Below are 144,179 nucleotides of genomic sequence, written 5' to 3'. Positions count from 1 at the left end.
CATTTAAAAGAAAAATTTACTTTATTCACTGATGTTCAGTATTGCTAAGCAAAAAAAAAAAAAAAAAATGCCCCTCCCACAACTCTGTATTGTGTATTTCTATAAATTAGTACCCTAATAGTTTCCCCAATGGAGCCCACCCTCTTTGCAATGGACTTTACTCATTTAGATAATTTTAAAGACCAAACACTAGAACAGATGGCCCAGGGAGGCGGAAAGTTCAGCTGCCCATCCCATAGCAACTGTGCTGCTTTAAATGATTAGGGAATTGTGGAAGCCAGGAAATGTTTATTGTTTTGGAAAGAGGGTGGGCCAGGATGGGATTTCACTTTCACTTTTTCCTAGGGGAAAATATTCACCCGACAGATTCCATGTGACATGTCAGAGCCTCATCTCCATTTGCCAACTGTCAAGACATGCGATGGCTAAAGCAACTGGGAAAGGTAGCAATGAAATAAACTGATTCCATGCCAAACAAATGTCAATTATAGTTTGCTTTAAGAGTGCTAGAAAAATTGGCAGGAGGCCAGAATCATGGTAGATGACAGGAGAGGGTGGACACAGAGCAAAGAAAACAGCCTGAAAAACTCCAAAAAGGCATGATTGCCACGTTAGCACAAATGGACAGGGTGGCCAGGGTCTCTAAAGAAGACTTACATTCTGTGCCAACTCAACTTTTCATCCACTCGTGGCTCAAAGTCTTCATGGGGACTGTGGACCAATGAAAACTGTTTATTTTTTAATGTGTTTGTAGTTAGGAAAGGCACTATCTACTAATGTCTGGCTTGGATTTGTCAATGGGCAACTGAAATCCTATTTTAAAAAGACGAGGAAAAATTATCATCCAGTGTAACTAATTTTCTGCTTCGTAATTAAAGTACTTCATCTTCAAATACTATCCCATTATATGGTTACCTCCAGATATAGAAAAATAATTCCATTCTGTTAAGTAGAAAAGACTCCATGGTTCCTACCTGGATGTCCAAAAGTTTTTGTTGTTGTTGTTGTTTCTGGTTTTTTGTTTTTGTATTTGTTGTTAAGTGGGATATAAGGGCATCTGGTTACTATGCTGGCTCTTTGGGTGGTTTTAATTGACTCATATATTTGCCTACATGCACTCTACCAAGTTCTTGCATTGTAAGAACAAAACCTACTTAATTGAGGGGAGGAAGTTTTAATATAGGCATAATAGGAAAAAGATGGTGCATTTACAAATAAGTAGAAAAAATAATTAGATTGATTTATAGGTGAATTATTCTATAGCTTTTGCTATCAAGTTTTTTTTTTTTTCAATACTAGGGATTTAACTTGGGGGCATTCTACCTCTGAGCGCTACCCCAAGCACTATTTTTTTATTTTTATTTTGAAACAAGGTCTCACTAAGTTATGGAGGGCCTCACTAAGTAGCTGAGGCTGTCTGAGAAGCTATGATCCTCCTGTCTCAGCCTCCCGAATACTGGATTACAGGCATGTGCCACCACGCCTGGCTTTGCTAGTAAGTTTTTAATATGAAATCTTAGTACTAAAGTAGAAATCGAACATTATAGAGGTGCACTTTGTTCAGTACTTCATAAATTCTAATGGACTGTCCTAATGAATTCCCCTTTAAAACAGTGATTTTTACTTTTTTCTCCCTGCATGCCAAATTTTCAATTTCTTTGCTTATTTACATACACATATATATTCGAGAAAGGTTTTCATTTTAATTCAGTAGAAAGTTCAAAGGCAGCAAATCAAGGGAATGAATAAATTCTATGTTTCAAGAAATATGCCAAAAAGGCCCTTTAGAATGGACTTCTTGTCTTGGGAAAATTGCAGGCCTTTATAAGCAGGCCACATGTTCATATTTTACTGTGGGATGTTATATGATTGTCTGTTGGGGTGTCCACTTGTGAAAACTGATGGTCCATCTCTTTCTCCCGCAGAAGCCTGGTCAGATTATAGGTTAAGTGTCCACAGGAGCTAAATGGACCAGCAAAAAGCACCCGAGAGCACAGGAGTGCTACCTCACTGGAGGGAGTTCAGAGCCCAGGGCATGAACAACCTGCTAGAATGCAGCTGTGGCCACAGGGGCAGCATGCGTGGCACGGCAAACCTCACTAAGTATGGCAGAAAAAAATTGAGTAGTCCTGTGTGTGGAGAGGTGAGATGGGGCCAGCAGGTTTGAGGACAGTTTCTATATCTTCTTCATGGATGATTTTACCTCTTCTTTTAAATACATACCCCAAGAAATCATTTTTTGACTTCCAAGTCTTCTGTTCTTTGATGTCTCCTCGGCACCCTGATTCTCAGACCAGAGACACAGGAATCCCCTAAACGGCTTTCCTTCTCCATCCCTCAAGTCTGACTGATGGCTAAAATGTGATTTGTTTTACATACTATTTCTCAACCCTGTCAATTCATTTCCATAAATACTATTTCAACGCAGGTGGCACAGATTCAGGTCCTGGATACATCTCTGTGTTATGGAGTCTCCCATGGAATGTGCCGTCTACACGCTTTTGCATCGATGGGATCATCTATACTATTTCAGGAAAGACCTGCTGAAATAGAACCTCTGCTTTAGTGACTCTGCATTATTTCCAGAACAAAGTTCAAATAAGGTGACATAGCCTCTGGGGATACCTAATGCCTGGCGCCTCCTTCGTTCTCCAATTTCATCTCCTGAGGTTCTCTTACCTATACTTGGCTATGTGATAGCGCTGTCCTATTTATAGTTTTTCTAACACACCTTTGTATTACAGCTTTCTCTTCAGTTTATTGTGCTTCGACACTTCCCCACCGTCCGAGGCTGCCCATCTTCTTTGGCAGTGGACTAGATCCTGTGAGTGAGGGCGGGAGGTGCTCCATTGCTCCACTGCGGCTTCAGAAACATGCCTGTTGCAAAGCAGAACTGAGTAACTTCTTCTTCCAGATTTGTATCTGCTCAGTTATAGAAGCTTGAAGAGCTCTGGGTGGGTGAGTGGGAACAAAACTCATCTCCAGCAAAGAAATCTACCTCAGAAAAGCTTTGTCTTCACCAGTTTAGGTCAATTCTCAGTCCCCAAGAGGAAGGGAAGAGGCAGGACTCTGACAAAACACAGTGCCTCACCAAAGCAACCTGAATGTAGGCTGCAGGAAACAGCTAGACATGAAGCCGTGAAGCCAAAACCCTGGGATTTGGCTATTTCTCTCCCTCTCTGTTTAAGAATAATTTTTGTCCCATGGAAACAAAGGTAGCCTATGCTACATCAGAAGAAAATGTAACAGAGGAGAACCAAGAGTACAGAAACACTGTTGTCTGTACCATCTTAGGGAGCCCTTGAGCTTGGTGACCCACACGCATCAGCAAGGCATTACCTGTGAAGCTTGGCTTTAGAGAATATGCCTTGGGCTCTGCTTCCCTAACTCTTAGCAAACACATCAAAACAGGGGAGCCTATGCATAACAATTTCACAGTAGGTTCCCCTCTTGAGAATCAGAAATGTATAAGGAGAAGGAAAGATGGAATTTCTGACCATCACATAAGAATCCTGTACTGGAGTGTCAAGGAGAGGCGTGTCTTAGTATTTATTAGGTGATTATATCTGGGCTTCATTCTGACAGCATGCCTCTGTCCTTTGTACATTTAAACCATAGACAATTGACTATCAGCTTTGGGTAAAAAGAGAAAGAGAAAAAAATTAGTCTTTTTTGTTCTCATATTAAATTCAGACACTTGGTAGAATGCTATACTGTCTTATGTCCTATTCTCTGATTGGCATTGTTTTAAAAATGAAAAATACAGGCAATAAAACATGACATATCCTCATGTGTCAGGACTTAGAACTTGACTGAGGAAGAAAACAATGGCAATTTTGTTTTCAGCTAATTAACAAACGTATATCTGGGTTCCCATCTGTCTTTCTCCCTTTACCATGCCAAATTCTCAACTTTCTCTAAAGCTCCTGTGCATATAAACCTGTATATTTATTGTATACCTGAGCATAATTATGAATCTTTTTCTCTGGCTTGACTGTGAAATTCCCTTCCCTTCTCTTATCCAACTTTGATGGCAAAGTGGAAAGAATCTGCGAGGAAAGGAAGTGATGGAGGGCAGAAGGAAGCCTGATTTGTAGAAATCCTGCAGTATGAGAAGGCACCATGACACACGTCAGATGTCATCGAGAAATGGCAAACCACAGTGGCCACTCAGCTGAAGAGTTACTCACAGCCTTAAAAAGTAAGGTGGGAATAGAAGCTAGACTATAGGCTTGAGAAAGGGATACAGATAGTAATAAAGGGGCACAAACTTGCCGTAGGAGAAGGGGACATGCTGAGTGCTGGATTTGTCTTCTTGGACCTTGGGACATGGCACTTAAAGGAAGCCCTTCAATGAGCCCTGCTGCCCGCCTTCATTGGTCCATTCATCTTTATTTCTCACACTTTGACTTTCCACACGTATCTCTACACATCCCCTAGATTTTCCAGGTTGACAGGGACTACAGGTTCAGGTAAAGGAAGAATCAACAGTCACAGTGTTGCAATGTGACTCGGATGTGGGGTGCAGGTCTGGGCTGTGGAGCCCATGGTCAGAGTTCTTTCTACTTTACTAGAACTTGGAAAGCTTGCATATGTTACCTAAACTCTACACACACAAACAAATAGCATGTAAAACAGCATCCACGGTTAGGTTTAGAAATAATGTTTATAGCCCCGATCATAGAGGATGAACGCTGCTCCCACATTAGTGAGGTTAGAGTTCATTCTCACGTCATGGAGGAAAGGAGTTGCTGTCAAATCATGGAGGATAAAAGTCAGTCTCACATCATGGAGTCCAAAACAGTCAATCTCACATCATGGAGTCTGAAAGCTGCTCCTACATCATGAAGAACAGAAATCGATTTTACATTATGAAAGACAGAACCTTCTCTTACATCCTGGTGGATGGAAGTAGACCTCATAACATGGAAACTGGAAGCTGTTTTCTCATCATGGAGGCTGAAAATGGCTTCCACATCATAGTGGATGGAAGTTGCTCCCATATCATGAAGAATGGAACCTGCTCTGCATCGCGGTGACCAGAAGTCACTCTCACATCATGAGGGGCACAAGTTGCTCTTATACTATGGAGTCGGGAAGTCGTTCCCACATCATGGAGAAAGGGAGTCCATCTGGCATTGGGGAGGCCAGCACTGGTTCTCACATTATGGTGGATGGAAGTCAGTCTCACATCATGGAGGCCAGAAGCCAGTGTGGTGATTTTGAAAACTCCTTAGGTGATGTTAATGTGCCATCACTGCTGAGAATTCCAGATCTAGACCAATCCAGTAGTTCTTAGACTTCTTGGAATGTCAGAGTGCCTGACATGCTTATAAAATGGACACACAGTTTAATCAGCTACCTAGATGGTTTGTTTTCAGGCAATCTGTGAACCACATTTTTAAAGCAAAAACTCCCTTCCCCAAACCTCTTGTCTTGACTTTGCTCATTTTTTAAGTCCTGAGCTCACAATCTGATGACACCAATTTGAGCTATGTGAAAGTTCACCCAGAGTACATACTACTTAATTTTGGCAGTTTCCAACATTCACGGAAACAAAAACTTTCACAGAAGTTTCTAGACAACCGTGTTCCCACATGCAATGCCAAGGGCAATTCTACAGTCTACATTCTCATAAGTCAGGTACACCATCAGCCAAAAAAAAGTCTAAAGAATGAAGTACATGACACTCAGAAATAGTCTAAAGTTCAGGGAATTCAAGAAGAATCTTCTCTTTTCTGTTATGATTTGCGCTCTCATGAACTCCTGCACAATTTTATTTAAAAAATGTTTTATTCCTTGATCCAACAATTTCATTTTCAGATATTTATCCTAGAGAAATGAAAACAAAACATGTGCAATTCTTGGAAATACTTGTACAAGGATATATACAGCATTTTTACTCATAATAGCCAAATATAAGAAAAAAATTTTCAATGTCTTCAACAGGTAAATGTACAAATAAATTGAGATATAAGCACACAATGGAAGACCGATTGGCAAAAAAAATCTAAAAAATTAAAAATGTATACAAGCAATTGATATGCAAAAGGATATGGATGGATTTCAAAAAATTAAGGGAGGAAAGCATTAGACAAAAGAGTACTTGTATTTACATGCATTGTTGGTACAATTGTATGAGATATCAGAATAATAAAATGTATGTATGGTGATGTACTCTTGAGTAATGGTGCCTCAGGCTAAGAGGATTGGCGGAAATGTAGCAAGAGGAAATAATATGAGAAGACAAAAACATTCTGTGTTTTGGGTGGGGTGAAGATAACATGCATTTGTACAATTGTCATGGAAAAATACTAAAAAAAAATCCCTTGCAATTGTGATATGCTGCCTTTGAAAACATATATTACCTTTTTGAGGGCTGTCTACAGAGTTTTCTTTTTGTTATAGCTAAAAGAAATCGTGTGAGACAGGTTGAAAACCAAGTTTCTGTTTTCGATCGCTTTTATAAGGAACTACTATTGCTAAGTTATAATAAAAAATGAAGTTTACAAAAAGGTTTTTCATCTTGGCTAGGGCCATACAATATCAGCCTAGAATATTAATCAACTGGTCTAGTCTCTTGTTTTCCAGATGTGGAACTCAAGCCTTTATTGCCTTATTCAGTTCAACTTAGAAGTTACTGGGTTTAACAGGGCGTGGTGGTATATGCCTTTATTCCCAGTATTTGGGAAGCTGAGATAGGAGGATCACTGGTTCAAGGCTGGCCCTACCAACTGAGTGAAGTCCTCAGCAACTTGATTCAAAATAAAATAAAAAAAAAATAGGACTAGGGGTGTGCTTAACAGTAGAACATCTGTGGGTTTAATCCCCAGACAGACACACACACACACACACACACACACACACACACACACATACACACACACACACACACACACAAACACATACAGAGTCACAGAGTCACTGGGATTTTTTTGTACTTAATCTCATGACAATAAATTTACTCTTCCTTCTAGTGAAGATATCAATTCTGTTTTAGTTTAATAACCAGGATTATCTAGCTACTGCTTAATGCATGTGACTTATTGAATCTTGAATAGTCATAAAATATCTTCAATATGTCATTTAAAATACTTTGCATATGGACATACTATTATTTGAACTGTCTCCTTCAGGAAGTCTCCTTTGTCCCATCCCCACTTCCCACTCCAAATCCATTCCACTGTTTCATTGGTCACTCTATTCATTATCTAATGTACCTTATTTTCTTATTTACTCTCTGGCTTCCCCATTGGAGAGAAGACATAATAACCTTAATTTTCTGAGATTGGCTGATCTTCCTTAACATAATATATTCTCATGTTATACATTTTCCTGCAAAGACTTTGATTCATACTATAATGTATAATTAAAATGTCACAAAAGTATAACAATTTAAAAATAAAAAGTATCAACTTGACTTCATTCATTCATTAACACATGGCTCACACATTCACACCAAATTACAACTTGGATATCTAGATAAAATCTTTTTTGTTTTGTGAATTACTAAGCTGGCTTTCTTTTTTAACCCCAATTTCTGGTAACAAGACAAAAAATCATAACAAATATACCCCTGAATTATTCAAAGTACATTTTAAGGTGATTTTTTTTTATTCTCTTAGAGTATAGGACCACATAATGGAAAGAAAATGAGAGAGAATGTGAGCACACATTCTGTGTCTATATAAAGAAGGTTTATGAAATGTACAAGCACACAAGTATTGCATGTCACAAGATGAGTATTATGTTAGCCTTTTCCCAGGAATATCTTCATTGGTAAATTTTAATTTCCTTACACAAATAAATGTCCTAAGTACACCAGGATTAGATGTTTTATATTTATATCAAGTAAAAGAAAAAAAATATCACATTGATACTTTCAAAAATCTCACTTAAGATACAAATGAATTCCACCATTTCCACAATGCTTACAGATCCAGAGTTTGTTGTCTTCCGGGCACAAGACTTCATGCTGGAGGTGAACAAAGTCCTCGTTCTAAGCTTGAGGTCTGGCGAACACAGAAGTTTATAGCCATTTACAAAATGTGTGGTAACTGCTAATATGAAGGAAATAATTATTTTGAGGGCATGAAGAATCCCCTTTCCAGACAGTGGGGAGGTTGGGTGTCTAAGGAGGAGACCCAGTAGAGAACTGAATGAAACATAAGGAAATAAATAGTACATCACCTGGAGAATTCAAACCATTGACGTTTCCATGAATACAGAGATAAAATGGGAAAGGAAATAGGAGAACAAGTAGAGAAAGATGAGGGATAGAAGAAATCCATGGAGTCAGTAAGGAAAGGTGGGGTTATCAACCTTTAAGTACAAGAAACCTTTAGGATAGGAGACATCTAGGCATAAGACTTTCATAATAATTTTAGTGTTTAGCCGGGCGTGGTGACGCACGCTTGTAATCCCCGCGCTTGGGAGACTGAGGCAGGAGGATCACACAGGTTCGAAGCCAGCCTCAGCTACTTAGTGAGGCTCTCAGCAACTTAATGAGACCCTGTTTCCAATATATATATTATATATATATATATATATATATATATATATATATATATATATATTATTTGGTCTGGGAGTATATCCCGGAGGTAGAAAGCCTCTGGGTTCCACCCCCAGTACCACCAAAAAAAAAAAAAAATTAAAATTAAAATTAAAAAATTTAGTGTTTTAGGAAGACCATCAGATATCCTATTTTAAACAGTCTGAGTTCTATAAACTTCACTAGCATCAGATGAAATACCTGATAATTCCATCCTGACATTTCATTTCTTCCCTTCAATAGCGAAGAGCCATTTGTTTATAATTGTGTATTTTGTGTTGGGGGAATCATGCAGTGTAATACAGTGTATATGCTCTTGGGTCTGGTTTCTTTTACTGGGCAATCTAGATTGAGATTCATACAGAAGGTTGCAAGGATTCAGTCCCATTTTTCTGTTTTAACCTAGTGTGTAGATAGACCACTATTTATCTATACATTCTATTGTTAAAGAATATTTTGGTAGTTTTTATTTTACAGGTGATTGTCAAGATTATCAACTTTAGTTCCTTAAAATAAAATCCATCTTGGATTCATAGTATTCACAAGTTCAAACATTCCCTGAATCCATATGTTATTTATATTTATCTAAATGAGAAATGATATTACTGGATCTTTTTCAGTCGTACAACTTGATTAAAATCATGAATCAGTTTGAATATTAATCAGTTTATAAGGATGAAATGAAAATACAGGCTAGGTGCAAAACAATAGTGCTTCACATTACTTACTTTCTCAAAAAAATTATTTAAGAAAATTAATATATACATGAATGAATTATAAGTTTCAGGTAGTTGTATAATATCAAGTATAAATATAGCGTAAGTGTGTGTATGTGAGAGAGAGGAGAAATAAAATTGATAATTGCTCAGAAAAATAAGTTATAAGAAAAATAAGTTATAAGGATCGGTTCTTCAATACTTGTTATAGATTTGTACTGACAAGGATTTAAAGTTTTACTATCATCCCTCTATCTATCTATCTATCTATCTATCTATCTATCTATCTATCTATCTATCTATCTATCATCTATCTGTACTGGGGTTGGAACCCAAAAGCATTCTACTTCTGAGCTACATCCCCAGCTCTATTTTTTTAAACAGAATTCCAGTAATTTTCTGAGGTCCTTGCTAAATTGCTGAGGTTGTTCATGAACCTGCAATCTCCTGTGTCATCCTCCCAAGCCCTGAGATTATGGGCATATACCATCGTACCTAGCTTTCATAAAACATTGATGCTTAAAATACTAATGTCTGTATATGAGATGGATGAGGCTTTTATATAGTTATTTCTGAGGCTTCTTCACATTCTGCACTGGGCACAAATGTTTAATTCAAATTTGTTTACTGTAAATGACTTATATGCCAAGATGAGTTTGGGTCAAATAAATATTTCATGTTTATTAGAAACCTTTGAATCTGCTGACTATGTCTTCCTGTCTCCTTTCCTACTTTCCTCTCCCCCTTCTGTTTTCTTCCTTACTTTCTTCACTTCATTCTTTATTTTTTACACATGTATTAATGTATCGCAATTATGCATCATAGTGAAGTCCAATGTGATACAAACCCACATGTGCACAGCACTTGGTATATTCCTTTTCATATCCCACCTGGCTCTCCCCTTTATTCCCTTTTTTAACTCAAAAGAATATTAGTGTCCCAAAAATACATCCAATACTACTGGAGGCTGAAGCTGCTTCAGAAGTTATTAGCATTTCTAAACCCAGATATCCCTTCATGCTTGAAAATGTAATAGAATAGGCAGTTAAGCTGAACTGAACTAAAATAAAGCAGAACCAACCAACACCCAAAGGTTGAGATTTAAAAATAAGAAATCCTTGCAGGTTAGAGCTCATGTGCAAGATCTTTGTATAGCAGTTAGTAGTACTCAGAAAACAAATAGGCTGAAAATACATAGAAATTACAATTGTATGAGGGCATTATCTTCTAGAACTTGGCTTTAGAGTTCTCCATTTCCAAAGTGGAAAGGGCAGGGCTGCGCTGCCAGTCACATTTCAAAGTCATTTTAGAACATTAGGATTGTTCTATCAAGATTGTACTAGCTATATACCTTTTATTTAAACCAGGGTCTCACTAGGTAGCTGAGGGTCTCACTAAATTGTCCAGGCTGGCCTAATCCTGATATCTTCCTGTCTCAGCCTTTGGGATTATAGGGGTGCCCAGATTTGTCTGGCTTGGAATATCTTTTTTTGTGTGTGGCACTGAGGATTGAACTCAGGATCATTCTACCTCCAAGCTACACTCCCAGCCCGATTTTTTATTCTTTATTTTGAAACAGGGTCTCACTGAGTTGCATAGGGCCTTACTAAGCAGCTGAGGCTGGCTGCACACCTGGATCCTCCTGTCTCAGCCTTCTGTTTTACTCAGAAGTTGAATATGCTTCAGTACAAGAACATTATTACTATTGACTGCCCTCACATCAGAAACAGCCTGCAGTTTGCTACAACCTGTATGTCATGAAAATGAACAGCATTTTAAGATTCCCTATTTTTAAATTTGTTTATGAATATTCACAGCACATAATATTTATTGAATTATATTTACTTATACATACACATTCTAATATATGCATTGTATAAATATATATATACACACATATATATGGTTTATTCATATATAACTTAGAATTCTAACTGTATAGACCTTAAGTAATTACACTTTCTTGCTTAAATAACATCTAATCTTCAAAGAACTGACCTTTTGTTCCTGGATTTCTTTCTTTTTTTTAATGTGTCATTCACAACTATGGGCATGTGACATAATTTAATGACAGTTTGCCATGATAATGACCAGGCTTCCTTCCTGTCTCAGACACAACAAAGAAGGAAACAGACATGTTGGTTAGATCCCGGCAAGGCATCATTCAAGGTATTACTGTATAACCACCCTTTTGAAACCATGCTGTGGTTTGAAGTTTCTTTTAGAGCTCCCCCTTCATGTCACAAAAGGCTTTTCTACCAAGATACTGAGAAACGGCAGGTCTTCAGCGCCATCCAAGGCCAAGCTAGAGTCTTCAGAATCTCAGAAAACTCTGATGATAAAAGCATCACAGAAAAGTTCTTGGAAAGGGATGGAGAAAAACCAGAGAGAAAAGCTGACTTCCCAGAAATGTGCAAAACCGATGAAACAATGTCCTCTCTTGTTCAAGGGGTAAGACTTTCAACTAAAGGCCAGAATATCTTGAATGCAGCTCTGCTAAGTGATACTTGGGATCACTGTTACTCTTTTATTGGGCATCCTGTGATTTCCATTTCTCTTTGCTTGACTTAAATTTAAAACTTAGCCACCAGGGGGCGGAAGACATTACATTTCAAAATGTTCAGAGTAATGTTTCAGTCATTAAGCCAGTCTTCATATACACTCTTGCCAGTTGAAAAACGACATCTATGGGATGTAGCCTTTCCACGTACTCTTTGTGGCCTTCCACGTTGAATACAGGTTCTTCGTCGTATCTCTGGCCCTCTTAAAGTCCTCATCCACGGCATTATTTCTGCTGCTTGCCAAAGAGATCTAGCCCAACAGATTAAACTATTATTTACCTTCCCTTTTCATCCAATTAAGCTATGTCTTGTCTTTTGTTTTGGGTCAACTGAAGTTCAAAGCAATAGTAAATTATTTCAAAGATCTTCTGTCTGTATATCTATGCCCTCAGGGCTTTTTCCTACCTATGAAAAGCCATTTATCCAATGCTCACTAACTGGATTTCTCTAGGCCTTCTTTTCCTGGCAATGAAAAATGCCACCCAGGTCCCTTGAGTGTCTGACCAATATGCATGCGTGAGATATATCTGCTTTACATACACCATTATTTCTCTACTAACTTTCAGACTTTCAGCAGCCTCCACTCGAGTGGACTTGGAAATACTTACCTATGCTACTCCATCTGTCAAAAGTAACTCTTATTTTTTTCCTTTCCATAACCCCCTCCAGAGCTTGAGTCCAGGAGATCTAGGCCTTAGCCCATGTGAATCTAAGAGATCCATGTCTTACCCAGTACATGAGTCTAGGAGATATATACCTTACCCAGTCATGTGTCTAGGAGATCCATGTCTATAAGATATGTCTAGAAGATCTATGCCTTACCCACTGTATGAGTCTAAGAGCTCTATGCCTTACCCAATGATGAATGATGCCCATGCTAGGCACTGGGATCTTCAAGAAGCTTGTATGTGGAAGGCACACTGGTGTTGGTGGCCAGTCCAACCTGAAAACATTAGGTTAATGTATCTTTAGTAAAGGGACATAGGCCACTGTGCTTGGACAAATAACTGATTGGGCACACTGAAAAGCTTCACCTTGTCTTATACTGAGAGTACTGATCCTTTAGATTACAGTTCTCATTTATTATAAAACATGTCACAACAGTGTCCAGGTGGTACTACATATCATTCTTTCATTTGCTGTCTTCAGGACGCACTACTCCCATACTACCTTTTATGACACGATGATTTCTTCTTCTAATACTTTCTTCTCATTCTCAGCATTTCAGTAGTTGGAGGAAGATGGGCATTGAGGGTCTATGAGCTGTTAATCCATGCTATTCTACTACAGAGTAGTTGTTTTCAAATTTAGGGTCGCCTTAGAATCACTAAGATGCTTTTAATTATATAAGACATCTGAGCCTCATTCCATCATTCTGAGAAAGAGCTGCATTTTCAATAGGTATCCAAAAGTTGTTCTTATTTGATATAGTAGACACCTTCTGTTGATGTTATAACATATATACCTATGTTCTTCCTGACCAACAGGGGCTACATTGATGAGTTCCAGCTGAAACTCAGAGAATAAGACTCGATGCTCTCCACCCAAAGAATGAGTCGTGATTGTTTTAAACCAGTGTTTCAGTTAGGATAATGGTGACTGTTTTAATGGTTAAACTGCCCAATTCCCTTGAATTAACATGATAATTTATTTCCTTTTCATTATATAGCCCTCAGAATGGGTATTTGTCAAACAATATTTTATGTGGTCATTCATGGATGCGGCTCTTTAGAACTTCTTCTGGCCTCAGAAAATGCTTACACACTCAGAAGTGCTTACACACACACACACACACTCTGATGGAGACAGATAGAAGAAGAGAGAAGAGAGGGGAACATCATTTACTGCTTACTCTTCCAGTGTAGAAGGGACAGAACATCGAAGAATCTCCCCTTGGCAGTGTCTAGTCACATGGTGCTGCCCAGATTTAGCAGAGGCTTGGAAATATAATCCTTATCACGGAAACTCCTAAGCAATCATTTTATACCACAGGAAGGAAGGGGGAAAACTCCTTTGATGAGCAGCTGGTCACCATGGCCATGACTGGCCATGTTAACTTCGGAGAGGAGATAGAGTGAGTTTGGCTCTGAGTTTAGTTTTGCCATTTAGTCAGATGCTATGTGACCTTGAGGAATTACTGAACTTCTTTAAGTCTCAGATTTCTCTTCTGGAAAATTAGGATAATCCATGTGCTTATCTTATGGGTGTGTCAGGATCTTAATTTACTAAATTGGCTGTACTCACTATAACACAATTAGAAAAGAGCTTTAACACCATTCGAGAGATCTTTCTTATGTCTCTTGATATTTATCATTATGTTTATCTATAAGAACAATGTATTTTCAGCTGTTAAAAATCCCCATGCAAGTAGGGCATGGTGGTGCGTGCCTATAATTTTTGTACTTGGGAGGCTAAGACAGGAAGATTGCAGGTTTGAGGTCAGTCTCAGCAACTTAGCAAGGCCTTCAGCAACCTGGAAATACCTTTTTACAAAATAGAAAAAGTACAATAAAATAGGGCTGGCGTATGGTTCAGAGGTAGCATGCTCCTGACTTCAATCCCTAGTACCATACTTATTCACACAATTTGCATTCAGTGTGGGGGAAAAAAAGCAACAACATTAACAAAAATAAACAAATGGACACTTCACCAAAGCCAATACAAACATAAATACCAGTTTATGCCTAGCTAGGCAAAACTATAACTGTCCCAGGCCTATTCAATTCCAAATAACTTCATTTTTAGCTATTTTATACTTAACATCTAGGCAAAATGTCATTTACATAAGTGTCTCTGGAGCAAGAAACATTTGGATTCTAAAAGATTACATTGCAATACCACAAAACATATTATCTGAATTAGCAGGAAAATGACAATATCACTATAATCCAGAACTAACCCAGGGAAACACTCAAGATTTAAATGGAGTCATCATGATATAGAGCTATGAATCATAGAATTATTAATCAACAGTGATTTAAAGCAAGTAAAATAATTGTTTTCTCTTAATTACTAATTTTTGGCATGACTTTTTTTACGTTACTGCCCATGGCTTTTCATAAGGATACATGATAGTTAGGGTCTCAGGATCCCTCTTGGTCCAAAATGGTTGCTTGCGATCCTGTTTTAGGGTTTATGTTGAAAAGATCATGGAATCTTGCCCTCTTTCTTTAAGCACATGTCTAAATTGTACTGTACTATATGTTTTTGTTATAATGACCAAAATTCATGGCAATAACAACTGAAAAGAGGAAAAGTTTATTTGGCTCATGATTTCAGAGGGTCAGTCCACTCTTGGCCCTCTCCAAGGCAGAACTTTGTAACAAGAGGGCACGGCTCTGAAAGGCTGCCCAAATCATGGCAGTCAGAAAGCAGGAGGAATAAAGAGAAGGAAAAGGGAGAGAGAAGGAGAGAGAGAGAGAGAGAGAGAGAGATCTGGAACAGATATGGTCCCTAAGGCCACTCCCCCATTTATCTACCTCCTCCAGACTACCTGCCTATAGTTACCACCCAATACGTCTATTTTAAAGATTAATTCTTCAGTGGATCAATCTATCTTTGTGATTTGAGCCCTGATTCAATTATTTTGCCTCTCGACAATTCTGCCTTACCAACACTGGAGCTTTTCTGGAAGACATTCCATATCTAACACATAACACTCACATAGCGCTTTTGCTTACATTCCCATAACCAATCTCGTTACAATACTGCCATATCTAACTATAAAGAAGTGATTTAATGTCTCTAAAAGTAGGGAGAAATCATCTTGGTAGAAACTAGTATTTTTTGCTATTTGAAATTTTGTATTTGATATTTGAAGGGACCAGAACGTTTACTCAATATAACACAAACACAAAAGGTCAGGCGAGAAAGTTCAATTTACCTTCCGATGTTTGCTCCAACATGTGTGGTTACTTTCATGTAGAGTATATTTAGTAGATGGCAGCTACTTTTGAAATGCAGTCCTTTTTCAAAAGCTTGAAATACTGTGATGAAAGAAACTGGCGCCAACAGTGCAATGAAGAAGCTCATACACACACACAAACGCATACACATACACACGTGTGTGCACACACATGCACACACACACATGCACACATACACACACATTCAACAAGCACAGAGTACATGATGTGTCTTAAGGGATGAGATAGCCAGGCATTGTGGTGCATGCTTGTAATCCCAGCATTTGGGAGGCTGAAACAGGAGAATTGAAGTTCACAGCCGGCCTCAGCTACTTAGCAAGGCCCTTTGCAATTGAGTGAGATCCTGTTTAAAAAAAAAAAAAAAGAATAAAAAATAGGACTGGGGGTATGACTTGGGGGTAAAATACCCCTACATTCCATCCACAGTACTGCTAAAAATAGACAAACAAACAACAACAAAAACGTAGCCATAATGCGTCCCAGAAAAGAAAAGTTTCTGCTCAGACCTTGGACTTTACCTGGGATTTTAAGAGGGAAAGATGTGACAGGCAATCCATATAGGAGCAATAACATGAGTAGAGGTACACAAACAAAATGACAGATTTAGAGCACATGGTCCTGGGTAAGGAGAAGTGGAGGTGGTTGGAATAGCAATGTATAGAGAAAGCAAAGTGTGATTCTCCCATAAGCACCTGTTGGCGGACTGTATGAACATATGCACATAAAACATAGAAACATTTGTTCTCATTCAGAGGAGCAAAATTAGTATGTCAAACCTTTAAAAGTAGGAGAATTTTTCTGTTTCTAGCCAGTGATCCTTGCCCTCATTATCACGCAAATGATCTGTACAGTGATCTTACAGACATTGTTCAATTCAAATATCCCCATCTCTTAATCTGGGATATGTAAATGTCTTCAAAGAAGTGCTCTAAAGGGAAAAAGGAAGTTGCAGAAGTTTTGAGATTGAGCCCACATTTCTCAATGCCTTTGGAAGCCGGTTGTCAGATCAAGCGCGTGCAGATGAGAACTTTTGGCGACGTGATTGGGGCGACTGGTTTTGTAGAAGCAGCGAACGAGATATAACTCCCACATTCAAGGACAAGAATAGTCAGTTCGATTCTTGGTCCTCTTCTTGCTCGTTCTGCCAAAATCAGAACGTGCCAAGAAATAGAAACTTTCCACAAACATAAAGAGAAATCTGTCTTTTTTCTCCTCTGCATCTTTACATCTGAAGTGCAATTCCATCTTTTCTTTTTCTAAGGAATTTAAATGCTATGCCCATATGTGATATTTTTGATCACTAAAAACAGAAAAAGGATTGCAAACCCCAAGCACTTACCCACCTTGTGTCTTCTAGGAATATTGGCCTACATTTATTCTCAATTTCTACACAAGGTGATCGAATTCTTTCCTTAGTGGATGATGAACTTCTGAAAAAAAAAAAAGTCTCCCCATTATGTGACTGGCAGAAAGACAGACGTGAGGTGTTAACTTCATAAATCCCAAATAAGAAGCTGTGTTTTGCTGATGCAGATCAAGTAAGAGTAGGACCTTTGAAACTTACCACTCTTGCTTTCATTTTGACTGGCATGAATTACGACCCTTGCACCCCTTTGCTAAAAGATTTTCTTGGTGTATCGTAACTTCACATCACAATGAGGTTCAGAGTGACAGAGATCGACATGCGCGAAGCACTTGGGGACCCTCCCCTGGCTCCTGCTCCACTCCTTCCTCCTCTCTGTACATTGATAATTTTGCTTGATGGAGGAGTCTAGAGGAGGGAGGTGGGTAGAGGGAAGGAGACTGGATGAAGCATTCCAGCTGACCCATGCCCTTTTTGTTTCCTGGTTTAAGGACAGTCTTATTAAGAAATACTGTGTTTTCTTCTCATTTGCTTTTCTTGCTCCCTTATTCCTTTTCAAGAGACAATCACAGCAACTTGCTTCTGATATTAAAGGATGGAGTAAGCTTGTTACCAGTTTCAAAATAAAGATGTTACCTGATTTCATGTTTTCAAAGATAGATTCTTTAAAGTGGCCGGGCGTGGTGGCGCACGCTTGTCATCCCCGCGCTTGGGAGGCGGAGACAGGAGGATCGCGCAGGTTCAAAGCCAGCCTCGCTAACTTAAGAGACCCTGTTTCCAAATTAAAAAAAAAAAAATGTATAAAAATAGGTCTCTGGGAGAGTAACCTGGAGGTAGAAGGCTTTCCAGGAACCCCAGTAACACACACACACACACACACACACACACACACACACACACCAAAAAAAAAAAAAAATAAATAAATAAAAGTACCTTTAATTAAAAGGGATTCTGTGTTATCTGGGTGTAGTGGCCCATGTCTGTAATCCAAGTACTTGGGAGACTGTGAGAGGAGGATCTGTGGTTCAAAACCTGCCTCTGAAACTTAGGAAGATCCTGGTTACCAATAAAGAATAAAATAAGGGGTTGTAGCTTGGAGAAGGAATGCCCCTGGATTCAGTTCCTAGTACCCCCTCCAAAAAAAAAAAAAAAAATGGAGTTTGTGGTAAAATCACAACACAAAGACAGCCAAACCTCAGCACTTATTGCTTGTCAAGATATTTCACTTTCTCCTATTGAATTATCACCTAAACCAGTACTGCAAGTTGTTTTTTTTTTTGTCTTAGGAATAAAAAAGATGTGTTATTTTAAAAAATATTCAAATATTTTCCTGCAAACATTGTGAATCTATTCAATAAGCAAAATGAAAATACAAGTATCTGCCTGAATTCAATGTATGAAATACTGAAATTTAAGGTGCTTTAAAAGAAAAAGTCTTAGCCAGGTGTGGTGGTGCATACTTGTAATCCCAGTACTTGGGAGACTGAGACAGGGGGATCCAAGTCTGCAGCCAGCCTCCGCTACTTAGGAAGGCCTTTCACAACTTAGTGAGACCCTGTTTCAAAAGAAAGCATAAAAAATAGGGCTGGGGGTATATCTCAGAGGTAGAATGCCCCTGAGTTCAGTCCCCAGAACCAAAGAAGAAAAGAAAAGAAAGAAAGAAAGAGAGGAGAGATAGATAGATAGAGAGAGAGAGAGAGAGAGAGAGAGAGAGAGAGAGAGAGAGAGAAAGAGAAATAAATAAATAAATAAATAAATAAATAAATAAATAAATAAATAAATCTTGGCTAAATTCTCATACTGCCAAGTTACATAGCATCATTTCTGATATAGTAATAAATATCAGCTTCAAATATTATTTTAGATTATCACTCCCTCCACCCCAGACACACACACACACACACACACACACACACACACACACAGGCACACACAAAGCCAATTTCAACATTATCCTCTGTAGAAACTAAGCCATGCACTATTCATTTATATACTCGAGGCTTTTTAAGACATTTGATTTCAGGCTTGACTGGTGGATATACAAAATATAGTTTACAGAAAATAGATGCAAGAGAGAGAACCTGTGTCTTTGGTACAAATGAACAGCTTTCATCTCACTGAGAAGGAAAATTTGGAAAGAAGCACAACCCAGGAGGGAGGAGGTGAGCCAGAATCTAAGGGGTGTGGCTAAACACATCTGCATCAGGACCTCCATGTGAAATAATCAACGCGCGGGCTTATCCACAGCACTGGATCTCTGACTTCCCTTTGGCCCTGCCTGCATGTCTTCCTGATTTCACCTAATTGTTAAGAAAACAAGGTGACTCAATTAACTTTGAATTTCAGGAAATGAAGACTGTGACAAAAACCAGGAGTAAAGAGGTTCCTTAGTGCCATGATAGCCAATGATTTTGGCAGCACAGTCCTGCCTCCAAAAAGGCTGGGAATTGCTTATTAATGTAATAAGAAATTGATACTTGCTTAAATAAATAATTAATACATAATTAATCTTTTTTTGCGGGTCTGGGGATCGAACCCAGGGGCATTTGACCTCCGAGATACATCCCCTTTCCTATTTTTTATTTTTTATTTTGGTGGTACTGGGGTTTCTGGAAACCCTTCTACCTCTGGGCTACACTCCCAGACTTATTTTTTTTTAATACTTTTTATTTGGAAACAGGATCTCTTAAACCAGCGCGGCTGACTTCGAACCTTCACAATCCTCCTGTCTCCGTCTTCCAAGTGTGGGGATTACAAGCATGTACCACCACACCCAGTGTTTATTCTTTACTTTGAAATAGAGTCTCACTAAGTTGCAAGGGCCTCACAAAGTAGCTGAGGCTTTCTGCGAACTGTGATCCTCCAGTCTTAGCCTCCCAAATGCTGGGATTACAAGTGTGTACCACCATGCCTGGCCATAATTAATATTTTGTCTTGAGTATAATTCTCAGAATACCTTCTATTTGTTTACTTTGTGTGTGTGTGTGTGTGTGTGTGTGTGTGTGTGTTTCTCGAAATTGAACCCAGGGGCATTCTACCTCTGAGCTATACCCCCAACGCTATTTTTTCCTGTCTATTTTGAAACAGGGTCTCACTTTTGTCAAAGGCTTTACTAAGTAGCTGAGGCTGGCTGTGAACCTGCAGTCCTCCTGTCTCAACCTTCCAAGAACTGGGATTTCAAGTGTGCACCACCATGCCCTGTTTCAGAATGCCTTCTTGACCATGGGATTTCATCAGGTCAATAACTATACTTGGAATTTACTATAAAGTGTTCTGTCAGCCAATATATAAGCTTACTTTCTCTTTGTTTTCTTTTGTTACACAAGCTGTTCTTATATAGTGTGTGTGTGTGTGTGTGTGTGTGTGTGTGTGTGTGTGTGTGCTGGTGGTGGTGCTAGGGGTTATAACCAGTGGAATTCTACCTCCAAGCATTTCATTTTTCTTTTAAATTAGAAAATAGGATCTAGGACTTCCGGGAAGATGGCGACCGAGAAAAGCGGGGCTTAAGAGCCCCACTAACAACCAATCTCCATTACCCCAAAATCAGCGCCTTTCATAGCCAGAAAACACCATCACCAGAGAAACAAAAAAATCACCAGGCTCCAGAGAGAAAGCGGACTGAGAACAGAGCCACAGAGGAGATAATCGGCCTCACGCCCGAGGACGCGGCAGACGCGGCAGCAGCACCATACTGCCGGTGGCACCGGCGAATTCACGGACGGCTACAGCAAGCCGAGGTGAGCCGCTGCAGAACAGCCAGGCGGGATTTCTCTGCGCAGAGAGCATCTAAAGCTCCCAGTGGCCGAGCTCAGCACACGCTGCAGGGATTCAGAGTGGAAATCAAAACCAAGAAGAAAAACACCAGCCCCACAGCCGAGGGCGTAGCAGCGGCACCATATTGCCACCGGTGGCAGCAGCACCGAATTCAGCGAGGCCAGTACAGCTACATCTGCGTACTCAAGAACAGTGAGTCAAATTGCGGGCCACAGAGGAGAAATCCCAGTACTGTACTCCCTGGGACTTGACCCAGTGGGGGAGGGGCGGTGGCAGAGATATCACACCATAGGAGAACGTGCAACCTGGCACCCCCCACAGTCTAAAGCAGCCTCTATCGACTCTCTGGGTCGGAGACTCTGTGATAAAACCCAGTAAAGGAGTAGTGGGGTCTGAGATACTACTGACTCGAGATCCAGAACACCTTAAGTGAAGTCATAGTGACCCAAGGGAAGAACCCAGAGAAGGCACAAACATCCGAAATCATGGGAAAGAGGAATAATACTGGAGCAATAAATGCCCACAACCCCACAACATCAGAACCCGATAAAACTGAAAATCAGAGATTTCTAGAAGATCAAATCAGGAAAATAACTGTAGAAATAATAGAGGTGCTTCGAAAAGAACTCAGAGAGAGCCAAAAAGAGATAAAGGATGCAATTAATGAAGTAAAGGCCTCAATTCAAAGCACAAAGAACCAATTAGACCACATGGAGAGCAGAATCTCGCTCTTAGAAGATGATCATTCCAAAAATGAACGCATAGTTTCTAATCTAGGAAAAAATATCCGACAGCAGGAATCTGATATTGAAGAAATATGGGCCCATTTTAAGAGAGCTAACCTAAGAATAATTGGAATAGAGGAGGGAAAAGAAAGTGAAACCAAAGGGATCAACAATCTCTTCAAGGAAGTAATAGCAGAAAATTTTCCAGACATAGAGCAAGAGGTCGATACACAGGTCCAGGAAACTTATAGAACTCCCTTTAGACAGGATCAGACAAGAGGATCCCCACGCCACATAATTGTCAAAATGACCAATGTGGAAGCCAAGCAGAGAATCTTAAAGGCAACAAAAACAAAGGGCCAAGTGACATTCAGAGGCAAACCAATTAGAATCACTCCAGACTTCCCAAACCAAGTTATGAGAGCCAGAAGGGCTTGGAGGAACATATTCCAAACTCTGAAAGAAAACAACTTCCAGCCAAAAATTTCCTACCCAGCAAAACTTTCTATCAAATTAGATGGAGAAATAAGAAGCTTCCATGACAAACAGAAACTGAAGGAATTTATGTCTTCAAAACCAGCACTAGAGAAAATACTCAAAGAGATTAACTACAAAGAAGAAATAGGTAACACACTCCAGAACTAGAGAAACAAGATTTTCCATCCAACAGACAACTAAGATTGGTTATCTGTGGAGATTCATTATTTATGTTAGTCTTTTACCTATCTCTAAAGGGTATTGTTTGCCTTTATTGTTGTTAATTTCTAGGATTTCTACTTGGAATATTAATATACCTTCAGATATAGCATTTGGAAATATTTTATCCCATTCTATTAGTAACTGTTAACTCTGTTTACATTGTCTTTGGATATACATTTTTTTTTTTTAGGGAGTTTGTATACTCCTCTGTTGCCTGTGCCATTGAAATCATAACCAAGAAATCACTGCCAATTTCAATGTTGTGAGGTTTAATCACCCAGATTTTCTCCTAAAAGTTTATAGTCTTAAGATTTATATTTAGGTCTATTATCTATTTTGAGTTAATATTTGTATATGGGATTAGGTAAGGGTCCAATTTTATTATTTTCCATGTAATTATTATTTTTAACAATATTTAGTTAAAAGATTAATATTTCCACCACCAAATGTTCGTGGAAACCTTGTCAAAAATAACTTGACAATATAGGGAAGAATTTAGTTCTAGGCTTTTATTTAACTCCAATGGTTTATATATCTGCCTTTAGAATAGTACTACACTGTTTCAATTATTGTAGCTTTATATGGTTTGAAATCAGAAAATATATATCTTCTAGCTTTGTTCTTTTTCAAGATCATTTTGGGTACCTAGAGTCCATATTCCATATTAGGATAGATTTTTTTCTGAAAAATAAATATATAAACATATGATAGTTTCACCTAAAAAATTGAAAAAAAATATTCTCTGGTAAGAAAGAAAGCAAAAAGAAATATTGAAATGTTATCTTTAATTCATCAAAAGCTTGGTATCAGACAAATGAAACTGTTATGTGAGATTATCATTTTTAATTTTAGATAAATTGCCATAATACTAGATGTCAACTACTAAGCCAAGCATGGGAGGGAGGGATAGGGAGAGAATGGGGTGGGGATTGGGTGGGGGCTGACTGGGAAAAGTGTGCATGTATGTCTACAAAAGTATGTATCCTACTATGATGTATGAATACAGTGCACCAATAAAAATAAATAAATTTAAAAAGAAAAAAAAAAGAAAATAGGATCTAGAAGCCGGGCATGGTGGCGCACGCTTGTAATCTCCACACTTGGTAGGGTGAGACAGGAGGATAGCGCAGGTTCGAAGCCAGCCTCAGCTACTTAGTGAGGGTCTCAGCAACTTAGTGAGACCCTGTATCCAAATAAAATATTAAAAAACTGGGTCTGGGAGTATAGCCCGGAGGTAGAAAGCCTCTGGGTTCCACCTCCAGTATCACACAAAAAAAAAAAAAGAAAAAAAAAAGAAAGAAAATATGATCTAGATAAATTGGTGAAAGCCTTACTAGGTCACTGGGACTAGCATCAAACCTTTGATACTCCTGTTTCAACCTTCCCAGCATTGAGATTACAGGCATGTACCACCAAGCCCAGCTTACTTGCAAGATATTAAACATTACTTTTACTTACTCTAAAATTTCAGAGTAAAAATGATATATGAAAAAAGTTGCTTGACTCATCACATCCATTCTAGTCAAAGAACTCTGTGATGAAGCCTGATAAACATGGTTCATGTTGAAGATTCTGTTTTTATTTTTTCTCAAGCTCAGAGTGCATCAATCTGCTATGACATTTTAAGGATTTGAATTGCTTTGCCAATATTTATTTGTGATGTGACTAGAACCTACAAGTTGAATTTGAAGCCAGGAAGAGTTGAATAGGAACATTTATTGAACTAAATAACATTGGCAGCAACTCAACCCACAAGAGGCAGATAAAAATAAGTGAAAATAAACTCTTAGTCATGTGTGTCCTTTAGCTCACGAATGCAGTTGTATGTTTTCTTGAGCTGAATGTGGCACATTATATGTATTGGCTTAGAAAGTTCATATATTTTTTTTCTGGAGCCAAACATTATGCAAGTTGAAAATAATTGTATCATGGAAACAAATGATGTTTACTATAATCTTTGGGTAGGAAGAAGACTTTGAGTTATCTTCCAGACATGAGATTGTATTTTTTCTAAAAATGAAGACTATAGTTATTTAGAGACATTTTTTAAAAACACTTCAACATAAACTCTTCTTTCAATTGTTGGTATGTTCTCATGGTTTGTATTACTGTAATATTACAATGATTAAGCAGATGGCCCAAATAAGAACCCCATAAAAGAGCACTGGGGGCATCTAATTTTACTGAAAGAAGTGTAAGTTACCCTCAGAATGGAGACAGAGATCTATGATAGTTGGCTGAGATGAATCTCATACCTTCTGGGTAAATATATTTTAAAAAAAATCTTTAAAAAGATATATTTTAAGTCTGAAATTGGAAGTTTGGGGAGAAATAACTAGGTAAACAAGTGCTTCCATCTTAAACTAGCATAAAAATAGTGTTATGGGTTATATCAGGAATGTCCCCCAAAATCTCATGTTGAAAGCAAGGTCCCAGTTGTCACAATGTTCAGAGTCCTGGCTCTCAGGCAATGTTTAGATCATGAGCACTTTGAACTCATGTGTGGATTAATCCATCAAATGCATGAATCCATTTATAGCTGAATGGACTATGGGGGGATGGGATCGGGTTGGAGGAAACAGGTTACTCTGGAAGTATTTATATCCTCACAGCATCTCTCTCCCTCCCTTTCTCTTTCCCTCCCTCTTTCTCTCCCTCCCTTTCTCTATCCCTCTCTCCCTCTTCTCTCTTTCTCACTCCTGTTTCTTGGCTGTCATGAACTAAACAGTTTGCCTTCACCACACCCTTGTGCCATGATTTTCCACCACATATCAAGCCCAAAAAAAATGGAATAGACTGACCCCAGACTCAAACCTCCGAAGCTCTGATCCAAAATAAATCTTTCTTCTCCTAAGTTGTTCTTATCAAGTATTTTGATCACAGCAAAGACAAGCTAATGTGGGTGCTTTATTCAGGTATACAGGAAGGAAAAACAAATGGGGAAAACTATAGGACCAGGCAGAGTTCTGCAAAGCAGAGCACTGTGTAGCATTTAGGTCAGTAATAACAATTAGAAGAGAATTAATTTGAATCTCTATTGTCACCTTGCATCTCCATGACCTGACCTGAACAATACTTGTTGCCATAGGTAGAGAGAAAATAGTTAAATTCTTGAATTTATTCAATGAGAAGTGAAAGCGGGAGAAACGTGATATAAATAGAATAAACATCAAGGTTGTAGTTGGGCTCAGTTATCTCCCTAGGGCAGATTAAGTATCAACTAAAACAACGAATCCAACTTAGTGAGGCCCTCACCAACTTAGTAAGAACCTATTTTAAAATAAAACATAAAATAGGGCTGGGGGTATAGCTTAGAGGTAGAACACCCCTGGTTTTAATCCCCAGCACCATAAAAATTTAAAATAATGAATCCAGATGTAAGTAGAATATAATAAATATTGATACTGATAAATATTCATAAACATTAATACACATAGTACTATTGATATCTGAAAATAACAAATAAGAACCTATTCTGGACCTGGTGCTTTGATTCTAGGCATACACAGACTATTCTGAAGTTTATGTTCTGGCTTAAGAAACATTTTAAAAAAAGGAAACAAGCCAGGCATGGTGGTGCACATTTGTAATCCCAGCATTTGGGAGGCTGAGACAGGAGGATTTGGGTTTGTGGCCATCCTCAGCTACTTAGAAAGGCCTTTACAACTCAGTGAGACTGTTTAAAAAAAAAAAGATAGAAATTCTTGTTTCTCTGGGTCTGTCGTATTTCTTCTTTGTAGTTAATCTCATGAGTAATTTCTCTAGTGCTGGTTTTGAAGACATAAATTTCTTGAGCTTCTGTTTGTCATGAAATAATTTTACTTCCCCATCTAGTTTGAGAGATAGTTTTGCTGGGTAAGAAATTTTTGGCTGCAAGTTGTTTACCTGCAGAGTTTGGATATGCTACTCCAGGCCCTTCTGGCTTTCATGACTTTGGGAAGTCTGGGGTGATTCCGAATGTTTTTCCTCTGATGTCATGCTGTCTTTTGTTTTTGTTGCTTTTAATATCCTGGTAACTTTGTTGCCTTAGCTTCTACACTGGCCATTTTGACTATTATATGGCATGGAGAATCTTTTCTCTGATCTTGTCTAAAGGGGGTTATATAAGTTTCCTGTACCTATGTATCAATCTCTTGTTCAATGTTAGGAAAATTTTCTGCTATTACTTCTTTGAAGATATTGTTAAACCCCTTGGTTTCACCTTCTTTCCCCTCCTCTATCCCAATAATTCTTAAGTTAGATCTTTTCAAATGGGCCCATATTTCTTCAATGTCTAATTTCTGCTGTCTAATTGTTTTTTCTATGTTACGAACTATTTGTTCATTTTTGGAGTGATCATCTTCTAGTAGTGAGATTCTGCTCTCCATGTGGTCTAAGCGATGGTTTATTGTTTGAATTGATACCTTTACTTCAATTTTTGCATCCTTTCTTTTAGACTCTCTCTAAATTTTTTTCAGAATTCCTGTATTAATTCTACCATTACATTCCTGATTTGACCTTCTGGAGATCTCTACAGCTCTGTGTTATCAGGTTCTGTTAATGTGGAGTTGCGGGAGCTCATTGCTCCTTTGTTGTTCTTCCTTTGCATGATTTCAAATGTTTGCCTTTATTGCTTCCAGTAGTCTTCTCTCAGTTTCTAGATGTCTGCTGGTAGATCTAAGGGGAGTTTGTATTGTATTCAATAGTGAAGATTGAGGAAGGAAGGAAGTGTGGGGGTGAATGGAAGAATAGGGTAAAATCTCAGATAGAGTGGAATAGAATGAAAGTATGTATTTCATAGAGCAGAATATACTAGGGATTAGACATAGTAAGGATGTAGTAGTATTCTGGTAACTGATGTAGAATTTGTGGTATAATGATATAAAGTGGGTTTTATACAAGACAGGGGAGGAATAGAATGTAGGAGGAAGACAGGAAGGGGACAGTGAGAGGAGGGTTGGTATGTACAAAGAAATAAGATTAGGAAAGGGTTTGGGACTAGGTTAAAAAAAAAAACAGAGCAGAATCAAAACAACAATAAAACCAACCAGGTATACACACTCATATACAATATAAAAGAACAAACAAATAACAAAAATGAAAAGAAAAAATAAAAACAAAACAAAATAAAAAATAACCTCCACTACAAATTAATGCAGGTCTACAATTAAATGTCTATTTAGCAGATATATCTGCTGCAGCTTCTCTCTGTGCAGAAACCGAGTACCACCTGCCCCCTACCTATTGTGGGTTTGGTTCTCTGCAATTTTTTCAGGTTATGTGGATGGGTGATACTGTGATTCTGTTTGGGCTGTGTTATGTATTATGCACAGGTCGCTCTCATGCTTTCCACCAGTTTGGAGACTAGATATCTCCCTGCCACCACTGGTGACACTTGCCTCTGAGACCAAACTCACTGTTGGAGAATCTGTTCTCTGCAGCTAGTGCTAGTCTGGTCTTACTTCCCGCTCACCCCCAATGAGAGATCTGCGATGATCCTGGAGCTTCTATTAAATGGGTCTAGCCAGATTTTCATCCCCCCATTTTCTGCTGATCAAAGCCTTAGTCTGTCAGAGCTTCTGTTATCTCCAACAGCAGCCTCCTCTCACTTTCTCCAGGCTGTATGGCAAGTCACAGGCCTGGGCTGCATGAGCCTTTAGGGACAAGGAACTGAGCAATCCCTTTTGAGATGCAAATCACTTATGCTGTAGGAGCTCTTGGCGCTAGGACTCTGGGGGGAGGAGGGTCGTGGCAGGTGAGCTGTGGCTTGGTTGATGGCATTGATGGTTTCACATTGGTGCACCCCGAGAGTGGCAGGTACTGAACTCCAATCAGATTCCCTCAGTGGCGTGTTTAGCTCCGTGGAGGTTGTAGGAGGTCTACATGCAAGCTGGCTAGCAGCCCATGGGTCCGCCATCTCTCCTTTGTCCCTCGCATGCAGTGCTGTGCAGGAAAGCTATACCCTGTCTGCACTGTGCGGTGGGTGGGGCTGTTTATCAGCTCTTTTTATTCCCCCTCTTGATTGGCCTTCTTTCTTCTTTCTTTCTTTTATTTTATTTTTAGTCTCTTGTGTTTATTATTGCTTTTCCTCTGCTAAACATATTATCTGATTTTGTAGTGCTCTGTTTTGGGGACAATGGTGACCAATTTTTAGCAGGATTTGGAAATGCTGTTGCTCTGGGTTACCATCTTCCTCCCCCTCCCAAATGCAAACAGTATTTCAAACAGAAGTAAAATCTCAACATGTCAGGAATTAAAAATCATCTCTCAATAATCACACTGAATGTAAATGCCTCAACTCACCAATAAAAAGGCATAGAGTTGCAAAGTGGATTAAAAGCCAGAATCCATCTACATGCTGCTTGCAAGAAACACACCTTACAAGTAAAGACAGCAAAAAACTCAAGGTGAAGGGCTGGAGCAGAGTAATTCATACTAATGGAACTCGAAGACAAGCAGGAGTTGTAACTATGATATCAGACAAATTAGACGTTAAGCCCAAGCGCATCAAAAGAGAGAAAGATGGTCATTTTTTACTAGTAAAAGGATCAATCCAGCATGTGGAAATAATGATAATCAACATTTACACTACAAACACAGGTGCAGCTACTTTCATAAAACAAACTCTTTGTGACATCAAGCTACATATGAATCCCAATACAATAATACTGAGAGACTTCAAAACACCTCTAACACCATTAGATTGATCTTCTAAACAAAAGTTCAGTAAAGACACCTCAGACCTAAAGAACACCATTAATCAAATGGACCTACTAGACACGTACAGAATATTTCACTCAACTACAGCAAAGTTCACATTTTTTTCAGCAGCCCATGGAACCTTCTCCATAATAGATCACATCCTAGGCCACAAAGTAAGCACCAGCAAGTTCAAAAAATTTGATATACTTCCCTGCATCTTTTCAGACCACAATGGAATGAAACTAGAAATCAACTATTAGACTCAGAGAAACCACATAAACATGTGGAGACTGAAAACCACACTTCTTAATGAAGAATGGGTCATAGAAGAAGTAAGGGTTGAAATCAAGAAATTTCTAAAAACAAATGAAAATAGAGATACAACATATCAAATTCTCTGGGACACATCGAAGGCAGTAATAAGAGGGAAATGTATAGCACTGAGTGCTCACATAAGAAAGACAGAAAACCACCAAAAAATAACTTAATGACACACCTCAAAAGCCTTGAAAAACAGGAACAGTCTAACCCAAAGCCAGTAGAAGACAGGGTATTGTTAAAATCAGAGCAGAAATAGAGAGAATCAACCCAAAATTTGAGGATAAGAGATGAAAAAGGAGATATCACAATGGACAATGCAGAAATCCAGAGGATTGTCAAAAATTACTTTGAAAAACTATACTCCAACAAAATGGAAAATATGGAGGAAATTGACAACTTTCTAGATAAATACAACTTTCCTAAACTAAGTCAAGAAGACATAGAAAACTTAAGCCAACCAATAGCAATCAAAGAGATTGAAACAGCAATAAAGACCTTACCATCTAAGAAAAGCCCAGGACTGGATAGCTTCCCAAGTGAATTTTGTAAAACCTTTATAGAAGAGCTAATCCCTATACTCCTCTATCCATATCATGAAATAGAGAGAAATGGAACTCTCCCAAATACATTCTATGAAGCCAACATCACACTAATACCAAAACCAAATAAAGATAGTTAAAGGAAAGAAAACTATAGGCCTGTATCTCTGATGAACTTGGATGCAAAACTGCTAAACAAAATACTAGCGACACGCATTCAAAACCACATCAAGAAAATCATACACCATGACCAGGTATGCTTCATACCAGGGATGCAAGGCTGGTTCAACATACAAAACTCAATCCATTTAATTCATTATATAAACAAAATCAAAGACAAAAATCACATGATCATTTCAATAGATGCTGAAAAGCCTTTGATAAAATACAACATCCATTTGTGATAAAAGCACTGCAGAGAATCGGAATAGAAGGAACATACCTCAACATCATAAAGGCAATCTACAATAAACCCACAGCCAACACCATATTAAATGGGGAAAAACTTTGAGAATTCCCCTAAAAACAGGAACAAGACAAGGATGTCCATTATCACCACTTCTCTTCAATATGGTACTCAAGACCCTAGCCAGAACAATAAGGCAAGAAAAGGAAATCAGAGGAGTGCAAATAGGAAAAGAAGAACTCAAACTCTCACTAATTGCAGATGACTTAATACTATACTTAGAAGACCCAACAAACTCAACCAAAAGACTTATAGAACTGATGAACAAATTCACCAAAGTATCTGGATACAAAATCAATCTTAAAAAATCAGAAGGTGTTTTGTATAGCAACCATAAATCCACTGAAAATGAAATTCATAAAACATTTCCACTCAGGATTTCCCACAAAAAAATAAAATACTTAGGAATAAACTTAACCAAGGAAGTAAAAGACCTCTACAAAGAAATTTATAAAACATTGAAAAAAGAAATCGAAAAAGATCTTAGAAGATGGAAAGATCCTCCATGTTCATGGATAGGCAGAATAAACATCATCAAGATGGCCATACTTCCAAAAGTTATCTACAGATTTAATGTAATACCAATTAAATTACCAAGATAATTCCTCATAGACATAGAAAAATCAGTCCTTAAATTCATTTGGAACAACAAAAAACCCAGAATAGCCAAAGTAGTTCTCAGCAACAAAAACCATGCAGGAGGAATCACAATACCTGACTTTAAACTATACTGCAAAGCCCTTGTAATAAAAACAGCATGTTACTGGCACAAAAACAGGTACATAGACCAATGGAGCAGATTAGAAGACTCAGAAACGAAACCACACACTCACAGCCAACTGATATTTGACAAAGGGTCCAAAAACATACAATGGAAGATAGACAGTCTGTTCAACAAATGGTGTTGGCAAAACTGGTTATCCATATGCAGAAAAATGGAATTAAATCCCAACTTCTCACCCTGCACAAGAGTCAATTCAAGATAGATCAAAGACTTGGCAATTAAACCAGAGACCTTAAGGCTTCTTAAAGAGGAAGTAGGTCCAACACTGCAACACATTGGCACAGATAATAACTTTCTCAACAAGACCCCAAAGGCAAAAGAAGCTACAAGTCGAATCAATATGTGGGACTGCATGAAACTGAAGAGCTTCTGTTCAGCAAAGGAAACAGCCAAGATCCTCAACCGAGAGCCAACAGAATGGGTAAAGAATTTTGCTACCTATTCCTCAGACAGAGGACTAATATCTAGAATATACAGAGAGCTCAAGAAACTCAACACTAAAAAAACAAATATTCCAATTAAAAAATGGGCAAGTGAACTTAATAGACACTTCACAAAAGAAGAAATTCAAATGGCCAGTAAATCCATAAAAAAATTGTTCAACATCATTGGCAATCAGAGAGATGCAAATTCAAACTACTCTGACACAGTTGTGGTGTTTCATGCTTGTAATCCCAGCATTTGGGAGGCTGAGACCGGAGGATCGCAGTTCACAGACAGCCTCAGTTACTTAGTGAGGCCATTTGCAACTCAGTGAGACCCGGTTTCAAACTAAAGAATAAAAAATAGGGCAGGGGGTGTAGCTCGGAGGTCAAATGCCCCTGGGTTCCACTCTCAGACCTGCAAATAAATAAATAAAACTACTCTGAGATTTCATCTAACACCAACTAGAATGGCAATCATTCAAAACAGAAAAAACAACAAATGCTGGTGAGGATGTGGAGAAGTGTGAACTCTAAAACATTGTTGGTGGGATTGAAAACTAGTGCAACCATTTTGGAAAACAGTATGGAGGATCCTCAGAAGAATGGGAACAAATCCACCATTTGACCCAGCAATACCACTTATGGGTATCTATCCAAAAGAAAGCAAACCAAACTATCAAATTAATCCATGCGCATCTATGTTCATAGCTGCCCAATGTACCATTGCCAAACTATGGAACCAATCAAGCTGTCCATCCATGGATGAATGGATTACAAAATTGTGAGATATGTATGTACACAATGGTGTTTTACTCAACCATAAAAAAATATAATTACAGCATTTTCAGGGAAATGGATGGAACTGGATGACATTATGCTAAGCGAGATTAGTGAGTCTCAAAAAAGTAAGAAAACAGATGCTTTCACTAATATGTGAAAGCTAAAGTGAAATGTGTCATAGGAGGAGCTGCAGGTGAAAAATAGAACCTATAGAGGAGCAAATAAGGCAATCTGACTGAGGGGAGGGGAGGTGGGAAAAAAGCTAAGGCCCATGATGTATCTAGACAAATGTACCGATATCACTCCTTAAACCAAGTATGGGTGGGAGGAATAGGGAGGGAAGGGGGTGGGGATTGAATGAGGGCTGATTGGGTGATGTGTGCATGTATGTATGTTTACACAAGTTTTTTTTTTTTTATCCCACTATGATATATGATTACAATGCACCAATAAAATAAAATTTTAAAGAAAAAAATATAGAAATAGGGCTGGGGTGTGGCTCAGAGCTAGAATGTCCCTGAGTTCCATCCACAGTACTGGAAACAAAAACAAAAACAAAAACAAAAAATCAGGGAACCATACATAAATCAGAGGAATGAAAATTGTTTTTGAACAACTATTATTTATACAAAGCTATATTGTCACTTAAATCTGTTTATTTAAATGTATTAAGTCCATTTCACAGATAAGAGGCTCTCAAAGTCAAATACTTTGTGAAAGTAGTATAAGTTAGATACATGTTAAATACATTCTACAAATAGCAGAACTTAAAGGGACTTTAAGTATATTTGAAATATATTTGGTGCCAAAATTTATTTCAGTGACCCACATCCTTCATTTCTTTTTAAAAAAAAGAAAAGCAAACATTTTCTTTAGTAATTCTCATTTTAGATGTATAAAAATGAAGACAATTTGGAGATTTCATCACAGCATATATTTACATATATGCATATAAATTAATCATCTCACTTTCAGACAGTATTAACATCTACTTAGGAAAAATAATTAACATATTACATAACAAGAATGCCAAACGGAGGTCTGTAATTGTTCCTCCTACTTGGATGCCCATTTCATAAAAGTGATAAAACTTCTATTTTCAGAAAAATTCCAAGGACATAATTTTGAGATGGCTCCTGGATTGGGTTATGTTAAAATTCACTCTTCTAAACAATTCTTTCTTTACAGAGGAGGCAAATAATAAATATAGTCCAACAGGCTTCCTTTCTCTTCTTCAATTTTTTAAAAAAATCTTCACTTAATGTATCATATTTTAGTTAAACCATTGAAATACTTAAGGCTGGCAGACCTAACATTGTCCTATTTTTGACTGCTATAGAGAGCTGTTATATAAATTTGAATTAACTAAAGATAACAAAAGTACTCATTCTTCAAGCTGATATTGGCACTTGTTTATCTCTAAATTTTCTCAGAAGTATAGAGCTTCTTCATCTCTGAGTTTACACCAGATGTAAACTTTGCTGAGTCCAATGTCTTTTCTCTAATTTATGCTAATATATCAATTAATAATATGTATCAATTATCCTAATCATTATATCTTCAAAAATATTAAGTCTCCATCAAAAGCAATGAAAAAGTATGGAAGGCTGCAGGCCTTGAAACTATTACAGATCCTTCAGAAACCTTCCTCAGCTGCATTAGCCTCAGGGTCTCCATATACATCTATTTTTATCTGTGATCAGAAATTTTTTTTATCACATTTACCTTCTATTCTCTAGTAATACTCTTTCCAAATGAGATAGCTCCATGCATATTATATCTCATGTAAGTAATATTTTGTAAAAAGTACAGTCATTGGAGCGAATATCTTTTATAGTTTCTTCTTGTATCTCTATAGGTTATTTTATGAGCCTGCGGGGATGGGCACAGCCACTGGAAGAATCCTGGTTGTAAGGCTTGGAGGTTGAAGCATTGGGCTGTTTACGATTTCAGTGCTTTCTCTACAAACTATTGTGAACTTTGAAAAATCAGACCTTTGCCTGAATTAAATCATTTAAAGAATATTGCATACCTGTCATTGCATCTGGAAGTTCGAAAGAGCTCAACAAATATTATAATAGCAATTGTGGTTCTTGTTATATTTGCTAAAAAAAAAAGTACTAGACTTATTAAAATTTTGCTTGTATTTCTTTTGGGTTTCAGCCTTGTTGGGGGGGGTGAGTTGGATGGAAACCAAGCTTCATCGGTTTGGGGTAATGGACTCATTTTAAATTTTGTCAGTTTTTTTTTTTTTCTCCACACTTAGAAGCCCTATCTTAGCGACCTTAAAATCTTCTATCATTCTTCCTTTCAGCCTGAATTGTGATTTTGCTGTTACTTTTCTGCTTGTGTACTTTTGCACGACACTTTTAGAGACCAAGAAAGCATTCCTTAATGTATATTTCTTCACTCCCATCTCAAACATAAGCTTAAAAACAACAGCTTTTAAACCAAAGTGTTTATTACAAAGAGAGTTCCCCAATGATAATAAAATGCTGCTTGGTTGCCTCTGAGAATCATGGGCTCTTGCTTAACAAGAAACAAGGCTACCTGAAGGGAAAAAGGCATTCTCTTGTTTTCCATTACGACAAGCATGGCCAATAAGACCTTTATTTCTCTTTAAAGGTTATAGCTCCTTGTTTTTTAAGCTAACATTTCTATCACAGTTTTCAGTGTATGGAGTGTTTTTCTTTTACGGGAACAGCCCCACGAGTCCTATTTAACGGTAGCAAAATGTTTTAGTAGAACGTGAGGGATGGTGCTTCTCATACTTGAGTATGAGAGACGGTCGGTCCTTCGCATTTTGAAACCAGCATTTCCTCCTCTCAGCCCTAACCTTACCCCCCGCATGTACATGCACCCACTCAGAGCCATCAGGTGTAAAATTAGAAGGGACAGAAATACCCAAAGCATGGAAAATATGAGATAACATGGCTAAAAATAATTCTCGTAACACCAGCAGACCATTTTGAAACCAGCAAGAGGGCGTTGAGCCCTCTCCACGCTGAATTTCTCAACTGTTCTTCCTTGGCACGTCGCGGCCTCTCATTTCTCAATTGCCTTCCTCTCTCACTCACCTACGATTTAAGATTGCTCAACATAAGGTGCCAAGTTTCTTTTTATATCCAAGATAAGTGTGTGCCCCCACTCTCCTCTCCTCCTTGCTTATTTCTTTCTCTCCCTGCCACAGTTGACTTCCGCCCAATATGCACGGTCAGCTTCTGGTGAAGTTGTGAAATTTGCAGAAATCTTCTTTCTACTTCTCTAATTTCCAGCACTTCTCTACAGCCAGCTGATAAGATGTAGAAAAAAAAAATCAACCCCTTATTTACATTTCCTAATGATTTGAAGGAAAAATATAGGAACAGAGGACTTAGATTAGAAAGAAAAAAAGATAACAATAATAACATGTCTAGCAATAAGAAGACTGAGTTGTTAAAAGTGAGAATATAAGATGGCTTCTGGGTGGCTACTTTAAAGGGTGGCTGGAAATGATTATGTAGCAAAAGTGAGCTAGAACCCCGGAAATTGAGACATATATACAGGTTTTATACTTACCAAAAGTAATGTATCCTCATGGAAATAAGTACTATAAACCAAAGTTTTATAAAAAAAAAAAACAGAAAACAAAACATAAAATTTATTTTATCCCTGTATCCTGAAAATTTAACTGAATGTATATCATCCTATCATTTTCTCTATGCTTATATAAACATGTCTTACTGCAGCAGCTAGAGGATCACTGTCCAGCCATAGTACACCAGTTCTGTTTAAAATCTTCCAAAAGCTGGGTATAGTGGGTGTGCACCTGTAGCCCCAGTACTTTGAAAACAGGGAGAGGACAATCATAGATTCAAAGTCAGCCTCAACAATTAAGCAAGACCTTCAGTAACCTAGCAAGATGCCGTTTCAAGAAAGAGAAAAAAAAAAAAAAAAGGAGGAAGGGGATTTAGGGTGTATTCCCCAAAGTAGAATGGTCCTGGGTTCAATCTCAAGTACCTAAATTATAATCAAACCTTCCAAGGACTCCTACATTTATGCTGAGTAGACAGCCAAGCCCAGGGAGGAACCGGCACCCCCATAAGGACCAACCACACATCTCGACTCTCATCCTTTCTTCCTCTGCACCAACCACAGTATTTCTCAAGTTCTCCTCCAGCACACAAGCCTCCCTCTCGACCAGAGGCCTGGGAATGTTGGTTCTTTCTGCCTGGATAGCAGTTTTCTATCATATGCATGTGACATTTTTACAATAATTTTTTTTCTATTCCTATATATCCTGCCTGTGTAATTGAGACAACAGTTGAAAAAATGGTATGCACATACACAAAATATCAATACCAATCTTGATAACATGTATGGATAAGCAGAGAGAGAGTCGGGTAGGTTCCGGTGGGAAACATACCATGTGTATGCATGGATGTTTCTATCACCCTGTACCTCAGTAGGATGTATTACAACACACCAACACAAGTATATTTAGAAAGAAAAATGTATAACCTATTTCAGTGCCACAGCAACCATTTGAGAAACCTATTGCCTGTTTCTAAATTAAAAAAGGATAAAAGCGATATGGTAAAAATGACATTCTTGAATTTTTTATTATAGCATGCTCTTTTAAAATTTCAATTAACCATAAGAATTTATCATTTCATCTTCCACTTGGGAGATCTCTCTGCTTTTTACTGGGATTCTCAACTTGCCTTTTTACTCTCTGGAACTTCTCACCCATACACTCAGGGCCTTGGCTGGTTGATTCCGAATTCTGCCTTTCTCTGCTTTCCTTCTTACCAAATGTATCTGCTTCTATGGGAAACTGTTTCCAGGTGGAAAATTAATTGGAAAAAAACCCTCACATATTTCCATAATATTCCAAATGAATACATTTTAGATGGTGGGATTCAGACATCAAAAGTTGACATTTTTATTACTTTCTCTAAGATATATTTTGTGTCTAGAAGCCGAGAAATAGAGAGGTACCTGGGGTCTTAGAGACTACTTAGACTTTCATCCATAAGAATTCAAAAGAGTTGGGATCCATCATGATTTCTCAAACTCTATTTGTTATCACTTAAAGTACATGCTGCATAGAGATATGGAAGGTCAACGAGAAATATGGTCTCCCAGCCCTTCACTTTTTCCGAGCACTTGCTTTTCTACCTAATTCCTGAAAGCAAGAAAGCAGAGTAAAAATAGTGTGTATTCCTGACAGCTGTGCTGCTGAGATAACTAGTTTCACAGGAGGGGATGTGTGGTAAGAATAGGTACAGTGATTGGAATTAGGTGAGATGGCTTGATATCCTTGGTGGCAGTATCTGCCTCAGCTTAGATACTGCTGAATTCCTTCTCTTTGCAATTTCAATCCACGTATTTAACATTTCTCTGACTTTGCCAGATGAAAGTTAGAGAAAAGCAGTGTTTTTTTGACTCCTCGTATCTCTCTACAGTTCTACTCTTTCTGATGATCTGTAAAGTTCTAATTTGCTTCCATCATAATATAGACCATGTGTTAGGGGGGAAATGAATTAGAACATCTGATAATCTTGGAACTAACATCAGTGATGTCCTTGGTAAAGACAGAATCGTGATTGATGAGTGATTAGAGAACGTAAAAACAATAGACTCTTAAATTTATTTCTCCTCAATTATCTAAAGTCCCTCTTCTATCTTAATTTTTTCCAGCCTCTGCATATGAGATAAAACATATGACACTACACCTTACGTGACTGGCTAATCTTGCTTAAGATTAAGTAAGAAGAGAAAGAAGTGGTTTTGAAAAGGATGGGGGATGAGAAGGATAATTAGTGTAGGAAACACTCCTACTAACTTTATGTCCCTAAGTGAGAACACCAATCAATGCCAATGTCAATATCTTGTGTGCGGAAGAGGGGAGAGGAGAGGGAGTCAGGAGAAAACCCATCAAGTACTATGTGTATCTCACTATCTCTATGAACCACATTATGATGAGACTATAATGCACCAATAAAAGTATAAAAGAGTGTTTTTAATGTTTTCTTTCATTGTTTTAATGTTTGGTACCGGGGATTGAGCCTAGGAACATTCAACCTCTGAGCTACACCCCCAGCCTTGCCTAATTTTATTTTGAAACAAGGTCTCACTAGGTTGCTGAGAGTCTTGTTAGGTTTCTGAGGCTGGTCTTGGATCTGAAATTCTCCTGTCTCAGTCTCAGTCCCGGGATTACAGGCATGCATAACCATTCCCAGCTAAAAAGTTTTTTTTTTTTCCAATAAAATATAAAATGAACACTATGGTTTCGTAATATCGCACAAGAATCTTCTTTTTAAAGAGCATTGACTGTAAAATAAAGCCGTCAGGTTCCCCGGGATGCTTGTTGAAAGTGATTGTGAGCATTTATCTTTGTCCTGGAATTCTCTAGCCACTCGCTCAATATTTATTTCACCGATATAATAAGCATTGACGTCAATACTATTTCCTTGCTTCCAACTTGATTCACGCCATGATGATATCAAATAGTTTCCTGAATGAAAGAGAGAATCATAAATATTTTATCCTGGTTGAATCATGATGTCAAGTGTTTCCTGATCAACTTTTTGAACTGTTTATTCTTCGCTTCTCAATGGGACGCGGTTTGGTAAGAGTGTATGGAATGAATGAGATTTGGGATGTTGACATTAGCTCATGCTGTTTGGAATATTTTACAAGTGAGTCGAATCTTAGCGTTGTCTTCTTTTTTCTTATGCAGGCTACAGTATAGCACATTACTTCTCATCTGGCAAATATTTGCTTGTATTTATATCCCTGAATTTAATTTTCAGTTCACGTCTACCCTAGAGTCTATTGAACTGAAAATAACTTAATATATTTTTACAATTTTAATTCTCGTGTAAAAATGCACAAAGTTATAGGGTATAGTGTGGCATTTGAATACATGTATCCATAATATTTACCAGATCAGGGTAATCAGCATATAAGTGACCTGAAATGTTTATTATGTTTTTTACATTGGGACCATTCAAAATTCTTTCTACTACTTATTTTGAAACATAACTCCTTTGTGCAAAGGTCTGTATTAGCCAAGGAAGATTTCAATCCTTGGCTATTTGCCTTCAAAATGACATCTCATTTTTAAAAATGTTTAAGTTTAATTTTAGAAAAAATAAATCACTAATCTGAAGTCTTTTAAAAGAATTGTTCCATATTATAAATTAAATATTTTAAAGTAAATTTGCAATGTTTTGTAATGACTCAGAGAAAGATAATTTAAAACACATATATTAAATATTAGTAAGCATTTATCTAAAACCAATGCTAATGTTAAACTTTAATATAAAGTCCAGGCAGCCAAGAAAGGATTGAAAATAATTATAAAATATTCATAATAGTATAGTAAAGCATACCTTCTTAATGGGCTACATTTACTTAAAAGTAAAAATAATTCATCATCATTTCTCAATACAACTCTCAATTTTTCTAAATATTAGTAGGGACTTCTGCAGTGACCCTGATGGCTATAGAAGCAAATGGGATTTTTGTATGCTATCTAGTTTTAATTTTACAGACCTAAATACTAGAAGTAATTATTAAATGAAAATTAATTCTCTACTAGAAACTATATCTAAACCAGTAATGCCCCGTTGGTTTGAAAACCAAGCTTTTTATTGTTCAAAAGCCAAAATAAGTATTTAGAAGTTATGTGTAAGTATTTAGAAGTTTTTTCTAAAGACTATCAGTACTGTCATATAGTTCAAAGATAAAGGTCAAGATACAATCCATAAAACTTTAGGGAATCACAAGGTATCTTTAGAGAGTCTTTCAATGACTAGCGTGAAATCTTGCCTTTATAATACTGGCAAAAACTGGGGTTTAGGAAATAAATAAGTTGAAATCCTTCAGTGCTTGTGTACCAGTATGATCCTGTGTTTATCCCCGCAGGGCTGGCCTCTACCTTGCTTTCTTCCCAGAGAGCTTAGCCAGAGGGGTTGTGTAGTCTCAGCTCACTTCTGCCCAGTGAGAGTAATGGTAGGTAGAAGACAAATGTGGTTGTATATGTATTCCTCGACTCCCTTTCTACTGGACTGTCTTTAACCATTGACTTTCCAGGGCGATCCCTAATCAATATCTGGACTCTTTCTGAGTCTTACGGTAGGCAGATTCCTTTTTCTTCCTCTGCCGGCTCAGTTTATGGCTGAGCTCCCTACTACCTGGGGAGTATGCCTTCCCTTTATGATTCTGTGAAACCAGCCCTTACATGAGCAAATAATCCCTCTACTGAACTCTCTTCAGTGAGAGCTGTGAGGTCACTTATTGTCACCTGTTCCCTGCCAAAACTCTGCCAGATACCCTGATTCTGTCTTCTCCATTGATACCACCAAAGGACTGTGTTGCTCTGCTCAGAAGTACTCCTTATCAGTAGTGTAGTAACAACCACAGTATCACCACCAGGGTAATACTAGCTTATCACACGCTAAAGCGAGTCTCTATGCAGGCAAGAAACTCAACTAGATAGTTCATCTCTATTATACAATGATATACTCAAACCAATCCTATGAAGCGGCTACAGTTATGATTTCCTTTTCATATAGAGAGTAAATAGTTCAGCCAAAGTCTTAGCCAGTAAGTTGTGAAATAGAGCTTCCATCCAGGAATGCTAACTGCAGACTGTACTTTTTTATTTTTATTTTTTAGTAGTGAGCATTGAATCCAGGGATACTCTATCTCTGAGCTGTATCTCCAGCCCCATTTTATTATTTCATTTTGAAACAGGGCCTTACTAGGTTGTTGAGAGTCTTGCTAAGTTGCTGAGGCTGATTTTGAACCTACAATCAATCAACTAGATCATAGGTTCAAAAACTACAATCAATTCAAAACCTGGCTTCTAATTGATTGAACTCAGACTTCTATGTTGCCAACCGCCTAAATGGTTGATGTTGGTGGCAAAACCAGAAGCTTTTTGTCATAAACTCTCTGAATCAAAGTAGTCCCCTCATCTTATCTGAGTCTGAGTTTCTTACCTTAGAAGTCTTTATGCAATGGTGAAAATACAACATTGAAAATATTTAAATTCAAGGAAGGACCATGAGATGCATTATCTACAACTATTTGTCTCTGTGACTTTAATAGGGGTAGTGTTCACTCAAAGTCCATGAGTTAAATTTAGGCTGGATCTCCAGGGTGGCACTACTGGAAATTGCTGTCGACCTGCAGAAGGTATGGTCTTATGGAAGGTCATTGGGGCCATGACTTCTCAGGGGATTGTGAAGTGAAAAAAGCCAGACTTGTTCTCATGGCTTTTGGCTTCCTGAAAGATGAGATAAGAGAAGTAGCCCCACCACACATCTCCACAATGATGCCCTGCCTTACCAGAGACCCAAAGGTATGAGCCAACTGATCATGGACAGGGACCCCCAAAACTGAGAGCTAAAATAAACCTTTGCATCTGATAAGATAACCTGTCTATTTCCTTACAGTGATGGGAGCACAGAGTAGCTGGTATAAACTGATTTGTCCCCATCGTATTCATTCCAAATTTATTCACAATATTATTTGTGACTTTAATGAAATGCTGAAGAATTATACTCTTAGAGTATGGCTCTGTCAGATTTGAATACTCATCACTGAGACTAACTTGTAGCCTAAGAATTTTAGATGGGATCTCCACGACAATTCAATACTTACGTTGGATTTGCATTCTACTTTTGTAGGGTGCCTGTATAATTCTCTATTTCTATTCTCTAGTTTTAAGTTCATATTCTCTATCCTCCATTTTGAATGTGTAATCCTCTATTTCTATTCTTTTTTCTCTATTTCCAATGGCAATTCTCATTTGTATTATTCTTTCAATTTACATCTTCTTTTCTAGTTTTCTTTTATCCCAGACTAATTCATTCTCTTCTTGTTTTGAGATTTTCTTCCGAGAAACGCATTGGATGTTAGTTTCAGAAATTGGAGGTAGCTACAGAAAAACTTGGACCAGAACACCTGAAAGCCCAGCACTCTAAGGCCAGTAATGCTATCTCCTCCATTGTGTGACCAGGCTCTCCTGCTTAGCAGGAAGCGATGATGTTTCTCATTCAATTTTGAAAGTCAACAGATCAGAATGGAATCAGACAAAAGCAAGACTGTGCTCTTGTCATGTCCTAGCTAAGCCTTTATGATGAAGTCTTTGTGCTTCTTGGACAAGAGTATATTTAGAATTTGAACAAATTAAAGTGATGTACCTGCACTAATATGATTTCCAACTGATGTAACCAAGGATCATTCTCCCAAACAGCTCTCCCCACCAAAATAAACAGAAGTACGGTGTAGTGAAGAGTGTTTTTTCTCTGCTTTTCCTATTAGAACAAAAAAACAAAGAGCTGCCTAGATAGTCAGAAAACAGTGGGACATCTGTTGTTATCAGGTAAGCCAGCTCTTCAATCACTAGGAAAGAAAAACACCGGTGATCATTTTTAAGGCATGCTGTTGAAAGCCTTCAAATGAATAAAAACCTGGTAGTACCTAGTGTTCAGGAAAAGTAAGAATGTTCAGGAAAAGTAAGTAAACTGACTTGGGGAATCCTAGGAAGACAACTCTAAATTTTTTTCACATCGCCCTTTTTTCATATTTTAGTTTATTTATATGTGAAACTTATTGAAAATGGTATATATTTAGACTATTGCTTGGTGCCCCCCCTTTTCACCCCTTTCTCTCCTCCCAACAATGAATGTCTAGTTTAACCATGCTATATTCATATTCATAAATTTACACAAATTTGGATGTAGCTCCTCCATTAATCAACCTCCGCCTTCTTCCTCTCCTATCCTTCCATTCTACCTTTGCTGAGATTTCCCCTTCATTATCTGGAGTTCCTCTGGTTTTCCCACTACTCCCTAGCTTGGGCATATTAGAGGAAACATTATGTCCCTTCTCTCTCTGTGCTTGACTGATCTCACTTAACATCATCCTTTAACCACGTGTTTTCAAAACTGTAACACCTAAGGGGCACAGAGATACGCTTTTCAAATTTTAATAACAGGTGTTTCTTTTAATGGGTTTAAGAAAATATTGAAATAACACATCAAACATATGATTTCATTCCATTGAGGTTGAATTAAACAACCACGTGACACAGAAATGCATTTATATCAGATAAATTTTCTGCTTTAGAGAAAAATAGCATTAACGCATAGTTAAAGCAAATGGATGATTATATATTCATGATAGGAATTTGGGAGGAATGTTCCAGCCTAGGCATTGTCCGTGCATTTAGGCCAAATTCTAAGCCACCGGAAGATTACTCTGTTTTGAAATCATATATTAGAATATTCCAAATAGGCCAAGTAAGCCATGCACCATGGTACAGTCCAGTACTTAGGGAACTGAGAAAGGAAGGTTGAAGTTTTGAAGCCAGTCTCAGCAGCTTAGAGACACTCAATTGAAGCCAGTCTCAGCAACTTAGTGAGACCCTGTTTCAAAATAAAAATAAATCAGGGCTAGGGGTGTAGTTTAGTGGTAGAATCTCTCCTGGGTTCAATCCCCAGTAACACACACACACACACACACACACACACACACACACACACACACCAAATAATGAAATGCCTTAAAGCCCCACACCTATTGTCCTGAATTAGTGTTTCACTGGATGGAATGCTATATTTCTGGTCTTACCATCACATCACAAAAAACACTTTTGCTTTTTGTTGTGGGGGGTGAATATGGAAGCAGGGGCATTCAACCTCCAAGCTATACCCCCTGCCATATTTTTTATTGTTTATCTTGAAATAGGGCCTCACTAAGTTGCAGAGGGCCTCACTAAGTAGCTGAGGCCGCCTGTGAACCGTGATCCTCCAGTATCAGCCTCCTAACTGCTGGGGTTACAAGTGTGCGCCACCACGCCTGGCCCGCTTTTGCTTCTGTTAAAATGATTGAGGTCATGGTAGAAAAAAATACGATCTGGTATATTTCTAAAGGTCAGGCTTGAATTTGCACACCCAGGTCTGTCTTTTGGTTTTGTTCTCCAAAGCATTCCACTTCATCCTTTTTTTTTTTTCTTTAGTTGAACAAATGAAAATGAACGTGGAAGAAATCCAGAAACAGATAAGCTGCCTGTTCATTACTCTTTGTAGAAATAAAGACATTCTTTCACCATGGTTGAGGAGCGAAAGATGGCAAAATTCCAGGAAACGAAGTCAAAAAAGCAGCTCCTAGGGACTTTAAATGTGGATAGAATCCAGAGTGAAAGAATAATTGGCAGGAAATTAAGAGGAAAAGAAAAAAGGAATCCTGTGACTCCTCACTATTCCAAAAACTTCCCAGTGGCCATCATCTCTTCCTCACCACCCAGAGGCAGGAAAATGGTAAGCCACTGGAGAGCTCATCTATGCATCTTTGGGTTGAAAAAGTGATGAAGGCAACAATGGTACCAAAAATGTAATGTTTAAGTACAAAATTATCAGTACCAATCTCAACAACAGATGGGGACGGGGAGGGAGTGGGGTGGAATTCAGAGGGAAACATGGATGCATATGTGTTTTTATCGCTCTGAATCACATTATGATGCATAGTTGCAGTGCACAAATAGAAGTATATATATTTATTTAAATAGAAAACCTATACTGGAATTTTCATATAAAAATGTTATTTTATGAGATTACCTGTCTTTCCCTTTTACTAAAGTGGTGAGTCATCCCCCCCCCCTAGATAGACCTTGGAGCTTGATTTTTTGTTATTGTTGTTCTTGAAGCAGAAGGCAATGATATTGATTAAAGCAGAAAAAAAATCTCTAAGCAATCATCACTTAAACATTGATGTTTTTAATGTCTCACCTACATTGTTCCATTTAGTTCATTCCACTGAAATTCTAAGGAATTGTAAAAGGTCTTATGTTGTTTGCTGACCTGAGAGGAGTCTGGTTAATTTTCATTATGGATTTTAGTTGACATTAGAAATAATCCCAATAAATAAAAATCTAAGTCTATTCTTAAAAAGCACTTATAATTCCACAATGACGTCCAAAACTGTATTAAATTTCACTTGCTTCAGACATTGAAAATAGAATGACATTTTAATTTGTGACCTGTTACCACAAAATTGTATTTATCTTATTTTGTTTTTGTGGTACTAAGGATTGAATCCATAGGCATTCTTCTTTTGAACTACACCCCCAGCCTTATTATTTTTTTTTTTTCTAATTTTGATACAAGTCTCACTAAGTTGCTGAGGGCCTTCCTATGTTGCTGAGGCTAACCTCGAACCTGTGGTCCTCTTGTCCCAGCCTTCCAAGTACAGGGATTTCAGATGTGTCCCTCTACACTAGGCTCACAAAACATTTTAAAAGAAACAGAAGCAAAAGCCATGTTGTACTTTCTATCAGCCTGTCTTCATTTCCACAATGATTGATTTTTCTAACTTTGAGATTTCCCAACATATTCATAAAATGCGATGTCTCTTAGCATTAGTCATGCTATTACTATAATGCAAGATGTTTATTACAAGACTAGCTAAAGACACATGACTTATAAAAATGCAATGATATGCTGCTTTAAACCACTGGAGCAAAATGTACACAATAAAGTATTTATCAAATATAGACAGTGGACTCAAAACACAGATGATTAATATTTGAAAAGAGTCACCATTCTTAGAACTATAAAGACACGTAAGAGAACAGGGTGTGAAAGTTTTAGAAAATATACTCAGTTTCAACAGAGGGGGCTACGTCCTAATGTAGTCCTAGTCACTCTATTCTATGATGGGTCTCTTGTGCGTCCTGTCAACTTTAACCCGACATCATCGTTAATAAACTGGGGAGCATATCTTATAGATGAGCTACTGTTTTAATCAGTATTCTCACCGCTATGATTTACACACCACACATGCAACACTTAGAGGATAAAAGGTTGCTTGGTTATGTGAACAGCAGAAAAAAAATTGTCATTAAAAACAGTAAAATAGCTAGGTGTGGTGGTGCACACTTGCAATCCTAGTGCTTGGGAGGCTGAGAAAAGAGGATTGCAGTTTCGAAGCCAGCCTCAGCATCTTAGTGAAACCCTCTTTCCAAATACACTATAAAATAGGCCTGGGATTATAGCCTGGAGGTAGAAAGCCCCAGGGTTTTACCCCCAGTACCACCAAAAAAATAAAAAAATAAAAAAAAAACCCAGTAAAACACAAAACTTCACTTTTTAAAATATATAAATGTACAAAATATAATAGGGCTGATAGTGCTACAGAAATATATCGTTTTTTTGTTTTTTTTTTTTTGCGGTTTTGGGGATGGAACCCAGGGGCATTTTACCTCCGAGCTACACCCCCTGCCCTACTTTTTATTCTTTATTTTGAAACCGGGTCTCACTGAGTTGCAGAGGGCCTCACTAAATAGCTGAGGCTGTCCGCAAACCGCGATCCTCCAGGTCTCAGCCTCCCAAATGCTGGGATTACAAGCATGCGCCACCACGCCCAGCTCAGAAATATATCTTAAATAATACTTTATTAAAGTAATACCCTGATGATAAAATGTTTGGCTAAGATTTTCGCAAATTCACCTATATATTAAAATTTACAATTTTAGCCCATTCATTTTCAGCCAAGAAGACTTAAAGCAGTGTCATTTACTCTTGGCAAATGCAAGTTTGCAAATACTTTTTGGAAATTTTTAATTTTGAGAAGGTTCTTTCTGCTGGTCCAATTATTGCTAGAGCTACTAGGGTATTTTACAGTCTGGAAATTTCAAGATAAGTATCAGATTATTTTAAAATATAAATTTTAATACATTAAGTATCTGAATGAGAACTTTAACTAGAACATTAAATATAAAAGGTAATTATGTACATCCTTGTTTGTTGCATATTAAAGAGAAAATGCTTTGAATATTTTGTTAGTAGGCTTATTGCTTCATACAGACTTACTGTCTTTAGCATGTAGAAGGTATTAACTTCTTCCTATTTTAGAATCATAACTTCAAAATTATGTTTTCGAATGAAAATCAGCCATTAATTCTTGGGATAAATGTCAGGTGGTTTTGATGTATTTTTTAAAATTTAGTGTTCACTACAATTGTTAGAGTTTTTAAAAATTGTTAATTTATGTTTGTTTAGGTAATTGGTCTATATGCTATATATGTGTATATATATTTTTTTTTCTTTGTGTACTTTATGATATTACTAAATATAAATTAGTTTTTACATGATTAATAACCTATCAATATATTCCTTCATGACATCTGGGTATAATGTTTATAAATACCTTTGGACCCAGAACAGTCTGTTCTAATAGGTTTTTGAAACTTCTTGGCAGTTCTGTATTTCTTCTTACCATATATGTAAATGCATCCATATAGCTGACAATGCTGGCAGAAACTGAGGCTTCCTGCTCAAAGTCAAATGCTTCTTACCAGGTGAGTCTTTGAGGTGGATCCTCCAGCTCCAATGGGGCTACCTCATCATCACAGCCACGGCACCACATTAATAGCAACCCATTAGAGACTTCAAGGCAGAACCACTCAGTTAAGCCTCACCAAAATTTCTGAACAATAGAAACTAAAATCTTAAAAGATGCAATTATAACTTACGGCTCCCTCCTGATAGTGAAGTGCTCATCCCTTGGGCGGAGGGATCAGCGATGAAAAACATTAACCAGCACAAGTGGAAAGACTTCGGATCCATGTTATGAAGAAAAGAAAGTCTAATCCCTCCTTTCTTGGAAGGGGCTGCACAAATACTCAGAGGATTTTAAGACTGTAAGACACTCTTATCTGTGCAGAAAGTATCAGCTCTCGTTCTTTTATATGCGAATCTTTTATTCCAAGCAACAGATTTAAAAACAATGAAATAAGAAATAGATAAGCACAAAATTATAAATATATCTGATCCAGGTCTGGGCTTATTTAAATAAGCTAGAACTAATAAATGATATTTTAGTTTTCAATGAGGATCAAAGTATTAGTTGTTACCCTTGCTTTTTTTTTAAAAAAAGTTTTTTATTAATTTTTTATTGTTGTTTTTGTTGTTCATGGTTTTTGGAGGAGTTTCACCAGTACTACTGGAAAGGATGTATTGTTCTTTCATAAACACATGGAAAGTCTCTTTTTCACTAACTTGCTGTTTCTTTCCATGGAAGACTCTTTGGAAACATAGCATCTCATTTGGGATGGCAGTGAGTGGTGAAAATCCAATTTTAGCTTGCTGCCCATCACTTGTACATGACCTATATTCAACTCTGGAAAGATGACACTCGTCATAGCCTCAAAAAGTGGACTATGTTCCTTAAGGCAGTATTGCTAGGTAGTTGAATACATGTGTTTAGCTTATTGTCACAAGATAGAAAGGGTTAATTCTTTAAACCTATTTTTTTTGAGAGTCTTTCTAATTAAATTTTCAGGCATCTGAAATTGATCCTTAATAAACACAAATCTACAACAACTCCTTGTTTTACATAACCAGTTTTTTTCTCCTTACTCTAATTTGGATTATAAATTCAGTAATAAATCTATCACTAATCTCACTTAGAAATAAATGGAAAATGGTCAAGTGACGCAGTTTTGGGCCCTTTGGCATATAAATCAAATCTCTGTCTCAATCGATTGGAATATTCTGACCCTATCCCCTTTAGAAAGTATATTAGAGGAAAACAGTTTTGGATAAGATTCTGTTTAAAATATTCTGCATTAACAATTTAGACAATTTCTCTGGTAAAGCGAATGGAAAGTTGGCATGGAACACCAAAATATATACTGCAAACCATGGCAAAATATTCCAGGTCCATTTTGCACATTGCCTACATATGGACATGCAGTATTTTTAAGAGACAGTTTTATGAAATTCCCAACAGAAGAGGAAATGTGTGTTTTTATAAGTGACAAGTAATAAGTCATTCTTTGCATATATTATGAAAAACAACATTAGAAACTCGATACTGCTGCATTTTTTCTTAAAGTCTGTTTAATCCGTATAGAACTGCAATAAATATTTGGTGCACTTTTAAGTTAAAAGTCACTCCAAAGTGCATAAACAAAACCACATAATTAAGAAATCAACTGGAAAATTTGAATCATGTAGGCAATTGATCTTAACCTTTTGAATGTAAAATCTTTTTAATTGTCTTGTTTAGACTTTTTCAAAATGCATCAAGGTGTGTGTGTGTGTGTGTGTGTGTGTGTGTGTGTGTGTGTGTGCATTGTTACTGTAATGAATATGTGAGGTTGGGTCATTTATAAAGAAAAGACGTTTATTTAGCTTACAGTGTTAGAGGCTAAATGGTAAAACATCTTGATGCTTACTGTGGTAGGGGTCTCACTGGCTGTTTCAGCTCAGGATAGATGGCATTGTGGTGGGGTACTTCCCAGAGAAAAAGAATCACATGAAAAAGACAAAAAGCCAGTCTTCCTCTTTACACTGAAACTCACTCTTACTAGAACTAGAACTAGCTGGGGTCCCTTGGTAACTATTTAGTTCCACCTGATACTACGGTTTCCAAAGACTTCTCCCTGGGCTCCATATCTTGATGATCCTATTGCTTCTTGGAGGACCATGTTTTCAACACAGAAACACTTGGATGTCACACTCAAACCATACCCAACCATACCAGCAGTGTGCATGTGTGTGCTTTGATTAATATGTAATATTTTTAGCACACGTAGAGGTATACAGTCAATTTGAAGAAATTCCTATTAGCCAGCAAATAATATTAGTGAAAATGTTATGTTAATAAGATATGTGTATGCATGTTTATGTTTAATCAGTTTGAACTTCAATTGGTTGGTATGCCAAATCCTTAGTAATAACCATTTTGCTATAATTATAGTACACTTGTTATGAGTCAGATTCTTTCTGAAAAAGATAGCCTTTTTATTTTTTGTGTCTAGCGTTCAGTTGAGAATGTGATGAGCAATCTGTTTTCACAGACCAATGATAGGTTTTACTAAAGCAACATCATCTGTGTGTATGTAATTGAGACTATTTTTATACGTCGGCAATATAGAATATGAGCATGTATATAATTTTCCTGTAACACTGAAACTGGAAGAATAAAAATGTGTTTTAGAATTTGCAATGATTCACTTGCATTAGGGGCTCATTAATACACCTTGCATACAGGCATGTACCTATTATTCATAGGTACCTATTATTTGAAAGTAGATAGTGTTTTCACGTACACTGTGTAGGATAAATAAAGAAAGAAAGCAAAATAAATATAGTGGGATGTGAATAAGAGCACAATGATAATATCTTTATGTGCTTTGGAAGATGTAAGACAAAAAAAAGCAAAACAAAACTCAACATGAAAAAGCTAAACAAATACTTCTGTAAACATCACTGGCAAGGCGATGGTGTTATCAATAGACATGCTACTTAAATACATGCAGAACTGAAATGAATGTTTTCATTTGTTTCAAAATGTTGTCTGTAGACAGAAATTCTTAATTTTCTAACAGTACCAATAAATTAGAAAAATTAAGTATGTCAAGAAGAATTAAATTTGATCTCCTATCTATACATTTATTTTATTTTATTTCATTTCATTTTATTTCCAGGGTGTTTTCATGTGCATTAGGCATTTATCATGCTGGATATAAGATATAGTAAATGGATAAAAGTGTTTTTCTGAAATAAAATGATGCAACTGCGGTTGCTGAGACTTCACCCAATCCTCTGACGTGGGGAAGGAAGGTGGTATCTCAGAGGCAATGGTAGAATCAGTCAGCACAGTTCACCCAGGACCAGACACTTAGCCTCTTAATTTCCACACTAAGTTTATTTCTCCCACAGTTGACCATTGCTCTATTATCTACTTCTCCAATAGTCTTTGAGCTATGTTAACTAAAGGAAAACTAAAATTTTTATCAGCATCTTCAGAACCGTCGTCCTTTCATAAGAACAGAGAAGGAAAAGATTGTGAATGAAATATTTTCAAGGTTTGGGGATACTGAAAACTTTTTCTTTTCCCTTTTCATTGACTGAATACTAAAGTCTTGTGAAAACAGTTCTCAGTGAAATATGGTTTGGGAAAATCACATTCTTTTTTTTAAGTAAAAATAGAAAATATTTTTCTTTCAATTGTCCTTGTTAAAGTTTTGGAAAACTAGTACCTGATGTGCTGAAAGCAAAGAAGGAAGCCTCGAGGGCATTGTTCCCACTTTTCCTGGGTAGTAGCTTTCAGAGGAATGACAAGGATTCCTTGGGTACACTGCTATCCTACTGGCCAAAAGCTTTGAAGTTCAGAGGACCTCTCCTGTTCTAGAGTAATTATTATTATTATAATTGTCATTATCATTGTAGTACTGAGGGCTGAGCCTATGCATTCTACCTCTGATCTACACTATTAGCTCTATTTTAAGTTTTATTTTGAAACAATATCTCACTTGGTTCCTAAGAGTTTCACTAAGCTGCTGAAACTGGCCACAAACTTGCAATCCTCCTGTCTCAGCCTCACAAAAACTGGGATTATAGAAATGTACCACCATGTACAGCTTAGAGGTCATTATTATTATTATTATTATTATTATTATTATTACTATTATTACTATTGTTTTAATAATGTCTGTATTAATTCTCCAGGATTACCATAACAAACTTCTATAGACTGACTGGGTAGGTTAAAAAAAAAACATCAGTATATTCATTGGTAATATCAGAGTCTGAAAAACTGTAGAAGTGTGGGCAAGATCAGAGTCCCTCCTCCTGAAGGCTCTTGGGGAGAATTTATCCATGCTTCTTTCTGTTTCTGGTAGCTCTTAGAAATCTTTGTTTTTACTTGAATTCCTTGGAGTATACAGCAATCACTCCAATCTTTGTCTATTTGCATAAAATAATTGTTCTCCTTGGATGCTCTTTTTGAATGAAAACTCCAATCACTGAATTTATGTCCTGGTCTTGTCCAGTGTGATCTTTCCTTAATTTAATTACATTCATAAGCTCTGTTTCTAGATAAAATTATACTCTGAAGATCCAAGGGGATAAAGTTTGGGGAAAACATTGGCTTAACTTACTACAAATTCCCAAGAATCTTTTTTTTTAATAAAAAGAAAGGTGCAGTTGCTAAAAATATGGTTTAAAATTTAGTAGGTTTAGAAAGAGGAGAAGCAAAAATTTTTGCACTATCATGCAGCAAAACAGTAATAAAGATTTATTCAACCACATAAATAAATTTGATTTATTTACCTGCATAAAATCTAATCATAATTTGATCCATATTTTGCAAAAAGTATATTGGGAAATGTAAATGCATACTAAGGTGGATAATGTGTTCCAGTATAACTTTTCATTGATGCCTCTGAATGGCCAGTTGACAGTATAGTATCTCTCATACTTACTGAAAGCTTTGAAGGCTCTCAGTTGCTATACTTTTAGATCTTAAATGCCCCTCAAAGGCCCATGTGTTAAAATCTTGGTCCTCAGGGTGTCACTATCAGGATATAGTGGAACTCTAAACTGATGTGGTATAGTTGCAGCCCTTTAGGTCACGATGCAGGTGTGGGGGGTTTGCCCTTGAAGGGAATTTTAGGGATCCAGCCACCTCCTTGATCTTTTCGGTTTCCTGGATGATGAGATGAACAGTTTTGTCATGTGCCCCTCCCATGTCACACCACCCCTTCCCAGGACACGGGGCCAGCCTGTCATGGACTGAACGTACCAAAGCTGAGAGCTAAGATAGAGATGCTGTGTTTATAAGCAGGTCATCTCAGATGTCTGTTGTAGCCACAGAAAGCTGACTAACAGATCAATAGTTATGATTCCATCAATCATGGTATTTTTGGTCATCTGAATAAAATGGACTCACTGATCTGAAGTTTATCACAGAAGAGAAAAAATATAAACTGAGTGTGGTGGTGCATATCTGTCATCCCAGTACTGGGAGGCTGAGACAGGAAGATTGCAGGTTTGAGGCCAATCTCAGCAACTTAGCATGACCGTGTTTCAAAATTAGTAGTAGTAGTAGTAGTAGTAGTAATAATAATAATAATAATAATAATAATAATAATAATAAGAGTTGGGTGTAGCGCAGAGATAGAACACTTCTTGCTTCAATAATCAATGCAAAAATAAATAAATATGAATGAATGAATGAGTAATATAAAAATAGAGTATAATGTAACTCTCCATATATGTACAAATAACAAAAAATGTGAGACCGTTACTCAGATGCATAAAAGGCAACTAGGTAAGCCATGCAAGAATCATAGCAGTGGAGGATATTGGCATAAAAACAGAATGGCATGAACCACATATCGATTATTTGCAAATTTTCTTGGTGGAAGACTGTAATTTTTCATCAGTTTTCAGTGCAGGCTATCATAGAAGATAATATTCATGTAATCTCACCAGAATGGTATAAATCTGAGATGTAGGCTGCTATGTTGTTTTTCATGCATATTCATATAAATAAATATTCTTGCATTTTTATGTAATTGAATTATTTAAAATAGAAATATTATTGTATCTTTCACTTCTCACTTAAGTATCATGACCACCTCACCATGACAATTCATATAAAATCTGAAAATTTCTCTTAATATTGTAGATGTGGTATCAGCTTTGTTTTGCATGGTGGTTAGGCTTATTTTACTAGTATTGTATAGGAGCAATGCGTATATATAAAATAAAAATGTGAGAAGTGGTATAAAATGAATCCTTCCTTTTCTCTCACATCCTTCCCAACAATGGTTCTTTTCCAGACACAACCACATTTTAGACTTTGTTTATCTTAAAGTCACTTGTGACTTAAGTGATATTCTTTATTTCTTGGTTTTTAAAATTTTAATTAGCAAATGTTAGGCCAGTTTAATCATCTATTTTAATAAGGTAAGATCACTTGAGGAACATGTGATTTTACTGGAGAAAAAGAGGTTAATTCCAAACAAAAGAAGCTTTTTTCTCTCCATAAGTAGGATAACATTCTTCCCAAAAGATAATTTTCTAGAATATAGAGAAACAAATCATTCTAGTTTAACCACCCAGGTAGTTAAAAGTAAGGATAAACTGTGAATTAAACATTAGATGTTGTTTATAAAATTTTAGATGGGTTTATATATAGGGTTGTATAAGAAGGAATAGAATAAAACTTTAAAAAATGATATAAATGATGTTTTCTGATTCTATTTGGCTTCCAGAAAGTGAATAACAATTACACTGTGGTAGAATATAAGTGCTATCAATCTCAACTCTACTTTAAGTTCAAACTTTCAGCAAAACATGACAAAGTATAAATGTAATTGCTTTTGGGACTTTACACTTTATCTGGTTGAAATGAAAATGGGTGAGTCTTTAATTTTGTTTGTATAAACACCAGGAGGAAAATGAAAACCTTTCATCTGAAACCATTCTGACACCTTGAGAATATATAAAGTGGGTCTTCAAATACATGATTGAAGTCACTCTAGTAAGCCAGGGACTTACACATGTCCAAATGGCTTCAAGATTAGAAAATTCTATTAGTCACTCAGAGTTTCCATCTATTGTGGATTTCTGTAGCAGAGTTACTGGAAATTTCTGGATTTTTTTTTAAATTTCAACCTGAGTGGAAACTTTCCATAGCCATTCTAACCTGTACCTAGACCTTCCTGTTGAGAAAGCCTCCTAGCCTGTGAATGTCTAGTCTGGATTGAGTTAAAAAGAGAAGATAAGAATACATGAAAGCTAGACACTAGGCTAATGTGGTGGTACACATCTGAATCTCAGTATGTGAGAGGCTAAAACATAAAGATTATTGTGTGAGACTCTCAGAATCTTAGAGAGACCCTATTTCGAGAAAAAAAAAAAGGGGTGGGGGCTTAAGATGTCACTTGAAGGTAGAGTGCCCCTGGATTTAATTTAAATTACCTCTCCACACACAATTGTGGGGGTACAGCTAGGAAGTAAATAGACCTGGGTTCAATCCCCAGTAACCTACACTCATCCACCCAAACACAGACACAGAAAAACACAAAGAAGAAAGAAAGAAAAAAGAAAGAAAGAAAGAAAGAAAGAAAGAAAGAAAGAAAGAAGAAAGAAAGAAGAAAGAGAGAGAAAGATGAATGAGAGAAAGAAGAAAAATAAAGAATAAAAGAAGAAAGAAAGAAAAGAAATAGAGAGAAAGAAAGAAAGAAAGAAAGAAAGAAAGAAAGAAAGAAAGAAAGAAAGGAAGGAAGAATTTTAGTTACTACATTGGGGAAGGAGGAGAGAATTAGATCTAAAAAGGATAGCAAACATAATTTGATATTGCAGAACATAATGGTTTAGAACAAGAATTGTAAATTAAGATTTTCTGTTATATATATTCTCTTTCCCAAGAGTATATCGGCTTTTATATAATTATGGTCTTTCTCTTAGTTTAGTTTCTTCCTATAATTAAATCTAATTGTTTAAAATTCTATCGTGTCAGGAAAAACCATCCAGCTCTTATAAGTAGCCATATAAGACTTCTAGATCCCCTTCGGATGGAGTTCTGAGTGTTATCTAGAGGCTCCTGAGGACCAAGTCATTCTAGAAGTGTGCATATTTAATTAATTTATTTACCATTGCTACCTCCTTGACCATTTTGAAGGGACAAAGTTAAGTTGTAGCCAACTGAGATCCAGGCAAATGCTTCTTGTTCATTGCAAAAAAAAAAAAAAAAAAAAAAAAAAACTTAGAGAATATACCTTTCTATAAACCACATTTTCACTTGAACCAGTTTTAACTATCTTACTACTTTCCTCATGAATTAATGAGCTGAATAAAATATTTGACAGGTATTTGCCATACATAAGCCTTGCTTTTAACTCTTTGGAAACATTTGTTCTTTAACAGCTGTAGCACATTGGTAGCTCTGTATCTTTCTGAGTTTAGGTGTCATTTCACAAACAGCTCATTGCAGAGCATGGAAGCTGTCCAAAGTTGGGACTTCTCACTCATATTAGAAACTCAGCACTTTTTATCTTTCAAGAAGGGAAGAGTTTAAAACTATCGCCTTTGGAATGAGTTCAAATCTTAACTTCAAATCTCTTGAAAATCAAAATGGAAGGGAAATGCATTCTTAATGTATAGATGGCCATATATTTCAAATACTCCTTTTTTCCCCCTCTGTCTACCATAAGAGTGGGATTCCTTTTAGGCCTGGATTTCAAAGCCAATGACCATGAGTTTATGAAAACTGGAGTTAAGGGGGAAGCTGGTGGTACAGCACTGTTTGCCTAGTGAGCACCAGGTGAACCGGGGCACAACCTTCAATACCCCCCCCAAAAAGCATATTCTTATTAGCCAAATTATGGAATCAGTCTAGGTGTTCATCAACAGATGAATGGATTACAAAACTGTGCAATATGCACACAACGTAATTTTACTCAGCTATAAAAAAGAATAAAACATTTAATTTTCAGGAAAACTAATGGAACTAGAGAATATTATGCTAAGAGAAAAAATTGGGAAAGAGGTTTTCTCTTATATGTGAAAGCTAGAGGAAAAATTGGGAAACAAATGAGACTTCAGATATAGGAGGAGAGACTCCATTGGAGAGATGGAGAAGGGCTGGGGGAGGGGTGGGGAAGGAGACTCAATGGAGACAACAGTTCAAGTAATGTTATGTATGTATAAAAAAATCATCAATAACAATCCAACTCAATAACATGTACTGGGTAGGGGAGGGAGCAGGGTGGAATCCAGAGGGAAGCACACTAAATGTTGCGTGCATGCATATTTGTATCACTCTGAGCCTCATTATAATGTATAATTAATATACCAATAAAAGTATATTTAAAAGAGAAGTAGAAATGGTTTACCTGCCCTCTGCCCCAGTTTCCTTTCTCATTCATAAAAAGAGGAATTGGAAGATGATAATAATATTAATAACACCTAGGTTATTAGAAGGATTTAATCAATTTAATAAATATAAACCATGATATTATATTAACATGTGTCATCTGTGCCAAGAAAAGAGCCAAACATTTGACTGGTTTGCTTTTAATTTGAGCAGAACTCCAGGCATGGAACCTCTCTGGGAAACTCGAACGGAGCTGTGATTTCAGGATTTTCTAGACTGGAATTATATTCCCTGTGAAGTATCTTCTAATGTTAAATCTCATAATAAATGACTCTCATCTTGAAGAGACATCTTGCGAATGCATCATGACTTTTACTAGTCATGGACCTAGACTAAAAGTGTTTAACTAAAAGTGTCTAACTCAAAATGAAGCTCCACAACTTTTAAAACAATACTTGAATTCTAAGGGGTTACATTTTTATGAAGCAGCAGGCCTACATCTTAGGATACCACAAGAGTAACTTAAAAAAAAAAAAAAAACCTTAATGCTATTAAAGCTTTCAGTACTTAAAATATTGTCTCCCAAATACAACTAGGACTTTCTCTATACATTTGGGTCTGCATAAATCCTGCAGTTTTTCTTTGGTTCTTCAATTTACATTAAAAACACACACACACACACACACACACACACACACGCACACAGCTTGAATCCACTTTGCTCCTCTCCCCTTCTTCAAGAACTTCTCTTTTTGTCTACTTTTATTGCTCTCAGAAAATGCCGCATGTCCTCAGTCCTGCCTTTATCAGCTGTGTTATCTTTGTTTTGTTATCTTTGTTTTATGTTATCTTTGTTTTTTCTTGACTCCCAAATGAAGACCTCTGATTATTCCAGATCTCAGAAATGGTCTTTCCTAAAGACTCCTGGATTAAGATAGAAATTAATGTTTTTCTCTTTCTCTTCTTTGTCTGATCCCCTTCCCTTCTCCTCTTTTTTCTTTATCTTTTGTATTTCCTCCTGCTCCTTCTCCTTTTCCTTCTCTTCCACTTCCCCTTTCTTTTTTCTTCCCTTTCCTCATTATCATCTTCCTTTTCTCCTTTTCTTCCCCCTTCCTCCTCCTTTTATGCTTTTCCTTCCTTATCTTCTGCCCCCTCCTCATCGTAATCATCATCTTCTTCCTCGTTTTCTCCTCTATTTTGAATTATTAGTAAGTCTTCCTTCCAATAAGCCCCTGGTCTTGGTCACAAAGGTATAAGATTCTGTAGGGTAAGGATGAGATCATGTAACTTGGCACCACCCGCTTTTCCCCACAGTCTTACATTATGTTAGATGTTCAGTAAATGCAGACATAACAAAAGTCATCATTGTCAGTTCATCAGGGGATGTGAAGCCTCACTGAAGATAAACAAATCTGGATTCTAAGGAACTTCCAAGGAGTTTCTTGTTGAATTAACCCTTTCAGATTTCAAAGCACGAGAGTTGAGTTGCGGATTGGCAATATTGCCTTTTTGAGTTTCAAAATAAGGGACTAGGAAGTAATAGTTCTTATAAAAGACAGGAAGATAAATAGGACAACAACAGAGAAGGAGAGAAAGAAAGGATGCAGACTGGATTCTTAGAGACTAGTTCAACCTAACATGGGGCCTCTGACTGTCTATAAGCAATGGGTACATATAACTTCACTCAATACAATGACAAAGTTATGCTTTGGCTGTTGGAACATTTGTCCTTACAGGTGTGTGGCACTGTTGAAAACATTCTATTATTATTTTCAAATATAATTAATGATATAAAAGCATCACATAGAAATGAAGACTGTGTGGCAGTCTGGGTCCACAGTCCAGCATCCAATCTGAATTCCTTGGGCCCTGTTTTTTCCTTTCTTAGTTTCAGATAGATTTTCTTTCAGCCAAGGGATTAAAAAAAAGAATAACAGGCAGTTTTTCAATTTTTCCCACAAAATGTAGGATATCCCCATTACCATTCATTGCAACATACTTCCTGTATTTCTTTTTCAAAAGAAGTGTTGGATTAAAAAATGTATGGACTCGTCAACCAAAGACAGAATGCTGGCTACTATTTGGACCACATAGGATATTTTTGGAAACAAATCCTGGAACGGTGAGTGGAAAAAAGACAACCTAAGATCAAGGCCCAGTATCAAAATCAAGCCACAGGCACGGCTGAGGCTGACATCGTATCTAAGGTTTATCAACTTTGAAAAAAGTATTTTCTTTTTTGACTCATAATATGTCAACCTTTTTGTAAGGCTTTGGAATTTAATTATCCTTTTTATTTTTATTTTTTCTTTAATTTATGTAAAGAAAACCAACACCCAAATAAAACAGCAAGAGCCCTGATATCTGACAGAAGATAAAGAAAGACTTCAAAGAAAAGTAAGATTCTGAATAAAAGTCCAACATAGAATTATTCATGGAGAAGGAAGTAGGCACAATTTATCCTTGACAAAAATTAAAAATAAAATAAAATCATATATGTTTAATGACCCTGACATTCATCAATTTCTTAGTTTGCTTCTATAAAGTTGTCATAAAAGGAAACTCATGTTAACTTTATGACTAAGTCTTATATTTTAGAAGCAAAATAAAGGCAAACAATTCAAGGTTTGGTACTTTTCTTGGCAAAAAGGACATTATAAAAGTCTTGAGTTTTATTTTTTACTTTATTCATTTCCATTACTTTCCACTACATACCCATTGGGTCCATTGTTATGTATTTAAAGTAGACTTTCAGGCATCTGTCCTATTAAACCATTGCAGAATTTCATTTCCAAGACACCAATTTCAAAAGTTTTAAATTTAAATATAAATGCAAAATTCAAAATCACCCCTATTGTGATTACAATAATTGCATTGGAAAACTTAAGGCTATGATAATATAAAAATCACGTTCATGAAATAACTTGGAGAAAGTTAAAACAATTTACTTGGTTTGCTTCCCCCCTGGCATATTTCTGTTTGAAGATGCTAACTTTAAAAGTGTATTATTTGGTTACTGTTATAGTTGGGATATAGAATTTTCCCTGGAAAATATTATGTATTGACAACAACAACAACAAAAAATGGTCAGGTTGGACATGGTGGCACACGGTTTTAATCCCAGAATTTGGGAGGCTGAGACGGGAGGATTGCAGTTCGCGAACAGCCTCAGCTACTTAGTGAGGCCCTTTGCAACCCAGTGAGACCTTGCTTCAAAATAAAGAATAAAAAATAGGGCTGGAGGTGTAGCTTGGAGGTAGAATGTCCCTGGGTTCCAACACCCCCCTCCAGTACCACAAAAAAAAAAAAAAGAAAAAGAAAAAATGGTCAAAGATGAAAGAATTGAATCATCAGTGTTCTAATTTCAACAGAGAATAAATCTATTGATAGATTAATAATTTGAATGTATTTTGGGGTTATAAGTCCCTCTCTCTCTCTCTCTCTCCTCTCTCTCTCCTCCCCACTATGATGCCCTAAGAACCTAGAGCCCCAGCTCCCAATCACAGCCAGGGCAAATAGACCCTACGTATGATCTAAAATCTTCAGACGTGTCATCAAACATATCTTTCTTCCTCTAAGATGAGGTTATCTAGTATTTGGGTTTACAGTGGTGAGAATACTGAGTTAAAAAAGTTATATTATTAATCTGTTTACTTCTTCCATACACACATTAATGTGTAAGATGTTCTGTTTTAGTGAATGTTCTATTTTAGTGAACCCTTAAAATACTTCCACATATTGCTCAAAGTAAGAGGCAGTAGGAATGATAGGACAAGAAAAGAATGTGCTGTGGGGTCAGCTTGGCCCGGAGGCAAAGCCAGCCACTGTCTTTTAACAATAACATAACCTCTCTCAGCATTAGGTTGTTCAGCCATGCAATTGGGGTATTAAGATCGACCCCGCCTGCAACGCTTCAAGGGTTGGAAATAATGTGGGTCAATCTTCAGTAAAAAGTAGTTCTTCTCAAAATAGCTTCTCAGTTTGTTTAGTCGTAACAATTGACGGATTCTCTGGAAACTTCTGTCCTACAAGATTCTACCATATGCACGACCCGTCTAGGGCTTTCCATGCAAGATCATCTGTGAGCTCTTCAGACATCCTTCCCTTACAGATGAGTTTCCTCAGGAGGTTTATGGGAATGCTTCTCTGCACACGGGTCCTTTCCACTGCAAGTAGAGGAAAAACAGACTTTTTATTGAAATATTTTTTTAAATATTCACCTAAAAATATAAACTAGGGGCAATTCCCGTTTACTTCATTCTCCAGAAAAGACAAAACCGTTAGCAAATTGTTGGATTGCTAGCAAATGACAGGGGAAGGAGAAAGCCCTGAACTCTCTAGAAGACATTTTCCAACCATTGGACTTAACTTTATTTTCAAAGAATAAATCCAAAGATCTGCATTGTTCTAGAAAAAATATTTTTTTTAGAAATATCTAATTCCTCTATTGAATTGATAGTTTTGGCCTCTGTGTAAACCTAATAAAAATTATGGTAAGTGTGCCAAAAATTTGACATTGGAAACGTGGAGAAGGAATCTTTTCTATCTAAAGCTGTAATGCACATGAACTGTAAATACATATAATTGACAAAATAGGCTCATAAAGTACAGCATAATGTTTTGCTACATGTATACACTGTGAGATGATTACATGGATCTCACTAATGTGCCGATCACTTATTATTTTTGGTAAGAGCGTTACCAAAAACCTTCTGAGCTTCCCTCAGCAATGTTCAAGTTTAATACAGAATTAACTCTAGTCACCACACTGCATGGTAGGCAGCCACATCTTCTATCATCTTGCTTGAGTGAAACATTACTCCCATTAATCAATGTCTTCTCATTAACCAACCATCCCTGGGCACCACCACTCTAAGTTTGACTTTTTGTGGATTCCACATATAAGTGAGATCATGCAAAACTTGACTTTTCCTACATGGTTTACTCTAGTCAGTGTAATATATTTCAGGTTTGTCCATGTTGTTTCAAGTCATAGGATTCATTTAAAAACAATAATATTAAACCATTTTCTTTACCTGCTCATCAATCGATGGACACTAAGGTTAAAAATCATGGTATTTTTTAGAGAAATAATGCATTAATGATGAAAATGTAAATTTATAATTCACATAGTAAGTTTGGTTTATTTTGATGTACACCCGTAAATGGATGGGACTGTTACATTATATAGCAGTTTTACGTGTGTGTGTGTGTGTGTGTGTGTGTGTGTGTGTGTGTGTATGTGTGTGTGTGTGTGTGTATGTGTGGTACTGGGGATGGAACTCAGAGGCTTTCTACCTCTGGGCTATACTCTCAGAGCTATTTTATATTTATTTGGAAACAGGGTCTCATTAAGTTGTTTACAGCCTCACTAAATAGCTGAGGCTGCCTTCAAACCTGTGTGATCCTTCTATCTCAGCCTCCCAAGCGCGGGGATTACAAGTGTGCACCGCCACACCAGGCTAACAGTTCTACTTTTAAAATATACTTTTATGGCTTCTGGTAATTATACATCATAATGAGGTTTTTAGTGTGAGGAACATACACACACACAGAACCTTCCTCAATCCACCTTAAGGTTAAGGTTAAGAGTTCTATCTATTTTTAATTTCCCTTTTATATTTTGTGCTAATCATCTCTTTATAAATAAATATTTATAAATCACATAACATTTTTTGGCTCTTAAAGAAATTTTCTTGGGTCAGTTTAGAAGTCTAAGTACTTCCCCTCTACTACCCTAGATTCTTCAAATATACTGTACACCATGATAAAGCATTTTGAGCACTTGGATAGAAGGATTCTTTGATATGATGAAGGTTAAAAGGAAACTTTACCATGGAGGGAAAAGAAATGAGCCATCAGAGACAAGATAAATGCGTATAATAAATATAATATTGTACCCCAGGGGATGCCAGAGGAACTGTACCTAATGGCCACAGAGTACAATAAAGCCATAAAAATAAGTGACACACTATTCCCAGGAGCCACACACCCAAACACTGCCACAAATCTAGCAGTGCCCCTGGAACAGATGAACAGAGGACATTTCCATGATGCATGGACCACCAATGGGCTCACAGAGATACCATCTAATTGTCATTTCTTGTTTATCTTTTTTTTAACAGTTAGAAAACATAAATATAGGGATGCTTAATCAGGATAAACCATTTCAACATTTTCTTATAAGCAATTGCATATTATTTTTGTAGCACTTTATGTAGCTTAATGTACTGAATATCTTGATAATCAAACGTGTTTCTCACTACTATGTTCTAACACTATGGAAATGTAGATACAACATCATATTATCACAAGTCCTGGACACTGCAATTAGTAGAACAATGAAATTAATAAATGCAAGGAAAACATACATGTCTTTTCACATTCCATCAAAAGAATAAAGACAACTCTGCTTCATAATTGCTGTAGAGTTCCCATTTGTTGGCTTTAGATAAGAGGCTGGATGATGTGTTCCTACCTTCAAAAGAAGCGTGAAAAGCTTTATTTCAAACTTGATGGAAACACATGAATGCTATTTTTCTGCATATTCAGAAACTTGATGAGAAAGAAAATTAAGTTTCTTATGAAAAGAACCCATGTGCTATTCTGACCTTATTAAACTTAAAGAGATTAAGAGAAAGTCTATTTAAATACAAAAGATATAAACTCATTCACATTTATAATGGTGGCCCATATTTTGTTCTGTGTTATACACTATTTTTATACTTCATATAGAGTTTTCATTATTACTTTTTTATTACTTTTTAATATTTGTGATACTACTTAAAAATTTATAACTAGAAAAAGAAGGTCAAAGATCATATCATCACGTCCAAAGAGATAACAATATTCATGAGCTACTTAAGTATTTTATATATAAATAAATATATAAGTATATAATTATATATCATATGTAATATGTATTATATATTATATCACATTGGTGATTATCTTTGATATAATTGTTTACACACCTCATGAGTTTTAAAGAAATTCCATCTTACCCCATCCCCTCCCCTCTGATTGGTCACCTTAATTGCTTCTCAATAGGGCCCTTTCTACTACTCGACCTCCTATTACCACTTTCCTCCTAGTTCTTGCTAATTAGGGGAAGCATCTGGATTTTATTTTCTGTGCTATTTATCTGTGCATGCCACATTGCAAGTTCCTATCCCACTCTAGATGGCCCCAGTAGTGGCCTGGCCACCCAGAGGACTCTGATCCCAACTTCGCTGGCTCCTTGCCTCATGGGAGGCCCCGATCCTGGCCTCGCTGCCCCCCGCACTGAACTAATCCCTCGACTGGCTCCTCTCCTGGCTTCAGAGGCCCCAGCACCAGCCTAGCCTCACGACAGGCTCCGATCCCAGCCTCGCTGACCCTGGCACTACCCTAACCGCTCAGTAGGCTCCTATCCTGGTCTTGCAAGTCCTAGCTTCGTCCTTGCCTCACAGCAGTTTCCAATCCTAGCCTCACTGGCCCCGGCACCGGCCTAACCCCTTGGTAGGCTCCAATCCCAGCCTCGGAGGCCCCAGCACTGGAATTGTCTCACAGCAGGCTCCGATCCCGGCCTCATTGACCCCCGGATCGGCCTAATCCCTCAGCAGGCTCCGATCCCGGCCTCGGAGGCCTCAATAGTGGCCTTGCCTCACAGCAGGCTCTGATCCCTGCCTCGCTGTCCCTGGCACTGGCCTCACCCCTCAGCAGGCTCCAATCCGAGCACCCTCTTCACCCAGCAGGTGGTCCCACGTTCCCAAGGGTGTATGGTGGTAGTATTCTGCCTCTGAGGTAATTTCTTCAAAAGTTCCAGGTGTATTACCTCAGATCTCTGCCTCCCCTGAGTACTTGCCACTGCCAATGCGACTGCCTCCACCATTTCAAATCTTTTCCAAGCACTTTTCCCATACTGCATTAATGTCCAGTGTTCCTAAGCATGCGCGGCAGTAGCATTCGACTTTTGGGGTAATTTCTTCAGAGGATCAGGGTGGGTTGGATCAGATGTCTGCCTCTCCCAAATACAAGTCTCCACCACCATCTCGGCCACTGCTGCTGCCACCACCTTTCTCCTAGGTCTCCACTAGACTCTCTCCTTACAGGCGATGTCCAGGATTCTTAATGATGTAGAGAAGCAGCAGTCCTCCTTTGCGGGGAATTTTTCCAAAAGTTCCAGTTCAGATGTATATGTTTTGTCTGCATCTCCAATATTCTAGCTACCGCCGGGGCCATCATAACCCCTCTCGAATATTTTTCTTTTTTCATTAACCTTTTTTTTTTTTTAAATAAGAGAAGAGAGTATGTGTGGTTTGGAGAGGATGTGGGATCAGGCACTCGGTAGTGATGAAAGTTTTTTCTTTCTCCTGGTGGGAGGGGGGTCTCCTATGGGTGCCCAATCTGCATCCACCCATCTGCCCCCAGGTCTGGGCCTTCTGGGTGGGGGGGGTCACCTAACTGTGCCCCGCCTGTGCCCGCCCACCCGCCCAGGGGTTGGGGCCATGCAGCCAGGCCCTCTGGGGACTTCCAGGTGTGGGGGTCGCCTAAGGGTGTCCCGCCCACACCTGCCCACCCTCCCAGGGTCAGGGCCATGCAGTCCGGACCTCCCTATATATTATTCTAAGGAGGGAAAAATTCCCAATTTTGTCAAGAATGTCTTAAGAAGTAACAGATATATAACAAAAATTCAAAATCTTTCACACCTTTACAGATGGTTGCCACAAAATTGTGTAAGGAAAACCATTTAATAGGATTTCTTTCATTGTTTCTTTGATTAAAATTAGCATGTTCAGAGAGGACCATTTTATCAAATATCTGAAACAATTGTCAACTAATACATTATTTTTCATTGACATGAGCTCAACCTGGGAATACAAATAAAATAAATACCCTTAAGATCTCAGTTGTTCTTACCATTTGCTTTAAGGACATTATTTTAAATAAGTTTCACAGCTAAATTGAAAGGAAATTCTGCCACTGTTAGAAATAAAATGGTGCTTTGCATGTGCAAGAATTTGGGGAAATATTTAGGAGGAAAACCATAAATCTGGCAATATAAAGTTGGCAAGTTTGAAGTCTAGAAAGAGTCTTATTTTCCTGGCTAAGAATCTAGTTTGATAAGCCACACTGAAACACCTTTGATAAAACAATTATATGTAATTTAAATGAGGAAAATTACAGAGAAATGTGAAAACATAACTGTTTCAGAATAAAAGATTTGAATTTGAAACTCAACAGTCTCAATAACTTCTAACAACTCTAATTGCATTAGTGCAATGGAAAATTTAAAAAAAACACACACACTTCAAATTGGCTCAAGTTAAGAATTTTTTTTATTTTTCTGGTTCTGAACCCAGGGACATTTTACCTCTCAGCTATACCCCCAGCCCCGTTTTGCTTTTCACTGTAAAACAGGGTCTCACTAAGTTACTGAGGCTGGCCTGGAACCTGCCATCCTCTTGTCTTAGCCTCCCAAGTACTGGGATTACAGATGGGTGCCATCATTCCTAGTAGTTCAAGTTAAAATTTTAAGAAAAAAAAAAATATCACCAACAATGTAGGTGTAAGAGAACCCGAGAAACAGTGGGATTAATTTTCAACAACATCGTGTCAAAGTCTTTCTGTCTCATCTTACATACTTCCAATTTCAGTGGGTCACGTTAGATTTAGCAAGATTTCCAACAGGGCTCCAGATGAGTACAGATGCTCAGAGAACTTCTAAAGTTAATCCTGCTCAGGAGACAAAAAAAAAAATTAGACATTGGTCAACAAAATACAAATCATATATTTTAAAGTAAAAAATACTGTCGTAAGCATTTTATTCAAATTGACTGTAGTCCCAGGACTAACACCAAAATGACTTATTGTGATTATAGGCAGGAAGTAGAGGTAGAGTCAACATCACAGTAATAACAAAATTAGGAGGAGCTGAGGAAAGAAATTCAGGTAGAGAATAGCAGAATTTCTTGTTTATTTGTTTTATGTATCAGTTGAGTCTTGCTGTTGTTTGAAAGTGATAAATCTAGTCTCTTTTTTTCTAGTTTACATTCTGCTGAGAAGAAAAATAGAAATTAAGATAAAAATACATATGAAATATATTATAAATGTTTAGAATAAAAATTACAAAAGAAAAATGTCAGAGGATAGAGAATTGTGGTTTTTCAAATTATAAAGGTGAAAATAGAAGATAAATTTATATTCTTTGCTTTCTTTCCAACAACCCTGAGTTTAATGGAAATATATTTTCCTCCCTAGAGCAATGCCTAGGAAATTATTCTGTCTCAGTATCCGGAATGCCCAATTCCGTATCCTCAGTGAGGTAAAGGTTGTGTGTTCTTGGAAACAGTCAAACATGATTTTTCACTATGGAACTAATATTTGCTGGGAGTTTTCCACAAACTGTTGGCAATGACTTCCATCAACGCATTTAGGAATAGTTGATGAAAATGTGAAATTAAATAATAAAAACTTAATTAAAGATAAAAATTAAATTTTACTCTCTGTTCTGAAAGACCATAATGAATTACCATGCTCAGTAATTTATCTAGGAATAAATGCTATTTCAGTCAGAATGCAGGTATCAGGCATTTTATGGTGATTCCTAATATCAAAGGTGATATTAGTAAAACCCTTTTGAATGAGTAGCACAGAAGCTATTTAATGTTTGTAGATGTCAGAGGATGTGTGTGTGTGTGTGTGTGTGTGTGTGTGTGTGTGTGTTAATGTTTCAAATAGTTAAGCCAGAAAATAGTGAGGCTAAAATTGAAGATAGTGTGCAAAGAATAAGAGAAGTGGAAATTGAGACTGTTAATTGGACTTACAATTCTGTAGCTACATGGAGCTAAATACTTATCATATTCTTCTCAGCTTGAGAATCACATGATGTCTCACAACATAAAATGATAAACTTTATACCCATTATTTTAGCTTTGCTGAGAGATAAAGCTGAAGTCATAATTATTAAGCACAACACAACACAGAGAGAGAGAGACAGAGAGAGACAGAGACAAAGAGAGAGACACACAGAGAGAGAGAGAGAAAGAGAGAGAGAGAGATGAGTGTTAATATAATAGATAACAGCACAGGCACTTTAAAGAAGTAAATCCCCGATCTTTATCTTGTTCAATATGGATTTAAAAAATAGTTGCAAGACACTCATCTTCAAAACACCAAGAATGTAAATCACAATCCATTCTGTTTTTCTTCTTCTGTCCAACAGACTCTTGTTCTATATTTCATTTCCAGGAAACTTCATAGACTTCATAGCTCATGTACAGAATGCATTCTTGAAAACATCTTGATTTTAAAATTTTTGTTAGTTCCTGTGAAATATAAGACACTTTTTATGATTCTGCAACTTTGCTAGTACATAAATGGCTTGCATTTACCTCATCAAGAAACATCAAAAGCCTTTGTCTTACTTTTTCCATTCACAATTGACTACAATAAGAATCATACTTTCACAGATTTAGTGTGTGTGTGTGTGTGTGTGTGTTACTAGAGATTAAAAACAGCACAGGGGCATTCTACCTCTGAGATATATCTCAGCTATTTTATTTTTTATTTTGAAACAGCATCTCACTAAATTGCTGAGGCTAGCCTTAAAACTGAAATCCTACTGTCTCAGCTTCCCAACTACTGAGATTACAGCTATGCATCACCACACCCAGCTCAGATTTTTTATTATATACTTTTATTAGTATATTATAGCCTCACATCATAATATTAATCATAATGATAGTGGAATACATGCACACAACACTTGACAGGCTTTCCCCACCTCCCTCCCCATTCCCTCCACTTTTCATTCAGGATATTGATTGAGATTGACATTGGTATTCCCACATATGTACACAATGTCTGTGGAAATGACTTCTTTACTGATCTTCCCTCCCTGCCTTCCCCCTAGATTATCTTGCTCATTCCACTGAAGTTTCTCCTTCTATATCTGAAGTCCCTCGTATTCTGATTACTTCCTAGCTTGTACATATGAGAGGAAACATATGATCCCTTTCTTTTTGTGACTAGCTAATATCACTTAACATAATGTTCTCCAGATCCTTTCATTTTCCTGAAAAGGATGTCATTCTGTCCTTCACTGCTGAGTAGAATTCTATTGTATGTATATCTCTTAATTTTGTAATCCATTTATCTATTGATGGGCATTTATGTTGCTTACATATTTCATTATTGTGAATTTTCTGCTATAAACAAGTATATGTATATTATTGTATATGTATGAATAAAATATATATTACATAGTAATTACATGATAATATTATATGTAATATTATTAAAATATATATTATTCTGATTTCACTCCCTTTGAAAAAATACTCAAGAGTGGTATATTTGGTTCAAATGGTGGGCCCATTCCCAGTTTTCTGAGGAATCTCCACTCTGATCTCCACAGTGGCCGCACTAATATGCAATCCCACAACAATGTAGAAGAGGTTTTATTTCCCCACAGATTCACCAGCACCTATTATTGTTTTACTTCTTTGTGATTGGCATTCTGATTGGGGTTAGATGAAATCTCCATGTAATTTTGATTTGCAAATCCTTGCTTGCTAACAATGTTGATCATTTTTATTTTCCCATGTATTGTAGCCCATTTGTATCTCTTCTGTTGTGAAATATCTATTTAGTTCAATTGTCCATTCCTTGATTGTTTTTTTTGTATTAAATCTTTTAAGTACTTTGTATATTCTTGTATTAGTCTTCTATCAGAGGAATACCTGGTATAGATCTCCCTTTCTGTAGGCTTTCTCTAGACTTTTCTTTGATGAGCAGAAACATTTTAGTTTAATGCCATCTCATTTATTAATCCTTGTTTCAATTTCCTGAACTTGGGGGTCTAGTTGAGAATTCTCAGGTTTGTATTTCTGTTGTCCTGGCATCCTTTTCTTCCTTTGTTCAAGAGTTCTATGTGTATTTGTCATCTCATTTTAAAGCCCATGCTGAGAGTATATATTTGCCAAAACAAATATGTTTCACATAATCAGTCTATTTTAGTTTGTCCCCTAGAACCTATTTATCAAGATATAGTTTTTAATCATTACAGACAAACAGGAGTTTCTGATTGGCAGCAAGCCACCATGCTCTCCAGGCCAAACCTCAGCAGGGCCAGAGACTGTAATGTTCCGTTCAGAGTTTGCAAACTGCTTGTTGGGATTTAATGACCCACAGGCGGCACCACTGCTCTGCTGGTTGTGAACCAATAAAACCCTGCAGAGCACTGACCTCCAGCCTCTGTGGCCACTTGTCCTAAGCTCAGCAGGTCCAGCGATTACTGTCTTCCAAGTCTGTGGCCCAGATGACTGATCTCTGATGTCCCAGAAACACCACAACTGATCTATTGGTGGTGATCTTGTGGAGCACTGTCAGTCACTGGCTTGTGTGATCCTCACACACAAACTCAGTTTGTGGAGAGTATTGTGTTCCCAGCTACAGCTGCAATCATGTGAACTTGTGCTGGCCCCTGGCCTCTCTGCTTTCAGGGGTCAAGCACTGGCAAAGAGAGATTGTACCCCGTGGCTTGGGTGGTTCAGTTATTTAGCCCCAGGGGCACTGATGCTGCTCTGAGCAACTGCAATCACGTAAGCCCTTGTTGGCCTTCTGCCTTGGTGTTTGTGGGATCCAAACATTGTTGGGTGTGGGCTTATAGACTTCTGAGCCTGCAGCAGGGTTGGCTGAGTTATTTCACCCCACAGACATCACTGCTGGTCATCCTGTGGTTATTGCTGGAGACTGCAGGGGTGCTATAAACTGCTGACCCTACATCCCATCCATCCCAGTATCCCGATACAGTCCAGTAATTCACATTTCTGCTTCCACCTCCACAGAAATGATTGGCCAACTTACAGAACTCATGGGTCTGTGAGCTGACGTGCAAGTTCCTGTAGCCATGAAGGCTCTCACTGGGATGGTTTGTAAAGTCTTGGTCTTGGTGAGCACCGCTCAGAAGAGGAGGAGTTCAGCTGCAGCTATTGGAGTTCACTGGGTGATGTGGCTGGTTGGTCTGTAGAGTCACAGTTTTTTTTTATTTTTTATTTTATTTTATTTATTTTATTTATTTATTTTTTTGTAGTACTGGGGCTTCTGGAAACCGTTCTACCTCCGGGGTACACTCCCAGACTTACTCTATATTTTTATTTGGAAACAGGGTCTCCCAAGCCAAAGTGGCTGGCTTTGAAACTGTGTGATCCTCCTGTGTCCACCTCCCAAGCACGGGGATTACAAGAGTGCACCACCACACCCAGCCGAGTCACAGTGCTCTTGAAGAGATGAGGTGTAGTCACTGGGGTCCCTGTGGGGAGTCACAGTATTGAGGTATTCAAACATAAAGAGAAGAGTGTGATTGCTTGTGATGATGGTTTTCTGTGCAATAACTGGCTTAAGGGAATTCAGACTTGCTTTGTTGAAGTTGGTCTCTGAGAGCCGCCAAGTCTGGCAGCCATTTCATCCTGGGTGGGTTGGCCAATGTGTGCCACCTCTACTTTCAGTTCACCAGGTGAGACACACAGGGCTCCTTTTAGTCCTCTGCGCTCTGTGCTACATCCAACTTAACCACGTTTCAACTGTCTTTTTTGGCTGTTGTTGAGTTCTGACTGTTTTTCTTCTCTTGCCAAGAAGCAGTCTTCCCACTGGTTGAGTGAGTTCCGAGTCTCAGAGTAACTAAAACATGCTGTCATCCTCTATAATGACATCTTTCCAGATTCTTTTTGCTTAAACAAACAAACAAAAAAAATGATCTTCTTGAATGTAATAACTATTTACATTTTTATCTACTATTTGTTATTTTTTTTCATCTACTGGTTCAAACATTTTATAAGTAATGACATCCTATAAAACATAAAAACATGTTTAGAAATAATAAAATATAAAGAAGTTGTTCTTTTCCAGACAGATAATGTAAATGCGTAAGAGTCAGTCATGATATAGTTTAGTTCAAAAGGACTGAAGTAAAATATTAATTTAAAAAAATGAGAGGTAATCTAAGGGGCATTATTTAGTGAGTCTGTGTTATCAGTTCTCTGACTAGAACCTCTGCTTCAGGACCCACTCTTTTTTTCCTATCTGTGTAGATTGCAAACACTGCTGGATCCCTCCCCAGGATAGCCCTTGGTTGAAAAAAAGATACTTTGTCCAGGTTTATATACCCTCAGTGGGAAGGTCAATATCCAGGGCTTTATCTAAGTAGTAAAGTAGTAAGTCGAACTCCTTACTTTAACATGAGACTTGCCTTTCTCTCTCTCCCTTCCTTCTTTTCCTCTCTCTCTCTCTCTCTCTCTCTCTCTCTCTCTCTCTCTCTCTCTCTCTCTCTCTCTTCTTTCTTGTATTTGTCTTACTATGCAAGTATTTTTTTTTCTTCCAGTACTGAGGATGGAACCCAGGGGCATTCTTCTTCTAAGCTACACCCCCAGCTCTATTTTTTATTCTTTATTTTGAAATAAGGTCTCACTAAGTTGCAGAAAGCCTCACTAAGTAGCTGAGGCTGTCTGCAAATTGCTATCCTCTGGTCTTAGCCTCCCAAATGCTGAGATTACAAGTGTGTACCACCACTCCCAGCTTTCAAGTCTTAATTCACTTAATTATAGCATCCTCCAGGTTCATCTACATTGCTTCAAATGACAGGGTTTTTTTTGTTGTTGTTGTTTCTCTTAGTGGTTTGGGATAACTTTACTGTGTATTTGTATCATATTTTATTTATCTATTTATCAGTTCATGGACACTGTATTCTATCATGGATATTTTTAATAATTTTGCAATTTACTTGGGAGGTCAGATCATTTGTCAACATGTTTGATTTCATCCTCTTTTGATATATACCAAATAGTTGGTGTGGTAGAGGATATGGTGGGTTTATTTTTAAGTGATAAGACATTTTATGATGAAAAGCGAACCAGCATCACCATGGTTATAGTGAAATACCTAGAAGCTAGTCCCAGGTCCCAGCTATACCATAAAGATCTCAGTATTGGTAGACAGGAATCATGGGGTATGTGCAACCCTTAAGATCTTTTACTACACAGACCAGTGATTCCTGACTTTGGATTTGAACTCCACTCTTGCATCTCCACGGCCTCTTAAATTTAATTTCTTCAAATAAGAATCTCTCCTTGGTCAGGATTAAGTGGATGAGGCAGATAATAGGTAATAAATGGATATACATTTTGAGAGTGCAATTATCTTGTATAAAAGTCAATCACATGTACATATCCAGCACTGTGTCCAGTCCTACGCAGTATCTGTTGATTTCAGTGGGTGGCTGGACTCTAGGAGGTTTTTCAGGTCAGTTGGCATGTTTCTACAGCAAATTCCCATCAACCTCTTAGGTCACAAATTCTACTATCTGCTGAGTCAATTCTTCTTTTGCATCTGTGGTTTTCTCAAAGTCTGATGAAATTTCTAAAGTGCGGTTGATTTCTCTCCAACTCTTTTTTTGCCTTTGTGAGTGTTTTTCTTCTTTTTATGTTGTTTTGCTATTATATTACTGAGATACGGCGAGGGAGGAAAAAAAAAAGGTGTATGGGCCATCTGCCATGTTTAGTTGGCTGTTTCTCCTTGTAATATTGGGTTAATTCTTTGCTGAAGCTACTCCTGTTCCTCCTCCTACCCAAGTGACCCTGTGGAAGGAGAAAACCCAGCTGTTTCTCTCTTCCCTATGGTAATAAGAAGCATCCTTTGTTATTTTTTGTCTTACTAAATAAGGAAGGAAAATTAAATGCACAAATTAACTAATGAATAGTTAGATGGAGCAACTCTTAAGGCCAGGACCAGCCATGGCCAGATTTACTGTCGTCCTGAGGAAGGGTCTCATGGGGGCCCCAATGCTTATAATGTCCACATCCATCTGAGGACTCACATTTCTGAGCCAGAGAGGTAGCCCTGTCCCCCTAGCCTCCCATAGATCTCTCATTAATTCAGTCAAGGCAAGACTGTGACGATTTCACAAGTGTAGGCTCTGCACATGTTGTACATATGACACCCATTATATCGATGCTGTGAACTCTTACAAACTGAGCCTCCTCCTTTTCCAAGCACGAGAGGAAAAGCAGGGATTCCTTGTATCTCAGCATCTGCTGAAATTCTTGAATCAAAACATGGTCACAGCCACACATTTTACCTAAAAAAAAAAAAAAGACAGCAATATATCAGTGAAGAGAATGCAAATCCAATAGGAACAAAGACAAATGTCATGCAGACGTAGTTTGGACAATTGCCATCAACTTTAAGTACTTGAAAGTCTGTATGGAGTGTATCAAATATCCTCTGTGTTAGCGAATTTAGACAGCTATAACAAAATATAGACTGGATGGCTGGCCAACAATACAAGCTTACTTTTCACAGTTCTGCAAGCTATGAAGTCCAATCTTAGGGTGCTAGTAGATTAGGGGCAGTGGCTTTTCTGAAACGTCATGTGGTAGGAAGGTAAAGAAGCTCTTGTGGGCCTCTTTTATAAGAACAATAATGCCATGCATAAAAATACACTTTCATGATTAAACTGCCTTTCAAAGCCCTTGCTTCCCAACACCATCACCTTGGGAGAAGGATTCAATACATCATTTTAGGGGTACCCAGATGCTCAGGCAATAGTATCTTCTTCTCCCCAAATCAACTGGTAGGAAATAGACTTGAGCTTGTAGAATGAGAATTCTGTTGAAGTTATTACAAGCTAGATGTCTCTAAAACCACACAATTTTCTGTGTCAGGGGCTAGGATCCATTCTTATTCTTTGTCTGAAGTTTTACTAATAGACACAACCAGTATAGGTACAGTGTATGGATGTGTTGTAAAGGCATGATAAAGATTCACAGTTCAAAACCATCCAAGGGTTTCATCCCAGTACTTGGGAGGCTGAGAAAGGAGGATGAAAGGTTTGTGGCCAGCCTCAGCAACTTAGCAAAGCCCTCAGTAACTTAGTGAGACCATGTGTCAAGATAAAATAGAGTTGGGGTATAGCTCAGACAATTGAATTTTTTCAGATGACCTTCTTTATAGGTCTCTGGCTGAAAGTTGAATTGACACATGAAATTATGGCTCTCTTTTCTCTCCTGTTAACTACACAATGTTCTTTTTGGTACTTGCTGCAAGCTATATCTTAAAACTTTAGAATATTCTTAAAACAACACTTCCTATGTTCTTATTCAGCAATTTAGAAACCTTTGGATGGTTTTTGTTTCTCCATGAGATATCAACTTCTTACAAAGAGTGCTAGCCTTAGTTATAGAAAAAAAATGCAAATCCTAGCAGTTCTTTAATCTGCTATGTCTTTTAAGGGTAAGCTGTTGAAACTTGGAAAGAAAAAAAAATAGAACTGCACTCGGGGATTATTTGGAAAAAAGAATGACCTCAAATATGTCAACTTAAAGGCATGAAAGAAAATGCATCATAGATTTTTTTTTTCCTATGAGTGATGACAGGACTTAACATGCAAAATCGCTACACTTGCCTGGAAAAGCTACCTATTTAAAAAAAAATTAGGCTTTAAATGATCTCCTGGGTACTACTATGTTACTCAGGACTGTCGACACAGAGAAATGAGAAATTCCAGTTACTGAAATGTTGAGAAATGGCCCAAACTGTGCCAAGTCCATGTCCCCTACCGTGAACCACTTTTCTTTTCTTCTCCTTGCACTCTGACATAATTACGGGGCCATAGTCATCTCTCTGCCAAGCACGGGAGTCGAGATGCCAGGCCAGAAATGTCCCTCAATGCTTTCCCTCGGCTCCAAAAGAATGAGCACGGAATTATTTACTCAGATAGGATAATACTTCACTCACTCTTGCAAAAGCATCTAAAATATCTTTGAATTTTTCCAGCAACATTTGGATAGTGATATGTACTACATGGTCTCTGCCAAATTCAACGTTACAAAGCCTTATTCTTGGCAATGACTACTGACAATTTCCATTTACTATGAAAACTAAGAGAACATGCCACATAGCAGCCCTCTTCTCGGGGGAGGGTGAGTTCAGTGGATGCATGCAATTTTTTTTTTAATTTTTGCACAAATACTTTTTCTACTGGAAAAATTTTATACAGTATCATACATAATATAAAAGGAAAAGGTTATTTTATTTCATGAAGCCATCATAAAAAAGAATATTAAGGTAGATTTTATTCTTGGCTAATCACAAAGAAACATTTAATCAAGGATATTGAGGATATAGAGGAAAGAAAAATGATCGCAACAAAGTATCACCTGTTCAGAATTAATGACAAGTGACATCGCTGTTGTGGATTTATTTTTCCGATACAAATGCATGCATATGTGCGTGCATCCTTTGTGTGTATGCTTTCGTGAATCATAGTAAAAAAAAAAAAATTTATCATGCTGGGTAAAATCAATTTTCAGCAATTCACTCGCAGAGGACATTTTTGAGGGATCTGAACCATGGGGTTCAGGTGCATTTTGAAACATCCTTTGGTCTGAAAATATTTAGGATGATAATCAAAGATCTGCCATGAACAACATCATGATAGAACGGCCTATCTGAAATGGTTTAAACAAAAGTCTTTGCATCTCAAAATGATCTTACTCAGATGAGAATATAGGACGTAATCCAACCTTAAATTGGATTTAAGGTTGCTTAAATCCTACTTACTTCTGTAAGAAAAAGCCAAGAGTTCCAGGCCACCATATTCTTTTTTACTAACCATATAAATAGATGCCTTAGATTCATATATATATATATATATATATATATATATATATATATATATATATTCTCTTTACAGAAAAAAATAAATTTTTAGGTTTGATCAAAAAGAAAAAAAGTAGAAATCTAATTTGGGTGTTTCTTGGATTGGCTTTATATATGTTTTCTTATTATTTTCTTTCTCTATTTAGACATTTGTTGAAAGGGTAATGAGTTTTGTTGAATAGGTTTTATGTTTTGAGGCCAGATTTTTTTCCTTGTAAACGTCCCTTCCCTTATTCAGAATGTCTTGCTGGGCTAGGTGTTGTGATGCATGCCTATAATGCCAGTACTCGGGAGGCTGAGATATGACAACCTCAGCAAAGAGTGAGACTCTGGCCACCTAGTGAGACTATGTTTCAAAACAAAACATAAAAAGGGCTGGGATATAGCTCAGCGGTAAAGTGCCCCTGAGTTCAATCATCAGTACCCCCCAAATAAACAAACAAACAAATAAATAAATAAACGAATAAAGAAATTTTGCTGGGCGCACCTTAAATCTGCACTTCAGCTGGGTATGCTGGTGCATGCCTGTAATCCTAGCACTTGGGAGGTTGCAACAGGAGGACCGTAGGTTCAAAGACAGGTTCAGAACATAGCAAAACTCTCAGCAACCTGGTGACCCATTCTTTCAAAACAACAACAAAAAATTAAAAAGTGTTGGGGATATAGCTCAGAAATAGAATTACCTGGGTTAAATACTCAGTAGCACACACATACACAAAGATAAATGTCATCTATCTTATTCAAAGTCTGCCTTAATTTATTTATTCAATTTAATATGAGTTGAATGTGATACACAAATTTGCCCCATTTTCTACAGTTATTTAGAGAACACTTCCAGGTTACAGGAGAAACTTATTTATTTATTCTAATAAAGCAATAATTTTTAATAAACCTAATTCAAGTTATAGTAAATTTTGAGTTGTGAGTACACTAGCTAGTTTACTGAAAATATTTTCATCTTGGAAAAACTCTGGTTCTGTTTCCTCCCTAGAGAAGAAGGCGTAACAGGTTTCCTGGGCCCACTCCTTATACATAAAGGTAACTGGCTGCCAGGTGACAGAGTTAAACATTTAGATAAACTAAAAAATGAGAGTAAGCCACCAACATTTTGCAATGGAGGACGCTTTCTGTAGATCACAAAAGTCCCCATCCACAGCTTATATTTAGCAAACCATTCAGAGCAGTGCTCACAACTTCCTATCCTTTAGAATTATGGATAACATTTTACTATCATAAAGAGACAATTAGATCATCACATTGTCTGAAATACATGCGTGCAACTAAGATGAAGATCTGGGTCAAATTGCTGAATTCATTTGTTTCTCAATTGACTTTCAGAATCCGAAATATTTACCCTGAGAGGAAATACTTGAGCATATTTTTTTGTTCTTGTGCTAATGACAAATATATTCTGATATTCCACAGTGGGAAGATTACTTAGGGCTTATCGAATGAATGAGCAGGGTGTCTGAGAAAAATACATTTCCCTTCCACTAAAATGACCGTGTCTGTCTTTAGCTCTTGGCTAATAAGGACTTAATCATCTGTTCATTTATATTCTTGCTATGGTTGCAGTCTGGATATTACATAAATTGGCTCTACTGAAGCTTTACAACCAGACTTCATGGTGTGTGTGTGTGTGTGTGTGTGTGTGTGTGGCCAGTGTTTAAGTAGCTAGAGGCAGATGTGTATCAGGTTTATGAGTATGTCAATTGAATACCTATTCAAACAGCTGTAATCCCAGTATGTGGTAGGCTGAAAGGAGGTTCACAGATTTGAGGCCAGCCTCAGCGACTTAGAGAAAACTTGTCTGAAAATAATAAAAAAAAAAGAGATGAAATGGTCTGGGGGTGTACCTCAGACCTTTGGTTCAATAGAAATTTTACATCTCTGTTCCATAAGATTAGGAGAATTTTTAGAGCTGATGCTTTAAGAAGCAAAATTCACAATAGCCAAATTATGGATCCTAGGTATTTATCAATAGATAAATGAATACTGAAAATGTGATATATATATAATGGAATTTCACTCAGCCATAAAAAATACAAAAGTATGTCATTTTCAGGAAAATGGATGAAACTAGAATATATTATGCTTGCAGACAGTCTTAAAGTCAAAGGTAGAATGTTCTCTTTTATATGTGGAAGCCAGAGAGAAAATAGGAAACTAAAGGACTTTTGATAATTTAGGAGAGTGACCAGTAGCACAATAGAAAGGGATTAGGGGAGGGAGGTGAGGAGGGGAAAAGGAAGAACTGATAAAAATTCAAATTATGCTATGTCCATGTATGAAGGTCTCACTACCAATCTCACTTGTATTTATGGGAGAGGATGAGTAGCAGTGTGAGATCTAAAGGGAAATACACCAAGACCTGTGTGTGTGTTTGTTATACACTATGATGTATAACTATAATACACAAATAACAACATTAAAACACAAAATGCATGAAAGTAAAAAATAAATACAATAAATTGACCATCTAAAAAGTAAAGTTAATCTATAAGAAAAACTTACATACTTTTGGAATCTTAACTGGATGATGGAAAGACAGATGTGCTATTGTTGCAACATAAGTACTTCAAGGAAGCACTCTATTATTTCACCAAATTATATGAACTGAAAGTGAAATAAAAATTATCATGGTTTAAAAATATGATCTCTACAGTAGTCCATCTTTAATAAATCTTTATCTTACCTAGGACCTCTAAGTGATGATTATGAATTCTACAATGAGAATTCAGGGAGATGATGACACAGCTCTTTGTCTGAATTTTTATGAAAAAGTTTCATGGATCCATTGTATGGGTCTTGAAGAATCATGAGATTGCAAAGAGGGGAGAATAGGTGATCTGAAAGAAAATATAAGACAAGAAAGGAAGATGAAAGTTAAAAAAAATTCTAATAAAAATTATCTTCTACTTAACAAGATATTAAACCAGAATTTAGTTCTTGGCTTAAGTCATAACCTGTTCATGATAAGAGGAAATACTTTAAAATTAAATCTAACTATAGGCTTTGCAGAGGTGGAAAAAACATAAAAAGAAGTTATTTCCAATTCCATTTTAGCCAAAGGTATATACTTATAGCCAAAATTAAATAAAGAGAAAGACAGAAAGAGGGAAAGAAGTTTCATTATGGCTTAGTTTGAAATACTTTTCTCAATGCTTTTTCCTTCCAAATGTACCAACCAAAGGGCATAAAAAGGGTACCTTCTGGTATAATACATTTTGCAGGACTTTGATATACACATAATATGAAAAAGGAAGTCTGTGCCTTGGTGATTAATGTTTATAATAATCTAGATTTTATGGTAGCACATGAGTTTGGATGACAACAGAACCCCACCCCTACAAACATTGTTCATCCCAGTCCTCTGAAATAGAAATTTATTCCAAACTAATGGACTTACTGTGAAGTCTATGAGTCTATGAGGATGTAGAATCGAATCTTTGAATTTGGTGTTATTGGTTAATAACTAGAATACTGAGTTCATATATATTTCTTTGGAGATGGAAAAATTAATGGAAAAATATATTACTTTCCACTACATGGCATTATAGGATACCAGGAATATCACAGAAATAGTGGAAAAGGTTTTAGATTTGAATTTAAAATAGCTTTTTTATATGTAAGTAAATAGTCAGGAGAGGCCAGTTCCAAACAAGACAGGGATTAAAACAAGGAAAATGGTTCTTCTGGAAAATTTAGTGCCAAAGAAATAAATCCTATTAAATAAAAGACCTTGTACATAAGAAATAAAAGCCTAAGCAGCACTTCAGAGATTCTAGGAGGAGAGAAAGGTCATGTATTTTCTTTTCAAAAATGTTGAGAGCAGAAATTTTCAGAAGATATAGGTAGACAGAAAGAGAGTTCAGGGCTCTTCCCAACAAGCACACTTAAACCAGATGAACATTAAAATTGAATTTACCCAAACCAATTTGTGATTTAGTCTATCAACTGAATTATACCTTTGTAAAGCTAACTTGCCCTAATATTTTAAGTTGTGACTTGGAAGTGGGTTAGTGGGATCTGGAATTATTTAATATGTGTGATGTATTGGTGAAAAACATATATATTTCACAACTTTAGCTAATCAAAATTGTTACCATGTCATAATACTTTGTTTTTACCTATAAAGAGATTGGATTATGTTAAGGTAACTAAATATTTTCTACAGTTATCTATGCTAGCCAGGAATTTGGAGTTTGAGTTTCCAAACTGACTTTAAAAAAAAAAAGAGTTGTCTTTGGGATTCCAGGGCTAGGATGTCTTCCCAAGAAATAGAAAGATGAAAGTCCCAAGAAAAACATTTATAACCTGCCTCAACATATCATTTGCTTTTGCCTTTCCACACGTTGGCATTATTTGCTGGCAGTGAACTGGGACAAGATGGAATGCCATCTCAGAACTGGGGCACACTGACCTTGGGAACTTTACATTTCTTCTGTTTCTGAGAGCAGCTGGGGTGGATGGTAGCTTATAACCCTGACTTCCAGCTTCCAGGGAAGCAGATCTGCCTGACTATACTTTTCTCAATTGCTTACTTACCCTTGTTTCAGCCATTGTAGTCTCCTTGGTCTGGAGGGGATATATTCCAGTGGGTGATATGGATAGGAAAAAAAAAATGGTGTATTCATTCGAGTCACCCTTCCATGCCACTCTGGCAAAGGGCTGTATTTCTATTTTCTGTATTTCTATCTTTCTAATAAACTTCTTTAAAAAAAAAGAAAAAGAAAAAAAAGGTCATTTTTAGCAAAGCTAATATCACCTATAGGGTTTACCAATAAAAAAGGACTCAGGCATCAACATGACTTGTCAAGATTCCACAGTTGGTGGTAGAGCTAGATCTTATCTATTTTTCTTATTACTAAGGCTTTAGCTTCAATATCCTCCTTTATCAGTGAAATACATGAAATTATGCCTGAGCTACTGGGACTGGTGGCACACACCTGTAATCCCAATACTTTGGAGGCTGAGACAAAAGGATTGCAGGTTTGAGGTTATCCTCAACAATTTCATTAGGCCCTCGGAAGCTTACTGAGATCCTGTGTCAAAATAAAAAAATAAAATAGTCTGGAGGCACAGCTTGGAAATAGAAAGCCCTTAGGTTTAATTCAGATTATAATAAAAGAAGAAGGAGGAACAAAAAGATTCTAAGGTCAATCCTTTTGTTTTTATTTTTATACAAAGGGTTAATGATATTATACAGATTGACTTATTCTATCAGGAATGTTTGGCTCTTCCATTTTCCACTCATCTGTAGGTATTCTGTGGTTTAAATGGAAAGGAAGCCTATGATTGTACTGATAGAGATTAATCCTCAAAACAATATTTATCATTTCATAATTAGAAGATGAGTATTTAGGAATATTCTTATTACCAATAGATAATTCAGTTTCTACTGGGTCTTAATATAAATGTGTACTTTCTGCACTTACATTGCATTTTTTTTTTTTTTGCAGTACTGGAGTTGGAACCCAGGGGCATTTTACCTCCAAGCTACACCCCAGCCCTATTTTTTATTCTTTATTTTGAAACAGGGTCTCACTGAGTTGCAGAGGGCCTCACTAAGTAGCTGAGGCTGGCTGCAAACTGCGATCCTTCTGTCTCAGCCTCCCGAATGCTGGGATTATAAGTGTGCACCTCCATGCCTGGCTATACTGCATTTTTACTTACAAAAACAGGTTAAATTATGTTAAGATGATTTATTAATTTCTACAATTATCTTGGTTAGCCAGGAATTTAGGGTGTGAATTTCCAAATCGACTTTAATTAAAGAAGAAGAGGAGAAATAAGAGTGTTTTGGGTACTCTGAGACAGATATATTTGGATATCTCAGTACGTAAGAATAAATGGAAAATTATCTGATAGCACAATTTAAATCATTAAACTCTGAAGACAGGATCCTGGTGCTCTCTGTGGGAAAAAAAAAAAAAAACAATTAGTAGAATTTCAGAGTATTTAGTAAATTATTTTCGCTTTTCACCATGAAGTCTGAGCCTATAATTCTCATGGCAACTCTGCTTCTATGTATATTGGGAATTGAAGAATGAAAACAAAGGAGAAACACGTTTTTAAATATCCAGATCGTGAAAGATGATTGTGAAATCTCATTCTACCAATGAGTAAGTACTTTTAAAATGACACAACAGGGCAGGAGACAATTCACTTGAATAGTCGCCTACCCACTCCTCCCCTGACGTCACAAGGTGTTTAAATAACTCTGTGACGAAAGTAGGAGACAGCCGTGGTGAAACTATGAGTTTTATGTCTTTCTCTCTTGTGTGAGCAGCTGCCAAAATGCAAACGTTAATAAGATTGAGAGTAAGTAAGGTTAAAATGTGCGGACCTGAGCTCATTTCTTGGGTGCGGCCTGCAGCATGCAGCTTTTTCTTTTCTTTTTGTTTCTATGAAACACTGGGGATGAATGAGTCGATGATTTTATTTTATTATTTTTAGCTGGATTTGGAAGGGAACTGATCAAATAGAAGCACGTGGCCTGTGGCTTCTTTTTTCCAATACCTGTGCTGCTTATGAGATGGAAGTCAAGAACATCTCACGTACTTTCAGTGTCTGTGGGTAGGTGCGGCACACTAGTACACTAAGAGGACACAGACTTGTAAATGGAGTCCTGGACAGGCAAGGAAGTGAAGGTGCTTTCAGGAGTTTAAGACAGGGTCAGAAGATGGGCATGTAGTAAAAAAAAAAAAAAAAAAAAAAACAGAAAAGTTCACCGTTGGCCGATGCAAAACGATCATTAATATGGAACCCTAAGCAAATCAGGTCTCAAACTCAATAGGGACAAATTTAGCATCTGAGTCTCCCAGAGGCAGGTCTCTAACAATAATATCAAATATCAGTGACACAAGCATACCAGACAATACTCAATATAATTAGGCAAACAGCAAATAACATTTCATTCCTATTTATTTATTTATTTATTTGGTGGTACTGGGGTTCCTGGAAGCCCTTCTACCTCCGGGCTACACTCCCAGACCTATTTTTTATACTGTTTTTAAATTTGGAAACGGGGTCTCCTAAGCCAGCAAGACCGGCTTCTAACCTGCTTGATCTTCCTGACTCCACCTCCCAAGAGCGGGGATTACAAGCGTGCGCCACCACGCCTGGCTTCCTTCCTTTTTAAAAGACTTTTTGTGTGTGTGTGTGGTCCTGGGGTTCCTGGAAACCCTTCTACCTCCGGGCTACACTCCCAGACCTATTTTTATACTTTTTTTTAAAATTTGGAAACAGGGTCTCTTAAGCCAGTACGGCTGGCTTTGAACCTGCACGATCCTCCTGTCTCTGCCTCCCAAGCGCGGGGATTACAAGTGTGCACCACCACGCCAGGCTTTAAAAGACTTTTATTGGTACATGATAGTCTCATGCCATGATTTAGTTCAGAGTTAAATACATGCACATTGCACTTGTTGGGCTTCCTCCCAGCTCCCTGCCCTTCTCCATACATGATATTAAGATGGACACTGATAATTTTACCTATGTACATAACATCAATGGAGGTTTCTCCTCCATTAACTCTACCTCCCCCACCACCACCCTCCTCCAAACTCCCTTAATTACTTCCCTAGGGTCTCGTCTCTATCATCTGAAGTCCCTCTTATATAAAAAAAAAATACTTACTTACAAAGATATTGACAAAATTTCAACTAATGTAGCCCGATTATAGGATCATGATAGGTAATAGAAAATGTAGGGATTAAAAAATTACATTATTGAAAATGGGAGAATCTAAATTATTATTGTGGCATGTGGTACTGGGAATTGAACTCAGAGCCATTCTACCTCTGTGCTATACTCCAGCCCTATTTAATTTTTTTTTTTAGTTTGAAACAGGGTCTCACTAAATTGCGGAGGGCCACACTTTAAATTACCAAGACTGGCCTCAAACCTGCAATTCTATCTCAGTCTCCCAAGTACTGGGATTATAAGCATGTGGTAGCATGCCCAGGAGGACTCTAATTTTAAAAACTTGAATCAAGCCATGACGGTGCATGCTTGCAATCCCAGAATTTGGGAGGCTGAGGCAGGAGAATCACATTTCACAGACAACCTCAGCTACTTAGTGAGGCCCTTTGCAACTCAGTGAGACTGTGTTTCAAAAATTAAGAATAAAAAATGTGGCTGAGGGTGTAGCTCAGAGGTAGAATTCCCCTGGGTTCCATCCCCAGTAACAACAACAAAACATTGATTCATTTAAGTTCATAGAGATGGTGAAGAACAGATAAGTCTGTGTCTCTTTTCCAATCTAATACCTGTACTGTCTCTATAAAATAAAGTTGGAATTTTGATATCTGGTTCTCTATCCTACACAAAAAGGTTATATTTGAAAGAAAGAAATCATAAGTCTCTTAGTATGAAGATTTATCAGCCATAGAGAAAAGCTGATTTCATTCTCAAATTTACAATACACTTTGGTGTACTTGAAAGAGAATATGTATTAAGAAGATCCAGAAAAACTGAATATATGAGCTATGTAGTTAGATTACAATCGCTTTTACATTGTTTCACTTCTAGTTAAGTATTTAGGATTAAAATAGTATATAGTAACCGGATATGGGTGGTTACTAGATAACTCTCTTTTATGGGTGAAGAAAGTTAATTTAAGGGAGGAAGAGTGAAAATGTTGGAATGATGTCGATGAAGAGAAAGAGAAAAAATAGTCTGCTAGAATAAATTGGTTTGGAATTTATCCTGTAAAAACCAACACACATTTTATCCTCTTTATTTTTTTCACATTTTAAACATACACACACACACACATATATATATATATATATCACACACTTATCTTAAGGAAGGCATTGGGAATATAGCCTAAGCAAACTACCAAAAGTGCATTTGCAAACATAAATCAATGCAGGCTTTTAAAAATCAAAAGGAAGCATTACATTCTTGGGCATCAAATCAAAGAGGTGTTGGTTGCTTCAGAAACAAATTTTCCATTGTGTCTTTTTTTTTTTTTTTTTTACTTATTTACTTAGTCTGGGTACTGGGGATTGAACCACTGACCTACACCCCCATCTCTATTTTTTATTCTTTACTTTGAAACAGGGGCTCACTAAGTTGCACAGGGCCTCACTAAGTAGTTGAGGCTGGATGGGAACCTGCGATCCTCCAGTCTCAGCCTTCCAATTTTTCGGATTACAAGTGTGTACCATCACGCCAAGATTTCCACTGTGTCTTTTAAATTACCATTTTCCCCAGCTATGGACTTTGTATACAAGAATAAGTCCATGTACATGCATATCTCAATACAATTTTAAACACCAGAAATGAAAACTTAAAATATCATAAAATAAAGAAAACTAGTATCTATTAAGTACACATTATATCCTAAGTATTTAGTCTTCAAAAAAAATCCAGTAATAATATTCATCTTACCAAGAAGGATCAGAGAGTCAGAGATTCCCTCATTAAAAATTTATATGGCAAGATATTAGACTATTAAGATTCAAACTTATGTTCATTTGAGTCTAAAGTACACAGTACTTCCAATACATTTTGTTGATAGTGATATATTTCCTGGTATCTCTGTCTTTCCTTGTATGCTTGGAATACCATGGCAATATTTTGAAAAATAGTCATTGCATACATTCCAGATAAATTTAAACTAAAGATTTTCCTTCTAGCATGATGGAATTAGGAAGGTTATCAATTATCTTCTCAAACAAAGCCCAGCCATAATCCTGAACAAAAGAGTCAATGACTTCAGATTACTAAAAATTATGAAAATCAACCAGAGTAGTATATTAATGTGGACAGTATTTACTCAAGATTCCTACAAAATGTGTGTAAGAACAGTATACATTTATGCTTTCTTGCCCAGGGCTGACCCCCAGGCTTTCACCAGCAAGGGCCGATAGAATTCAAAGCCTTATTATTTAAAGTGTGCAATAGATAATTTTGTGTGTCAAGTTGATCTGGTCATGGGGGTCTGAGAGATATTTTGTTAATTATTATTTCTGGAAGTATATGGGAGGGTGTTTTTAGAAAAGACTAACATGTGAGCCATTAGATTGAGTTATGCAGATCAGCCTGCTCAAAGTGTGTAGGCATCATTCAATCTGCTAAAAGCACAAAGAGAAAAATACATGTGGAGGAAGGGAGGTTTTACCTCTTCTGCCTGACTGCTTAAGCTGGGACTCTGGTTTTCCACCTTCAGACTGAGATTTACACTATCAGTGTTCCTGGTTCTCAAATTTGGGTTTTGGACTGGAACTACCCAGATCTTGGTACTTCCCAAGCTTCAAATGTTGTAAGACATTTTTTTCTTACAATATCTACCTATCATATCTATCTATCTATCTATCTATCTATCTATCTATCTATCTAACTATTATCTACCTATCTCTCATATATCCATCTATCTATTGTGTATACTGTGATAGTTAATTTTATGAATAGAAAAAAAAAGATACTTGAATAGCTGGTAAAACATTACTTATGTGTATCACTGTGAGGATGTTTCCAAGAGATACCAGCTGTCACATCAGCAGACTGAATAGATAGGATTTTACCTCATCAATGTGAAGGGTATCACTCAATCTACTAAGAACTCAAATAGAACAAGAATGCATAGAAGGGACAAATACCCCTCCCACTTTTTCTCTCCCTCTCTGAGTTTTTTTTTTTTTTTTCTCCCTTCCTCTTTCTCTTTTCCTCTCCCCTCTCACCTTGAGCTTGGGTAGCCATTTTCCTCTCACCTCGATTCTGAGACCTTCTGACTCTGTGCTTTACATGGATGCCTAATCCCCTCCTGAGGTCTTTGATATTGGATTGCATAACACCGCTGGCTGTTCTGGTTCTCCAACTTGGATATGGCATATTGTGGGGCTTCTTGGCCACTGTAATTGGAAATTCAATTTCCATGGTAAATCTCATAGCTATCTCTCTGCTCATCCAGCTGTCTATCTTCTAGGGCTTAAAAATGAAATCAGACAAAATAACAACAATCAAGAGAAGAAACATCAGCAGCTACACATTTAGGGGAAGACGAACTTCACAGATTTAAGGGAGAGAAAGAAGGAAACGCCAAAACAACATCATTCTCAAAACTATTCGGCAGAGTGATACAGTTTTAAAGGTTGATGAACCTAACATATGTACCATTATTATCCAAAGCCCATATTTATTAGGGTTCATTCCTGGTGTTGTAAATTCTATGGGTTTTGGCTCATGTACAATAACACTTGTCTACAATTGCAGTGTGATAAAGAATAGTTTCACTGCCCCAAATCTTGACTGTTCTTCACCTAGTCATCCATCTTTCTTTCCTCCTCCAGGAAACCATGGATATTATTTTATTGACTTCCAAGTTTCACTTTTCTAGTATGTTATTTTTTTCCTTTTTAAAATATTTTATTGGCATGTTTGTATTTATATTTCATAGTGAGTTTCAAAGTGACACAAACATACATGCACACGGCATTTACAGTGTTCCCTCCAGATCCCACCCCACATACATATTAGTGAGGTTGGTAGTCATATCTTCACATTTGGACATAACATTATGGAAACTGTTTCCTTCATTAGTTCTCCTTTTACTTCTTACCACCTCTCCTACCAAGTGTTTTTCTACTATTTTATCGGTGTCTTTCCACATTTTTATATATTTCTCTTGTTTCTTATTTTCTCTTAGCTTCCACACATGAAAGAAAATGCAGGATTCTACTTTCTGATATTGACTTATATCCCCAATTTTTTAACTTATTCTTTTAGATTTATTACCTTAGACCTTCATATGTATAAAACTAAGAAAATTAGGTGATTTATTTTGTGAAAATATTATATATAATTAACTTCTATGCTTTTAAATGGTCTTCCTTTTTTAAATTTATTTTTATTGGTGCATTGTAATCATGCATCACATTGGAATATAAGACTTGAGAGGATATACAAGCACACATCATCCAATTAGCCCTCATCCAGTCCCCATCCCATTCCTTCCCCCTCCCTCGATCCCATGCTTGTTTGGTGATTAACTTTGATACATGTGTTTATGTACCTCCTGCTTTTTAAAGAGGCTCCATCCTCCCATATTCCATACCCTCTGATTGGTCACCTTAATTGCTTCACTATAGGGCCCTTTCTATAGCTCGACCACGTCCTGTTGCCTGTTTCCTCCTAATTATTGCTGACTAGGGGAAGCATCTGGTTTTAACTTTCTGTGATATTTCTCCATGCATGCCGCGTTGCAAATACCGATCCCACTCTTGAAATCCCCAGTTGTGGCCTGGCTACCCGGTGGACTGATCAAGACCTCACTGGCTCAAGCAGTGGCCGTGCCTCACGGAAGGCCCTGGTTCTGGCCTCGCTGGCCCCGACACTGGCCAAACCCCTTAACTGGCTCCGATCCCGGCCTCAGAGGCCCCAGCACTGGCTTTCCTCACAGCAGGCTTCGATCCCTGCCTCGCTGGCCCCAGCACTGGCCTAACCCCTCAGCAGCAGGCTCTGATCCTGGCCTCAGAGGCTCCAGCACCGGCCTTGCCTCACGGCAGGCTTCAATCCCTGCCTCGCTGGCCCCAGCACCGGCCTAACCCCTCAGCAGGCTCCGATCCCGGTCTTGCTGGCCCCAGCACCGGCCTAACCCCTCGGCAGGCTCTGATCCCGGCCTCGGAGGCCTCAATAACGGCCTTGCCTCACGGAAGGCTCCGATGCCGGCCGTTGGCCCCAGCACTCGGAGGCCCCAGCACCGGTCTTGCCTCACGGCAGGCTCCGATCTCAGCTTTGCTGTGTCCGTCGCCGGCCTCACCCCTCGGCAGGCTCTAATCCAAGCACCCTCTTTGCCCAACTATTTGTCGCACATTCTCCAGGGTGCATGGTAGTGGTAGCATTCTGCCTCTGGGGTCATTACTTCAAAAGTTCTAGGTGTAATGTATCAGATCTCTGCCTCCCCTGAGTACTGGCCACTGCCATTGCCACTGCCTCCACCATTTCAAATCTTTCCCAAGCTCTTTTTCGACTCTGAATGTTGTCCAGTCTCCCTAAGCATGCGTGATGGTAGCATTCAACTTTTGGTGTAATTTCTCCAAAAAAAAAAAAAATAATAATAATAATAATAAGGTTGGTAGGCTCCGATTTCTGCTTCTCCTGAATACAATTCTCCACCGCCAACGTGGAGACTGCTTTCAGCACCACCTTTCTCCTTGGTCTCCACTAAAGTCTCTCTCCTTACAGGTGATGTCCAAGATTCTTAACAATGTAGAGAAGAAGCAGTCCTCTTTAGCAGGGAGTTTCTCCAATAATTCCAGTTCATTTGGATATGTTTTGTCTGCATCTCCAGTATCCTGGCATCCGCCACCTCCTTGACCCCTCTCCGATATTTTCCTTTTTTCTTTTTCTTTTCCTTTCTTACAGGGTCCTTCCAGGTGGAGGAGAGGGGGTTTGCCTAGGGCGCCCCGCCAGCGCCTACCCACCCGCCCAGGGTCGGGGGCTCAGGGGCCCGGACCACGGGGTCCTTCCAGGTGGAGGAGAGGGGGGTCACCTAGGGGCGCCCCGCCAGCACCTGCCCACCCACCCGGCCGCCCAGGGGCCCGGACCATGGGGTCCTGGTCTTCCTTTTTTAAGTTTAAATAATAAGCTATTATAGTTGGAATCATATGGTATAGAGTCATTCAAATTTGCCTCTTTAATAATATACAATTATACTTTCTCTGTGTCTTTTCAGGGTTTGATAGCTCATTTCTTTTTATCACCAAATAATATTATACTATCTTTATATACTAAAGTTTATTATTCATTCACATAATGCTGGACATATTGGTTGCCTTCAAGTTTTGTAAATTTTAAGAAAGACTACTATAAATATCTGTGTAAAAGACTTTAAGGTGGACATAGGTTTCCAACATCTTTGTCTACATACTGAGTAGCATGATTATTAGATTTGGGGATAAGAGCATATTTGGCAATATTTTAAAAAATCAAAACTGTCTTTTAAGTTACTGTACCATTTGCATTTCCACCAGCAATAAATAAGAGTTCTGTTGCTATATACCTGTGCTAATTATGGTTGTCAGTGTTCTGGACATTTCCCATCCTTTTAGGCAATAGAATTAAGAGGCAATAAGAGACTCTGTTTCCAAATAAAAAAGTATAAAAGTAGGTCTGGGAGTATAGCCCAGAGGTAGAAGGGTTTCCAGGAACCCCAGTACCATCAAAATAAATAAATAAAATAAATAAATAAATAATAAAAATAAATAAAATAAAAACTTTTGAATTCTCACGGCGTATTCTGCAACTCAGATTTGGCAAGTTCCATTACTGTTGAGTTGTGGGCATTTTTTGTTTATTGACCTTCATTCTCATGTCTTCAAAATTATCAGATTTGCATATTGTTTATATTGATATCCTCTTCCTCTTCATCTGTAAGTCTTATGTCTTTTTTTTTTAAAATCCCTTTATAGTAAGGCCTATGCTGAGGGTATATATTCAAATAATCTGTCTCATTTAACCAGACTTTTCTTTAACAAGATCTAGTTCTTAGTGTAGGCAGACAGGAGTCTGAGTGGGTGGAGGACTCCATATTTTCTGGAACAAAACTCATTAGGGCCAGAGACTATAATGTTCCATTCAGACCCTATGGCCCAATGGTTGAGATTTAATATCCCAAAGACGCCACTGCTATTCTACGAATTGTGAACACATAAATCCCTCTGTGGCCTCTGATCTCTATGGTTACTGGGCACAAACACAACAGGACCAGGGATTATGACAGTCCACACATGTGACTTGGGCCAGGGATACCACCAATAATCTACTAGTTGTTATCATCAGTAAACAAGTCAGCCATTGGCATAGATGTTTATCAATCACAAATTCTGCTTTCTGAGAGTATTATGTTCCCAGCCTGCAGCACGGCTGAGTCAAATTGCCACATAGACACTGCTATTGCTTTACCAGCTACAATCACATGAACCCTCCTGAAACCTTGTTCTCCAGTCAACTTGTTTTCAGGGCCCAAAATACAGCAGGGTGAGACTGTACTGTTCTGAGCCTGGGGCTTGGATGGATGAATTATTTAGCCCCAGTGACACTGATGCTTCTCTGGGCAGCTGCAATCATATGAATCCTTTCTGATCACTGGTTTTGGTAACTGTGGCACCCAAAAAGCACTGGATGCGAATTTATAACCTTTAGGCCCTGTAGCACAATTAGCTGAGATATTTTATCCCTCATTACAGGTATTTCCAAGTTTATAGCAGCACAATTTATAGTAGCCAAATGATACTAACAACCAAGGTGTCCATCAGCAGGTGAAAAAGTTACAACATTATAGAACATACATACAATGGATTTCTATTCAGAAATAAGGAAAAATTATGTCATTTGGAGGAAAAAGGATGGACCTGAATAACAATATATTATGTAAAATTCATCAGTCAGAAAATTAAGGGATATGTGTTTTTTCTTATATGTAGAAGCTAGAGAGTAATTGTGATATAAAGGGACTTTAAATAATGAAGCAGAAACTTCAGTGGAGTCAGGGTGGTATTTTTGAGGAAGGTAGAATGAGGGAGGAGAAAGAGTGAAGACTGATGAAGGAAACACTCCCACGGACATTATGTACATATGTGGGAATATCATTGCCAATCTCAGTATCTTATATATTGAAGGGGGGAGTAGTGAGACAGCTGGAAAATCTTACCAGGTACTGTGTGCATGTATGTCATTATCTCTATCAATTCCATTATAATGTGACACCTATAATGTACCAATACAGATATATGTATATCTATATCTATCTATATGTATATAGATATGTACACACATACATTCAAGAGTTAGATAACGTTAGCATATAATCGCAGGAATGTTTACTTCTCTACCTGAAGTCCAGGAATCCAGATTATAATGTTTCAATTATAACAAATTTGAATTGAGTTTGCTTTTTATCCTTGGTAACAACCTTCGCATTCTAAAACATTTTACATGAACAAAAACAGCTTAAACTTAGAAGAAAACACTTAAAAATAATTAAGGAAAATAGTTATAACCATAATGATGGCTATTCTGACTTCACTTCCAAGTCATCATCATTATGGTGCTTGAAAAACATCTGACAGCAGGGATCTAGGGGAAAGTGGTGTAGGGAGGTAGAATGAAACACTTCCACTTAAGTTATGTACTATGTAAATTTATCAATGCTAATCTCAATAGTATGGGGAAGGGGAAGGAGTGGGAAAAACTGGGGGAAAGCTCAGCAAGTACTGTGTACATGTATAGCCTTGTCACTCTGAACTCTCTTATGATGTGAGACTAAATGCATCGATAAAAGCATATTAAAAATAAAAACATACTACAAAGCTACCAGAAACCAGCATTAGGTAATGTTTAAATCCAAGTGATACACAACCATATTTTGGCCATTTATTCCAGAAAGAAATTGGCCATGCATTTATAAAGTCTTTTTACAAGTATCAAGGTAATTTTTTCAATACCTGCTTGAATACCAGCAATTACTTTTGTTATGGAAACTGTATCAGGTATTAGTTAGTAGACTGTTAGCCTCTAAACAATAACAAACCTTTGACTAATGTTTAGGATAATGTAATTTTAGTGAAATTAATGGATAAATTCCATCATCAGTATAAATTGATAAAGATCTTTAAGAAGTAATTTAGAGATACACACGTGCAATCATCAAATAGGCATATTTTGGAGCAACAACTTCACTCTTGTTCTCTTCCAAAGTTTCAAAAATTTTGGTTCTAAGAACTCTAAAATACAAGAGATAATTTCCTTTTGTTCTTCTCAGTTATCAAAGTTGTCATGGTAGCTGCTATTACCTCTGTAGGCTTGCATAAAATATTTGACTTAGCAAGGAAGCATATTTCTTCCTAATTGCTTTACCAATTATTAGGCTGTGCTATGAAATTTTTTCAGTGCAATGACAGTATTACTGTGAATTTGGCCATGAAGATTGAAGTTGTTCCATAGTAATGACTGATAAAAGGCAAAGGCTGCTATATTCATCTGTTTTCTGTTACTTTAACAAAATAATGAAGCAGGCTAACTCTATAATAAAAAATAGGTAGGTTTATTTAGTTTACAGTTATGAAGATTCAAGGTCATGATGCCCCAATACCTAACTTTGGGGAGAAACTCATGACAAAATTTGGGAATGTGTTTAAGAAAAAGCTATCATATCACCAAATAGAAAGCCAGAGAGGGAGAGAATGGGGTCTAATGGCTCTTTCTGAGTGAGGTGTTCCCAGTACATCCTGGGACCACCTACAATATCAATATCACCAAACTGGAAACTAAGCTCCCAACACATCAACCTTTGGGACAAACTCTACCCATATCCTAACCTCAGTAGTTGCTCCGTGATACCTAGAAACTTTATTTATTCTGATTTAAAAGAAAAATACTTCACAGAATAAAATTTTAACAAGAATAAAATTTTAACATTTTCAAGGCAGAGCTTAAAATCAGGCCTTTTCAATGTACTTTAAATTTTCCCTTTTCCTCCCTTTGCTTTTTTCATATAATTTCTTATGTATTTGATTAAGGAAGAGAAAAGGGTAAGTATGAGATAAATCATTTAACCTAAACTTTAGATTTTATATTATAAAGTGGAGATAATATAATCTAGTCTGCACAAATTCATCCAAAGGAACAATTAGCTAATAGGTATAAATTAATATTACTCTTTCCTAGAAATAAAGATTAAAACAGTTTCTAAGGAAATAAATCAGAGGCCCTAGAGTTATTATTGCTTATGGTCCAGCAATACCATTTTGTGTATCTATCCAAAAGAATGGAAACCAAGCCACCAAACCAATGCATGCATATCTATGCCCATAGCTACACAATTCACATTTGCCAAAATGTGGAACCAGCCAGGATGTCCATCAGTAGATACATAGATTACAAAGCCATGAGATACGTTCACAATGGAATTTTACTCGGCCAAAGAACAAAAGTACATCATTTGTGAGAAAATGGTTGGAACTGGAGAATATTATACTAAGTGACATTAGTAAGTCACAAAACTAAAAACTCAGATGCTCTCCCTAATATGGAGAAGCTAGGGAGAAAAAGGGTCATAGGAGGAACTCTAGACAAGGAAGGAGAAACCATAGATGAGCAAATAAGGCAACTGAAAGGGATAGGAGGGAGAAAGAAGGAAATTCTCTAATGTATGTAATATATATTTACAAACATATTAAACTCAACCACCAGGGTAAACATTCAAAGAAGGGAGAGAGAAAGGAATGGGGAGGGAATGGGTTTGGGACTGTGGAAGAGCTAAATGAGTGATGTGCTCGTGTATGCCTCTTTCATCTTGTACCAAATTATGATGTATGACAACAATGCACCAATACAAATAAAAAATAAACACTGTAAAAACTTATTCTGGTGTCCAGTGCCCTTAAAAAGTATTCTTTATGATCAAAATTAAAATATAGTACAGAATTCCCATTACAGTTTAGTTCAACTCTAATTGATTCTGGCAGTAATAGATAGGATTGTGTTTCATATTAAAAATAAAATGTGTATATAAAAATTAAGTAGAATGAGGAACTAATATCTGAATGAAATTTGTTTTAAATAATTTCTTGCTTTTTCTTCTCTGTTTTTATCTTTTGAAAAGCAATAAAAAGTCTCAGTCTTTTACCTCAGAAAATCTTTTTCATTCCTAATGTCTCCTTGACAGTGACATTGAGATTCAACTATGAAGAGGTATTATCAGGATGTCTTTTATCATCTAGAGTGACTGTGATCATTTATATGAACTCCTAAAGTAGGCTCAAACAAAGCTCCCAGGACATCTAGTTCTTTCTAAAAGAACTTCAATTAAATGTGGAAGATGTAAATGCAATAGCTTGGTTTCCTTTGACATGACAGTTCTCATACCTATGAGGTTGAGGAAGCTGTTCTTTTAGTACACAATAGTATACTTAAAAAATTTAACTTTTCAGTATTAGGAGGATTGATTTAATACACCAGACTGTTTCCACCTATTTGTCTTAAAATGAACATCTCAATTTTTAAGATAATATTAAGTAAATGCCATATATATTTTGATGGGTATGTAAAGACAATAAAATGTAATAAATTCAATAAAGGTAGGTTATGAAGAATATATCCATATAATATAATACTAAGGTAAAGAAAAGTTTCTGAGAATCAAATAGAGCTGATTTCATGTGGACTATATTACATTGACAATTTGTTTTGATTTACCAGGTGCTACAATTCAAATGTTTTTGTTATCCTTCTCAGTGCCTTATGTTGAAGCATAATCTCCAAGGCAGTGATATTATGAAATGCTACTTTGAAGCCAGAAATGATGGTACGTGTCTGTAATCCCACTACTTGGAAGGCTGAGACAGATAGCTCACAAGTTCAAGAACAGCCTCAGCAATCAGGCTAGACTCTCAGCAAACTAGTGCGACCCTGTTTCAAAACAAAAACAAAATAATATTTTTTTTTAAAAAAAAGGTCTAAGTATAGCTTGGAGGTAAATTCCCTTGGGTTCAATTCCCAGGGATTTCACACACACAAGCAGGCACACACACACACACACACACACACACACACACCACATATACATACACATGTGTGCTACTTTGGGTAGATAATTAGGTCATCAATAAAATTAGTACATGCTTACTTTAGAGAGATGATTATATCATCTGTGAGATTAGTACCTTTATAAGACAAGCATGAGCTTTTATACCTCTTCAGGCATGAAGGATTCAGCAGGAAAAAGCTATCTTTAAATAACAGACTCTTACCATACATCAAATTTGCTTATATGTGGATATGACTGTGAACCTCTGAACTACAGGTGATAAACTGAGTTGGGTATAAATGAACCATTCTGAAGTATTTTGATCCATAAATCCAAATGTACTACAACACCAAGGATGATGGCATGTCCTTTTTCAGTGCTGAGCACATCCATACTGTTCTCATTTCCAAAGTGAACCATTAGTTTCCTTGAGTAGCAATGGATCTCTCATGTATTAAATGGAAAGAAAGTATGCTTTGGGGTGATTTCACTTAAAATAAAATAAATCAAATCAAATAAATAAAATTAGTTTAATTTATTAATTAAATTAAATTAAATATTTAAAATTAAATTATACTTAATTTTATTTAACCCTTAATAAAGCAGGGAAAAGCTCAAGATTCTTCCCATGTTTGAACTCTTACTATTATACAGCTGAGAACAATGTTTAAGAGGTTGAAGGACACACCCACAGTCATAGCTTCAACTTCATGGTATGTCTGTTGCAGCAGTGTCTAGAACCTAATGCACAGACATGGTCCCTATTCTTATGAAGCCTGCTATCTTATGAAAAGATCAAATGACAGTTAATATATAATTCTGAGCGCCTTGAGAATAGAACGTATTGTAATAGAAAGCTGTTTCTGCAGGTGGGACAAGAAGCTACTTGAGATAAAATTTTATCTGGATAAAAATAATACTTAAAAAGAGCTTGAAGGGTTAAAAAAAAGATCAGGCATGAAAATAACTTGCAGATCATTTCTGGCAGAAGGGATGGCACATCCTGAAGGTCTAAAACAAGAAAGATTTTATTATCTCACATACAATTTTGCAATATAAAGAAAATTGGTAAGGTTAGAGGGTTGGCCCAAGAAAGGGGTGCCAGACCATCTAGGGGTGACCACCTGGTCCAGCAATCAGCAGAGTGCTGATGTTTTGTGATACAAATCATAGACAACAGTGTCAGGATCTCTGTGGATTTCTCCAAGACAATCTCACAAAAGATAGGTAACTAAGCATCTGCAAAATCTTCTAGAAAGTTACCCAGAATCTGTCTACAGAGGTAAAGAAGCAACTAATAAAACTCACATGTGCAGCTTTGACCAGGAATCGGATGGGGTGTGTAGGGTGGGCACAGGAGTAGTGAGATCTCACATTTCCCCATTCCTGTGTAGGACTCACTCTATTTCTCCCCACCCCTCTACTTTTTTGGTACTGAGGGTTGGATCCAGGGACATTCTACCACTAAGATATACTCCCAGCAATATTTTACTTAATTTTGGAAACACCATCTTGGTAAGTTGCCAAGTGCCTCACTAAATTTCTGAGGCTGATATGGTTTGAAATCAGAAAATATATATCTTCTAGCTTTGTTCTTTTTCAAGATCGTTTTGGGTACCTAGAGTCCATATTCCATATTAGGATAGATTTTTTTCTGAAAAATAAATATATAAATATATGATAGTTTTGCCTAAAAAATAGAAAAAAAATATTCTCTGGTAAGAAAGAAAGCAAAAAGAAATATTGAAATGTCATCTTTAAGTCATCAAAAGCTTGGTATCAGACAAATGAAACTGTTATGTGAGATTACCATTTTTAATTTTAGATAAATTGCCATAATACTAGATGTCAACTACTAAGCCAAGCATGGGAGGGAGGGATGGGGAGAAAATGGGGTGGGGATTGGGTGGGGGCTGACTGGGAAAAGTGTGCATGTATGTCTACAAAAGTATGTATCCTACTATGATGTATGAATACAGTGCACCAATAAAAAAAAATAAAATATAAAAAAAAAATTTCCGAGGCTGGTTTTAAACCTGCTACCCTCTTGTCTCAGCCTGCAAAACACTGAGATTACAGATCTGTACCACCAAGCCTAACCTCCTCACTCTATCATGAAAAACACAGTACTGGCTACCTTTGAGGGAGCATGCGCAAATTGATATTTTTTTGTTTTGATTTCTTAGAAATGCTCCTGATTAGGTAAAGGATGGACTTGAATGTTCCCAGCTTTCCCTTTGCCTACGGAAAATGTCACGCTATTGCTCTGCTTTCTTCGCTAAAAACAAAGTTAGATCATCCAGTGAAAGAAGAACAATGTGAACTTTTTACAATTATGTAGATATGTGTTCTTGGAGCTAATATGAAATAATTATCCTCCCCTCAAAAATCTACTTTAACCCAGTTGTATGGCAACCTTCCATTCCACCATTAGCAATTAATCGGCTGAGGCTAACACTGGCTTCTTCATGGGAGCGCATATAATATGCAGATGACCTTTGAAATCTATTTTCTTTTTGTTGTTGTTGTTGTTGTCATCATTGTTATTGTTGTTGTTAGATGTGCATTTTTTTGTTTTGGTACTGGGAATTGAACCCAGGGGCTTTCTATTTTTCTTTTTTCTTGGTGGTACTGGGGTTCCTGGAAACCCTTCTACCTCCAGGCTACACTCCCAGACCTATTTTATATTTTTATTTGAAAACAGGGCCTCTTAAGCCAAAGAGGCTGGTTTTGAACCTGCGAGATCCTCCTGTCTCCATCTCCCAAATGCGGGGATTACAAACCTGCACCACCACACCCAGCTGGCTTTCTACTTTTGAGGTGTTGCTAGGTTCCTGAGAGTCTCACTACCTTGTGGAGCCTAGCCTTGAAATTGAAATCGTCCTGGATCAGCCTCCCAAATACTGAGATTACAGAAGTTTGCCACCTCGACCAGTTTCAGTTCCTACCTGAGCGAGCTTTTACTTGATGATAGTATGACAACTCATAGTAGAATTGGAAGATGTTTATAGAATGAGAAGCCCATTAGAGTGGTGTTTTAGTAGACAGATACTTTAGATGCAGAGTGAGTGAAACATGTCTTATGAAATGAGAGTGAGACGGGTGGTACTTAAAATGCGGACAAGCAGGTGGGATGGTGGAAGAAATCCAGGAAAAATGGTTGTTTATTCCTCTGAAATAATATATTAGCCAATGCTTTTCTGGGCTTGAGCCTTTATATTATGAAACAGAACAGTTTTACTGCCTTAAAACCCTCATTCTCAGCCTGTTCATTCCTGTCTCCCTACCAACTCTGAGCAGCCACTAATATTTTTCTTTCTCTCTAGTTTTATCTTTTCCAGAATGTCACATAGCTAACATCCTATAGTAGATAGCTTTTTGAGATTGGTTCTCTTCATATAATAATGTTACTTTTCCTCTTTTAATGACTTGAAAGCTCATTTCATGTCATCACTGAATAATAACCCATTGTCTAGATATATCACAATTTATTGATCAATTCACCTCCTGAAGGTTATCTGGTTTGGGAGTTAGGAAGGAAGCTATTAACAATCTGCATCCAGGTTTGCTTGTGCACAGAAGTTTTTAACTCCTTTTGGTAAATGCCAAGGAGCTCAATTGCTGCATGCCTTGGTTAACATTCTAGCTGCTATAATCCAAAATGGCTGACCACACAACTTAGAGGAAGAAAGATTTATTTGCTTACAGTATTTTGGGGATACTGGGTTCAGTCCACTGGAGGCCATAAGCATATATTATGCTTATGTTCTTTATATCTGCAGAGCTCAGAGCATGATGGTACAGAGAGAGACGGAAAGAGAGAAAGAGAAAGAAAGAGAGAGAGAAATTAAAATCCATATACAGCCTCCAAGCCCACACCCCACACCCCCAGGGACTTCTCCTTAGCAATCAAGCCCCATTTCCAACATTGCTATCTTGATTTAATGAGGGATAGTGGGACATTCAATATCCAAACCATTATACCCCATCATATCCGAATGTATGATACCATTTTAACATTAGTTAGTCAAACAGGTAAAGGATGGCACCTTATTGTTTCTATTTGCATTTTCCTATCTATGAGTAAATTTCAATATATTATTAAATTTTAGATCCCTACTTGTAAATATACTTTACTGCTGTATAATAACAATACATCATATTGAGATTTAATGTGATAGAACCATAAATGCATACAACACCCAGTGCATAGATGCCTATTTTTAATTTCACTTTATGAATTATTTGCTTATATATTTTGCTTGTGTTTTGTCACATTGTTTTTCTTGAAAATACTTGTCCCTTAATTAAAAAAAATTAATGTATAAGGCTTGTAGCCATTTGTGTCTGATATATATCGCAAGCAAATATTTTTGCACACTTTTTTTAAAATGCCTTTTGGATTTGTTTGTGGTATATGGGGTATGTAACTATTTTATTTTTGGATAGAAAAAGTTATAATTTTTATTGCCTCTCAATTTTGATTTATGGAAAATATTTCTCTATACAGAGATCAAAAGAAATGTGTTACTTCTGTTTCTTTTTTATGTTAATATGCTTAATTTTTTGGACCTTATTTTTGTGCTTAGTGTGAAATGCAAGTGTAGTTTGTTTGTTTGTTTGTTTGTTTGTTTGTTTGTTTGTTTTACTGTGGGATTAATCCCAGGGGCATCCAAGCTATTCCCTCAGTCTTTGAATGTGTGTGTAATGCTGGGGATGGAACCCAGTGGCATTCTACCTCCAGGTACACTCCCGGCCCTATATTTTATTCTTTATTTTGAAGCAGGGTCTCACTAAAAGAAGGTCTCATTAAACTGATAAAGGCCTCATTAAGTCTGCTAAGCCTGGCTCCAAATCTGTGATTCTCCTGTCTCAGCTTAGAATCCCAGTACTAGGAGTACAGGCATACACTGCCATACTCAGCTTACTTACATTAACTTGATCTAAAAGGTTACCCTCATGTGCCAATACTACCTATTAAAGGAACTATCTTTTACCACATAGACTCAAGATCATACAATATCATGTCCTAAGTTTCTATGGGCATTTGGTCTACTTCTGAAGTTTTCATTCATTTCCACAGTTCTAATTGTCTATTCTTGCAGTGATATCACAAATTTTAATCACAGAAACAGTACCATGTATCTGATTGTCACTAAATCCTCTGTCATTCTTTTCTGTTTCTTTTTTCTGGATATTTTTGTTGGCTTATCAAAATGCATTTTATTATCATCTTGTCTAACCCCACTCAAAAAAAATTATAAAACTTATAAATTAACCTAAAGAGTTCTGACATACAAGTTAAATTTTCCAATATAAAGAATAGGAAAAATTTTTTCCATTTATTTAAGCCTACTCTTGGTTCTTTCAGGAATGTACACATTCACATAGGTTTGTAAATTTTGATACCTATTCTATATATTAAATCTTCATTTATGTAATATTATTATTTATGAATTAATGTGGTAATATTTAAAAGTATAACATGGTAGACTTAATAATCATTTGAATAAATTTGCAACATTTTAGTTAAAGTGTGTGTTTCTAATGTAAAGAATTTTTATGCTTCTATTACTAGTCTATGTAATGCTTTATACATATATATATATATATGCATATCTGTTTTTCACTTTATAATAAATCCCTAAATATTTTATTGTGTTTTAAAATGTTGTTTAAAATATATTTATCATAAATTTGTATCAATTTGTAATGTAAATAGCATGAAACAACATTGCCAGCTTCTGCACATCTTACCAAAAAGCATCTATCATGGATCAATTTTCAATTTGGTTGATAGGAAAAAAGCATTATTTATTTTTAACTTTGAATAGTTTTGATATTTAAAATTGTTTATAATATTTATGGCTATTAATTATGTTAGTTTGAATTGCATATTAATGCTATCACCCATAAATTTTTGTAGCACTTCATATAATTTTTAAAAACTAGAAAATAATGTTAAATTTACCTAATAACATTGTACTAAAATCTGATATTCTTCTAGAGATATAAAAACAGTACCTTCATTTCAACTATGTGCTGTATCTTTTGTGATTTCTATCCAATTTTAAATACGTGAAACTATTTTACAAACTACAGTACAGCCTTTGGCTCCATTTTGACCTTTATCAATTGCAAAGGTTAAATCTTGTGAAATTTTGAGTTACCTCTTTTCAGCTCCTACCAAAGTCTCTTGGGTTTATAAATAACCTTGCGAATTTATTCACATATTTTTTACTTGCTTCTGAATTTTGATTTTTTCTTTAGCCAACTACTAATGTATTGAGGATTAGCCACTTTTTATCCTTTATCACCACATAGGAAATCTAAAGTATGCTTAAGTAGGAACACCCAAAATATGTGTTCTTTATACTAGGTATGAGGAAAGCTCTCTAAGTAAGTTTGGAAATGTCTTAGTTCTTGATTTCTAGGCAACTCATATGAGTTACATGCCACTCTGTGTCTTCACTCTGTCTCTTCACTCTGTCTCTTCAACTCTATCTCTGTGCATCTTTGAAATAGAGTTATTATCACTTTATCTGTACATCTGAATGCAGCTCTATCTAAAACCAGCCTGGTGCATTCTCCTATCAGGAGTAATAATCTGTTTTTTGAAGCTCCTGGTATTTCTGAACTGAACAATATGTACTTTTCAACGCAAAGGACTGAAAATGTCATCTCGTCAAACTGGCATTTTTCATCAGCTGCCAAGATTTCTCTCTCGCACTCCAAGGTGAAGAAGATATTGTGCAGTGCACCCCAGAATAAAGGAGAGATCGACAGTTGTGTGAATTAGTTGGAGTGCATGTGTATGTGTGTATGAGTGTGAAAGAGAGAAGGCGAGAGGATGTTCATGGGGGGAAAACGCTCAATTTATCCAGAATGAACAATAGTTGGAAGTGTTCGGATACACAATACCTTGAGTAGTCGCCAACCAATCTCCTTAAAGAATATTTTCAATGCACCTTACCAATGAGGGCTAAGAATTCCATGCTACATACTAAATAAATTGATACAATATGAAATACTCTACCTCAGATTTTATATGGGATTTTTTGCACTATTACCGTGTCCTAGAATGAGCTATAATAGTATAGTGATATCTGGTAGTGTACATAGGTATATATCTTTATAGTCATGGGTTTCTCTTTATTTCCTCTTCATAAAACTAGATGCTCTATAAACTTGACTATATATTTCATGGAATAATCAATTGTTAATTTAATCACATATTCATTGAAGCTTTTTACCATTTCATCATTAATTCACTCATCCATTGGTTCTTTTGTTGATTTACTTATTACTTTCAGAACACCATATTTATAGGTGATTTAAGATGGTTAGAAGAATACATTAGTTAGATGAACACATCTTATATTTTAATGTGCATATGGATAAACTGGGGAAATCAATAGGCTACAGCTCATGTTTAAGTAGTTCTGAAAGGGGCCCTTACTAACATTCTCCCTTGATGCTGCCAAAGTTTTGGTAAATGAATTACATTTGAGTAGCAAGACCCGCCTGGATTTCTATCTTCTGGAGGAGACTTTGGGTAAGGAGATTCGGTACATATTGAACATTATGCAGTTAAGAATAGCTTCCCCAGCTCCCACGCATGTCTGAGGGAGTGGGTTTTGGGATGTGTTTAATACTCTTAGGCATGGTACATCATGTTTCTGTGTAATAGGATTTTACGTTCAATTCTAGTTCCAAGAAGAATGTGAACTTTCCAACTAGAGATCCTACACTCTCTAGTTTACATCAAAATATGTACAAATTGATCTCACAGAAACCAGAGGGGCCCCAAAGACCCCAGTCCTTATCTGCTTTATCTGTCTCAGCGATAAATAGGCAAAGATTAGAAATTCTTCACGTTTAATGAGAATTATCCTAATGTCCCAATGCCAGACTGTGTTTCCCAAAGCATAGAGGCCACCTAGCCTGGATGGGGTAGAGTTATTCCAGTCATCACTTAGCGTAAAAGTTGGATCCAGATGCTTACAGAAGAAATATTTATTTATTTATTTATTTATTTATTTATTTATTTATTTATTGTGCTAGGAATTGAGCCTAGGGGTGTTCTACCTTTGAGCTACACCTCTGCTCTATTTTATCTTTTATTTTTAAACAGGTTTTTCATTAGGTTACTGAGGGTCTCACTAAGATGCTGAGGCTGACCTCAAACCTTCGATCCTCCTATCTCAGTCTCCTAAGTACTGGGATTACAGGCAGGCATCACCATGCCCAGATAGGAAACTGATAAACTGATTCTGAAAAATAAACTCTAGGCACCTTGTCATTTGTTATAAAAATTGTGTATAATTATTATCTTAGAAAACAGTTTCAAGCCGGGCGTGGTGGCTCACACTTCTAATTCCAGCATTTCGGGGGCTGAGACAGAAGGATCGCGGTTCAAGACCAGCCTCAGCTACTTAGTGAGACCCTTTGCAACTCAGTGAGACCCCGATTCAAAATAAAGAATAAAAAATAGGGCTGGGGTGTGCTCAGAGGTAGAATGACCCTGGGTTCCATCCACAGTACCACCAAAAAAAGATAAAAGACAGTTTCAGTAAATTTCAAAAAATTTATTATTTTGCCTTATTTTTGTTTCTTATTAAAGCACCAATAAAAAAAACACTTCTATATATGTTGCATGTATACTTGAAGACTTTATTTGAGTATGAGAATCAAATTCAAATTTGGCATTTGGGAAAGTATAGAATATGGTTGTCATCTGACCAAGCACCTAATTTTGTTAAAAAAAAAAACACAAAATTTATTGTCACATAAATGCAGCCCTTCATTTATATATTGGTCCTGGCTTCTTTCACATTACAATGGCGGAGCTGAGTAGTTGGAAGAAAAATAATGTGGTCTTAAATGTAAAAATATATATTATTCAACCTATAAAGAAAACAATTTCTGTTCAAGGTGATAAAATCTAGATTGAAAATCTTCCCCTATATAATTTTACATCATCAGAGATATTATACCATGACATATTATGAACAAAATTTGTACATACCTATATACACTGGAGAATGAGAGAGAGGGAGAGAGAGAGAGAGAGAGAGAGAGAGAGAGAGAGAGAGAGAGAGAGAGAGAGATTCCTAGTAATGAAGAATCATCTAAGAATCTGAAGTCCAGCACGATGGCACACACTTGTCATCCCAGTCCTTGGGAGACTGACACAGAAGGATACAGGTTTGAAGAAAGCCTCAGCAAGTAGTGAGACACTAAACAACCCACTGAAGCCCTATTTCTAATCATTATCATCACCATCATCATCACCATCATCACCATCGTCATTATCACAGGGCTGGGGTGTAGCCTGTTCCTGAGTTTAATCGACAATAACACACGCACACACACACACACACACACACACACACACACACGCACACACACACACACGCACACACACACAGGAATAGGAGGTGATCATTTCTTCATTGCATAAATAACATAAACTTTCAAGTAATCCTCAAAGCATAAAAAAAAATGGGACACCAAGGACATCATGTAAAACAAGTTTGACACTATGAATGAACAGTTGTAATAAAAAATATTGATGTTTGAGTCTTGGAAAAATTATGTGTAGGCATCGATCAACCAAATCTAAGTGAAGATACGGATGGCACAGATGTGAAACTAGAGCCTTGGGGGAAAGTTCAAGCTGAGCAAATTTAGCGCAGGAAACTGGGCCAAGTTATCTGTGCCCTCTTACCGACTTCTTCCTCTTACCCACCTTCCCAACACCTAAAAAGTGATCCTGACTCATGTTTTGAAGGTGTTTGGGAACAAATACAGGAAGAGCAATAACAAACAACAGGAGAACCAGAAATATAATCGGGGTGCATTTACCCTGATGGGAACATGAATGAGAATTGTGTTCCTTCTGTTATAATGTGATTGTTCGCGTCCTTCAGAGCATCCTGAAAACATAACCAGGGAAAACCCATGCCAAAGGAGGCAGAGAATCCCACGGGTCAGGAAAAACAGCATTGCTTTGCAGGAGTTGGAAAATTCAACATGACCAAGAAATAGGAAATACATAGGTCTCTGGCCATTGCCAAGACCTGGTGATCTTGGTGCAGTTAAAAATGGTATATCCATCTTTTGTTTCATAAGGTTATACTTCTGTGACTTTTTCATACCTAAGAATATATTTATGTTCTAATAATAACTAAAAATAAGATTATTGCCTAAAAAAGGATGGTTTCTGAGCTCTATAGTTACTAAGCTTTATTTTTATTCTGCTTTTCTTATGTCAGTATATTTCATTTTGTTTTTGGAATTTGGGAGGGGTGCTGGGAATTGAACTCAGGGGCATTCTACCTCTAAGCTATACCCCCAGCTCTTTTTTATTTTTTAATTTGAAAACAGTATTTTGTTAAGTTGCTTAAGGTCTTCCTAAGTTGCCGAAGCTGGCCTCAAACGTGCGAGTCTCCTGTCTTGGCCTCCGAAGTACTGGGATTACAGGTGTGCAGCAACATGTTTGGCTGTTTTTATAGTTTAAATATAATCTGAACTCTACTTGTAAGATTTCAGAATCTTTTCTTAATATATTTTGACCTACTTGAATCCAAGAATATTCAAGTACCAAGACCATTATGGTATGGTTTTCTCAAAAGATAATGGAGAAGTTTTAATGCTATAAGGATTTTTTTTTCATTTAGTTAGAAAATTCTACCCTGCTTTCTTTGTCTTCTGAAGATCTTCCAGATATAGATTAAGCAAAGACTTTATGGGGTCTTCTCAAAGAGGAAGAGCAGACTCTTTCTACCTGGGGTTCAGCATTACTCCATTTCAAAGCAACAACAAAGTGGACAACAAAGCCAGTCTGCCAAATGAAAGGGGGTTACAGTCATTCCACTGAATGGAATTGATCTTCCTGACATTTCTTCAGTAGGCTTTAATCCACTTGACTGTGAGTAAGGCCTGTGTGTCCACAATCATCTTCATTCTCACCCTCCTGGCTCAAGCCATGGGAGGGGTCTTTACCTTGGTTTCCTTTTTCTTTTGTTTTTATACTTTCATTGGTGTGTTATAGTCTCCCATTACAATGTAGTTCACAGTGATAGTGACTCACGCACACAGCATTTGGTGGGCTTTCTCCCAGCTCCCTCCCCGTTTCCCTCTCCTTTCCCCATACAGGATACTGAGATTGACACTGGTATTGTCACTTAGGTAGCTGGCAATGAAAGTGATTCCTTCATCAATCATTTCTCTTCCCCCACCTTTCTGACCCCACTGGAATTTCCCCTCCATTATCTAGATTCTTGCTATCCCGAGTACTCCCTAGCTCCTACCTATGACAGAAAACAAGTGACCCTTCCTTCTGTGACTGAGATCCTCCTTCCTGTCTCAGACCCCAAGTACTATGATTTCAGGAATGTGCCACCATCCCAGGCCTGTCCCCTGGTCTCCGCTGGCCCGTGGCAGCACTGTATCTCAAACTAGCCTGCCAACTTTTCTGAAGAGCTGGATCCGGCTCATTTGGTTGGCTCCAATTGCAGTTCTCCCATGAATTACTTATCAAGAACAGAGTAATAACATTAAATAAACCTCTTTCCTGACATTTCTGCTGCCATGTCTGGCATCCTAAATTTATCTCCTCAGTTCTCAAGACTAGCCCAACCCAAACTTAGTTCCACCGTAGATTTAAAGTTTATGTATTGACTCTCCTCTCCTCCCACTACAGGGAAATTTCCTCATGACAATCTTACCAGAACATCAACAAAGAGTCTTGGTTACAAGCTATAGAAGCTGACTATGACCAATATAAAAAGAAAATAAAATAGATTAGAATAGTAGGCGTCAAGAACAGCTACTAATTAATGTCCGCAAGAAAATCAAGTATTACCAGAGGTAAAAAGAACTGTGGCCAAGCTCACACCATGAAGATGTTTTCATGAAATGACTTTTGCTTTTACCACACTTCCATTCCTGCCACTCAAGTGTGCAACCCTGTCACATATAGGTTCCTGGTCCTGTTACCTTCACCATCCCTGTACAGATCTCAAGGTCACTATAATTGACTTTAGTCCTGTGTAACTGACCTGGTCTAAGAAAAAGTGTGAGTACAACTAGTCGGTCTGGGTTGTAGCACTTAAAGATAGGGGTGATGTCTACAGTGGAGGTCAGGGTCCTGCTTTTGATTCAGGTTCAGAAAATGGGGAATACCTTAAAGAAAGAGGAGTCGTCTTCAAATGCGCCATTCTACTCATGACTCTTTTCAAACACCACAATTAGAGTTATAGGACATAGAATAATGCCCCCCTAAAGATGCTCATTTCTTAAGCTAGAGGATTGTAAATATAGGTATGAGTTAAATATCACACAGGGGAACTATTCAATTACATTAACTTTTCTTTTATTGAATATAATATCTATTGTATAATGGCAAAGGAGATCTTGGTTAAATGGCAAGACCTTAAATGGAAGCATCATTAATAATAATGTGTTATAAATTTCAAAACTGCTATAAGATTAGACTTTTTTGGTGTGTGTGTGTGTGTGTGTGTGTGTGTGTGTGTGTGTGTAGTATTAAGGATTGAATCCTGAAGCAGTCTACCTTTGAGTCCACACTCATTTTTTTTTTTTAGTTTTTGATTTTGAAACAAGGTCTTGCTATGTTGATGAGCTATCCTTGAACCTGTGATCCTCCTGTCTCAGCCTTTCAAGTACTGTGATTACAGATGTGTGCCACCATGCCTTTTTAAACTTTTTATTAATGTATTTTATTGGTGACTATAGAAATATATCTTAAACCTCTCTCTCTAATTCTCTCTCTCATTTTCTCTCTCTCATTTTCTCTCTCTCATTTTCTCTCATTTTCTCTCTCTCTCTCTCTCTCTCTCTCTCTCTCTCTCTCTCTCTTTCTCACACACACACACACACACACACACACACACACAGGTGAGGTACTATATATATAATTACCATGCTTTAATTTTTCTATAATGCATAAATTCATCAAAACATCACACAATACTCTACATATACAGTTATTATTATTAATATTACCACTGTTATCTGAAACTGTACTGTTTTTAAGAATGTCCTAAACTATCTCAAAACATTTTATTAACTTTAATAAACTTTGCATTGTGGGTATGGGTCATGTGCTTGAATTGTTTATTTATGGAGGTTTTAAAGATTTGAGAAAAGTATATCTTTTTGAATATGTAAAAACTGGAGACTGAATCTTATTAATTTCTGAATACCAAGTCCTTAGAAAAGCAGCTGGATTATAGTATGCCCAGCAAGAGATTATTTCATGAATGAAGATGGGGAAGAAGAAATTCCACAATGAGCGCAAGGTCCATTTTGGGGGATGCTGGAATTCTGAAAGAATTTTAAGAGCTGGGCCATTCCTTTGTCCAGAAGCACAGGCTGTCAGGCAAGTTCCACAGGGTAGATTCATTACATTGCTCTTGAAGGACCATAAGTTTAATAACAGATTGTGTGGCTAAGGCTGTAATGTGTGGCATTTTCTAGAGATTCTGTGCAAATATCCATTTCCTCCTTTCAAGACTTCCAAGATAAAAACATCAGTCCAAAATTTGGTGGGAAGAATTTTGCATGGGTCTTGATTGACTAATAAATTTACTTTGTCTTTAAGAGATTCTCTCTCTCTCTCTCTCTCTCTCTCTCTCTCTCTCTCTCTCTGTGTGTGTGTGTGTGTGTGTGTGTGTGTGTGTGTGTGTGTAGTGTACTACAGATTGAACTCAGGGGCATTCTACCTCTGAGCTACATCCACAGTCCTTATTTTTTTTTTATTTTAGAGTAGAATCTTGCTAAGTTTCCGAAGCTGCCCTTGAACCAGTGGTTCTCCTGTCTTAGGCTCCCAAGTACTGGGATTACAAGCCTGTGCCATAATATCCGGTAGTAGGTTTTATAAAGAATGAGTAAAGCTCTCTTTCTATGAATTGAGTAGTGTGGCAGAGACCTGCATAATATCTATAGTTAGAGAGACTATAATCTTTCTTTCCTCTTGAATGGCAGCTAATTCCTGTTTGAGATATAAATCACAGTGAAGAATTTGTTGCCTTAGATATTTATGGCTGCCTATAACCACATTTTTCTGCACCTGCCTGGACAGCAATCATGAGACCTGGATGCCTAGCTGGGAAATGTGATGTATTCTTCCAGGAGTGGCTGGATTCTTGGGAACGGGTGTGGCAATGGTATGGTCTTTTTTGAATCTGTATATGGCTCTGACTTGTATTTTTAAGGTGTGAGATAAAGTGTTGGACCGGTGTGCTGTTGTACATTCTAGTTTCCTTTGATTTTCCTCTCAAGTAATGAAGAATTTATACCCATTTAATCTACATAGAGAAAAGGCTACTGAGTACAACTTGGGACTGGGAGGGGGAAGATTCATGTATAGAATTTGCACAAATTTTAATCTTTGTGCTTGAAAGTACAGACAGGCCATTTGGTCCAACTTTGAACCCAGTGCAAAAATTTTTTTCATAATGGTTTTGGAAGAAATAAGTCAACATCTGCTTTAAAAGCTCTTGGTAACAGGGCAATTCCTACCCCTAAATCAAGTCATTTTATGGCTGCATGGATCCAGCTGTTGGAAACCCTTTCCTAATTCTGAGATGAGATCTGCCATGCCATTATCTCTCAGATCACAGTTCTGGTTTTGGAGCTGCAGAGAATCTGATCCCTTCTCAACTTTCTCACGCTATGCCCGTCCGTTCTCCAACATTATCTTCACTGGTTATTTCAAACATCTCTATTTGCTGGTCAGAAATATTCTCTATGTACACCCTGATACGATGCCATTGTTTCTGATGGTTTCTCAATGCTTGTTATCAAAACATTGCAATTCCATAAACCCAAACTCTTTTCACAGCCTCGCCACATTGGCCGTATCGTTGACTCCCCGTTGATGAAGAACTGTGCTAACTTCTTATTTGTGTTTGATCCTAACAAACTTTAAACACCTCAAGAGAAATACCATTGACATCTTCAATTAGAGCTGAGCATAGTAATGCCTATCTGAAATCCCAGTACTTGGGTACTGAGACATGAGCATCATAGCCTTAGCAATTTAGTGAAGCCCTCAACAACTTCCTAAGACCTTGTTTCAAAATAAAAAATAAAAAGGGTTGAGGGTGTAGCTCAGAGGCAGAATGCCTCTGTTCAATCCCCAGTACCACACACACACACACACACACACACACACACACACACACACATACACAATCAAGTCTCCATTATATTTCAGGAAAACTGGAATTCAGAGAGATTAAGATATTTGCTCAGTTCTTTCTGACTGTGAAGCCCTCAGTCAACAAACTACACCGAATCTCTTGAAATAAAGGTCAGTTAGAACTGAGTTATTTTTTAGATAATTTCTTTCATATCAGAATTTCCTTCATTATTTGTTGTGCAGCTTGCTTTTATTTTTTACATGTGACAAGAATACAATACTTTTTATCATGCAAACTAACTTGCAAATACAATTATTAAATTTAAAGTTTTATGGCATATATATGGGATTCACATTTGTTTAACTCTATTTTATGAGCAAAAAGTGAAACATAGAGTTTCCCAGAGTCACAGGTCTAGTAATTGGATTACCTTCAAGTTTGTTTCTATTGATCATTTTATCATTCAATTGCTGTTAAATATTAGCTGCATCTTAGAGCAGGCATTGTTCTTTTGATTGCTGATTGGATGTTATAGTAATAATGTTATTGATGCTCTAGATTTTTTTTATCTTCCTGTAACTACTGAATTTTGGTCTAGGAGGCTACTAAATTGCTGATAGATCACTGCAAATTGTTTTATTTTAATTTTAGAATTTTTTTTTTGGTACCAGCAATGTAACTCAGGTGCATTCTACCTCTGAGCTACACCCCCAGCCCTATTTTTAATTCTTTATTTTGAAACAAGGTCTCACTGAGTTGCAAAGGGCTTAAGTAGTAGCTGAGGCTGTCCTTGAACCGTGTCCTCCTGTCTCAGCCTCCCAAATGCTGGGATTAAAACCATGTGCCACCACACCTGGTGAATTTTAGAATTTTAAAAATGGAATTAATTTGATTTGAGGTTTGAATTATCATGGATTTTATATGACTTCAGTTGAAGTTCCAGGGTATTTACCTATGAGTTTCTGCCCAATCTATGGCTGCACTCCATATCTTTTTTTTTTTTTTTTTTTTTGGTGGTACTGGGGTTCCTGGAAGCCCTTCTACCTCCGGGCTATGCTCCCAGACCTATTTTTATACTTTTTTATTTGGAAACATGGTCTCTTAAGCCAGCAAGGCTGGCTTCGAACCTGCGCCATCCTCCTGTCTCTGCCTCCCATGCGCAGGGATTACAAGCGTGCGCCACCACGCCTGGCTGAACTCCATATCTTTATAGACTCTGACTCTCAATTAAATTCAGCCCTGCCCTCAGCTGCCCAGAACGTACTCTCTGCTTGGCCTTACAGAATGTCACCCTGAACCTGCACATATTTGGAATGATCAAGTATGACACTATCTGTATGGTTTTGGTGGATTTTTTTTTTTATCATATTAAGGATGTTTTCCCTCTATTCCTGATTTACCAAATTTTTTTTTTTTGCCATAAACAGTTGTTGAATTTTTCTCAAATGCTTTTTTGCAGCTACTGATGTAAATAAGCATGTCATTTTTCCCCTTTAGATTGTTGATTCATGGTGGATTACAGTAGTAGGTTTTTCAATTATTGAGTTAGTCCTGCAGATCTGGAATAAATCTTATTCGGTCATGGTATGTAATTGTTTTGATACATCATAGAATTTTGTTTGCTAATGTTTTGTTGGAGAATTTTGTATTTATGTTGAAAAACTCACTTTTAGCCCCTGGCATGATGGTGCACACTTGTAATCCCAGCATTCAGGAGGCTGAGACCAGAGGATTGTGGTTCATGGACAGCCTTGGCTACTTAGTGAGGCCCTTTGCAACTTAGTGAGACCCTGTTTCAACATAAAGAATAAAATTAATAGGGCTTGGGGTGTAGCTCAGAGGTCAAATGTCCCTGGGTTCCATCTCTAGGCCTGCAAAAAAATAAAATAAAACTCACTTTTTATACTTATACATAAAGCAGTAAATATAACCCTAAAGAATATTTATGAAAAATTTCAGAATAACAAAGTCCAAGAATATGCCACCAACCTATGTTTATTTGAGAGTATATTTGAGAACTATTGGGTAATGGAAAGGAATCATTCATGAGAGGGATGGCCCATTATAAAATCTTAAGGCTGGAACCCAGAGTGTACTAAAGGACACCCAATCCAAAAAGTAAGAGCATTGGAAATTAAGTATATAAGGTAAGTATACCTCATATAAAGTATGAGGATAGCACATGAAATTTACACAAGAGAATTTTGGCATAACTCAGGAATGACAAGAGCTAGTATTACAAATATCTAAACATACATTTTTTACAACCTGGAAGAAATATTATTATAGAAGAGAATACAAGTATATAAAACTTGAAAATATAACGTTAAAAGATCCAGCCTCTGAAAGTTTTTCATGAGCTGGGCCTGGTGGCACATGCTTTTCAATCCAGTACTTGGGAGGCTGAGACAGGAGGATTGCAGGCTTGATGACAACCTCAGCACGTAAAGAGACTCTAACCAACTCAGCAAGAAAACTTCATTTTTAAAAAAAGTAAAGAATAAAATAGGGCTGGCAATATAGCTTGGAGATAGAGTGCCCCCACTTTAATCCTCAGTACCACAATAAAAAGGTTTATACATTTTTTAACTTTGGGGAGATATTAGGAAAATTAATAACATCTGTAATTAAAAATATTTATCTGAAATCATCAGATCCTTTTGTTTTGCTTCTTTATTTCTCTATCTATTAAAGTCCAGAATACTAAATCTAATGCTTACTGTCAAAAATAATAAGTACAGTTTGTTGTGAATTTTCTTTCTTTTTTGTTGCATCTAGGATCCCTTACTATTTTTATTTTTAACTGTTTTTTGTGTTTTTTTTGGTACTAGAGATTGAACCTAGGGACATTCTACCTTCATGTGACATCCTCAGAATTATTTTTTATGTTTTTATTTTAGATAAGGTCACACTATATTGATAGGGCTGGCCTTGAACCATGTTTCTCCTGTCTCAACCTCCTAAGTACTGGGATTAAATTGTCTTTGGTCTAAACCAATATGGTGGTCTTGTCTTCCTTGCCAAGGGCCAAGAAAATTCATTTCTGGAAAAGTCTACTGGACCTTTGGGAAAGTCTGTTTGTTTGTTTGTTTGTTTGTTTGTTTGTTTTGGTGGCACTGGGGTTCCTGGAAACCCTTCTACCTCCGGGTTACACTCCCAGACCTATTTTTATACTTTTTTTATTTGGAAACAGGGTCTCTTAAGCCAGCGTGGCTGGCTTCGAACCTGCACGGTCCTCCTGTCTCAGCCTCCCAAGCGCGGGGACTACAAGCATGCGCCACCACGCCCTGTTCTGGGAAAGTTTTCATTCCTTTTTTTTTTTTTTTAGGTACTTGGGATGGAACCAAGGACCATTCTACCTCTGAGGTACAAACCCCAATCCTATTTTTTAATCCTTAATTTTGAAATATGGTTTTACTGAGTTGCAAAGGGTTTCACTAAGTAGCTGATTCTGTCTGAGACCCGTGATCCTCCTGTCTCAGCCTCCCAAATGCTAGGATTACAAGCGTGTGCCCCCACACCATTCTTCATCCCATTTTAAAAATAACAAAAGACAATAAATTACATTTTTCTCCTTCTAGAATTTGGAACCCTATAATCAATTCAGTTCTAACATTCTAACTGTGGAATCTTGGGTAAGATGTGCCTGTTTAATATCCCTGTGCTTTAGTTTCTTCATAGAGATACGAGAAATAATAATAAAAGAAACCTATTGCATGGGGTTATAATGATGATTAAACATCTACAACTCTTCGAAACTGTCTGAAACCCGATCAAATTGTCTGATATTAATTCTTTTTGCCATTATTATGAGAGGGTCTAAGAAATTACTTGAATTCAAATTGATTAATGATCACCATGCCCTTCCATCCTGTGTTTCAAATTCTTGTGTTTCTTTCTCTTTATTTCTTGTTCTTTACTAAAAGTGCCAACAGCACAATTCAGCTTTGGCAGCGCTGCCTTCCCTCTGTCACAGGGGAGGTGGGCACAGATTTTAGACAATGCCTTTTAAGTTTGAGTACTCCTCTGAAGAACCTCTGGCTTTCTTAGGACTTTTCCCTAATTAGATTCTACTTCTAAGCCCTCATATTTGTCTTTTACATGTATGAGATCAGTCCGTGCCTGGCCTATTTTCTACAATGTTTTCTGGGATGTATGGATCAGCGATGATGAGCAACCTTCTTGTTTCCTATTCATTCTCACTGAAATTACTCATGATTTAAAAATCAGAATCATGTCTTATTTTTTTAAAGAATTTTTCTGCCATGGGATCGTACTTATTTTTTCTCTATGAACATTTTAAAATCTGCTTTCCCAAAGCCAAGGTCACATCCAAATATGTCCAACAGAGATAATTATAAGGATTATAAGAAAAGCAGATGTCTGAGAACATAGAGCTTGTTTTAGGGAACTGTCGGTCTGCCTCCTGGGCGGGTGAGGGAGGGGCATGCCTCTTGGTACAGTAAGTGTCTGCAGGTGGAAATAAGAGGATAAGCAAGGATTGATCTGTTCATCTGTCAGGTTTAAAAAAAATTAGAACAAGTGAGATACTCTAGCTATTTTTTAATTACAAGTTATGTCAGCAACTAAAGTTAGGAGTCGGGAGTCTCTCTATTCAGATAAACTCTACAAAATTTATTTCCCATTTATAGAGTTATCTTCCAGGCACTAGACACAAAGCTTTATCTTATGATTCATTCAAGCCATTTTACAGGTAACCTTGAGAGAAGTTAAAAATCTTTTCAAGGGCATGAGGCTGGTCTTGGCTGTGTGATCTGAACTCAACTGTACACCTTCGTAGCCTATGTTCTTTGCATTCATGCATCTTAAAAAATATTCATCTTGCATGTACTTCCAACAGAAAATATCTTTGGGATGACATGTGGAAGGGCCAGAGATTTTGCATTCCTTAGATTGTCAAATTTAGGGTTTAAAATTCCAACAATGAGTTTAAAATTTTCAGCAACCTAGGTCCATTGATGAATACTTTATTTGCAATATATTCTGCTCACTAAATACACACACACACACACACACACACACACACACACACACCACAGAGAATTGGCTGTCTCCAGAGGGGGAGGAGGAAGAGGAGGGAGAAAGCCTTGCCAAGTGATGTGTCACTTTCATTGTGAACTACATTTTGATGTGAGACAATAATGCATTAATAAATGTATAAAGGGAAATGTGTACTATTTCTTTCCTGACTTGGAAAATATCTTTTTTCCTGAAAATTTAAGGTGCAAATTCTTTTTTACTGATACATTTGATTTATTCTTCTGACTTCAGAGGTAACCAAAACACTATTACAAAGAAATAATGAACACATTTTTTTATTCCCTTAAGTCTACTTAACCTATACAAAGAGCAAGATAAAACATCAAGTAAAAAAAGACTATATAAAAATATGAATTGCCTAATTTGAAAAAATTATGGTCATTGAAATTATATGAAATGTTATTCAGTTTGCCTATGATGTGTTTTCTGATGTAAATATATGTATATATGTATATATACATATATTTGTACATATATTTATACATATATAATATATGAAAAATATAATATTAATATACTTTAAAAATAAATAGCTCTATTTATTTTTTTTGGTGGTACTGGGGATGGAATCCTTCTACCTCCGGGCTACACTCCCAGACCTATTTTATATTTTTATTTGGAAACAGGCGCTCTTAAGCCAGCGAGGGGCTTCGAATCTGCGTGATCCTCCTGTCTCTGCCTCCCAAGTGCGGGGATTAAAAGCGTGTGCCACCATGAATGGCATAGCTCTATTTTTTACGTTGGACTTCCATGGCCAGAAAACTTAGTCTCACTAGAATTACTTTTTAAATTCAGTGTGTGGGTATATATATGAAATGGAAGCATAAATAAGAAAGGGGTTCATGGCGGGACCATGAGAAAAATTTGGCTTTGTGTGTGTGTATGTGTGTGTGTGTGTGTGTGTGTGTGTGTATGGTGTGGGATGTTTCTCTGTCTTTGTGTGTGTGAACATGGTCTGTAGCTCTGTGTGTGTATGTATGTGTGTGTGTGTGTGTGTGTGTGTGTGTTATGGGATGTGTGTGGCTGTGTGTGTGCGCACGTGTGTGTGTGTGTGTGTGTGTGTGTGTGTATTATTTGGTCCAAAACCAAGAGGAATTCTACCTCCAAGATACACTCCAAATCCTTTTTAATTTTTATTTTGAAACAGGGTCTCACTACATTGCATAGAGTCTTGCTAAGTTCCGGAACCTGGCCTCAAACCTGTTATACTCCCGTCTCAGCTTCACAAGTGCATGGATTATAGGCATGCACCACCACACACACCTGGCTGAAAATTTTATATTAAAAATAAAGTTTTGTTTCCATTGTTGCTAGTCTTATATTTATCAGCTTACAACAATATGAGCTAAGCCATCATAGTAAAGAAAGAAAAGAATGGAGAGAAAGAGAAAAAGAAATTTTAAAAAGAAAGAAAGGAGGGAGGGAGTAAGGAAGAAGGAAAGGAAAAGAAAATAATATGCTGCTAATTTTTAAGTAGTAATATACCTCTTCGGGGACACAAAACATGCTTTTTTATTTTCAATTGTTACACCTACTTTGAACCAAATGGCATTCTCTTTGCTAGACAATTTAATCGAGGATTACTAACCTAGCTTCCTCTGGCTGCTACCCTGTTTCAAAAATACATTGTCTGACACTTGGAATGTTCACGGAGTTTATCAGGTAAAGCGGACACTTCTGGGTGTAAAGTAGAGAAAAACAAGAAAAACCTGATTCAGACCCAGAAGAACAAGCGCACTGGCTCCCTCTACACATTATACATTTTAGTTTGGTTACATTTCTTTCCTGTGCATAAACATAGCAGAATCATGTCACAGTTTTTTCTCATTTTGCCCATTTTTATGTGTTGCTGTGTGTCTTCTTGGGCAGCAAATATCTTTGGTGTGTATTTTAATTTTTAATTTTTTTATGGCGGGTCTAGGGATGGAATCCAGGGGCATTTGACCTCTGAGCTGTATCCCCTGCCCTATTTTTTATTCTTTAGTTTGAAACCGTGTCTCACTGAGTTGCAAAGGGCCTCACTAAGTAGCTGAGGTTGTCCACGAACCGCGATCCTCCGGGTCTCAGCCTCCCAAATGCTGGGATTACAAGCGTGCGCCACCATGCCCGGCTTTTGGTGTGTATTTTAAATGAACTGATGCCCTAGCACCACAGCATGTAAAAATAGCCACATCAGAATACAATGCATAGGTAATTTTTTCCTAAGACTTAATTTAGTTGGAGGGCTGGAAAATTCCAGCATGCAGAGGGTTAAGGAACAGCTGGTGTCTAATGGAAAAATTGCAAAACATTCTATTTATAAACAATCCTATTTGGATATCACATTTTCTATAATGCTATTGGCTTGTTTTATTTTTATACCTTAGAAAGTTTCCATGCAAGGGTACGGTTCAGAGATAACTTTCTTTTAAAGCTTTTACCTACTTTGGCTTCCACTCTGAAGTCAACAGGTGTTATCTAGTTTAATTTCTCCAGAGGCTTAAATTCATTTTCATGTGCATTCTACAAGTTATAAAACATTGATGAATGCTTATAAAAATGTTGAATTTATGTGCTTCTGTTATTGCTTTGACTAAGGTTTACCACATTAGGGTCATTAAAAATTTTAGAAATGCAATATTACACATACACAGGCTTCTAATTAAGCTTCAAATAAGATATATAATCCCTAATCTTTGTGAAGACATCAGTTCCATAAAATCAGAGCAAAATAAAAGGGAATTTATCAGGTGGAGAACGAACGCTAGAGTCATAGAAAATTACAAGGGTCCTGATTTTGTATTAAATAAGTTGAACAAATAATTTGAAGTCTCAGAAATGCATGCTATCAGTCAGACACGGTGGCACACTTCTGCATGAAATTCTATTACTTGGGTGTCAGAGACAGGAGGATCTCAGGTTTAAAGCCAGCCTCAGCAACTTAGCAAGACCCTTAACAAGTCACTGAGACCCTGTTTCAAAAGTAAAGAATGAAAACTAGAACTGGAATTGTAGTTCAGAGGTAGAATGTCCTTGAGTTCCATTCCAAGTACCACAGGGGGAAAAAAGAAAAGAAAAGAAAAGAAACAACAAACATAAATTTCTGCGCACTTGTGAATACTTTAGTTGATGAAGCAGAACCCTGGAAGTCAGAGGTTACAAGATTAGAAATAAGACAATTTGGAATGCAGGCATGTGAATATTGAGATGGGTCTCTTAGGTTTGCCTAAGAGTGTGGTATCCAGCCACAGGAGAGTCCACTGCAACCCAGAGTTGTAATAGAGGGCGGCCCTTCCATAACCTTGACCACTTCAATATTTGCACCAATTGCTCATGAATGGAATGATAGCAAGAACAGAGTGTGTTTTCTTAAACCATGTGTTTTCTTCTTACCAAGACTAAGAGCTTTATTGTGGTATAAAAATGTCTTACTCATCCTCAGCTGCCATGTGCTATCACTCGTTGAGAACACCTACTAGTTCCTAGACTTGATTCATACTTGAAGTTTTCCATGCTAAGTATGAGCACAAAAGGCATGCTCCTTTGTTCCTGTTATTAATTAGCCAGCACTGTTATTAGCAGCTCACCAAATGCCTTATTTATTGATATTATGCATTTTATTTCATCGTTTCTCTTCAGAGTAATTAACATTAGGGCAAAGGAGATGTAACCCTAGTCATCACATATCATCTGAGTTAATCGGCTTTACACCCTGTGACAAAATTCCTGTGGTGGGGGACATAGAGGAAAATAGACTTATTTTGACTTAGGTTTCAATACATGATTGGCCAACTCCACTGATGTGGGCTGAAGGCAAGATAGAGCATCATGGCAGAAGAGTGTAGTGGAGGAAAGCAAATCAGATTTTGGCAGCCAGGAAGCAGAAGGAGAGGGAGAGAAAGAGAGAGGAGAGAGGAGAGAGGAGAAAGGAGAGAGGGGGAGAGAGGGGGGAAGAGAAAGGAGAGAGAGAGAGAGAGAGCATGCACAGGGGAGGGGAAAATAGAAGAAGGAAAGAAAAGGGAGGGGAAGGGAGAAGAGGAGATGGGAGGGGAGGAAAGGAGAGGAGAGGAGAAAGAAGAAGGAGGGGGAGATAGAGTAGGAAAAAGAAGAGAGAAAACAAAAAAGAAAAAAAGACATAAAAAAGAGAGAAGAAAGAAGAGAAGGAGAAAGAAGAGAGAAAGGAAGTGTTTGGAGACAGGATGTACTCTTCCAGAAGATGCAACCTTGATCTAGTTCCCCCAACTATACTTCCAATAATTCCATCTAATTATGATTTGTTGATGAGGTTAAAGTACATATGAGCTAACCACTCATCCAAAGTCCCACCATTAAACATTGTTGCATTTGGTACTCAGCCTTTGACACATGAGCTATTGAGGTACATTCCAGATCTAAACCATGAATTCATCCATTTGTCTTCTCTCTACCATATAGCTCAGAAGCTGCAAGTTTGATAGAAATCACCATATTATGATCATTCTGAGCCCTAAGGATATTTCCCTCCCCATACAATAAAAAAAACCATTCACACACATGTACTTATTATAGGCACATAATTCTATTTTATGATTTTGTTGGTATAAACATGATTATAAGCCAGGCAGGATTTATTCTCATAGTTTTAGTATTATTACATCCATTTGTTTCTTCTGATGTTACCAGACATTATAATTAAAACATATTCATAGCCCCAAAGTATTATGTTCTCAGATACTGTGCCTATCCTGCCTGTAGATAACTAGTATAAGCTGATGAAAATATTAAAAGGCCTCTTAATTGTTCAGCTAAGTTGCTATATCCAGAGAATCACCTATTTGAGTTTATGCCTTTATAATATAGTTTGCATTTTTAAAAAATGTCCTTGCATTAGGGAGGCTGAGACAGGAGGACCATGGTTCATGGATAGCCTAAGCTATTATTTAGTGAGGCCCTTTGCAACTAAGAGGTCCTGTTTCAAAATAAAAATAAGAATAAAAATAAAAATAGGACTTGGAGTGTAGCTCAGAGGTAGAATGCTCCTGGGTTCTACCCCCTGTGTCACACACACAAAAAAAAATGTCCAGTAGAAGTGGCTGTGTCTCTGAGAAAGTGAAGATTGGACCGGGGCACCAAGGGAGCAATTAGGAGTGACCTTTCTTAGAATCAGTTTCAGTGATGTACAGGAAAGTTCATTCCCTGGGAATGAGAAGGAAGTTGTAGTCAAAAATTTTAAAATATGTGAGAATTAGAATGGACTTTAAGGGATTGGGGAAAACTATATAAGACATATTGTAGATCTACTTAGCAACGTTGGGAACATTTGAAATTAGATAATCTTTGATCATGTCACATACACATATTTGTTTGCTTGAGTAATTTCCTCAAAAGGTCCTCAGAAACTCTCATGAACAGAAAATTCAGAAATGGAAAGTATTCATTAATGAGAATGTGAAAGTTAATAAAGCAAGTTATTGCTCTCAATGAAGTAGACATCATATAACATCAGGTATTGGCCGCTTTGAGGGAGATATAAAACTAGGAGAATTGATAAAAGAAAGGACTTAAAGAGACAAGAGATCATGGTGAGGAAATGAGATCAGAGAGTTAATGAGGTGTATTGCCATCAGGAAAGATTATAGTGCAAGTGTTTAGTGGGGTAATGAAAATTAAGAATTCATAAGTGGAACACTTTTATATTATAACAGTATCCAAAGTGTAATTATGTGAGTGGATGATAAACTTGTGTAATATCTGAGCTATTCAGATTCTTTAATTCCCTATAAATAGTACCTAGAAATAAAGTTTACTTGTAATATGAAACTAAAGGAAGTATGTGAAAATGGTATTAAAAAGTTAGTTGCATGAGGTTCCCTAAGGTGTTAAAAAGGGTTTAGAAAATTTATTAAATTAATGAGAAAATGTCAATATAGAGGTGACTTAATTCATCATTTAAGAAATCATATATTAGCTGTTCATGATAATCCCAGAACTTGGGAGGCTGAGAAAGCAGGATCACAGGTTCGAGGCAAGCTTCAGCAACTTGGCTAAGCCCTCTACAACTTAGTGAGGCTCTGTTTCAAAATAAAAAAAATAAAATAGGGCTGAAGATATAGTTCAGAGGTAGAATGCCTCGAGTTCAACAACCCCACTCCAATACACACACTCACGTAAAAATCAAGGAACAGTTCTTGAACCACATAGGAAACTCTTCACTACCTAAGCCAAGTTCATTAGACAAAGTATTATATTTGAAGCCAGGAGTTCTCTATCCTCATTACTTTAATTCAGTTCTTGATATCAGGAAACTAAGCCCGCTCAATTAATAACATAGTATGTTTTTTAGTCCAGTTTAACATTCTGAAGAAAAATGTCAAACACATAAATCCCATTCAGTTAGAAATCTTTTAAGACAGGAATTATTATTTCATGCATTATTAGGGTACCTTCTGTCCTGGACACTGGGCCTAACCTCTGACATGTACTCATACTTGTTTACTAAGTAGAACAGTGGAATTGAAGACCATTGCAACAGTCTTCATGGTAGGGCATAGACACAAACCCAAGGGCAGATGTCTATGTACACCTCATGGGAAAGTGTAGTAGCACAGCTCCCATGTATGGCAGGAAGATTCTTTGGCAAAACACTTTCTCCATGATCTCATAGCTATTTATAGAAAGAAAAAAATAGGTATCCTGATTACCATGCCGAAAAGAAGTATGTCAAGACTATTTTTTAGACAGTGACTTGCAAAGAATGAATGCCACAAACATCTTCTGGGACAGCAATATGGATCTGTGATAGCAATTTTTTTTTTTGCAGCACTAGGCATTGAACCCAGGGATACTTTACCTCCAAGATAGACCTCAGCTCTAGTTTTTATTCTTTATTTTGAAACCGGGTCTCATTAAGTTGCCAAGTGACTCCCTAAGTAGCTGAGGCTGGCCGTGAAGCTGCGATCCTCCCGTCTCAGCCTGCCAAGTACTGGGATTACAAATGTGTGCCACCATGCCTGGCTGTGATAGAAAATATTAAGGTGAGTTGTGGTGACAAATCAGACTCACAGATGTATACTTTCTCTCTAATAATTGGTCACAATGGCAAAAGATAGGAACAACAATCATGAATTAGTTATTGTATGCTATGTGCATCAAAAAAGACTTAATTATTCATCCTTTTTCATCTAAGAAAATAGTAATAGCATATTGAATAGCTAAACCTTTAATGGATACATTGCATCTAATACCTTAAATTATTTATGTTTTATATCATAGAATATTTAGGTTGTTCACAATTTCTAATGCAAACAACCTTGACATACAAGTCATTTTTTTAAAGGCATGAGCATAATACTGAATAAATACTGTCACAAAAATTGCATGCTTATATTTGAGTGCTCGTTCTAGAGTGTGTGATAAAGAATAGTCACAGTTTAAGCTATTAACTGCTCTCTAGAAAGATTCTCCCCCTCAAAAATCTGTCTCCTCCCACCCACACTTCTAATTCCTTTCTTTTTTTTTTTTTTTTTGAGAATCTGATAACCTAATTGTGATCTGCAATTGATTTTATTTTTTCACTACCAAGGTGACTGTCTCACACACACCTTTTAAAAAAATACAATGGTCAGCTGGGTGTGGTGGCGCACACTTATAATCCCAGCATTCAGGAGGCTGAGACAGGAGGATCACAGTTCGTGGCCAGCCTCAGCTACTTAGTGAGGCCCTTTGCAACTCAGTGAGACACTTTTTCAAAATTAAAAAAAAAAAAAATAGGGCTCGTGGTGTAGCTCAGAGGTAGAATGCCCCTGGGTTTTATCCCCAGTACCACAAAAAACAAACAAACAAAAAACAATGATGGTATCTATTTCCCACAGGTATTTTTTTTAATTAATTAATTTATTTTTGGTGGTACTGGGGTTCCCTTCTACCTCGATGCTACACACGCAGACCTACTTTATCCTTTTAATTGGAAACTGGGTCTCTTAAGCCAGTGTGGCTGAATTCAAACCTGTGTGATCCTCCTGTCTCTGCCTTCCAAACACGGGGATTACAAGTGTGAGCCACCATGCCCGGCTCCCACAGGTATTTTTAAAAATGGAAAACTATTTAATAAGATTTAATTACTGCCATCTCCCTATAATAATGATGGACTCTCCGGATTGAGACTTTTACCATTTGATGAGCTTTTGAAGATACTGTTTCAGTTTATTCATATAACCATAGGAGATGAGAACCATCATTAATTCCATTGAACAGATAAGGAAATGGAGGCTACACACACAATTAGGTTACTTGTCAAAGACCCCAGGGCCACACTGTAGTGCAGAAGCAATTTTAACTGCAGATCAGAGAAGTTAAATTGCTCAGGAGGACACACAGCTATCAGTTAACAATAGATGCCTTACCTATAATTCATTCACTAATTGCAATGATTTATTGGCAGATATCTCTTTTCTGGGCATCTTCTGTAGCTCTCAAAATCAGATCCTTAAGCTCACTTTCTTTCACTTTAAGCCATAGGCTCTCCTCAATTAGGGACTAATACTAGGCCCGCAAAAAACGGTAAGGCTATTTTACTTGGCTCATTACTTTCAGAAGCAAAATATTGGACAGAAGACTTAGTTCATCATCCCATAAAGTATATGCTGTTGTAAATTATTTACGTTATGCATTTCTGGCTACAGGGTATTTCCAAAGAGAAATACTCAACAGATCATCCATATGGCTTTCTCTTATTCTTTGGTTTTCTCTTTTGACTGACTGCTTCAATTCATCTGGAATAATCCTGGAAAAGAAGATATTTGTTTTCATTTTTATATGTTTAAATCCCCAACAATCACTGTTAACCCTAGGAGTTAAAACAGAATATTTTGAAATTTTTTTTTACTTTTATTTATTTATTTATTTCTATTATTTTCTGTTTGATTATTTTACTTTTTGGTTCTAGAGACTGAACCCAGGAGTGCTCTACCACTGAAATGCATCCCCATCTCTCTCTTTTTTTTTTTTTTTGGCTGAACCTTGTTTCTTTTTTTAATTTTTAATATTATAGCAATTTATCCAAAATTAACAATGATAATATCACATAACATTCATTTGTCTGATATCAAACTTTTGATCACTTAGAGATAACATTTCAATATTTCTTTCTTGTTGTCTTTCTTACCAGAGGATATTTTTTTTCTTTTTTCTTTTTTTTAATATGAAACTATCATGCTTTTTTTTCAGAAAAAAGTCTATCCTAACATGAAATATGAACTCTAAATACCTATAACAATCTCAAAAAAAACACAGCTAGAAGATGTACATTTTCTGATTTCAAACCTTATAAAGCTATAGTAATCAAAACAGTGTAGTATTGCTATAAAGGCAGATATATAAACCAGTGGAGTAAAATAAAAAGCCTAGAAATAAATTCTTTCATATATGGTCAAGTTATTTTTGACAAGGTTTCCAAGAACATTTGGTGAAGGAAATAATAATCTTTTCACTAAATATTGTTGAAAAATAATAATTACATGAAAAATAATAAAATTGGACCCTTACCTAACACCATATACAAATATCAACTCAAAATAGAAATAGATAAAAGACCTAAATGTAAATCTTAAGACTATAAACTTTTAAAGGAAAACCTGGGTCATAAAACTTCACAACATTGAAAATGGCAGGTATTTCTTAGATATGATTCCAAAATAGGGCTGGGGGTGTAGCTCGGAGGTCAAACATCCCTGGGTTCCATCCCCAGTACCGCCAAAAAAAAAAAAAAAAAAAAAGCACTTGAAAAAAAAAAAACCTTCTCTAAGAGGAAAATTCCCTAATATTCCCTAATGTGCATGATGTACATTCACAAACATATCAAAGCCAATCACTAAGCCAAACATGAGAAGGAGGGAGAGGGAGGGAATGGGGTGGGAATTGGGGAAGGGCTAAATGAGTGATGTGTGCATGTGTGCCTCCACCATCTTGTACCCCATGTAAAATGTATGACTACAATGCACCAATAAAAAATTTTAAAAAAGAGAGAATGAGAAAAGTACACTCAACAATGCTATTTCATTTCCATTATATATGAAACATATTTATTGGAATCTATTCTCCTAATCAACAATTTTAAGAATAAAATTCAAGTTATTGCTCTCATTAAAAAAAGAAATTATTATTTATTAATTTTTTTTTACACAGGGAGAAGGCAGGATCCAGTAAGGCTCAGATTTCCAGATGTTATCTAAACATCAAGTGTCCATAAATCCTTTCACAAGGCATGCAACCACATTTCCTCTACTCTTTCCACTGTTTTCCTGTTTCCTCTTAAAAACATTGAATATAACTTGCCTCTGCTACTAGTTTTGACATTTTATTATACAAAGAAAAATCCATGTGATTGGGTTTCCCCGAGTCTCTTTTTGATTTATTGCCTTATCACTATTGCACTCCAGCCCTCATGGAACACTTTTTATTTTTGTGTTTTACCATTTTTTTTTTCCATACAGCTTCTCATGTTACCTTAGATTCACATGAAAATTCAGGAGGGTAAAGAAACCTCTCTAGACATTCATCAGTCATGCCATCCAGCAAAGATTTATTTGGGCACTGCCTTAAAAGTCTTAGCTAATACACTCATGAAGTGTGGAAATATCACTTAATCCTTTTAATACTTGCAACACTACACAACTTCTTTTCTGTGGGCATGAAGACACTGGATAGATGGATGATGTAAATTTAAAATATATTCTAACAAGGAATTAAATGATTTAGCTAATTCATTAGTGGTTGCTGTACAAAATATAAGTGGGCTAGATCATTTAATCCCTCTTTAGATTATTTTTTTTAATTTACAGTATGATTTTGTGTTTCTTTAGGTAAATCTAAAGTTGAGCTGAAACTTGCATCTTGGGTAGCTAGCTATCACCATGCTCAGTTGCCTTTTCACATCTGTATATGTCTTCCCACTATTGGCTACATATACAGGTTAGCCCTAAATAGCTACTTATAAATAGCTTGTCTGGTTTTGGGGTGGTTAGCTTCAAATTGTTTATGTTAAGTTATTTTAGTTAACTTGTTATGCAAAAGGTAGAAGGTAAGATCTTTGCTTTACCATATTTTAGATCTTTCCCTAATGGTACTGTGCCTATAGTGCCAGAATATAATTTCTATCTTCCATACTTTTATGTATAGGAGGGACTGTGTTTTCCTTGGCCTTTCTATAGAACATCTCAGTCCACCTGAACCACTAAGAACAGCATTCTTTAAATTGGCTTTTTTCTTTACTGTATCTCCTTAATGCTTACTGAAGTCCTTTTTATAACTTTTGGAAAATGGCTGAATGTTTCCTTGGAAATATTATTTAATTATGCACTTCACGATGTGGCCTTCCTAGAAGAGTGATAAAGGCATATTCACACATTTCACAAAGTGAGCTGAGCATTCAAATAAAATCACGTAAGACACAAAGAGATGAAATTTTTTACCTCAGTTTTAATTTAGCCCTAATTGCTCAGTATTCTTAAACATAATTCAAAATTTTAAAAAAATATATTATCAATAAGTAATTTCCACGAGTCAGTTCCCTGGATCCAGAATATGCCTTTGAGTCTGGTTTATACGTCAATTCACACAAATGAGGATGGACAGTGTTTCCACTAAGCCTCTAAAAAGGCAATTTTTGCTTCAGAGTTTCTAACTAAAAAAAAAAAAAAAAAAGTCATTTTGGAGTTTAAATAAATGAATTCCCCAAACTGTAATGATTATAGAAGCAGAACTCAAATGAGCACCAAATCGCCTTTATATCCTTTGGATCAGCTTTACTGGGGACTGAGGGCCAGTTCCAAGGATAAGCAGATTAAATGATAAGTATCTGTTTGCCTGTCTTTCTCTGACTTAAGAAAACGCTGTGGAAAGACCATTTCTCTAAGCCTAACTGTGCTACTGTTGTTGCTTTCTCTTTGTATATAACAGCAGAAAAAAGTATATACTTCCTTATTCTTAACTATCCATCAAATTCACTGGATTTTACACTCACTAGCCTTCATTTAAACTTCTCCCTTACCTCCAAAAGCATTAATTATTTGTTTCCTCTATATCTACTTATCAGAAGCACTGCTTAACTTTCAAAGCACCTGTTTATTTTTTCTTGACTTCCAATTTTCTTCTCTGATCTCAATATGACATGCAATGTTCCTGAATTTTCTTGAAAGAATACCTACAACAGAAATCCTGTTTCTTCCTTCTCTGTTTTTTTTTTTTTTTGCATTACCTGATTTTTTAGAGCTTTGAGAGGATAATGTTTTGAACTTCCTTGAATGGTAAACAATAATAATCAAGGGCACTGAGAAGCAATTTAATTTGAGAAAAAGTAACTAAATAACAGATAGTATAGAATTTTACAGAAGAAGGTAAATATATAAGTAATTCAAGATGGCTGGCTTTGTATGTTGCCTGCAACATAACCACTAAATGTTCAAGCATAAAAATATGTCTCTGGATATTAAATTGATCCAAGAAATTTATAACCTTACCTTCATAAGGATTATGGAATTTCTATTCATTCAATTAGATAAAGAACACACTAACATTTAAATTATGTTTTTGTTTGATAACTTTCAACAATTTTGTTGGGCCACTTTGAAATTCCAACCTAACCTATGATAACCAAATCTAATGAAGATTCATACTTGGGTTACTTTAATGATAGGCAAAATAACTACTACCAAATTAATAGTGAAGGGCTAGAAAGGACGTGCCAGTATTTGTTCCACTTAGAGTTGAACAAAAAGAAGATTACCTTGCCCTAAGGCTTATAATGCTTTGTTAAGGATACAATTATGAACATAAAATTGTAACTAGTACTAATAAACAGATGCAGTCACTATGACAAACCACACCTGCAATATCAATACTTGGGAGGCAGAGACAGGAGGATTGGAGATTCTGGACTAGCTTCACCAACTTAGTGAGACCCTGTCTGAAAATAAAAATAAATAAATAAAAAGGTCTGGAGGTATGACTCAGAGGTAGAATGCTCATGGGGTTAATCCCCTTTACCAAAACAAAATAAATAGCTAGATGGCTATTGGCTACTTAATTTATGATCATAGAATCACTTTTTGTTATTATTAGTTCATGTGTTCTGTGCCTACATAACATTTAGTCTTATTGATGCCAATAGAAAAAAATATTCCCCATAGCAGTGGATAGTTTTCAAGATAACAAAGTCAAAGCCTATCTACTTCCAGTTTGCAAATATACAGAATGGAATCTAATGTACTCTGACAATTTACTAATAGTGTCTACTGTGTGCTAACAAAAATTTTAAAAGGAAATGCAAATAAAATTTCTTCTAGTAAATACAATTTGTTATGATAAAGACATTTTTTGGTTTTAAAAGTTTGAAGTTGGCACTATTAGTGCTGGTATACTCTAGACAACCGGAAAATCCATTATGTTCTCTTGAAACTTCTTAGACTCTTGATTTTATGGAGATATTTATAAACATAAGTATTTTTTCTTTTTTTTAAGGATCAAATGTATGTTTATCTATCTATCTATCTACCTATCTATCTATCTATCTATCTATCTATCTATCTATCTATCTATGCGCATTGTAGTCATACACCACAATGGAATACAAGACTTGGGAGGATATACAAGCACACATCATCCGATTAGCCTTTATCCAATCCCCATCCCACTCCCTCTCCCTCACTCGATCCCATGATTGATTGGTGATTAACTTTGATAAATTTGTTTACATACATCATGAGTTTTAAAGAGATTCCATCCTCCCCCCTCCCATCCTCTCTGATTGGTAACCTTAATTGCTCCTCTGTAGGGCCCCTTCTTCAACTAGATCTCCTCATATTACCTATTTCTTCCTAGTTTTTGCATATTAGGGAAAGCATCTGGGTTTTTATTTTCTGTGATATTTCTCTGTGTATGCCACATTGCAAGTTCTGATCCCACTCTTGACGGCCCTGGCACTGGCCTGGGCACCTGGCAGATTCTAATGCCAGCCTCGCTGGCTCCAGCACTGGCCTTGCCTCATGGCAGGGCCCGATCCTGGCCTCTCTGGACCCGACACCAGCCTCACACCTTGGCAGGCTCTGATCCCAGCCTCAGAGGCCCCAGCACTGGCCTTGCATCATGGCAGTCTCCACTCCCGGCATCTCTGGCCCCTGTACCAGCCTAACCCTTCGGCAGGCTCTTATCCCAGCCTCACTGGCCCCTGTATTAGCCAACCTCCTGGGAAGGCTCCGATCCTGGCCTCAGAGGCCCCAGCACCAGCCTTGCCTTATGGCAGGCTCTGACCCCGGCCTCCCTGGTTCCAGCTCTGGCCTAACCCCTACGCATGCTCCCATCCCAGCCTCGGAGGCCCCAGCACTGGCCTAGCCTCACAGCAGGCTCTGATACTGGCCTTGCTGGTCACAGCACAGGCCTCACCCCTTGGCAGGCTCCAAACCCGGCCTCACAGGCCCCAGCCCTGGCCTTGCTTCACAGCAGGTTTTGATCCCGGCCTCGCTGGCCCCAGCACAGGCCTTTCCTCATGGTAGTCCCTGATCCGGGCCTTGCTGGTCACGGCACCAGCCTAACCCCTCAGCAGGCTCCAATCCTGGCCTCAGAGGCTCCTGCACTGGCCTTGCCTCATGTCAGTCTCAGATTACGACCTCGCTGTCCCTGGCACCGGCCTCACCCCTTGGCAGGCTTCAATCCAAGCACCCTCTTCACAAAGCATGTTGTCCCAAGTTCCCAAGCATGTGCGGTGGTAATATTCTGCCTCTGGGGTTATTTTTTCAAAAGATCTAGGTATACTGCATCAGATCTCTGCCTCTCTTTAGTGCTGGCCACTGCCATTGCCGCTCCCTCCACCATCTCAATTCTTTCCCAAACTCTTTTTCCACACTGCATGTTGTCCAGTATTCCTGACCATGTGGGATGGAAGCATTCCACCTTTGGGGCAATTTCTTTAGAAGATCAGGGTGGGTTGGATCAGATCTCTGCCTCTCCCAAATACAAGCCTCCACTGCCACCGCAGCTGCTGCCGCCAACATCACCTTCCTCCTAGGTCTCCACTGAGCTCCCTCCTTACAGATGATGTCCAGGATGTAAGGATTCTTAAGCATGTAAGGAAGAAGCAGTCCCCCTTCACGGGGAATTTTTCCAAAAGTTCCAGGTCAGTTGGATATGTTTTGTCTGCATCTCCAGAATCCTGGCTGCCCCCATGGCCATCTTGACCCCTCTCCAATGTTTTTTCTTTTCTTTTTTCTTTTTTCTTTTTCTTTTTTTTTCTCTTTTCTTTTCTTTTCTTTTTTATTTTCTTCCTTTTCTTTTTTTTTTTTTGAATAAGCTAAGACAATATGTGTGGTTTGAAGAGGTTGTGGGATCAGGCACTCGGTAGCAATGAATTTTTTCTCCCTTCCAAGAGCGGAGTCCCACAGCCTCACTGCGCAGAATAGGATCTGCTGTTCTAAGCACATCATGGCCCTGCTCAGCACAGCAGCACTGAGTTCCTCGGTACCCCCGGCTCGGCCTCCCACCCGGCACCCAGCCTTCCCAGGAGCAGTCAGGGCCGCCCTCCCCCAGCCAGACTCTGGGCCTTTCCGGGAGCATGCCATGCCCAACATAAGTATTTTTCAAAACCGATAAAGATTTTTCTCAGTGTATAGATAGTCAATGTTTTTTCCGTAGTTTGAAAATATGCATGCTTTCTGACATTTTTCTTTAGACTCCATACTTTTCCTGTAATGAGAGCTTACCTATGCCACTGTTTATCACAAAGTTTATTCTTCCTGTTGACATAAATATTTGATCCTTCAATCATGTTCCCTATCTATTGGCTGCCTATTTTTTAAGACCGTTGAGCTTGAGTTACAACCAAAAAAATTTCAATTTTTCAAGTCATAATGTGAAAACAATATAAGAGACACCTCTAAGATAGAAAAAAATGGGCCATTTGCCATTGTCGCAGAGAGAACTTCCAATGACCCGATGTCCATTTCTAAGTAACACTGATGCCTCCTGCTAATTGAGGAGGCCCCGGAGTGAAGATTACAAAGACACAGCCTGGCTGCTTCCTGTTTGTAAATACACAGAATGGAATCTAATTAGACTCAAGAGGAAATGTTGTCCAGGGAATAGATTCAGAACTCATAAAGGTGCTTAGACAATTCAAGGCTGCGCTGCAAGAGGTTGGTATTGTTCTGTTATGTGATATATGCCTATTTTTATTTCCCTCCAAAGCCTTACAAAATAAATGAAACCCCAACAAAAAATACAGGCAAGAGGGTGATTTTGGTTACCTGCCTCAGGTATAAATGAGATAAAGTTTTCTGTAGTCGAACACCTGCTTCACGGTGCACTCTAAACAAAAGTGCAGGGAGATATTCAGTGCGTTTGCTTTCATTGTAATGGAGTGAATGTGATCTGCAGTGGTATTTGCCTTTGTATAAAAATTTTCTCCTTGTAATGACACATAATTATTTTGGCATCTAACATCTCATAGGACATTGAATCGCCAGGGTGGAAGATTGGCAAAAGTCCTTGAGTCACCCGAGCAAGGACTTGAAAATATTCTTCATGTTACCTTTTCACTCTACTAATTAGAGGGCATTATAATAATCTTGTATTATTAGGTCTAAAACCCACTAAAAGTATATGATTAAAATATCTCCTATAATTATATACACTTCAAAGACCAATTTTACCTTCTTGGTAGTAAGTGTTTTATTTTTTTAACTCCAGGATATGTGATGCAAGAGGTAAAAAGAGAAAGAACACCTATAATTTTAATCATTCTTGAAAGCAAAAGTAAAATTCTCTTACAGATGGCTATCAATTCGAGTATAGATGAGATTAGATATTCATTGATCATTTTTGTGTTCCTGTCACACAGATCACATATTTTCTTCTCTCATAAGTGACAAGTGATATTACATCAACCCAGGCAACTACTGATATGTAAAAAGTCTACTTTGAAGTTACCATTTAAAGCCTTTGCAGTGAGGTGTGCCTATAATCCCAGTACTTGGTAGGCTCAGATAGGAGGATCACAGGTTTGAGGCCAGCCTCAGAAAGTTTTGCTAATTCCATTTGTATTTAGGTATTTTATTTTTATTTATTTTATTTGAAACCCTGTTTAAAAATAAAATAGAGCTGGAGGTATAGTTCAGTGGCAGAATAGCCCTGGATTCCATCCCTAGTATAGCTTCCCCACAAAATGTCACCATTCAATTTCAGTATGTGTTTGCTTCTCCAGATACTTCTAGGCTACGGGTGTTTATGAATGACTCGTTTATTTTGATTTCTTCAGTGCACTAATGGAAAAATTACATTTAAACTTCATCGAGATTCTAGTTAAGGAATCAGTGACATTAAGAACGTCTAGGTTAACTCTTAAGTTCATGTCATAAGTGGAAGGTGCATTCTTAAATGGAAGGAAGGACCAAGATCTTAGGAAGATGTTTGACCTTTTTAGCAAAGACGTCTTAGTTTTAAAGTTTGTGCTAACATTTTTCTCATTCATGCCAATAGCAATGTCGCGTTAAAATTCTTATCTAGCAAACGACCCTTTTAGCAAATAATATAGACATTGAAAATTGTAGAGTGAGAAATAGCCTCGTGTTTTTGAAAGTGAGGAAATATGCAAACACACACAACTTTACACATATGCACATCAGAATTCTAAGCACAATCTTTCTTCCAAAGCTTCTTTTACATTGATTAGTAGAATCATATTTCGTGTTGTAGTTTAGTCTATATAAGGATCAAGAATATGAGGTCTGGACAAAATCAGATTGTTTAAGTTCAAATTCTGGCTCAGACCTAGCTAGCAATTTAACACTAAACATAGTACTTACCCTCCTGAGAACTCCCCACCTTCTTAATCTGTAAAATAAGGTAGGAATCATATTTATTTCCTGATGTTCCTATGAGAATTACATCAACCAGCCTATGAGCAGCCTTTGAACAGTACGGGAAACCCAATAATACCTGTGTTTGCCATTTTTTCTAACTACTAATATTAAGAAAGAAAATAAAAATAAGAGGAAAGAAGGAGGAAGAACGGAAGAAGAGAAGGAAAGAGAAGGTTGCCTTTCTTTAAGTCATGGTATTAATAGAACCCTAGAGGAAGCCCCATGTGTTCAGGCACCAAGATAAATATATCTTTGGAATCAGTCTCATTTTTCCATTTCATTTTGTTCTTAAGGAACAAGTCCAGGTTTCCACAAGGTGTGTTACACTTCTGAGGAGAGCAAATTAAAAGGGTCTGCTGGAACCTGTTTTTAAAGGAGTATGTTTATTTAATCAAGGCAATGGTGCAGGGCATATACTAATGGTACTGTCATATATAAATGCATTATAGCTCTGACCAACCATCAGAAGGCAGATCTAATTTAAAGTGTGTGTGTGTGTGTGTGTGTGTGTGTGTGTGTGTGTGTGTGTTCATGCCGCTTCTGCTATACTCTTGCTTTGGAGTTCTGTTTTATGAAAGAAAGATGATATCTGATTTCTGAGGGATGTCTGATGGAGCAAAGGATGAACCTTGGTCCAAGTGTAGAAAAAACTATTAGCATGAGCCTGGATTAGATATGCAATTTACATTCATTGGTGTGTCCCCCTATCCAATTAAGTGAGACAGTCAGAGACAATACAATAGTAATTTAACTTACTTCCATCTATTAACATGTCAACCATTATCATGTTACTCCAATTAACATATGCCAGTAAATCAATTTAATAATAGCGAATCTCAACATATGATGCAATTCTTATACTACATTTTACTTACTATTTATCTTCTCAACAACATCTAGATCATAAGGCATTGGCACATTTAAAAAAAATGTTAGTGAATTAACATAGTCTGTTGCCTAGTGTGGGTCTTTTATGTTCATACAGCTCTTAGAAACAGCAGTAGAGAGACCAATATCCAGAAAAATTAGATGGAGAAAGCCTGAATGCTGTGCGTTCATGTCACCGCAAATTTTTCTTATCCAGTGGTAGGAATTTAAATTCTAAAGTCTCCAGATCAAAACTTGAATGGGATTCCCTTTAGTCTTGGCATTTACAAATTAATAGTTATACAGAGAAATGAAGTATGCCCCATGCTTTTTTAACCAACAGTGCTAACCATCAAGTACTTATATGAATCAATACAGACAAATGGAATAATTAATAGAGATTGTCCCTCTTCCCCTAACTTCTTTATTTTGAGGCTTTCTTTTCCATCTCCAAACTTGAGTATATTTTGAATCCTGGATTTCCTATAGGAACAAATAATCCTCAATCAATTTTATAGCCAGTAGCTTTGTATAACCATTTCTTGCTTTATTTAGATATTATTCTCCTTCACTCAAATATAGGCTACACATTAGCTATTCTGTTAAATCTTTCCAACATTCTTGGGCATTCGAACATATGAGAAAACTGGCGTACCTTGGGCTATAACCAGCAGAATACCCATTGTCAACTTCGCATTTAATTTTCATCTTAGGAAAACAAACACTTAAGCAAAAAGCCATCAGCCTTGCCTGTCTAAGTTATTTTATTTTTTATTTCTCTGCCCAGTGTATAATCATCAAGACCTCCGTATTTTGGAAATCATTCAAAACTCATCATCTATCCAAGAAGAGGATTATGTTTGCTCATAAAGTATGCCTTTAATCTAAACTCATTTAAAGTTCTGTTGACACAAATAGCCCTGCAGAAAAACAGGCAAATGCAACATGGAATTCCAATTGTGGAAATTAAAAAGATATCTTTAATAAGTGTCTCTTGTGTGGTCTCTTCAAACCTCCATAATTTGCTCAAGAAGAAAAGTAAAGTGTGACTCTCTTCAAACACCTAAATAATATCAAACACATAAAACCGATTGCCTGAGTAAATTCCTATACTAGGTATTAAAACCATTATTCTCTAAAAATTCTGTAAATCTCACACAATCAAGGAGAGTCATGGAAATAATTTAGCTGTTAACACTTTAATCTAGATATTAATATTTATCATCTGGTTGGCTTTTCCCTAAATCTTTTTTTAGTGAAAAATAAGAGGGTATAAGAACAGATTTTACAAAAATTGACCTGATGGTCAAAAGGAAGAGTTTGTAACAGATAAAATGGTTGGGAGTAATTCTGTGTGTGTGTGTGTGTGTGTGTGTGTGTGTGTGTGTGTGTGTGTGTGTTTGTGTGTTACTAGGGATGGAATTCAGGGGCATTGTATCTTTGAACTATACCCCCTATACTTTTTGTTTTGAAATAGGGTATCCCTAGTTTGATGATGGTCTCATTAAGTTATTGAGGCTGTCCTCAAACCTGTGATCCTCCTGTTTTAGCCTCTCCAGTACTGAGATTACAGGTGTGCACCACTATATACAGCAGGAGTAATTCTTAATATCACAGATTCCTGTAATAGTGCTGTTAAGAAAAAAAACACACACTTGATATGATTGACAAAACATCAGTGAAACTTCCACTCCATAGGACTTTAGATATAACTAGTAGACTTGGCTCTGTTTTGTTTTTTTTTTTTTTTGCTCTGTTTTTTTTTTTTTTTTTGAGAATGTTTGTGGCTTACAGCCCCAAAGCACCTCTGTATCATTGTCACTGAATTCTACAAGAATGAATAAAAACTCTTTAGTGCTATCCTACTGAGGTAATGAGGAGTTTAGCTCCAACTCATAGATCATGGTAGATAATTATTTTCTTGGATATTGGGCTACATTCTACATAATTGGGTAACAAGCTCTTTCTTGTGACATTAAATCAACTCAATCTCTGTTTTACTTCGAACCTGAGTCATGCATCCTCTTGACTCATTCTCCACGGTCTCTACTTTAAGAAATGGCTAATGGCTAAAAGAACATATTTCCCCCAAATTGAGGGTACATCTGAGGTCTGCAAATGCTCAGGGAAGATCATGGAAATCCAATTTTAATAATAATTAACTCCACAGCAAAAATACTTTGATGCTTTACCTCTGATCTAAAATTTTTATTTTTTTTAAAATAATTAATTTATTTTTTAAATTGATGCATTGTAGTCATATATCAATCACATTGGAATACAAGACTTGAGAGGATATACAAGCACACATCATCAAATTAGCCCTCCACCAGCCCCCATCCCATTCCTTCCCCCTCCCTCCATCCCATGCTTCTTTGGTGATTAACTTTGATACATTTGTTTATGCACCTCCTGCATTTTAAAGAGGCTCCGTCCTCCACTATTACATACCCTCTGTTTGGTCACATTACTTGCTTCACTATAGGGCCCTTTCTATAGCTCAACCTCTTCCTGTTGCCCCTTTCCTCCTAGTTATTGCTGATTAAGAGAAGCGTCTGATTTATATTTTCTGCAATATTTCTCTGTGCATGCTGCGTTCCAAGTACCGATCCCACTCTTAACAGCCCCAGTAGTGGCCTGGCTACTCAGTGGACTGATCCAGACCTCGCTGGCTCAAGCAGCTCCATGGAAGCCTCATGGGAGGCCCCGGTTCTGGTCTCTCTGGCCCCTACACCGGCCTAACCCCTCAGCTGGTTACGGTCCCGGCCTTGGAGGCCACAGGAGTGGCCTTGCCTAACGTCAGGCTCCGATGCTGGCCAAGGGCCCCTGCACCGGCCTAACCACTCGGCAGGCTCTTATCCTGGCCTCTGAGGCCCCAGTACCGACCTTGCATCAAGGTAGGCTCTGATCCCGGCCTCGGAGGCCTCAGCACCGGCCTTGCCTCATAGCAATCTCACATGCCGGTCTCACTGGCCCCAGCTCCGGCCTAACCCCTCAGAAGGCTACAATCCCGGCCTCAGAGGCCCCAGTACTGGCCTTGCCTCATGGCAGGCTCCGGTGAAAGCCTTGCTGGCCCCAGCACCGGCCTAACCCCTCGACAGGCTCCTATCCTGGCCTCGGAGGCCCCAGCACCGGCCATGCCTCACTGCAGGCTCCGATGCTGGCCTCGCTGGCCCCAGCATCGGCCTAACCCCTCGGCAGGCTCTTATCCTGGCCTCGGAGGCCCCAGTACCGGCCTTGCATCAAGGTAGGCTCTGATCCCGGCCTCGGAGGCCTCAGCACCGGCCTTGCCTCACGGCAGGCTCCGATGCCGGCCTCACTGGCCCCAGCACCGGCCTAACCCCTCGGCAGGCTCTTATCCTGGCCTAGGAGGCCCCAGTACCGGCCTTGCCTCACGGCAGGCTCCGATGCCGGCCTCACTGGCCCCAGCACCGGCCTAATCCCTCAGCAGGCTCCAGACCCGACCTTGGAGGCCCCAGCACCAGCCTTGCCTCATGGCAGGCTCCGATGCTGGCCTCGCTGGCCCCAGCATCAGTCTAACCCCTCGGCAGGCTCCAATCCCAGCCACGGAGGCCTCAGTAGTGGCCTTGCCTCACAGCAAGCTCCGATGTCGGCCACTGGCCCCAGCGCCCGCCTAACCCCTCAGCAGGTTCCGATTACTGTCTCTGTGGTTATTATTTCAAAGGTTCCAGGTGTAATGTATCAGATGTCTGCCTCCCCTGAGTACTGGCCACTGCCATTGCCACTGCCTCCACCATTTCAAATCCTTTCCAGGCTCTTTTTCCACTCTGAATGTTGTCCAGTGTTCCTAAGCATGCGTGATGGTAGCATGTGACATTTGGTGTAATTTCTCCAAAAAAATAAGGTTTGTAGGATCCGGTTTCTGCTTCTCCTGAATACAAGTCTCCGCCACCATCGCGGAGATCTCTTTCAACACCGCCTTTCTCCTTGGTCTCCGCTAAACTCTCTCCTTACAGGTGGTGTCCGAGATTCTTAACAATATCGAGAAACAGCAGTCATCCTTCACAGGGAATTTTTCCTAAGTTCCAGTGCATTTAGATAAGTTTTGTCTGCATCTCCAGTGTACTGGCATCCATAACCGCTTTCTTAAGTCCTGTCCGATATTTTCTTTTTCTTTTTCTGTTCCTTTTTTTTTTTTTTTTTTTAAAATAAGAGAAGACAGTATATGTGGTTTGAGGAGGTAGTGGGATCAGGCACTCACTCAGTAGCACTGTAACCAGGTCGGTTTCCCCATGGGTCCAGAGTGATCCGCACTACTCCGCCTGGGGCCCAGTGTCCCGCTACCCGGGCCCTGGCTGGCGTGCTCCGCGCGACCCGTGCCCGGAACCCAGGGTACTGAGCCCGGTTTCTCCAGGGGTCTGGCATGTTACGCGCAGTTCGGCCCGGGCCCAGAGTCTCGTGACCTGGGCCCTGGCTGGCATGCCCCGCCTGACCCCCGCCCGGGTCCCAGGGTACTGGGCCCGGTTTCTCCAGGGTCTGGCATGCTATGCGCAGTTCGGCCCAGGGCCCAGAGTCTCCCGACCCGGGCCCCGGCTGGCCTGATCTAAAATTTTTAAAAGAGCAAGTATATTTTAGGGTCTTAACCTTTGGGCCCAGACTACACAAAAATTCTGTTTTGCAAAGTTGTCCAAAAAGTCCCAAGAATAAGTGATACTTTCTCAAGAAGCTACTATTTAGAAGTCTATTAGGAAATGATGTCACCAAGGCACATTTCTCATGAGCAGAGGAGCACATTATAGGTTGAACTCAGAATAAAACCAACTAATAAGAATAGGTCTCTAGGCTTGTCATGGGACATTTTTAGCTTCTGACTTTTTTGAGGATAGTTGCTGGAAAATGATATTAAATGCAACTCCAACCAAGAGAGCATTTGTTTTTCTTTTTAAAATGAAGTAGAAGTAAAACAATATTATCAAACTTTTGTCCACATTGGCCGTGCCTAGAGAACTTTACATAATTCTAATAAATGAGTTCCACCTCCAGAAAGCCTGCCATGTTTTATTTTGAGTACAGTATGGACATCAAGGGTTGTAAAACTTCTCCCAGGTGATTCTCATATATAACCAAGAATAAGAACCACTGAATCAAAGTGAAGTGGGAAAGGAAGTTAATGTGAAAGTAGAGATAAAATGGAGAGATGAACTTGTGGGTTCGAGAAAAATATTTCTAAGAACAAACGCCAAGCAAACTGTAACCAAACCTCGTGTCTTCTGATAGAAAATGAACTAATTGAGGGGATTATATGCCTAGCAATGTCATGCTATTCGGTGTTAGAAAAATAAATGGACATCAGCCGCAGAAGTCTGCATCAATGAGTCTTACAAATGTAATATTGATTGGAAAAGAAACAAGTACAGATTGTAGGCAAACACTTTAAAATACCATTCTAGATAGTTCAGCATTGCAAAATACCTATGTTAGGAGTCACATACATTTATCCTTCAAATTATAGAGAACAGAAAGGGACCAGCGAATACAAAATTTAAGGGAGAGGGAACCTTTCAGAGAAGAATATTTAGGTGCTTCAGCACTCATGAGGATATTCTATTTCTTAAGATATGTGGTATATATTTTGAAGTAATGTCTATAAAATGGGCTATCATTCTTTTGTGATCACTGTCATTTATTTAACTTTATAAACTTTAACTCACTGGAAGTGTGAGTTAACCTAACAGAGTGAGGGTGTGCGAGTACAGTTTGAAGATGTGACTGTAAAGAGGGAGACAACCGGAATGATATATAAGATAAAAAATGTGAATTAAAAAAGTTCTCAGGAATAAGGGGGCACTGTCCTGTTAAATTATTAATATGGAGGATAGAGAAAGAAAGAACGAGAAAGAGAAAGAGAGAGAGAGAGAGAGAAAGAGAGAGAGAGAGAATAATTATTCTTTATTAAAATTGAAAATGAAATGAACATTTCAGCTCTCGAGTGGCTGAGCATGGTCGCTGGTCTTTATATTTACAAGTTGGACAGTAGAAGAAATGGTGAGTTAGTAAGAGAGAATAATCTAATGAAGTAAGCCAGTTTCTCAGTTTTGATTTTGAGAGTTAAGTGAACTGCAAGATACCGCATTTAATATTAAAAAGTGATTTAGAAAGCCTAGCCAGGTGTATGAGGATACACTCCTATAATCCAAGTTCTTGGGAGGCAGAGGGAAGAGGGTCAACAGGCTCAAGGCAGCCTCGGAAACATAGTGAGGCTCCCTGCAAATCAGCGAGGCTCTATTTCCAAATAAAAATAAAATAAGACTGGGGATACAGCTCAGAGGTGTAGAATGCTCCTAGCTTCAATCCTCAACAAAAAAAAAAAAAAAAAAAAGAGTTAGAAATCATAAGTGCAGGTTTAACCTCTCCATACATTAGGTTTTCTTACATATTGGTGATAATAATGGTAAAAACTGTAAAGTACTTAGAGCGACTGATACAGGTCAGTGTTCAATAAATGCCAGGTATTTATCTTGTTTTTCCTATTCATTTACTTGATTTTACTATTAGCTTCTGACTTTTTACTTTTGTGTCCTTGGTTTTGCCCAGATCTGCCCATAAATGAAACTGAAAATCTGTTAGTTTTGCTGTGAACCATTTATCAAATATATCGTAATACAATGGAGATGGGTTCCCCCCCAAAAAAAAAACCAGTTTACACATTATTAGATATCATTATTTGCCACTGGGGTTCTTAAATATTCTACAATGGGGGGGATGCTCAGATTCTCTGCCCTCTACCCTTTCTAGTGTGCAGAACAGGCCCTTTGCACACAGAGTAACTCACTGTCTCACAATGTCTACCCTCAAATTAAACTAACACTTTCTATGAAGTGGCCACTCAGTGTGGTCCTTGGACTAACACCTAGGAGCTTTGGGAAAATAGTAACTTTTAAGTCCACCTCGGCCATTCTGAATCAGAATGTGCACTTCAACAAATCACTAGGGGTTTCCTATGCACTTTAAATTGTGAGAAACATTTTTGCTCACCAAAATATAGATAAAGGAAACATCATTATTTTCCTATGATTTTTCCCAGCTATATTTACTTATATTTATATATAATTAATTCAAATAAATAATTATATACTACTTATATATAAATATATATCATCTATATACATATATTTTTTTAAATTTCATTCAATCAGATAATCAATTCAACTCACATTTTCTTTTTTGTGATTGAATTAACTTTATTAATTAAAAATATTTCAATATTTGGATTGTCAAACCATATATGCATCTATAATTTTAATTTAACATGCAATGGCAGTCTTAGACACTGCCCTAGGAAGTATACTGAAACATTTTTAAGTCGAATATAATATTCTTCCCAAGAGTAATTTCATAAAATAAATATCTACCTGATATTCATCATCATTTGATGAACCTATGATAGATCCACGTAAGCATTAAGTCAAAGACCCACAGGAGGTTCATTTTCTCCCTCTATGTTGCTCTTTGTCCCTTCAACCCTGCGTTATGATCCTCTCCAGGCAGGAAAGACAATCTTTAGATTGGGAAGCAGTTCCGAGGATTACATTTATTTTGTTCCCTCTGATTAAATGTATGTGGCAGCTAAGCTTGATCATCTTAATGGAGGTGGCTTGAACCTTGATCCATTTGAGGTATAAATTTGTTACTGGTAGAGAATAAGGGAATGATGTATTTTTAATCTCTCTAGGGTAGCGACGCCTCTTCAAAGTGTTGGGAAATCAACTTTTCTTTTTCAAGAAGAAATAGTGATTTTGAAGCTACTTTCTGGACAAGGGACCATACATCACCATCTAATGTCTTCATGGAATTTCACCTCCAATTAACTTTCTCCGTTTGCTGTCCATTTCATATCTTTTCCTCATGTTCTCTTATAATAATAAAGACAATCTATGCCTAACCAAACACCCAGCAAGGAGTTAATCATTATGTTACCTTTGACACTAAAGAATAAAAGAAAATCAAGTTGATTGAAGACAACCAAAAAATTGTTCACTTTTATAAAAAAAAAGCTATCAATAGTTCTTCCATTTTATCTAAGCAAATCGAGTTTTAGAGGTTTTGGTCATCCAGTGATTCTGAAAAATCAAGTGATAATAAAAGTTTTTAGGTGGACACAAAATTTTCTTTTTTAGTGATTCTAAGGATAGACTCCAGAATACAGGAGTGTTCTACTTCTGCGCTATAACTCCAGCCATTTTTTTAAATTTTATTTTGAAATAGGGTCTCACTAAGTTTCTGAGATTTTTCACTAAGGCTGGTCCTGAACCTATGTTATTCCTATTTCAATTTCCCAAGTACTGGGATTACAGGTGAATACCAGATTTTTTTTAACTACAGTTTGTCTTTTATGTTGGCTATTTTGCTTTGTGATCTTACCTCTATTGCATCAATATTAAATTTGGTGTTTATATACTGGAGTTTAAAACAGCTTGCATTTAGTACCAGCAATTCTTGAAAAGATCATGCAATATTCAGCTTTAGGCTTTATTTTTCTTTCTTCATGGTACTGGGAATTGAGCCCAGGGGAGGGGGAGGTTCTACATCTGAGAAACACCCTCAGAAACTACCCTCCACTAAAAATTAAAATACAGAGTATTGTGAAGTTGTTGAGGGTCTTGCTAAGTGGCTGAGGCTGGCTTTGAACCTGATGTCCTCCTTCCTCAGCCTCCCAAGACCTAAGATCACAAGTGTACACCACTTTGCCTGCCATCTCTATACTTTGCACATAGAGGGAAATTTTATCCTGAGACCTCAGACTATTATCTTAAATTTGCAAATCTCTTGGCTCTCCTAATCCTACAGAAAAAGTGCTTAGTTGTTTTATTTATAAATATCAATTAGGATAATTTAACTTTTCCAAAGGATCCCAAGAGTTTATTGAATGGTGGTACTTGTCACTTATAAAAGTAAGTGTACCTTTCTCATTCGGGGTACCTAGATCTCTAGTTGATGCCTCTCTTGGAAACTGCTAGAAGGTACATGAA

This window comes from Muscardinus avellanarius, assembly GCF_963383645.1.
Source record: "Muscardinus avellanarius genome assembly, chromosome: 16".
NCBI classification, from domain to species: domain Eukaryota; kingdom Metazoa; phylum Chordata; class Mammalia; order Rodentia; family Gliridae; genus Muscardinus; species Muscardinus avellanarius.
Note: the sequence above shows the minus strand (reverse complement) of the source record.